The sequence below is a fragment of the Myzus persicae genome, unplaced genomic scaffold (genome assembly GCF_001856785.1).
Source record: "Myzus persicae strain clone G006 unplaced genomic scaffold, MPER_G0061.0, whole genome shotgun sequence".
In the NCBI taxonomy this organism is placed as follows: domain Eukaryota; kingdom Metazoa; phylum Arthropoda; class Insecta; order Hemiptera; family Aphididae; genus Myzus; species Myzus persicae.
The window spans coordinates 94,246-216,141 of record NW_019101876.1 but is presented as its reverse complement, the minus strand read 5'-3'; the positions used below and the strand labels follow the sequence as shown (position 1 = coordinate 216,141).

At 28.8% G+C, this 121,896-nt stretch overlaps 4 protein-coding genes across 12 annotated transcripts; 2 read left to right on the top strand and 2 right to left on the bottom strand.

Moving 5' to 3' along the window:
* Positions 1 to 1,772: 1,772 nt before the first annotated feature.
* LOC111030627 (nuclear hormone receptor FTZ-F1 beta) lies at positions 1,773 to 27,180 on the bottom strand. Its single transcript, XM_022310215.1, has 11 exons — positions 26,860 to 27,180; positions 10,568 to 11,026; positions 6,797 to 6,999; positions 6,605 to 6,727; positions 6,206 to 6,546; positions 5,881 to 6,078; positions 5,377 to 5,791; positions 4,947 to 5,180; positions 4,626 to 4,878; positions 4,386 to 4,540; positions 1,773 to 2,722 (listed from the first exon to the last, which is right to left on the bottom strand). Exons 2-11 carry the CDS (start codon positions 10,692 to 10,694, stop codon positions 2,633 to 2,635), a joined length of 2,139 nt encoding a protein of 712 aa, XP_022165907.1. The 5' UTR covers positions 10,695 to 11,026; positions 26,860 to 27,180; the 3' UTR covers positions 1,773 to 2,632.
* A 6,358-nt stretch (positions 27,181 to 33,538) lies between these two features.
* On the top strand, positions 33,539 to 39,988 carry LOC111030631 (EH domain-containing protein 3-like). Its single transcript, XM_022310222.1, has 9 exons — positions 33,539 to 33,937; positions 34,011 to 34,202; positions 34,292 to 34,738; positions 36,004 to 36,135; positions 36,702 to 36,810; positions 36,939 to 37,115; positions 37,193 to 37,316; positions 38,113 to 38,280; positions 39,415 to 39,988. The coding sequence occupies exons 1-9, from the start codon at positions 33,846 to 33,848 to the stop codon at positions 39,636 to 39,638; spliced, it is 1,665 nt and encodes a 554-aa protein (XP_022165914.1). The 5' UTR covers positions 33,539 to 33,845; the 3' UTR covers positions 39,639 to 39,988.
* A 1,131-nt stretch (positions 39,989 to 41,119) lies between these two features.
* LOC111030637 lies at positions 41,120 to 47,172 on the top strand. Its single transcript, XM_022310237.1, has 2 exons — positions 41,120 to 41,737; positions 45,621 to 47,172. Exons 1-2 carry the CDS (start codon positions 41,675 to 41,677, stop codon positions 46,899 to 46,901), a joined length of 1,344 nt encoding a protein of 447 aa, XP_022165929.1. The 5' UTR covers positions 41,120 to 41,674; the 3' UTR covers positions 46,902 to 47,172.
* A 2,568-nt stretch (positions 47,173 to 49,740) lies between these two features.
* Positions 49,741 to 95,272, bottom strand: LOC111030633 (rhodopsin-like). Of its 9 annotated transcripts, none has more exons than XM_022310227.1 (12): positions 95,123 to 95,272; positions 92,069 to 92,268; positions 79,231 to 79,310; positions 78,888 to 79,002; positions 75,888 to 76,027; positions 69,578 to 69,708; positions 60,390 to 60,535; positions 59,060 to 59,336; positions 57,655 to 57,872; positions 55,127 to 55,419; positions 54,877 to 55,031; positions 49,741 to 50,286 (listed from the first exon to the last, which is right to left on the bottom strand). In XM_022310227.1, exons 4-12 carry the CDS (start codon positions 78,930 to 78,932, stop codon positions 50,189 to 50,191), a joined length of 1,503 nt encoding a protein of 500 aa, XP_022165919.1. In that variant the 5' UTR covers positions 78,933 to 79,002; positions 79,231 to 79,310; positions 92,069 to 92,268; positions 95,123 to 95,272; the 3' UTR covers positions 49,741 to 50,188. The 9 variants fall into 9 exon arrangements, with proteins under 9 accessions (XP_022165919.1, XP_022165917.1, XP_022165920.1 ...); XM_022310225.1 differs by having other exon boundaries at positions 92,104 to 92,268; XM_022310228.1 differs by having other exon boundaries at positions 92,104 to 92,212.
* Between the last annotated feature and the right edge of the window lie 26,624 nt (positions 95,273 to 121,896).

Genomic DNA, 121,896 nt, shown 5'->3' with positions numbered 1-121,896 from the left:
GTTGAAGATTTGGCCCATTTCAGATTTGCCCCAATCACTTTAGTGGACGTGGAAAGAAGTTTCTCCAAATATAAATATTTATTAACAGATAATCGTTGGTAATTTACTTTTGATAACATCAATATAATAATTCGTAAGCTTTGACAAAATATGTAGTATGTTTTATGTACATATATTGTATTTTATAGATTTAAAAAATGTATTTTTATTAATTTAAAACAAATATTTGTAATTTTGATGTCATATTTGCATATTTTTTTAGGTCATTTTTTAATGTTTTTAAGGTCATCATTCATCAACTTCCGAGATCCGAGCCCTACTCATTATGTGAATGGCGTACTTAAATCATTAATTTTTAACTTTTATTAAACGACCTGGCTGTATATACATGCAAATTCACTTTTATTCAACAACTTAAAATGTATCAATTATCATATGATGTATATATATACCTATACCTTTTATTAATCCTTTATAAATTATTCATTTTACTTTTTTTTTTCTACAGTATTAAAACATGGCACCCAAACATTTTGTTGTCACGTGCTCGTCAAATTATTTTATCATAAGGAGGATAGGCCTAATTTTTATCATGCACTACATATTTGATTATTTAAAAAAAAATTTTTTTATTGATCTTTATATATAACACGGCAGCAAAGGCCATTAGTTAATCTCTTAAATGCTAATTACAGTTTTTACAATTTTTTTGAAGTTTACATTATGTTAACATTATAATAACAGTTACAATTACAATCATATTTTATCTAAAAGGTTGGTTAGTTTTTAGAAGGTTATAATTTTCATATTTTGATCGGGGTTTGGTCCAAGAATTTCATCGAGTGTTTCCGCTAAGTTGAGATTTGTGCGCTCCTGTTAGTACATAATATGACATTCTGTAATGAAGTGTTTGACTGTGATCTGTGTATTGCAAGTTTTGCAGATGGAAAAAGCATATTTTGAAACACATTCGGGTGATACCTCATTCCGGGCTTACAAGGAACATTAAATAAGGGTAATTTAGAGGCAAACTCAAGAAACTCCTGCCCAGTCAGACTGATTAGATTAGTAAATTATATACATCCATTACTTAAATAAATAAATTAAGAAGTATATAATTAACAATTTTAATAAATATCCAAATTATGAAGATGAATTTGTCAAATTGTTTTACAGAGAACTTGTATAGTTTAAATTTTTATACTTGTAATTGTAACATAATTACATTTCATACTTAAATTTTTCCAATCACAATGAACAATTGGATTCACACTTTCTAATTACGTCCATACGCTTATACCGTTGTAACCTTTAACAACTCTGAAGCTACACACATACTAAAGTGTACTTAATATTTTAATGTTAAATTAAGGATAACAAAATAAACAATGTAAAAAATAAAATGTATTTATTTGTTTTGAATTAATTAATCAACTGTATAAAAACATATTAATTAGGTAGTAGGTATACCTAATTAGTGTCCATCTACATGTACATATATGCACACACAATAATTGTCTTATAATAAAATATTGCTTAGATTTCGATTACGTCAATGTCTACTAAATATACAAACTATGATATCAGTATGTTTAATTTATTGCTTTATTTATACATAGTTTGTCGTTGATTTATCAAAAATTAAATTAAACAGATGTAAAAAATTATGAAAAAAAAAAAAATACAGAAGGTAATCAATAATGTAATTTCATTTTTAAATAATGTAAATAACATATAAATCATATATATTAAAAACTTACCATACAAATAAATTAAAAATTTACGTTTTTATACTAAAAATTAAAATATTAGCAAAAGGAATATTTTTCCAAAGTGATGGGCACAATAAAATTTCAATAATAGAAAATAAAACAAAGAAACATGTAAATTTAATTTTGGTAACGTAACTTATTGCACACAAACATAGTTAAATATATCATTGTCAAATACTTCTGATTAAAACAGACATTAATTAAATGGTTCATAAACTATTATTAAGATTTTCAATTTTGGTAAACATTTTATGATAAGTAGACAGAATACATATGAATAATATAACATAGAAAATAGAAATATAATAATTAAGTACAATCTATTGAAATAGAAGACAGCCAGCCCATCACTGTGTATTATATTATTAAGTACGAGGTATTCTAAACGAATAACTAATACCGAACACTGATAGAATTTGAAAAAAAAATGAGTTTTTTAACAATAAAACCCTGTACTACATATAATTGGAGATTTTTAATTATTATATTCATTATTTACACACATTATGTTAATTCTATTTTAAGATCACAGTATTCAGACTGTTCTGAATTTATGTTTTAAATATAATTTTCTTCATACTTAAAAATATTAAAATTAGAAAAATATATCTACAAATTACAATTCTAAGATTTTTAGATTTCAGTTTAATCCAATAATAATAGAATGGAGGTACAAATTACCAAAAATGTCATAAAAACAGTTAGAATTGTGTAGGTTTAGTACACAAATCTAATATATTAAATATTACTAAATATTTACAGAAATCATAACTTCTTAGACAAATATTACTGATAAAAACTTAGAAATACTTTCACAGACGTTTATATAATAATAATAATAATAATAATAATAATAACTATTAATGATCGCCTCTTAATAACTCCATTAAAAGATTGAAGCTTTGCCCTTCTCCTTCCTTACTCTTTATTGACAACATTTCTTTTCCGACCTATTAACAAACCACATAAATTAATAAAAATTTAGTACAACTACAGAGCTTACCAGCTAGTATAAAGTTAGGCTAAGGTTGTAAAATTATAAGAATATTAAACTAGCAAATTTAATATTTTAAATTTGAATACTAATCTCATCTCACCATTAATCCAATTTCATACGATAGCTACATAAAATGATTTAAATTTTATTTGAATGTTTAAATACATACTCACATTCATAGTATTATTTAAATCAGAGATATTTAAACTTTTTTATCCCACGGCTCTTTGGTCACTTTGCAATATTAAGGAGACTCCCACATTTTTAATGATAATAAAATATGTTTACTTGGTTAGGATTGATGATGGATAGTACTCTCACAATAATTATGAAATTAATAATAAAAACAACTAACATTCAACAGGTCATCCAAATGTGATATGTACCAATAATGTTATTTCTTCAAAAGGACACCATACCTGCATGTGTTGTCTTTGTTGTAAAAATGCATAAGATAGCAAATTATACGTTCTGAATAATTAATTTAACTCTGTTATGTTTAATAATTTTAGAGTGAACTATTACCAAATTTAGAAGTGAGAATATTATCTAATGGATGGCATAGGTTTTTTTTATATTTTAATTTTAAAGCGTGTGATGAGCATTCTAAAATTGTACATTGTACATTTAAGAATGCTCATAACTAGAGTCCGGATTTGCATGCACTCAAAAAGGCCAAAATAGTATGCATTTATGCATAAAAAAACTTCAAAATATGTACTTGATATGCTCTTATTTTTTTTTAATAATATGCAAAAATATGCTCTTATACCCAAAATATATGCATTTTAATATTTTTTTTTCAATTTCTTCCATCAATAATAATTCAACAAAATTAGATAAACTTAATTTTTTAATTATAAACATTGACTTTAAACATTTATTAAATAACAGTAAATATTTAATAAAGAGCAATCCATGTTTTTATTAAAGTTGGAATAGTGCTTCGACTTTTCGGCATTTTAAAATTTATGAATTGTAATGAAATAAAAATTTTAATTTATAAATTTACGTAACGCGAATTACGAAATGATATATGGACACTAGTGCACAATTTACTGGCGATGACATACAGAGAATAATATTTATTTCCCAAAAATACGTAATGAACTAATAATTTCAACGATGAAATTGAAACAAAATAATTGGCTTAATAAACTTTTATACAAAATATGCTTGAATATGCAAACATTTTCAAATATGCATTTATATGCAAAATAAACTTTTTTCTATGCATTATCTGTTACACTAATTGTCCGCATTTCTTACTCCCATCGAAATGCATACACTCATTACAAATATGTAAATACATACAAATCCGGACTCTACTCATAACTCTCGCTTTAAAATTTAAAAAAAAAAACTTATTTCGCTTACTAGATGACAATATGCATTCTAAAATTAAACTTTGTAAGACAAACACAACACATGCGGGTATGACATCCTATTAATAATATTCTAGTTTACATTATCGTTTACATTATCCATCAATAAATATTGATCTTTTTTCTTCTACTGTACTGTACCTTAACTAATATTTTCAACACCCGCTAGAGCCGTGACACACAGTTGGAATACCTCTGACTTAAATTAATTTAATAGTATGTCATATTTACCTGACAAGTACGTTGTAAATCTGGTATCCTTAACAACAATTCTCCAAATTTGGATGGCATCTCCGGATAATGTGTAATAGTATACTGTTGCAGAGCATGTAATGCTTTTTCCTGAGATGCACGAACTTTTTCTGGTTCTTTCAAATCATTTGTATCTGAAAAAATAATTAGAGCACAATATTTACTTTTGATATAGGTGTTTTAAGTATGTCCTATAAAATCAAGTCAATTATATTATACCTGATGACAATAGCACAATGACTTTCATGGCTACATATTCATAACGATCTACTCTCAGACGTCTTAAGTGCTGAGTAAAATTCAACATGCGCTCAATACAAGGTGCTAAACCTAATTCTCTTGCTTGATCTAAAGAAATGGACTTGCCCAGGCTGACACGTATTTCTCCAGGGCTGCTAACTGATCGATAACAACAACTGAATAATAGTAGCTCACACCAGGCATTTATCAATAGCGATATCTGGTCATCAATCTAAAGAAAACATTTTAAGAAAATATAATTTTTATATCAATAGTTGAAATAAATATTTATCTTATTACCGAAATGTTTTTAAATAACGGTAATGATTTGCACCATTTGACTATTTTGTATAGCCGATGATCAGCAATGTTGCATAAATTGGAAAGAAAATCTGTTCCTGAATTTTCAGCCATTAAGCGACTCTTAGCTATTTCTTTGGCACCACCACAATGACTCATAGAACTTCCACTAGCACTTGACGATTCAAATGATCCTTCATTATAAGTCCATAAATGTTCCACTTCCATTATTTCCTAAAATAATTTTATAAGTATTAATTAATTAATAAAACTAATAAATAATCAAATCCTAAAAATTATATTTACTAAAGAATACTTTTGTTTTCATAAAGCGCATTTAATTATGCCATGACTGTTATACTGAAGTATTGAGATAAAAACTATTACAATAATTTTGTGTCAAAATCAATCATAATTACACATTACTTACTTGCAATAATTGAGGGATCAGTCTGGCTGCTTCTTGGGGTGGAGTCCGACAGGCTCGTTCTTCCTGCTTGACCTTATTTTCTACAGAATTAGTACTCATTCCAGAGTGCTGTCCACTATGTTGTGGTTGCATATTGGAAGGCGGTATTGTGTAAGTAAACGGATAGGTACTACGTCCACCTCTTGTTCTATCAACTCTGATGGCTTCTAGTTTCATACCCATGTTCAAGCACTTGTCGAAACGGCAAGCTGGACACTTCTTGCGTGTAGCTATTGTGATCAAACATGCCGAACCATGGAGGCACACATAGTTCTTGTGATTTTGCACAGTGCGCTTGAAAAATCCTTTGCAACTCTCACATGAAAATATGCCATAATGAAAACCAGATATTTTATCACCACAAATTGGACAGGGACTAAAGAAAATAAAGAAATTAATTATGTAAATTAATATTACTGTGAAATCTTAATATTTTATTATTTCTGCATAAAAATATTTACATACCTATTTATCAGTTGTTGTCTTGAAATACCAGATGTTATACCATGCTGTTGACCAATGTCAGACATTGACAATTTCTCTTCATGGCCATTGGTTTCCTCTGCCACAGTATATTCATGAAAATTTCTTTGTATGTGCCTTGGCTGTATTGGTGATTGTGTTGGGGAAAAATGTGTAGGTGAAACAGACAGCGAGGAATAACTGTAAATAGAATATGTAAATGTATCATATTTAACTGTAGAAACTGTACAAGTGTAGTATATACCAATAGACAATAGTTAAATATTATGTAAGAAAAATACCAACATTTATGGATTTATGGTTTTACCTTTGACTATAACAAGAACTATGTTGTGATCCACCATATTGCGAAGCATCGCTATTATTCCTCGACAACGATGACGGTGTGAATGTAGATGGGGACGAAAACCCCGAAGATGACGGAGGATTATGTCTGGAAGTGATTGGCGACTGTGCAGGTGAGCAACAAGAGTGTATGGCCGAGTCTGGGCTTTGAGTCGGTGGAATGTGTGATGTATGTTTGACTCCATTAGTTCTATGTTGGAGTAATGGGCTGTAACCGCCACCTAACAATTTATCAACAAGTAACGGAATGTCGTTGTTTGACGAAGTTACTTTGCTCTTGACATGCTCCATCACTCGGTCGACCTAAATGAAAAAAAATTTAGTAAAAATATTGAAGAGATTTTTAACAAAAAAGACTCACCAAATTATTATCATTATAAACAATTCGTTTAACTGTAGACGACTGTTGGTTATTTACATTTTCGTTTCGCGGCAGTAAATAATTTTGATTCGCTGTCTGCGCGTCTACTGTCCTATCTTCTTCCTGAAAATCAGTTTCGTTCGTAAAAAATTTCTATCAAAGTTCGAAGTTTAAACTATCGAAGTTAGGTACCTGTTTCATTTCCGAATCGGAAAGCTCTCCTTCCCAGGACATGGGCCGGGGCATGTTTTCTTCTACCGCTCTCATTTTTTTACTTCTCATAGTAACTCCGGAGAAGTCAATCTTACTTACTTCCCGATCGCATTCAGAACCTACTTCGTCGATGATGTCATCTTTTGTTTCGGTCATTGTGCCGTCTTTGTCGTGAGGTTCTTCTGTGGGTGGAAAAAACAAAACGCGTTATCGAGAGTCGATACAATATAGGTAAATATTATATAATATGCAATGTACACATTAGAATTTATATTTGAATTCCTGTCTTTCAGAGTAAGTAGTGCCTAACCTAAATATTGTTATTCTATAAAACGATGAGCTTTTTAGTTAAATTATTGAATGAATACTGCAAAAATATAAATTGTAACTATGTAGTTATTTTCTATATAGTACTACATAACCTAACCTAACCATAACATTATCTATGTTATTAAACAATATATAAGCTAAAATGTATTGAAAACTATTGAATCCAATCTAAACAGTGCAATTTTTTTTTATTTACTATATCGAAGTATTTATACCCGAGACAAGTATTTTATCAAATATTTATTAATCAAAACAAAATATAAAAATCGACTTTGAAAAGGGAGAATAACCTTATCAATTATTTGTATTCTTCTTGAATTAATTGTTATGTAAAACCACAGTCAATTTACTTTATTACATAAAAAAATATATTGATATTCAAATAAAAATATATAGGTATTTAAAATTAGGTGCATTAACATTTTTAAAAAATGTCAACATTATGTAAGATTAAAAATTAAAAATTTGTGATAAATTCCATATACATAAACTAAGAACCAACTGTTATTCTATATATTATAAACTACCTAGTGAAAAATTTTAAATTGTATAATTCATACATCAATATGTATATATTATTTAGGATTTCTACAGAACAAAGTATTACCATTGCAATATATATTTTAAATGTATAAACATTAATTTACATACATTAACGCTAACATAAACACATCGGTATAAGAATATCGTTTATATACAGTATGTCATAAAAAGATATAACCACGACCACTTAATATTATCAGAGGGTAATCGTTTTTGGAACAGTTATTGTACTCCGCCTTAGTATGAAATGCTACATCCTAAGAGATTGATGTTATTGTTATGATTATAATATTATATATTAGTAGGTAGATGTCTATCTGAGATTTTAATAGGGTATAATATTATGCTAATTTTTACAATAGCAGGAGCCAGTAATACAGTAAGATGTAAGTATACATTTTATTGAATTTTGTAACGAGAATAACGAGTATAATAATATTATATTATAAATAATTTTTTTTTATTATTATTTATAATTTGAATAATATATGCACTTCACATATTAGTGGTGTTTAGTGGAGTTAACACATAAAATCATGCTATTCTTATTTAGGTATACGTCATAGAATTTCATCGATAAATCATTAGATTTCTGAATAATATTATACATTTTGTAATGAGTTTTAAGCACGTTTTTGTATTGTACAGAGGAATACTCCAAAAAGGTTTTTTTAAACATACATTTCCATCGAAATCTTGCCCCCTGGTTTTTGTCTTTTTGAGTAAGATGCAAGGTCAATCGAATTATTTATTCAGTTTAGTTAAGTTATTTTAGGATATCATAATACGTATCTCAATTTTGTACACCACAACTCATAAATGTTTTAATTTTATTAGATATACTATGGGTATATGTCAATTGCGCCAGAAATCACAGGTAATTAAAAAAAAATTATGGGATTCAAAAAGGTTATACATCAACTGCGCCGGACGATATTTAGGTCCAAAAAAGATTATACATTAATTGCGCCGGCAATACTGAAGTTGAAAAATAAGCTGATTACACACTAGGCGATTTGAACGTACTCGTCTGCGTTCATATTACACACGGACGATTTAAAATCGCGATGTTTTAAACTGTACATACTATACGTTATCTATCTACATGCAATAAATTGGTCAAATCGGAATATCCGCTAATAAAAATGAGATAACATGATAATATGACGGTACTATCAATATGTTTCAATTTGTGAAGTCGGTAAGTCACCATTACAAGAAATGAAATTTTAATACTTTTTGACAATTTATTCATATGTAATTTATCATCGTTTATTTATATGTGTTTTAATTTTTTTAATTTTTTATATTTTTAAATTACACTTTTTTTTATATGTTTGATAATTATATTATAATCTAATACTAGTATAATAATATGATATTTTATATTGATATTTTATATTTTATAATATCTTCCTGGATTTGTGATAAATTTATTGGCGCAAAAGACGTATACCATTTTCGTTTGGGATAAATCCACCGGCGCAAAAGATGTATAAATTTCAGGTAGTCTAGAAAAATTGGCGCAATTGACAAACACCGTATACTATATCAGTATAAAATAACTTTATTATCATAAAGGTAACAGGTAAGTTATTATCCTGCAAGGTTTTAGAATCCCCCCCCCCCAACGTCAATAATTTATGTTTATTGATTAATAATTATACAGGGCGTACTCAATTAATGAACATAGTTCGATTACTGCCACCTAATTTATCAGGTCCCTGCATCATCAACGGCGAGCTAATTTGACAGGATTTCCCAGAATACTATAGGTGTTGAGTTTTTGAATAAGATGATATAATAGGGTGTTTGTATGCAGATTTGAGGGTAAAGTGTGATTGGAAACTTAGGGGATTGAAAAGATTGGATTTTTTGTAAATTTAGGAAGCACTAGCATACATGCTATTTGTCATTAGCTCGAGCTATTTGCCGCAGGTCATTGGGACACTATTCTTGAAATTTAATCGTCTCCAAATGGACAAAGAAATAAAAATTTTCTTTGGGCGAAGGAAAATTTTGACAAATTTTAGCAGCGTTTTATACATATAATTTATATATTTTTAAGATTGATCTGTACATTTTTATTCACAATAAAGAGTAGACGTTCTTTTATAGCTTTGGTTAAGCTATAGTCGCTTTACTGCAAAACGTCGATGGTTATCAGCTACTGAGCTACAGGTTGAATAAATGAAAAAACCAATTAAACTTTAATATAAATACACTTGGCGTAAAGCTCACGTCATAATATACGACGAGGACGCCTCGCATCAATAAATTGTTAGAGAAAACCGTTTCGAGCGAAATAGAACCACTCAGACTAGAGTCACAGCTAGGAAACCAAATATTTTTATACAAAAATACTTGGTGTGCCGAAGCATTTTAATTTTCATAATATCATTAATATAAAAAAGTTTTTGAAAAGCATTAAGAAAAACGAATTTTAAAACATTACTAACCTTTTTTATATTAATTGATAGGTTATTCATGAAAAAAAAATTAAAAGCTATACGGCACAGCAGATATTGTCTTATGTATGCCTTATGTATGGTGTATTTATTATTCCAACCATTATGACAATAAGCCATAAAGTCACAAAGTTTGTGCTTCGATTTCATGCGAAACCATTTTTCTTTCTAAATTATACCTACCTATATAATTTCGTTATAAATTATAATGCAACAACCAACGATGGTATTTACATGAACACATTACACGTGGGACCATTGTTAAGATACCTACCGACTAAAAAATAATTTAAGATTTAAAATCGAAATTCTTCTCAAAATTGCACATATTTATCCCCTTAACAAGAGGGTGTGATATAATATGATCATTTATATTATACATCGTCAAACTAATTATTTTTGTACACACCTTTTATCGTGGTGATCTGCGAGTTGGGTTGCAGACGAGGAGCGATCAGATTGATGGACGTGACGGTGACCGGGCCGGACGATACCTGCACGCTATGACCCCACATCCTGGTGTCACTGTCTGCCATGGTCTTAACACGGTAACCGCCGCGGTGACGGGCCGACGACGGGACGGAGTAGCATCGTGGCGTCTCGCGACTACCAAAAGGACGACGACGGCGTAGCGCCTACACTTGTCGTCGGGCGCGCCGGTAACCGCGCGTCTGGCCGCTGTGTACTACGTGACCGCGTAAAACCGTTGGCATTCGACGTAGTCCGGGTGACGACGGATGTGGGCGCGACGGTGATCGGCGGGGGCGCTCGCCATGTCGCTATCGTCTTGCGAGCGGCCGTATCGGCACGGAGAACGCAAAGCGATATTTTATTGAATTATTGTCGACGACGCCGCGTCCTTTGCGTGCTGAAAACCAAAAACGTAAACGTTATTATAAATAGGTAATCAAGTTTATTGTATGCATGGTGCCCACTGTCGTTGTATTTTATGTGACGACGAGGACGTTTGTTTGGGGGTGAGCGACAAGGCAAATATGTATATAACTTCTCCACTCCCAGACTGCCATTTTTCTAATATTTTATATTGAGCAATTAAGAGCAACAGGTCGAAGTAACAGAAAAACAATATCAGGTATAAAATTGAAGAAAGTTTGTCCTAGTAATTAGGAACACCACGATTTAAACTTTTAAAGGCACACAGAATCTAATTTGGAAAGGAAAGAGTCTGCGGTCAACAAGCTTACTTAAATTCAAAGTTTATTATAAATACTCCTTTAGGCGAGCAGTTCCAAGGGGGGGGGACCCATCGCTCTATAGGTTTTTGTTGCTCAAATTAGATTGGGTAAAATTATAATAATATCCAACTAACGTAAGATATACATTTTTTAATTTATTTTTGTAATTCGATTAGGTAATCAGATTCTACAAACTAAAAATAGTCATAATATATTTTGTTTGGACTTGTACCGCCTAACTACATGGCTACAAGACTGCGCGGAATGCACTAAAACAATAATAAATAGTAATAATATGGCCATATTATACAATTAATAGCAATAATGCTATTATACTGTAAAATATTATATATGTATAGATTAAACAGCCCGCCACTGACAACTGTAACTTGTAGTCGGCGTGATCGACAGTTGTTGTTACTATTTATGAGTAAAAACAAATTTTAATTTTAATTTGTTTGTGGTTAGTGACTTTTTTGTTGACTAATTAATTCCATGTGAAAACTAAAAATACCATTAGCCAACTTGATATTCTTTGCAGTTTTCTTTCATATTTCATAACTGTGTAAGACAATTTTTATAATTACTCGGTAAAATGTCAGACATCGTGAAGTCTCAAAACAAAAGAAAAATAATTAAAACCAGTTTTCGATATAATCGATTAAGTTTTTGGGTGTAATAAAAAGAATTATTGTAAACATGAAAATATATTCCCCGAATGTTTAGATTTGTATTTTCTATACACTTAACAATTTTCAAAATATTTTGACTTTTTTTGAGCTTCTGATAGCCAATAGGCATAAGGACATTTTGAATTGTATTAGTTTTTATAATTATTGACGATAACATTTTTTGTGATAGAACTTCTTTACAGGGCGACCTTTTTTTAATAGTCTATACATGATTATTTTTAACAAAATTTTTGATTTAAAAGTTATAGCCTTTTATACCTATCTAATATTTTATGAGCGTCTGAAGTTATAATTTTTTTGAATTTGGGTAAATGCATCGTGGATGCTGTAAAAGTAAGATAAATTGATAATATTTTCATATGAGCAATTAAAAAAATATAATGAATGAACCTGTCTGTATACTTCTATACTGTAAAGTTTAATGTTGATCTTAGATAATACATGTGATACTACGTATATATTAATCCAAGCTATTGATTAACTCGACAATATATATTATATAATAATACGTCATATAGGTATAGTCGCCAATTTTTATAAATTATACATTTGTGTACCTATTTTTATAATGTAAGGGTATACGTTTTGAAAATCATTACCCCTATCGCCAAATCTCAAAGGACCTCGTATTACGATATTAAAGTAAGTATAACATTGCAACTTGTATAACAGACACGGTAGGGGTACCTACTATATTATATTATACATCGCGCGTGGCTTATTATATTATTTATTACGTTTGTAAAAGTAACCAAACAAGCGATTATTTGATTTATACATATTATAAGAATATAAGCGTTGTACTGGGGGGCACATAATATTATTACGATCGTATAGGTATATCGGAGAGAAACGTTACGTGTTCAGCCGAGTAACCGCCGGACGGCTACCATATTATATATACCTATGAGTTATTACTTATTACTCGTGTGTGTGTGTGTGTGTGTGCAGATTATAAACGAACGAGCCGAGTGAAGCAACGACACACGGTACGGCGATGAAACCGGTTGTGTGACCTGACGGCCGAGTGAAATGGCCAATACGCGCGCAAACGATCGAAGAGCGGAATGGTCGGCGGCGGCGCGCGGCGCGGCGCAGCGTGAAGGGGTTATTACTTATTGATGTCTTGGTTGCATTGTTTATAATTGGCAGTAACGCAGCAGCAGCAGTAACACAAAGTGTATTTGTTTTATTTTGACACGAGACTAATTTTTTTTTTTATCTCTTGAGCCTCCACTCTGTCCATATAATATAATATTATAGTTGTATAAATAAACGGACAACGAGCGATACACATGGTACAATAAAAGTATATACGTACAATTATATTATTATTGAGAAAATAAATGTTTGAAAACCCAATTTAAACCTAAAGTTGAGATAAACTTATATCGTAGAATTTTGCAATATCATGTAATTAATTTAATAATTAATTATAATTTATCACAAAGTACATTGATCGAATAAAAACAAAATTAAGTATTTTATTAATAGTTTTGGAGAAGTAATTTATTGTTTTCGTTATATTAAATTAAATATTTTAATAATATTATTAATAGCTGATTTATTGGACAATTTTTGTTGGTTTCTGCTTCGCAATGCTTATAATAATCATGTTCTACTGCTATATAGGACTCGTGACTCACGTCCGTACGACTGAATAAATAAATAAACACTAAAAAAACTTATAGTTTCGCTATACAGTTATTAGAAGAAACCCAACTTTTAAGTATACACCTAAACATATCAATGATACACAGTCTTATAGTAGATGAAACTATGAAAGTATGAAACTACACGTATTTATCGCCTTTGGTCAATCTAATAGATATTATAACATAATAGTTTTTCCATAGCATAAAATCTACAAAAAAAAAAAACAACGATGGACGACAGACAAGTCACAACTGATTTAAAATAATTATACTTGGAAGTTTGAGTATCGTTGCACCGTATACGGTACACGCCGTGTAGCCATGACACATAATTCCTATTAAATCATCCTAATACGACGGTATGTATGTAGAATATGTTGACTAGGTCGATCGGTGTTTGGACATAATGTTACGCTAATATATTATTACACGTACTTAATTGATTTCATGAATTAAAATGCACAATATAATTTATTCTGATTACTGACGCATCGCATAACTCATGTTGAGCGTAGCCGGTATACCGTTCTAAACGAGGATTCGGTGTTTTTTTCGAGGCCTTTTTGCTGTAATTTGTCGATTCAATTCTACTAATGACCGTGTGTGTCGTGTGTGAGTGTGTGCGCGAGCGCGTTTGATAAAAAGTGCAGAGTGCGCGTGTAAACAACGATCTGGGCATGACCTCAACACGGCGATATTCGAAGAACTTAACACTCGTCGTAATCATCGAATCCAGTGAGAGGATTATTATACATAATATTACATTGCACTAACACTAACTACATAAATAATATTACGCACGTATAATACTGCTACAGTACTAGACCCGCAAGTGGCGGACGTTGCGGTCCCCGTCGGCCGTTGGCAACTCTCTTCGTTGCGCAACAAGTTCCAATTTCACGCGGGGCATTTTTTTTTTTTTTTTTTAATTTTAAATGTTATTATTAATACCACTGCAGCGGGACGGCCGAGCTGTTTGTTTTATTACACCGCCCGACGAGTTATACATAATATAGAATGTAAAATAATAAATAACGGCAATTCGAATACAGTTTACAGTTGGTCCGTGATCACATAATAATAATATATACGCGCATTCCGAGACATATACACCCTCCATGTCTCCTAAGTACGGAGTTTTTGAGATCTGATCCGACGGAGACACGATGAGACTACCTACATTGTGCGAGATAGTGATCACCTAACCTAACCTAACGCGACAAAAGAGAAGACGCATCCAGCAACTTACTATACACTGTAATGTGTCCGGCTATCTCTCGTTGGACGTTACGTTGTTTTAACGACGTAGTACGTATTGCCGTATTGGCACGACTGGACATGTACAATTTATATGCATAGAATTATAGAATTAATAAACTATAACATATTATTTTATTATGATGGTTAAAAAGTAAACACACAACACACATAAAAATTATTGCAGTAGTACATTAAAATAAAATAATCAGTTTATTACATTAAGAGATAAAAATCATAGAATAACAATATTCTACTCCTACCTCAGAAATATAGTGGCAATAAGAAACTAGGAATGGACTCGGAAAAAGCAGATGAATAAAGCAATGTTAATGCGTGGAGCAACGACCCACATATTATTCCAATAAGTCCAACAAATTGGAATGGTGGGCTCGATCTGATGTGTATTAATATTACATGAGCTAGCTTACCAGCTTACCCGTATTCATAATAATATGCAGACGGCTATAATAGTGTGCTGTGATCATGGATTTCGGCTTTCCGTAATTATGTATAGACGAGGTCGTGTACAATCGTTTACAAAAGTAAAAATACTGATTATAATGATTATACTAATTAACAATTTGACAATTTATTTATTTTACATCCAGTTTTACGGTCATGTTAATTATAAGATAACAAGGACACAAGGTTATATAGCACGTGTTTTATTTTTTGTTCTATACTACTATAAAGTACAAATATTATCTTACGCTATATAGCTTACATACACGTCATAAGTTGATATATATTTATATATACGTTAACTAAAATAATAATAAAATATGCATACATAAATACACATGCATAGTAGGTTACTACTTACTATAGTAATAGTATCCCAATACGTATCCCAAGCATTATGGGTCGTCGTACGCAATAATATCAACAACAATAGTAATAATAATCATAAATCATAATATCATTATTACTAAATTATAAACGAGGCCATCAATTCTAATTTGCAAACGGAATCCGATGAAACTAGTAAATATTATTGTTTTTCTTTAGTTTTACACACGTAGTGTACACATAACACAATCAGCGTAGTTGTACGACGTTTTGCTAAGGTCGAGCTTAGCAAAGCCTAGTCCCCTGAAATATACGGGATATAAGTTATAATTTACTTGCTTAGAGTTTTTAGTTGTAAGAAATATTGTTTTGTCGAATTTATTGAATTCCCAGCAGCGATGAATGAAAAAAACCTGTAGGGTTTAATGCAAAATATGATATATTGTGGTTATTACTTATTTACCACATGACTGTCGAGTGTCAGCCTTCAAATAATAATATGTGACACGAGTAAAAGCGTCAACTCGCAACCTCCCTCTCTCTCTCACACACACACACAATACACATAAAGCAAAAAATAGACGTATAAAATGTATAATATAATATAATATAAATATAATCCAATAATGTTTGACGTGTGGGTCAAGTGGAAGGGTAAATAGATAAGTAGTTATTTTTTAATGAGTTGCATTAGGGCTGGTAAATATTATATAGTCTTTACCACACCACCCACCGGTTAGCCTAACCTCAACTTTAAAGTAGAAAAACGTACCTATACGCTTTTCTCGTTTTCCAGCGGCAGACGCGCCGTCACCACCGCACACTTTCGCACGAACACGAGCGCGCACCGTCCTAGCGACGGTTTTAGAGGACGCGGGCGCCGCGAGGTTGTTTATTTTTATAAATCGTCGGGAGGACGTCGGCGGCGGTGACGGCAGACGTTACAAAACTATTACTATACTCACGTTGACGGTGCGCGCACTCTTGTGTGTGTGTGTGTGTGTGTGTGTGTGTGTGTGTGTGTGTGCGCGCGCGCGGGCGACGTTGCCGCGCAGTTCGTCGGACTCTCAAAATTCAACCTTGCCAAGGTCAGGCACGGACGCGTGCGCGCGCACTGCTCGTTCGTTATAATATTATTATTATGTGTGCGCGAGCGACCGTCCTCTCCTGCGTTCCCTTCCATGCATTTTTTTTTATTTACTATTATCGTATTTATCACTACACTATTTAGTATTTACATTTATCTTCCGCACACACACAGTGTTGAGAAACGTGAGTGTGCATCTGCTGCTGTGGGTTTAGAACGAGGGATGTTGATTTAATCGACACCGCAAGTCATAATATTATTATACAGTAGAGTAGCGATAGTCGAGTCGAAGAGCTATACAAAAAATCGTTTCGAGATACCTTACCAGAATTTAGTATATCGTAAAGGGGAATTTAAAAAAAATTTCTGGCGGCACCGTCGTGGTACGCTCGGAAGTATAGGTTGAAGTAGAATAAACAATGAACGGCGGATTGAGATTGGTATTTACACAGTCTCCCTTAGCTCATGGCTACACGATAGAGCAGCGCCCCCCCCCCTTTAACAAATTTTGTGTGGCTTGCACTAAAACTGAATTTTACATTCTACACCTGAGTAATAAATTAAATAAATCCTTATATTAAAATAACATTTTTTAAACTCTCATAACTCATAATGTAACTAAGAATCTTTACACCCTGGGTAAAAAAATATGCACAACGAAGACCATTTTTATTTTAGGGTCAATATTATGCACAACAAATTTGTTAAGTGCTAATTACTTTCATAAATGCTTCATTCAGTAGCTAGGGCTTACCCCCCCCCCCACAAAAAAAATTTCAAACACTATTTGCGACTATGGGCAAGCTGTTCGATGGTCATAAATGTAATTAAAAAGTACAAAAAGTAAAATAACTAAGAAAATAGTGAAACGGATCCATTGGCTTATTACACCCGACACGCATCTGGCCCAAAATTCGAAGTGTTCTGCACCTACGGATTTGAGACTTGTATATAGTACGTGCACTATTATAAATAAGTATATATTTAAATTAGGTTAACTATACTTAAATACTACAAAACTGAAATATTTGACCAACAAAAGAAAAAAATGACGTGCAGTTTAAATTTAAATTTAGTATATTATAATATCTAGCAATAAGCTAACGCAGCGATCTCAAACGATACGCAATTTTTGTAACAATATTTATGCGGTACGACACTCGAAGGTGGATTACACCACTACGCGTGCATATAATATGACGTAGGTACATATTATTATAACAACAATAATATTTTGTATGCACATAAATAATAAACACACAGACTACGACGGCGGTGGTGGGGCCCGAAGAGGTTTGACAGTACTTATACAAGAACACAGGTATATTATGGGCAAGACTGAGAATTTGATGCACTAAAAAAACAATGAAAATGACCTATATAAAAATGGATTAATGTTGTAAAAATTTAAATAATGCACTAAAAAAATATTATGATTATTTGGAGATAGGTATATTGAATTGATAATTCACAATTTGGTTTAGTTTATACCCCATTTTATACCCCATTTAGCACAATGCCCTAAAAATCCTAAGAAAATTTTTTATGTTTTTTTTTAAAATTAAATAATGCCATTAAAATCCAAGAAATGTATATTCGGTATACACGAACTAGATTAGTACCCAAATCGAGCATAATCATACTTTAGTCTATACTCTATAGCTACTATAGTAAGTAATTTAATTAAAAATAGCAGAAATCCAAAATTCATTGTAATCCTCGATCTAATTGGTTTATTATGTGTACCTACACTGAATGCACTACTCATCACGACCTTGCCTGCACTGCGGCTTGAGCGTTAGGGGAGGTTTTGAAAAAAATTATTTGCTTATTCTTTTATAATATCTTCTCCGAAATCATTGGACACGTTGCGCGATTATTCGTAGTCGACCGTCGTATATCAGCAAAATATTTCGACCAGCGCGGAACTACTAAGTACAAACAGATGCGCGTCGCCGCCTCCACAGGACGCCACTAAACGACCGATGTGCGAGTTAACAATGGAACCGCTGCCGCGCAACTCGTAGGTCGCCACAAAAACGGCATTGTCAGTTGTCTATTATTATCCTTACTATAATATTTTATATCGACTTGTTATATTTCATATGATAATACGACATAAACGTATTTTGCAGGCGTACAAACGGAAATTAATTAATAATTATGTTTTATTTGTACATTTCTGTCTTACATTTTTCTAAAGGTACGGTTTCCCTGCAACGTCAGACGCGAGAACAGCATGGCTGCGTCGGACGCGGCGTCTAGACGCGACCTACGTCCAGACCGGTAGTGACGCTTGACGCCGCGTCCAGACGCTGGAGGGAAAACGTACCTTAACGAAAACGTCAAGTCTCTTAAACGTTCGACCGTCGATCGGACAACGAGTTTTCTTCAATCTCGTTTAAATCTCTACAGGGACGACCTTTCTAAGTTTTTGTGTGATAATTATTTTATAATATCATACAAATGGGTTAATTTCGTGTATTGGTCACATATAACATTAGAACTTCCCCTTGACCAATCAAGTGGCTTATATTATTACAAAATGTATGTTCAATTTATAAGAAGATTTTGGTCATGATATCCATATACTACAGTACTCGAGCTCTAAGCTCACTATTACTAATCCTATATTATATTAAAAATGACCAAAAACTCGCTGTCTACGGCTTACAATAATTAATATTGCCTATTATATACATCATATTATGCATATAATATAAAAGGCTATAAAAGTGTGTATTATTGTACTTAACATTTAGTGGTAATTTTAAGCCAACGATTATGAATTTGAGTAAAAAGTATTATCGTCTTTATAATTATTTTGGCACAATTAACGGAGGGTAAATATTTTTAATTTTAAATACCTATAAAATGTTATTTTTAAACGATTTAAGGAAGTGATTTTCTGTATTTATCCAACACTCGCATAACATAAGAATTTAGAAGTGTTTTCATTCCACTTTCTATCATGATTAATCTAGTAAAACGATGAGTATTCTGCAGAAAACAATTTTAATTAGTCATCATATTTACTTGAGATCGATTTCCCCGAAATTTTATTTTTGTTGCTCTATATCATTGTTAATTATGTGAAAAAAGTAGAAATAAAAAAATTGTCATACTATACTTCAGCTCTATTGGGAAAGTTAAAATTCGATCTGTAGTAAACTAAATAACAAATTCACAATTTTACTGGATCAATCTGGGCGTTTATGCGAAAACATGTCTGAATACCTACATGTTATAGCTTACCCTCTTACAATATCATAAACTAAAATTATTTCCTACTTTATCTATTTGGGGCTTACTGTGATTTTAACTTTAAACATATTTTGAAATTTTGTTATACGGTGCTGCGCATACAGTATAGGTATACTTTGAAATTTAATAATACAGTCTATCACGTTTATTATTATTGATAAATATTGATCAGATAAAATTTCAAATAAAAATTGTATAATATAAATAGGATACAAATTAGGGTATTCACACTTACTTTTATAAAACTTACTGTCAATAATTTAAAAAAATGGTTTAAGAATTGCTAGTTATTTACATGAACCCTATTGAAAAATAAATATAGATTATCGAATCACGATTATGAAAGTTAGAAGTGTAGTTCGTATAAAAGTATAATTCATATAAATGGCATTTAAAGTAAGTCTCTACTTCCCACACTATATCGGGTTTACCATGTCGTTTACCCGGCATAGGTTTTAATAGCAATTCAAGGGTTATTTTTGATTTTCAGAGTGAAGTGACGGCGCCGAGGAGCAGTGACCGGTGCCAAACACCAGAATAATTGGCGCGTGTTTAATGGTAATATATACTACTGTAGGAATTTGCATATGCCATTTTTATTCTAATACAGGATCATAGATATCTTGTTTTTATATCCTTGTATAGAAATGTATACATCTGTTTTTTAAGCTGATGCCTATAGTCTTCGCTTTATACTTCATACCGGAGCAATGGTACACAGTATACTGTGTAATATGTACATACAAAAGGTGTTAGCACTTTATATCATCTAAAATGTACAAAACAAAATTCGTTAAGTATCATTGTGGAAGTAAAAAAGTTTATATTTAGGATCCAAGCTCACGATTATCAAAATTACTTAAATATTATATATAAATCATTTTATCTAATAAATAATAATACTTAGTAAAGCTGGTAAAAATATAAGCAGCATTGTGTAAAATATAAATTCACACCGTCAAACTGACGTATCGTGTTCTAAAATGGAAACCCCAACAAGCTATGGCTTCACATTCTTCGTACAACGAAATATAGAAACGGATTAGATGTTTTCCATGCGTTAACACTTTTTTATCCTAAGTAAATTGAATAATGGCAGTAGCTTTAACATTTTTATTCTAGATGCTAATGATCAAAACCATTAGATAAAAATAAAGCCATGAATTCTTTAATTCTTATATTATGCAAAGCTATTGTAAGACTCGGCGAAAATGACAGCGTTGAATTACTAATAAAAATCTTACTTATCATTGGCAATCTTTTATCGCTAATAAAATAATAACTACCTACTTAAACAGTTATTGAACGATTTATATTAGATAAATAAAACAATATAATATATCATTCGTTTAAAATATGAGTTTGACTTTTATGTTTTATACAATTTACAATAATTTTCTATTAGTTCTAATCACATCAAAAATAAATTAATAATGGTCAAAAAAATGTTTAACTATCAATATTTATTTGTGTGTTAATTCTATATCTCGTTCAGACTTTGTAAATGGTACATTATTGAAAAATTAAGGAGCCTTCACTTTATTATAACTATTATAGCATTAAGTTACAAACAAAGTTACCAACGAAGTATACACACCGCCATACACGACACGATGCAATGTGTGCCCTTTAGTAGAAATTTAAATTATTAAAATAAAATATTTATTATTAACATTATTGATTATTCATATCATATAGACTATTCCAATTTGTAAAGAGGATGACACAATCTCACAAGTCATAAAAATAAACGGAAGAACGTCATTATAATATACTTTGAGAACATTCAAAGAATCAATATTTGTTTACATTCATATTTACATTTTTATATGTTATGGATTTGTTTTTAAAAATCTGTTAGCTATAATACAAGTATCATATATTTTTATCATATATTTTTTACTTAATGTTAAAGATTATTCGATTACTAACTCTTTATTAAGAATGAATAGTATATTATATAATTAGTAATAAATAGGTTAGGTCTCAAACTCTTAGATCATAAGAGCATTTCGCGGCAGTAATGCGAAAGCAGTTCCCGCGGCGCCGTCGGTTCAAACACGAAAAAAAAAAAAAAGATCATAAGAGCATAATATAAACATTATATAGGCATGTGGTTTAAATAAAACATTATAATACGATATATGACAGATTTGTTATCTAGGTAAATAATATATGCGATTCATATTTTAAAATTTTGAATACAGGTTAACTAAATGTATACCAATCATGGAACGAAATCTACTTAGGTAATAGGATATGTATATTATTTAAGGTTAGGTATTATCTTGAATATTGTGATTTGTAACATTATTATGTACCTTATATAAGTTATAACAAAGTAATTTGTAGTAATCACTGTCGTTTTCATCCACTAAATTAATTCGCGAATTAAGTTATAAAATAAAAGCAACAATCGAAATTATGAGACGATTTCAAAATATAGATTAATTAAATTATAGTTTTGGGTCACGGGCAAAAATATATTTTAAAAACGCAGGAATCCTACAGTATTAAATAAAAAGAGATACACATTAACCTGCAATACCAACGAGTCATATATTGCAATAATGAGTAAACGGTATAACCTGTTTGGATAAATAACTGAATTAATTTAAACTAGTTTAGGTATACATAAATATTATGATGTCGTTACTATAGTTACGTTAAGAATTATAAACTAGTATTTGATAATCAGCATATTGCATATTACCGAGCCATCGAGATGCATATTATACGTATTACATGTAGACATATTATAGTACATTAGTACGAGAACCTCTTATAAACCGAGTATGTGGTATGCATGTTGTATTATTATATTATTACATCGTAGCGAATCTATATATATAAATGAAAAGTCGAACTATACGAAAGTTGAACACCTGTTGAAACGCGTGTCATTGTGTCCAACCTTATACTATGTTTCGAGGTAAACAAAACGAGATCGAGGAATTTCTAACAGACGGCTTATATTATTATTATTATTATTACACGGAATAGCTGATACATATACTGGTACATATAATAATGTTATAAATTATAATATAGTATAGTCGTCGGGTGTTTTTGTTCGATAAAGAGAAAGTTGAGCACAGTGTTATCGATCCGTCTTTGTTCTTAGGTCTTTTTGTATAATAATAATATGTATATCATTTTCTGCTTACGCGCTTGTCCGTCCATTAGGTACACGTTATAATTTTATATTTTATTATATTATTATATTGTGAATTGTGGATAAACGACGACGCACATAATAATATAATAGCTTTGGGTTTGGGTCAATATAAGTTTCAAATGTGTATTTTTATTTTACGCACTGCGTGTATGACGTGTAATTTCGTCAAACGGAATTTTACGGTTTATTTGTCTGCCTGTTGGAGATAGCGGCCTCACCACGGTGGCTGAAAGCCTGAAAATATTTATTGCTATTATTATTTTATATGATTCGATTGTGCGCACAATTCTGCATTTTATTATTAATATAATGCGTTTTGATGTCAATGTTGTTGACGCGTCCTTTTTTTCTCGTCCGGCACAATAGGCAATATATAAGTACAGTATTATGAAAAACAATGACCGAACGTAGCGCACTAGCGCGCACCGTGTGTTCTCTCTCTCTTTTTTAAGTATATACAGTTATGTGTATAATTCATACGATCGCAGTGACGAAATTATACGGACGGAATAAAGGAGTACAACTGTTTCAAAAAAGGTCATGGGGTTGTCAAGAGGGGCTCTATGTTTTTTATTTTATAACTGATGTAATTTTGTGCAAATTTTAACAAAATATTCAATCCCATAATTTATTACTTACCTATTTTAAAAAGTATTAAAAATCGTTAAAAAATACTCATAAAACGCTATAATATATCTACCTAACCTAACCAGTGTAAAAATAAACTAGGAATTGATTTTATTGTTACAAATACTGCAAATACTAAGCCCTTACTAAGCTTACCAATCCAACAGAGTAATAGTTTATTCACGGAAGGTGGTACACAGTAAACAGAAGAATTAAGTATTATATTCTCGCATATACCTAACAACGCATCAAGCAAATCTTTTTCTGAGTCAAAAGCCAGTTATACAATAGGTAATATTCATTTTGATCCACTGTATCGACATTCGTATATATATAATAAAATAAGTGTAATATTTATAAAAATGTCCTGTGAAAAAAATATGCGAAAAACAATGTGTATCAAACATAATAATGATACCACCATACCGGTGATGTTACCAATGCGCAACGGTTGTCTTGAACGCGAGGTTCAATGATAGTTACACGTGACCAATTGGCAAGTACCTAAAACAGTTATACTGCTTGGAGGGGACACACCTGTGTTCCGTGTATTTTGCACATTTTTACTGCTGCTGACATTTTCAGAGTAATATATTTGTTTGTAGGCGTCCCTAAAACTCTACAATTATTATAATAATAATCCTCTACACGGAAGAAGTCGTTTATGGTCTAGCAAGGGCCAAGGGATAATAATTAAATTAAAACATGACGTATCATACTATCGCATTAGATGAATTTTGGTTACGACACGTCGTTGTGAGTAGATGTGTCGAACTCCCGTAGAACCACTGCATATACGAGGTTTAGAAGACCTTTTTACAAACCGTCTATCACGTAGACATTGTAAAGATATACTGTAACTTACAACAATTTAATACTGCAGGTTTACACCCAATAGGACAAGGCCATATTGATCATCCGACGCGACAACTATACAACCAATATTACCATAAGAAACTTGTTACTTAATGGAAAACACTAATTATATCAATGAAAGTTAGCACCGACATTACAGTTCCAAATGCAGGTACGCCACATAACAATCAAACATTTTATTACGCAAGTCATAACTTAAAAGTTTTCTCAAAACAGCTCTTCGTCATGCTATACGCACAATATAGCTATGATATTATTATGGTGTAAACAGGGCCGGATTAAAAGTTTTAGCGCCCCTATATAGTATTTTTCAATACGAATCTAACATTGACTAGGAATCAAAAGTTTGGCATTATTTCGCATGTGGCATACATGTTGGAGCCTAGCTACAATTTTATATTGTGAATTTGTGAATATATATTTTTTTTTAGATTATATGCCCAAACGAAAAGTGTATAATATAGTACCTATATACCCTCTTTTTAACGTTCCGGTAAAGGCTAGCACCCTCCCATAGCCCCTTAATCCGTTGGACCCATGTTGTTAATTCAGGCCTAGCTGGGTGTAGTAGCACTAGTAGCAGTATTGCTCGTAGACACGTATATACGCTGCGACGGACGATTACATTATATCATCGGAAGCGGTGACTTCGAGTGCATGCGGCGTATAATAGGTTCGAGTCGTAAGTAGGTAGCTGTTGACGGAAAAAAATAAGAATAAACAAAAACAATAGGTCTCTTTTTAGAATAATAATAATCATATAATCATTATCATCGTTGTCGTCGTCGTCGTCGTCGGACGCTCAATAGTGACCTTGACCGCAGTTTTACGTGGCCTAGGAAGGATGACCGAGACCGTGGGGCGGCGCGTATCGGCCGTTGACTTCACGACTATTCGGGAGTACCTACACTACCGTGTGCGTGTGTATACATTGCCCTAATAGATCGTGTGATACTTGTTTATATTATACTTATCGACTTATCGTACATAAAATAATCGCGTTGTGTCGTGTTCGCGACTTCCCAACGGAACCGCGAGCTTAGCCGTCCGTTGAAGCGAAATAGGTTCTACTCGTGGATCACGAGTTCTGTCCGAGGTAAATAAGAAAAATAACGAACGATAAAAAAACAGCAACAGGAACAGAACGCTCGTTCGACGGATTCGGAAATCGGCGGTTCACAATGAAATTACGATTTTGAGTACGACTGAAAATAAATAACGTTACCGCGGCCCTTATAAGGACGATTACGACGGCGAAGGCGGTGCGCGAGCGAGCGTCCGTGCGGCGCGGCGTGCGCGTTCAAGGTCAACGGTCTGAAAAATCGTGGAAAAGGGTGGCGGTAATGTGGTAGCGACTGCGGCTGCGGTGACGGGAAAGAACGGTGGCGGCGGTGGAGGTGGCGGGGCACGACGAGAGTTCACAAAGAATGGCACGATACCGTTACAAAACATCCGCAGCTAGAGGCCGTCAACCGGCATCTCTGTTGGCCACGTCCGTTACGGCCCCCCCTCTCCATCTCCGACCACCCCACGACCGCCGATTCCTGTCCTTCCCCCTTCCCTCCACCCCTCCCCCTGGGGGCCCGACAAGCCGACACCTCGTGTCCATTTCCAGCGTAGGTACGCAGCAAAGTTCCGTCGTGCCGATACACAACAATGGCTGAAAACGGACGAAAAATATAAATGACAACAACAATAATAATATTATAATAACAATAAACAACGACTGCTATTTTGCGTTATTATTATTATTATTATTATTATTATTATTGCATGCGAAACCGGACCCACTCTAAGCGGTAACGTTGCAGATACCATTTTTTTGTCACCGCAGATGCATAGTAGGTACGACAGACTCCTCCTCGGACACCCAGACAGCGGTTGCGTCTTATGCATAAATGCATAATATTGTTGTTATTATCCCGGTTATATTGTTTCGTAAATAACAACACGCGGCAGGACATGCCAAAGAGACACATCTTTCGTTACGAATTACATAATTGATTTACATAATTCGAATACAATAATAAATTCTATCATTGATCCAATGAAATATAATATTATGTATATTATTTACCTGGCGTTCTAAACGTTAGCCCGATTATCCGTTAGACGAACACCGCGATCGGCAGGAAGACGTCAGTACACGAGAGAAGGTGCGATTTATGGAATTATTATTTAACTATTTACCGTCGTCGAAACAACAATAATATAAACCACCGGTTGGCGAGGAAAGTTCGCTCTTCGGGCGAATAATACCTGTGTGATGTCGAGGATTTAGGAAAAGAAAAACATTAATAACAGCGCGGCAACGACGACGACGACGGCGATGACGACAAAACGGCACAACGAACGACGACGGTTAAACGCGACCGCGTCCGCGACTACTGCGACTACTCGGCAATCGGCGACGGTGGTGCGACGGTGTGTGCGCGCGCTCGCGTGTGCGTGTGCGTGTACCAGGCGGCGGCCGCTTTGCTGTTGCACCGGGACGTCGGCGGCGGGACGTAGGCACGCATTTTGTATATATATTTATACAATACAACGATGTATATATATACGCGTATGAGTAATACACGACTAACGTGAGACTGCGGCGGCGGTGGAGGGGTCGTCGGGCGCGCGCGGTGAGCGGTGTGCGCAGGGCGAACGGGAATGAAGATGAAGGTCGTCTGGGCTTGACAGCGCGTCGCGCGGAAGGAGCGGAGGACGGCGGCGGCGACGGCAGCACACGCACGCGGCGCCGTATACTCTCCGGCCGCCAACGCCGCTGCGTTACATTATTATAGAATGGAAACGGGTGTAAAATATTATTATTGTGCACCGCAACGCCATCTGTCGCGAGCGGTCCGCGTCCCCGTCGATCTTCATCCGCCGAGAGATTCGCGACTTTTGAACTGCATCGGCGGCGGCGTACAAACCGTTTGTGCGTTTATATAATATTATTATTGTGTCGTGTGATTGCTAGTGCGGGCGTGTGTGTGTGTGTTTGTGTGTGTGTGTGTATGTCCGTGTCGCGTGTGTGTGTATTTTTCTCAACCGATAAAACTTATCGGGGGCGGACGCATTTGCGACGACGGCGTTGACCTTTTATTCATATCGACCTTGAACCCTCAAGGTCGTTTTTCTCACATTTTTGTTTCTCGCCCCACACCGGCCGCCCGCCAACCCGGCTCGCCCACCCACTAAGCCACCCCGTCGCTCGCTTCCTTCTACCGGCGCGACGGTGATGATAACAATATTATCATTATTATTGTTTTCGTTGTGAAATATTGTATTATTATTATTATTATTATTATTATTATCATTATTATATATACATCATCATTCATAACGGACCGTTTGTTTGTTTAGCAGACGCTTATTAGAGTTTATTATCATTTCAATTACGTCGCGCCGCTATCTGACTTTGGCGCGCGTGTGGCGTGCGCGTCCCGTGTTCGCTTCGACGTGTGGCTGCCGCCTGTCCACGTCGACGCACAGCACAGTCATCGCGGGTCGATGGAGCATCGCTCGCGCTTCGTCAATGAATTCATTCGTTTCGTCTCTCAGGGGGTTTTCTCGTAATATCCTGTACGGTTACGCGCGATGACCGTTTCGTCTTTGTGGTGCGATTCAAAACAATAATTTGTACGCACACGCCCGTCACTAAATTGTGCGTCTTCCTCACACTTCGGTGTAATTGTGTTCGTTTGTGTGTGTGTGTGGGGGGGGGGGCAGTAAATAATATAGGTCTTTACGGCCCTACAAAAAACACCAGCACGATATATTACTATGGAGTGATTTGAAAAACGTTCAGAATTTCCGTAAATTGTTTTATTTTAATAAATGTCAATGTATATAGTTTACTTTTTGCGCAGTCAAAACGGATCGATCAAGTGATCAACTGTCAAGTGTATTGTATATAAGTACCTTACAATTTGAACTATTGAACCTAAGCATATAGATTATAGGTATTTAAGTATTTTGATTCTCCATTGTTTAAATAAGATAATTATAAATTAAAATAACCATAAACACAATATTATGGTATATTCCAATAATTTAAACTCCAATTTAAAACAAGTAAAAACTCATAAGCTGCTTCTACCAGAGTATTGACGACACTGAAGAGAAAACGATAACCTTTTGGCTATAGTGCACAATGATTACACTATTCAACTATTCAAGTGTATATTTACTTAAATTGTGTTAGCATTGGTTATAGCTGTATTATTAAGATTACGTGTTAGTCATAAATTATAATGATAATTACAAATAAACACATATGACAAAAAAAAAAATGAAAGAAAATAAGATAAATTATTATTTTAATATTAAAAATGAAATGTTTACCTCAACTGAACTCGTTTTAAGTCTAAAATGACTATTGTAACTAACATGAAGTTAGTAATACGAACTTGATTTAACAATAACAAGTATTCGTTTCTTGAAGATGGTTTAAAAAAATATGTAATAAGATAGGTTTTGAAGATTCATTTTGAAGATTTAATTCACAATTGTCAATAATTGTTCGATTAATATTTAAGACGGTCTTTACACGGAAGTCAAGAATTACATTTGGTAAACAAGTTATTTTGTATAATCTATCGCAATAAATACTGTATGATTAAATTTAAATCATAGTAGTTGTTGTATGATAAAAAAAATATTTATAGCCGTGATGGCCGGTAGTGTTTTTATTTGGTTTAATGGCGTATGATATCAAACAACTTTTTTCAATATTCTATAAAATTAACCCTGAATGAGAAAAATTCACTGGATTGGGTGATGAATTTAGGAACCAATTTAACATTCATAAAATTAAATATTTTCATATAATAAAATCATAATATTTTCCAAGTGGATCGTATAATTCCGTAGTATCCTCAATAATATCTCATATGTTTTTAATTGACATCATCGCTCGTGATTGTATAACCATACGTCCTCACTGTTCGTTAGACCGCAACACCTTGTAAATACACTGGTGACTATATCCTTATTCCTTGGTGTTATTAAATTATAATAAAATATGTATTGTTATACTTTATACTAAATATATTGATCAATGCTAAACAGCCTCAACTGTCCCGTACATTATATTGACATTATTATAATATAAGAGAACAGGTACCTACCACCTACGCAATATTGTGCCGCGTATTATGCGACTACTGTGACTTTTTTAAAACACTACTAGAATATGCTAATCGAATCGTTGACGTATTATTGTCAAAATACATTTTAAAAGCCTAGGAGTTCCACCCGTTTTCTGAATGTTCTATCTTATCTTGGTACCTAATCGATGTTATACAATAGACGATTATGTGAATAAAAAGTTAAGCTAGCTTACTAATCCCTAGAATTAGTATAAGGTCTATGAGTATTGAGTATATGAGTATTGAGTATATTAGTATAAATGTATTTTATTAAGGTATTTGAGGTTAGATAAATATGTATATATTTACCGATTTGTTGTTAATAATTCAATGTCTTTTTTTGAGAGGTCGCCAAAAGTTAAATTTTAAATGTTAGGGTCACGCTTCTAAAAGGTTGGTAACCGCTGGCTTACCTATAGGTTATAACTTGTAACCTATATCAGCTATACCTAAGGAGTCACTGTTCTAATTATTGATTATTACTTATTTGTGAATATTCTATTATCAAGTTCTCTTTTTCTCATATAATATCACGCATTGGCATTGTTGTTCTCATACGTTTGTTAAATTGTTGAATAAGTAATAACTGTAAATAGGTATAACTTATTTATAAAACTGAACTTGAGCAGTTGAGCCCACTAAGCACAAATTCAATTAATACAATTATTGCTGTGGCGTTGTAAATTTTTAAAAGGTATAAAAAGAATTGAACGATACCTACATGGTATATTTAAGACACGTGGCTATTAACCACTTATTAAATATTATTACATTAATATAGTTAAATATATGTCTCTATAAACTGACAAAACTGCACAGGTATATGAGAATTGTGTATGTTATAACTTTTAACTTATATTTGATAATGTATAGCCAACTAATTTGAATGTCATGACTCATGAGTTGCGAAGCATATATTGTTTATAGATTAAATGATAATGATTAAATGTTAAAAAATGTTGTAATATGATTCAATATTAATCCATGTGAGTATGTGACATTGTGACTCTGACACTATATAATTTGTGAAACACAAATAAGTACTGTCAGTACTGAAGTGCATTAAATTAGGTAAATATAGTCAATATAGAGTGCCTGCATAAAATAATAAATACGAATTAAAGAATTCAATTATAACCAACATCAAAGGTTAGGTTAATTATATATTATTGATATCTGAAATAAAATATAAATATCAAAAATAAAATATATGGGTTTTTGTAAAACTAAACATTTTTGAAGACACGAAACTTTAGGAAACTGATATTATTTAATATTTATATAGTCCTGGGTGTGCTCCTTCCCCCCCCCCCTGGCACATTTTATGAGGTTTTTACGACTTCTGAGTTGTACGTATATAGTTGTATCATTTATAAATTAATTTGAAACATAATGTTGTAACATCGTGTACCTACGTGTTGCTATACTGGATAGATAAGTGAGAATATTGTTATTATTGTTATTATTAAACTTTGACTTCGTACGAGTTATGAATAAAGTACCTATATTTAAATACTTAATAAGAGTCTAAATTATTTAACAACATGCATAATCTATAAATAAAATAACTTGCACGCTGTCTGATTCATCATCGCCTAGCCAGAGCTAGAAAATGATGACTATTGACTATGACATTTGGCCAGTAGTTTCGTTGTATGATTTAACAAAAGATTTTCCTAAATTAGCATTAAAGGTTCTCAAACAAGGATTCTGAGATTCACCGAAGAAATTGGATTTTTTTTTAAACGTTGCTGTTGGTTACGTATTATTATAGTATTAGATAGTAGAAATTAGTATTTTTTTTTTGTTACATTAATGATTGCGATTGGTTACTCGGGCACTGGGCAGATAAGGCAAAACCATACCCACATCAAATTGTCACGTTTACATGGCCTAAACTATTTCTCAAAACCAAATGTGTCGATGAAAATCTTCGAGGTACCAGAAAAGCTTAGAGATTAGTTTAAACCACATAACAATATATGCCAAGTGCTGAATTAAATTTGCTACTTACGGTTGAATTATTACTCAAAGCTAGATACACGGACTGTGCTAGATGCCCGTGAACTGAGGTAGGTACACTAAAACCGAGATATACCTATATAGCGCTGTACTTTATATTTTATTACCGGGCAAAATCGTGTTTTGCAGCTGTTTTATAAATAAAAGTTAAACAATTCAATTTTCAATTTTATTCATAAACTTTACTTGGCCTTAACCGGCTTAACCTCTAAGAGGGGCTCTCTTCACTACCAAACATCTGCCGAAAATGCATTTTTTTTCAAAAACATTGTTATTAACGGTTATAGTATACTCACTATACTATATTACTATACTTACAACAAAATGTATAATGCATAGATTTATTAACTTTTTAATGTACCTATGTGTATTATTATTTCGTTCTGACGATGGTTGGTTGATAGGTAGCTTTAGTAGAAACAGTAGAATACCTACCTAAAAAGGTAAATTTACGGGAGCATTTCACTAGGTATGTTGTAATTTTAAAAAGTGACAACTAATTTATGTATTGTAGTCAATAATGTTAATATTTCCTTAAACGTTTGTTTATATTTTTAAATAACTTAAACTTATTGAAAGTAACTATTTTCTTAAGACACCTTAACTTGCTACTTAATAAAGTACTTCTAAAAAAATATATGGATTGATCCTTTTTTAAAATCTATTCGAGCAACTATAGGCAGTAGGTCGAGAAGAGGACAACCATAAGTCCATAATAATGGAAAAATTATGAATAAAGAAATTATTGAGTTGGTAAAAACTAAAAATAAGTAATAAGCTATAACTAATAACAGCAATAACATATACAAACAACATATTCTGTAATATACTTATTTGTGGAATAATATTCAATTTACTGCATAGTGCAAGTGCATAACAAATAACAATAATGTTTTATTGTTTTGCCATTCCAAAATATGCCAATAACTGATAATCAATGCTTCAACTGATGGCAGAACCAACCCAGTGTTATTGCTTGTTACTTTTAATATTATCACAGATAATAATATAATCTGTGATATTATGGTGAAATCACTTATTACCAAATTTAAGAACACTACCTGTGTCCCTACATTGACTGTTTTCTAATATTTTAATTTTTATGTAAGTTATGAGCGTGCAAATTATTATAGTTTTAAAATGCTTATAAATTGAATAAAAATGAAAATACAGTAAAACAGCCAAAGTAGGAGCAATGTTCTATGCTTATGTAATTGTTTTTAGCTTATGTAATAGTTGTTCTTAGTTTAATAATAGTCGAATTTACTCTAATGTAATATTAAAAGTAACAATACAGCAGCTGGTGACAGTTGACAGGGTTAGTTCTGCTAAATGTAGATTTGCCATGCTGCTGCGCGTCCATCAGAGAGAGTAAACTAATGTGTGCCGACAACCTGACATCCTCTTAATTTTTTTTTAAATAGCCGTGATTAATTCATTACATTAATTTTTAAAATTTTCAAGGTTAGTTACTTTTTGATATCTGTTATCTATATTGGTACTATCACAGTGTTATTTTTTTTTTTATAACACGAGTGGCGGCACGTATAGCGCGTCCGTTGTTAATTTGTTATCTACTTCATGTTCATAGCTCTTGTAATATATTGTCAGTTGCGGCTTGCGAATTATTGTGAAATCTGAATGCCTTATACTCTGATGTCTCTGGTAGTGGTCTGTGGATACTCTGATAGTCTGATCCCTCGTACCGAGTCTCCAAAGTTTTGATCTGACTTTCTGAGTTAAGTTTTTGATATTTCGTTTTCAGTTTTTTTTATAAACGATAAAAATGTTTTTCCTTGTCTTAGTTTGTTCTATTATCATTTGTTAATTGTTTTCATGTATAACTCCAATTTGAAATATTTTTAATCCAACTAGAAGACAATCTTTAATTTTCGTAAAAATGGGTGTACTTCCTTATTGTTATGTCCGCTGCTGTAAGGCTTTGAGCAAAAATCCAAATTTTACTAAGATAATCCACCGGTCGTTTTACAAGTAAAGAGAAACAAATTAATAATGATTATATTATGGTTTAATATTTAAATTAAATTAATTTAATTTGTTTTAGGAATTTTGTAAACAATGATGATACATTTCTTAGTCGTTTAAAACACATTTATAAATCAAAACTCTTACCTCTCGAAAACAAATATTTGTTTCATGAGTTTCATTTGCCGCCATTAACAGACCAAGATTTTGATGCTAAACCCATGGTACTATTTGTTGGTCAATATTCTACTGGCAAAACATCAATGATAAGGTAAATGAAAAGTTTTTGAAATCTATGCTTAGACATTTAAAAAAATGTATGTACCTATTTTTTTTTTTTCATCAAATTATTTGTTTTAGATATCTAATTGAAAAAGACTACCCTGGTATTCGCGTAGGGCCGGAACCAACTACAGATAAATTTATGGTGGTCATGGGTGGTGATAATGAACAGTCTATACCCGGTAATGCCCTTGTAGCTGACCCATCTAAACATTTTTGTGATTTATCACGGTTTGGAAATAAGTTTTTAAAAAAACTTAGTTGTGGAATTGTGAATACTCCATTATTGAATTCCATTACATTTGTTGATACACCTGGTATATTATCGGGAGAAAAACAAAGAGCTCAACGAGATTATAGTTTTAATGACACTTTAAATTGGTTTGCTGAGCGGTCAGATATGATAGTATTGACTTTTGATGCTAACAAACTGGATATCTCAGATGAATTGAAAGCAGCTATTGATGTATTAAAGGACCACGATAGCAAATTAAGAATTGTTTTAAATAAAGCAGATACAATTGAGTAAGTTTTGAACTAGGTTGAATTGAATACTGTATTTTTAGATACAAATCACAATAATTCTAATAATTACCTACTCATTCTCTGAACTTATATGAAAATATTTGAAATAAGAGTACTTGAATATAATTGAATTTGAATTTAAATACATACCTACTTAAAATTATAATTTGGTAAAATATACCCACTGTATAGCTGTTTACATTATGGATACATAATTTGCTTTAGAGATATTTATTTTATACAAATTGTAATTTATTCTTTTAATTGTTAATATTTAGGAACAGGAATTTTATATTCTTAAATCTTTTTACTGAGGCTATGTAGTATTATTCGGGTGAGGTTTCTTGATGCTCCATTTAACTAAAAATAATATACTTGCAACATTTTATTTTGTATACAATTGAATATTAAGAAATTGGCTAATATTTTATACAAATAATGACATATTATAGGAATTTTTTTTTATTTGATAAATAAACAACAAGGCACTTAAAAAAATAGTATGTAGGGAATAGGAATTTTTTATAATGTTTAAATATACCTTTGATAATTATTTGTACCTTTCGTATTTGTCCACATTTTTTTAATGTATTTTTTCTGTAGAACATTGTTTAATGTAGACTGTAATATAGAGTTGTATGCTAAATTGTCGTCAATTGTTTCAATTTGTAAGATTTTCTTATGAAACATGTTTGTTCTAGTTGTTAATTATTTAATTGATTTGTTACATTTTTTTTCACGTTTAAAGCATACCTAGTATTTCTTAATTTTTTTTTTGTAAAAGCATATTTAAGGGTTATACTGTTAGAGAATATTTGAGGTACTTTCTGGTTCTTGAGTATCAAAATATTTCTAAAACCACCTGGTATAATTTGCTGGGTCATCTAAAGAATATCTCAATTTTTAAATTATAAAGAATTTTTTTTTCAACATTTAATTAACATTCAGTTATTACATTTATTAAGTAGGTTAGAGGTATTATCACAATATTATTCAAACAAACAAATTGTAAGTAAATTCCTTACAATTTTTTGAATAAACAATAGTTTTTAATTTGTTAGATATATAATTTATTTTGTAGATAACAATCTTAATTTTAAGTTGTTAAATGGTTAGATAAGATTTATTAATGTTTAGAGGCAGACAGAGTCTATAGATCATCTATGTTCTCTTTTCAAACAAATTAGTTTAATTACAATTGATCCAATATAATTTCGTGTTTTTTTTATACTTAATAATAAGAATAAGTTTTGATTTTTTTTTAGCGCAAGAGAATTGTTAAGAGTTCATGGTGCACTCATGTGGGCTCTCGGAAAAGCAATACATTGTCCAGAAGTTCCTAGAGTGTATGTTGGTTCATTTTGGGATCAGCCTTATAAAAATGATGTTAATCGGATGTAAGTTTATAAATAGTTATATACTATAAAATTGCTAATTAAGAGGGAAAATGAATTCAATGTCGAGCACTAATAATTTTCAGCTACTTGAACTTTGAGTTAGTTAATCTTTCATAATTTAAAATTTTTTTTCCGTTAGAAAATTATAACTATTTGCACTATATTGTGAATACTGGTTATTGATATTTAAATTCAATAAAAACTGAATTTCATGTAGAAGTGTGCTTTTCAAAAGCATAAGCTTTTATTTAAGCCAATAAATAAGTATTTCCAAATTTATGATTTGCTGTTCATCAATCAAAAATTAATACTAGAGTTGAGATTATATTAAACATACTGAACTAAAGTCAGATGTTTGTTTTAGAATCAATTTTGCTAAAAAGAACCTGGTTTAAAGTTATTCATGGAAATAATTAAAAAATGTTGCACCATATATTTAATGTATTCAAATTATACAAATTATTCCTAAAAATTGAAAAATGAAGAAATAATGATTGATTTATCCTTATAATAATTGTGTATGTTTACATTTAGATGTTTATAGTTTTATTAAATTGTATTTTTAGTATGTTTAATGAAGAAGAAAATGACTTATTTCAAGATATGAAATCTCTTCCACACAATTCAGTCATATCCAAATTGAATCATATTGGAAAGAGAGCAAACACAGCAATTGTAAGTATTATAATTTATTAATATATAGGTATACAGTATACTATATATAATACCATTTATTGAATGCAAAATGTAATTAAATGAATACTAAGTAATTTAATTATTCTAAAATTAAAATCCTGTTTAAGGTACATGCATATATAATGAGCGAGCTCAAATCTCGTTTACCACTATTATCAAGGATTATAAATAAAAGCCATCGTCAAAATGAGTTAATTAATAATTTGGAAAGTGTGTTTACTGATATCCAAAATAAGTACAAAAACCTTAGTGTGGGTGATTTTCCAGAAGTCGAACATATGAAGGTTCAAATAATAATTTTTTATTTCTAAAAAATGTTATATAATATTTCTTCTTTTATTTCTTTCTTTAAATTTCATAGGAAATATTAAAAGGAAAAGATTTTTCTTCTTTCAACTCTTTAGATGAAAAATTAATAAATCGTGCAACAAATTTAATGGATGGATTCAGTATGGAAATGACAATGAATGAAGTAGAAGTACAAAGTATGTTTTCATTTAACTCAAGTTATATTTAATATTATTATAAACAGCTAAGATTGCTTCAATACTTAATAATTACAATTCGGTACTGTAATACAATCAAAAATTAATAGGAACAGTTAATGAAAAATAGCAATTACTTCTTTTGATAATAACTTGTATACTAAAAATACATTCAATTATTATTAAGCATTTAAAATATTTACACAATTAATTTATTTTATTATTGAATGATTAGTTATGACAATAATTTTAAACGGATTATAATTACTCAATCCAAAGCCTAATAGAAAATGTCATGTATAGAGACAACAGTATTTTAATTTCCTTCTTACTGTCAAATGAGAGAAGGCAAAAAAATGTGTACTGATCTATTGGGAGGTTGGATTGTGAAAATATACCAAATTATATTTATTTTCAAAGCATTTATATATTAGCTTTACATAACTGTGTATGTTGGACAGGCCTTCATTAAGTGCAGATGGTGCATCCCCCCCCCCCCCATCAAATTCGAAGGGCCTGCAAGCTGCAGAACATTTTATTTTCTCACCAAATCAACATATATTTATTTGTTAAAATGTAGTACAAAAAGTATTCAGAGTTAAGTTTATTTTTTAAATTGAATTGTCAGTTATTAGGTAAGAATATTATATATAGTAGTTAAAATTATAAACTGACATAATTTGAGGTCTAAACATACATAATATTGTCTCATGGATACCAGGATACTGTCATATTGTTATATTAATAAAGCTAATAATGTTAATACTTATTATATAATTATATTTATATCATGCAGGTAATATAATCCCAAGTAAAAATGATATTTCAACTCCTTTTAATGCAACAACTGGAGGCATTGATGAAGGCAAATTTGACCAAAGATGGATTGTTGATTACTACAGGAAACCTTTTGACAATATTTTTTATAACCTGGAAACGATTGATGGGAAAGTAGTTCGAACGGGTAAGCAGACGGCTTTATACTAACATCACATTTTGATTTGCAATTCATCTGTGTTCACAAAGTTTATTTGAAAATTAAATTTGTTTACGCTCTCTTTCATTTTTAAAATAATTATATAAACTCATTCAACTGATAGTTAATTTTAATTATTAAATATTTTACAAATCTTTAAATACAACCTTGAGTTAGGTACTAATAATGGTTTAAAAGGTTATTCTTTTATATAATTTATTATTTATTCTTGTATAGTTAATAATAATCAAGAGTAAATTACATCTCCACATTATGTTGCCTCCATCTTAAAAATGAACAACCTATTCAATTTTAGTACAGCAGATCCAATTTTGTGTTGTCAACTATTATAATAGAGTGAATTAATCAAAAGGAAAAATAAAAAAATTATCTTTGATCATTTGTTGGTATTTTACAATGTTTATTTTTTTAAGTGAGTTATGATCATTTTTAAATTTTAATATTTCACAATATATTACCATTAACTCAAAACTCACTTAAAAATTTTAATATGGTGAAAGAACTACCTAAGAATATATCAAATGTTTGATACTAAAAGGTTAATTCTTTTTAAAATTAAGTTAACAATATACATTTTGAACTGTTAAACATAAATGTTGGTATGCTATGGGGTAGTTACGCAAAGAGAACTTGTCATGCTGTTATTACCTCCTCTTAATTAGAAATGCAACTATATTATTAATCTATAATAAAATATCTTAACTTATTTGAAAATGAATATAAAATGAATAAGAAATAAGAAGCCCACATTTTTTAAAAAACTTTTAAAGTTTTAAACAACATTTAAAAAATTTCTTAAATATTGTACAATAATATGAAATTGTTGATACTTTAATAATAATATAAAACATACATTTTGTAAAGAAGTCAATTTTATAAATCTAAAAATCATTCAAGTTCCTTAAAAATATTAATTTTGTTCCCGATCTATTTGATAATACAAGTGAGTGATATTCACAAAATATTAATGTGAACGCGCTGTTCTTTTCAAATACTGCAAATGGCAAATCATTCAGTATTTAAATTTATGCTTTCTGTTATTTCTCATAATTTAAGCTCTATATAAAGTATTTTCTGTTAATCTATTTTTTTTTTATTTAGCTGCTAAAGAAGAATTTCTTAAGTCAAAATTACCAAATTCAGTATTATCCAAAATATGGATATTAGCTGACCAGGATGGAGATGGTCTTTTGGATTCTGACGAATTTGCTTTAGCTATGTATTTAATCAAGATTAAATTAGAAGGCTCGGAATTGCCAGAAACTTTACCTAAACATTTGTTACCCCCATCAAAAACTAATAATTCTGTAAATATCGCTTCTTAAAGATTTAAGATCTTGAATAGACCTACTGCTTAAAAATCTTATAACTTCATTACTGTGATAATTTTTACTACAAAGCATTATATTCATACTAGTTAGAAACTATTTCATATGTTAATATTGATGTATCATACATTTCATTTTAACAATGAGTATTATGATGTTTTTGTGTATGTTTAAATTATTTGTTATAAAATACATCATAAATTCAGAACATAGAAATTATGTTACCAGATTACAGGAATAAAATTAACTGTTTATATTTTACTACTTCTATCAATTAGTTTTTTATGTCTGTATGTTTCCATAAAATTAAAATTTTTAATTAAAACTGTTTTGGTAAAATAAAACAAGTGTAAATATGTTTTTTTCTTTTACATTTTTCTATTTGATGATTTGTGCTTTTAACTATAAATACAAAAACAACCAGTCATCTTAAGTCTGCACATTCAATTTTGTGAGATATAAAGTGATTACTTAATTATAAGAAATAACTAACAAATAATAAGCATAGTATCTTACTAGTAATGATAGAGATAAATAAACTCACGGAAAAACCTTATAAAAACAATTTTTTTTTGCAAAACCAAATAAATATCAAAATATTTTGATTCTTTTTGAATTTTTTAAAGATGATCTGTAAAATGTTTGATTATTTTTTTATAATTGAATAAAAAATTCTTACTCAGTCAAAAAATAAAAAAATGTAATACAAGGTCCCTAATAGGATGTTTGCACTATATTTAACACATTTTTTTTTATAAGCATTTAAAAATCAAATTTTGATAATATTCTCCAAAATCAGGAAAACTTTAATTTATTTTGTCATTAAAATTGTATAAAATATTCAATTTTTATAGATAACATTTGAAAATTTACTACCGGCATCCAAATTACAACCCTGATTCAAGATTTGTTGTTTTCAAAACAAATATAATTGTTGCATTTAAAATAATGATTTCCGATTTTCATCAAATATTTTAATAATAGTATAACAAATGGAGTGTGAAATATCTGAGTGTTATGCCTTACACCTGTATGTTTATAAGACGAAAGCTTTCATTAATTTGTCTATAAAAATCTTATCGGCCTAATTGACGTTTGAGATAATATTAAGGGCGTACTCGCAATAATGGTACCAATATATAATATTACCTAAAGATATTTGTATATAATGTACAGTTATCATCAATTTTTATTTTATCTGTAATAAGTGACCGTTATTTTTTATTTTATTTAAGTTAAGTAGGCAGGCAGTCAGGTACTCAGGTAACTAAATTTGTAGGTATCTACCGAATAAAATAGATAGTATTATGTATAATATAAATTATCAACGGCTATTAATTATTTAGCACATTTAGTCAATCAACCCTGAAAATGACCTAGCCGGTCATTGACGTCCGTCGATCTTCATTGTTTCGACCGAAATTATTTTTACTTCCACCTACGGACCGTAGAATGTAATCATCCTGACATCCTTTCTTCCTTGTCTAGCCGATGCCAATCTATTGATATCCTATCACTTCGCGAATCCGTAACTACGTATTAAGTATTTATTTAATACTGTGACTACTCGGTTATCTGTGAAAGTTTATCTCGACTGGGTGTAGTGGAAGATATCCGTCGTTATTGTGTCAATGACATTATACAAATAGGCAATAGCCAATAAGCATTTGATCACCTACAATGACCGAAGCCAAACGGAGGAAAATGTCCTGCACAAATCCCCCTTCCTCAAATGACGCGGTCAACGGCCTAATATAATGCGTAAACACCATATTAATACCTATTTGTTTATTTTTCAAATACCTATTTGTGGCGATTTTACGACGATTCTGTTAACAGACAACAGTCATTTCAGTTCACAGCAGACCAGTTCACGACTCACATTTCACTTCGAAGCTCCGTTTTTGAAACTCCACTTGTTGAATGTCACAACCCAGTGCACCGCATAACGCATATTAATTTAATAATCAGTACATAATATTTTAACTGTTTTCAATTTGTTTTTGACTATTTTGATAATCTTTAAAACTAAAATGGACGACGAGAATAAAGATCCATCAAACATTGGTGTTGTCAATAAAAATACACCAGTAAAGGTAAAAATATTTATAATATTATATTATTATTAGGCACCTATAATAAAACCTACCAATAACACGGTTTTTGCCTTTTATCGGTCTTACCGTTTATGAATATAGGTACTATTGGAACGGTTTTTGTGAAGTACGCCCTTAGGGAATAAAATTTATTTTCATTGGGTTAGGACTTGGTGTGAATTTTAATTTTAAGAGCAAAATCTGATGTTTGTATACTTTATATTTAATATTATAGTTAGTTTTTTGGGTTTCTGTAAGAAACACTTGTAACGAACCTTGCATTAAATTTACAATCCTTAGCTGTTAAAATTGAAAATGTATTGCATTGCCATGTACCTACTAATGTAATTAACAGTAAATAAGACTTATGAGGAATTTTGTATAGTATTGAAACTTTAGATGTCGAAAATTATTGAAATTTTACTTTGACCTTTAAAGTACTACCTAGCTAATTTCATTTTTATACCAAAAACCTTCAATGTTGAAATTTTTTTTAGAATCTTAACTTCGAGGCATAATAAGCGAATTAGACAACATTATGTATGTAAATTACTAGTACAGCAATGACACATGTGAGGAGGGAGGCTATCCAGTGATAGAACTCGATGTTATTACTTTTTTGGGCCTTAACCTTTATTGGATTTATTTTATTTAATGAAAAGGTGATTGTGTAGATTCCTATTCAGCAAAAAAATTTTCTATTATATTATATAATTATGTTTCATAAATTGATATTTTTTGAATCAATAGTATTAAAATTTGTATTAAGAAATATACATTTTCTTTTTTTTGCAATTATTAAGAAATATTAAATTAAAATGTATGAAAATTAATTAATGTCTTATGACATTTAACATTATATAAAATATGAAATTATATTAGTTATATTAAATGTGTGAAAATGAAATATAAAAATATTTTTATTCTGCCGTGTATCTATATAGATAGGAACTTGTGAAAACTTAAACATCTCATTTTACATTCGTGTATGAACTAACTTAATGAAATATACTATATACATACCTTTTTTTTACCTACGTACCTACATAATATAAAAACTACGAATTAAGATGTATCTAATATCTATATCTTATAATCAACTGTTTTAAGTATACCGTATACCTAGCCACCTGGGTACCTATATAATATGATACAATCGTCTGGTCGTCAGGAGTCCTCGCATATTAAATTCTTAACTGAACGATGAATGTGTTGGTCGGACATATTATTATTGTCTATCGTAAATTTGAGACAAAAAATATTTAATTCTTCATATTTAATAATTTAGTTCTTTTTGAAAGCAAAACTGTAATTAAATGTAAAAGTACGGATTTTTGACCTATTATAAAATCTAGAAATAAGAATATTATGTAATGAACCTCGTTTAGCTTTTTTTATAATTTAATTTTAAAATAAGTTATGAGTATTTTAAAATACACAAGCAATTTGCAATTTTAAAATACTTATTACTCGTTTTAAAACTAAAATATAATAAAAACCCTATGCGATATTCTAATCTTACCTTAAATTGTTTAAGTCAATTCACTATTTCACTCTAATTGTTTAGCTAACGGAGTTAAACGTGATCTGTTGAGCGTAAAATTTGGTATGATACAAGTTTGTGAGACGGAGAGAGTCAAAAATGTCCGTGTAGGCATCCTCTTACGAAGTTTAAAGTTAATAATAATAATAATAATAATAATAATAATAGGATTATAGTATAGTAATACTATTATAATAATTAATGATATAATAAAATATGTAGATAATGTTTTCTGAAAAAAAATTTAACCTACCGTACAACTTATGGTAAAATAAACTACTATACTAAATAAATAAATAACCTAATACCAATATAAATAGCGAAATAGGTAGGTATGTACCTAATAAACTAATACAATATACAATGAACTATCGATTATCCGTAGTCTTCTGTGGAAGTGTGGAACTATCTACAGTATAGGTACTAAAAATAGTGTTCATATGCACAATGTACAATATATAAATTATATATAATAACTAATAAGTATTTGTGAAAAAAATTAATATAAATGTATATTATAATTAACCTAATGATAATATTTAAGGGGACGGTCAAGTCGAGTCGTCTAACGTACTACGACATAGCAAATTCATACCTGCAGTACGAACAAATTCGTTTACCAGTTTTAATAGTGTGTCGTTAGTTTCGACATTAGATTGAATTGACCTATTAATTATCATTACACTTTTAAGTGAATAAGTGATAACATACCTAATCTGTATTCTCTCGACCGCGGTTTATTCGATATTTCAATTTTTAAGTAAGTTATGAGTATCAGAGTATGTAAGAAGGAGACAACATATAATAAGAGCGTTTTGTACCTGTCCGATTTTTTTTTTTTTTTGGTAGGTAAATGATATTTTATGTCTTACGACTATGTGATAACTATTCAATGGTAAACAAAATCCTTAGAACTGAATCCCCGATGAAGAACCCCATGGTAAAATCACAGAAAATAAATATTATGTTTCTTAATATTTTTACGACAATGTAAGAGTTGAAAATGTTAAAGTAGGTAATAATATTATTAATTAATAAAATAAATATAAAAGTAAGTTTTTTAAAATTTATTTTAACATTAAACATAGTTCTTGGTTTTTTTTTAAATTGAATTATTCTTTAATACTCAATTTTTCATTTTTCATTTTTCATAATTATTTATTGTTGAACATAATAAAAAAAATCAATTTAAAATATGATATATATATATATATATATATACTATCAGTTAAATGATAAGTAAGTACCTACTTGTACCAAAACTTTAAACGTAGTATAATTATATATTTCAGGAGACGATGAGACACAGGTTATCTATTTTATGTTCGTCATGTCTTATTAATTCTGCAGAGAGCTCGTCTGACATTGATTTACGAGTATCTTGAATATTATTTTTGCGGTTTTTCTTTTTTGTCAATTTTAATCTTTATTTCGATAATCCTTCGATAATCTTCCACTAACACCCCATGATAGGTAAAAAGTGCACCTTTTTTTGAATTACTAGGATATCCCTTTCCCCCTTTTTTTTAATTTGATTAATTTGGTTATTAATAACTACATAAATACTTCATTCGTATTTGGAATTAATAAATCAAAAATTGTGAGTACCTACTCTACTACCTGCGTTTTAATTGATAAAACTTAAGTTTTGTTAGCATTTCGTTGGTAGAGGAGTTTACCTACAGTATTTCTGTAAACCAGCAAACATTATTTAAGTATAGTTAAGTTAGGTAGTTAAACGGTCTTAACTAGATTTAGAATTTAATTATTTCATCTCACATATTTATAATACCAAATAGAATGATACATGACATTTTCACTGAATGATTGTGTTATCATTTTCTATACACCATAATATTTTCATAATATTTTATTTTATATGAAATTTTCGATTACCAATAGTTTTTTTTCGATTAATGTCGATGAAAAAATTTTAGCTCTAGGTATCAAAAAACTTGAAAATATAATACAAAGTTCCTCATAAGTTGTTGTTAGCGGAAATTAAAAAAAAAAAGTTAAGCGTAAGTCAGCAATATATTTTTACAAGCATCTGAATTTCAAATTTCGATCAAATACATAAAAATCAAGAAAATTTTGTAAATTATTTTAAGTTAGAAATTCATAAAAATATTTCTTTTCATATCTAAGATTTTAAAATTGAAAACAAGGTTTCTTATAAGTTTTTCTACCTTTATCAAATAAAAAAATTCTACTGGAAAGTCAAATTAAGTTTTTACATTATTCGATATTCACAAATTTATAGCGCTTTTCGAGCCAACCATTTTTAAAAATTAAAAAAACAACGATTACGTATAAACAATATTAATTTTTTGTTTCTAGGTTGTGGGTAACCATAAAAAGGAAATGTTAATAGATTTGCTCAAAAGCAAAACTAAAAATGAAGCCGACCTCAGATTTACAAAACTAATAGAAGTATTATCACAAGAAACTGGAATTGGCGTCAAAACAGTTAGAAAAATTCTGAATGAATATTACAGGAATGGACAACCATTAACACCAAGAAAAAGAAAATTTCAACCAACAATAAATAAAACAATAAACAGTGCCGATAAATGTACAATTCGCCGAAAAATTCATAGTTTTTGGGTTAGACATACAGTACCAACTTCAAAAAATATACTAGCCGCCATCAACGCTGAACCCAAAATTCCATCACTAAACTGTAACTCATTAAAAGTAGTATTAAAAGATCTAAATTTCGAATACACGAGATGTGGCAATAAGTCTGTTCTTACGGAAACGGAAGATATCGTACTATGGCGTCGAAAGTATGTAGAAGATATACAGCGTTACCGAGTTGAAGGTAGGACAATTTATTATTTGGTAGAGACGTGGCTCAACGTCGAGCCATATTCATCCGAACAATTATGTACCAACAAAGAACCTTCGGGTGAGAGCAGACGGTTGACCGTCGTGCATATTGGATCAGCCAATGGTTTCGTAAAAGGCGGTCTGCTGTGCTACGAGTCGAAAACAAATACGTCCAACTACCCTGACCACATCTATGGTGACATATTTTACAGCTGGTTTCGCCGTGTATTGCCTCTACTCGACGAGCACTCCGTCATTGTTTTGGACACCTCTTCATACTATTCGGTAGGAAATAACGTGCCATCCATGTCCTGGAAAAAAAATAGTATTTTACAATGGTTCGAGAGTAAAGGCATAGTGTTCGATAGGCCAATAGTGAAGTGTCAATTAATTGAAAAAGTTAAAGAGATAAGAATTGTCTTTGACATCTATAGAAGAAGTGTGCAAGAGGCAATTAATCACAACAAAGCAGTTCTACGTTTACCTCCGTACCACTTCGAATTAAATCCAATTCGAATGGCATGGTCGATTCCATTCAAACACGTGAAAACGAAAGACTGCTCAAATTGTAATCTGGACGATGTATGTAAAATACTTAATGATGGTGCTGATCTAGCAACGCCCGAGAAGTTGGCCGCTTACTTCAATTATTCAATCGTAGAAGAAGAAAATCTTTGGAAACTCGATTTCATTATCGACAACATATTGGAAGAAGCTGCAACTTCATCGCACATAGAGACGATAAGCTTAGTTACGTCTTCCGAAGCATCAGATTCTGGTAATGAATGATTTGCGTTGATCACGCCTACTTAGAATCGCAATACTTTTTTATATGTATATAATAGCTGATATGTTGATTTTTTTGGCATGTTTATTATTTATCTGTATCGTTTCTAATAGATATGAATTAATTATTAGAATTTTTGATCAGAATTTTACTATATACAGCCATGTATAGAAAATATGTTAGGTAATATTATTAAGGTACATTATTTTTGATATTGTTTTGTATTTTGTTTATGACGAACGTCGTGAAAACGACTACCTAGCTTATGACGTTTTAGACCAAAAAATGTGTTCAACAATTTTAAATATAAAAAAATGTATTTATTTTCTGTTTATAATAATATATTGATGTCTGACTGCGTCCTTCACCTCTGCCAAACTTAACGTTTCTATTATAATAGTGTCGAGTGGAGTACCTATCTTCATCGGGTGAGTTAAATTTGAATTCAGTGATATATATACATACATCACAAATCATTATTTATTACTGTATATATAGGTAGGTACGAAAAACGATTCTGAACGGAGGCTGTCTGTCTGCACAAATTTCTAAGAAAATCTTTAGTTTATTTATATTACTATTGGTAATTTTTTTCTATTTATTTTAAAAACCATAATATTCTCTGTTTAGATAGGTGCTTAGTTTCGTCAATATTTTAACTTGGAATTAATATTGAAAACAATCGTAGTCTATAAAAAATACTCGAGATAATACATAATATTATTATGTTGTACGTGCAGCGTTATCTAGTGACAAAAACGGTCGGTTGGTAAGTGCAAAACGACCGAACAGATCGTTGTACTTTACGGATCTATTCAGATCGTCACGTAGCAATTATATGTGTCGTCCAAGACATAGTTCCAGGGCCACCAGGGGCCCCGTAGAAGGAGTCACTTCTCCCTACATGCCTGGGGGTTTGTGAAGAAAAAGTTGATTTTTTTTTATTAGCTTTTAGTTATACTATTACATACAGCTCAACGATTGTATATTATACAACATAACTAACTTATAAGAAAATATTAAACTAGAATAATACAAAACATTTTTGCATAATTACAATTTTGCAATAATTACATTTATATTACAAAGGGTTGGCAAGTAAATTCTATTGGAGTCCAGATGATTAAAATAATAAAATAAACGAGATCTAGAAAAAAATAATCTGTCACATTAATAACAAAGTTTTATTTTTATATCCAAAACCTAATGCAGAAACTTAAAAATATTGTTACAAAAACGTACCAAAAAAAAAATTACAATAGGTATTCATTTTCAACGGCTCGCGGCGCTGACTTAAGTGGAATATATATTAATTTTATATTTAATTATCATAAAAATAATTAAAATTAAACAATGTATTGATGTAGAATTTATTGATGGTCCAGTTTGCTGTACCCGACGGTGCAGATTTTGACATTCGGTCAACCAGTTGCCAAGCTCAGTGTCTATATTATATTATAGTTCCATAACAATATAACAGGGGTAGCCGCTTATTTTTATTTTGGGAGCCACAAATTTTTAAAACTAATTCGAGGCGAGCTACATTGAAAAGCGATGTTTATAAAATGAAGACACATTTTTCGTTTTGAATCAAATGAAGAAACAGAAATAACTTGTGTCGCCGTGCCATCTATAATAACAACTGTATATGTAACGAAATCGACGGCAATAAAAACACTATCTAATGATTCTAAGTTCTAACGGAATTATGTATTTATTAATTTTAGTCTAAGCTTGATTAGTAGGTCCAAGGTTCAAGAGCCGCAGGCAACTGATTCAAGAGCCTCGTTGTGGCCACCCCTGCAATAACATACTCATCTTACCTGGTAAATATGGATGTTGACAACTTCTAGCTAATGGTATACTCTTTGTGATTTGTGAATTATTAATATTATTATTATTTTTAATTATTCGTATACATTTTAGTTTACCGTTCTGAAATGTACCTACCTATTTCCAGTAGGTAAATGCTGTCAGTTTTAATTTATTAATGGACTTTTCAATTGCCATAATATATAATTAATATTAATGCATTAATAAATGTGCATTCATTTCCACCTTTTACCTACAAAAGGCCATTTTCATTTTAATACTATATTTTATACCTACTGTCGAGTGGAGTTTTTGACTCTTGTTGCTCCGCCTCTTGATAATTAATACCTATGCACTTACTCATTTCAAATTATGTAAAATGATTTTCTTTGAAAATCAAAAAAAAAAACTACGAAGATTGAGCTCTATCTACGTAATGGTTCACTGCCAAAATAATTTGCTGTACATCCGTGCCTATAGTGTAGAATGTAGATACTTGCTAATAATCTCCTAATACATGTATGATGTATGAGTTCTGCAGATGCAGATATAATATTGTATGTGTGTTTTCCGGGCGTTTCTCTCGCGAACACCAACTTTCCATAACACTAAAACTAATATCTATTATAACAGTGTTATTTACCTATATTAATATTTAACTTATCATGCACCGAGGGCACAATCTCTTCAAAGTGTAGGTATTGTAATATTATCATCAACGAGTATGGTTTCGAACAATATTTGAATATTATATGGTACATCATACATTAGATGCATAATATTATATATTATATACTATTTGCTCTAGAGTTTCGTCAAAAAAAATAATGCTTTATTTATTGCAAAAGATTCATTATGCTAAAATAAAATAAACTCTTAATGTATACCAGTTATATAAAATTACAATTTTATATGTTTCAAAAAAGAATAAAATATAAATTACAACGCTTAAGTATTAAAAAGAATGAAAAAAATAGTTTACTACAATATTATGTTATATTATGAATTACATATTATTATACAACATCATGAAATATCAAAGAGAAGGTTTAATTCAAATTAAATACATTTATTGAAATGGTAACGAATAGTATACTTATTTTAATAATGATGGATTATTTATAACTACACATAACACATTATATTATCATAATATGAGTTAGTGTGTAACTTGGCATTTACATTGTACCTATAAGGCTATATATAATAATACAGGTTTAGGACATTATATTTCTATAATAATAATTTTTATAGGCGATACAATTAAATCTATAATTATTTATGTTTTTATTACATACTGACCCTGGTCAGTCCAAAAATTACAATGACATTGATTCTATCATATAATTTATTAACAATATAGATAAAATTAATAATTATTACCATGGACATCTAAGTATTATTTAGCACTGATTAAAATTTAAGTTCTAGAAATAGTAAAATTTTTATTTTAAATATTTAAGTAAACGGGTGAACATTAAAAATCGAATACAAACTGATCAGATATACTGTTTTTTTTTGCTTCTTCATTTTGATTTTCATTTGACTCTTCGGAACAATCTGTTTTGTCAGTTACTAAAAAAAAGTTGAATTTATTAACTATACAAATATTAAATAATTATAATATTTAAACTATTAAACTTGTAAGGACATGGTTTAAATTTAAAAAAAGAACATTGCACAAATCGTTTTTAATTGTTCTTTAAAACATTTAACCGATAAGTCCAATTTTGAACCTCTGAAAAAAGTCAATATTGTTTCTTAACATAATGTTGATCGACTTCTTTTGTGTACATTTGATCAAGTGCCTAATGTACAAGATAGCCTAATAATGTATTCTGTTGTCCTTCTCCTTTTCATCACTCCATCACCCAAGAAGGAGTGCTCATGATTTGTATCCGAGCCCAAGGATGAACTATTATAGACAGTTCGCAGTCGACCAAATAAGCATAATGTGTGCAAACATCGAATGCTTACCAGACAAATCGTTCGAAAATTTTCCGAAAAATTCCACGAAAATGGAAGGATAATGAAAGTAAGCACTAGTGTCGTTTATTCGTGACAAGGAAATAATAATAGCATCCTGCGGGGTAATGTGCTGTGCTGTACTACCTAACAACTACAGATAAGTGTGATTTCGCGAGTTTTCAAACGTACCTACTGAATTTCTAAGTATTATTTTTAAGATAAATTAGTTTTTAAATATTTCATTGTTATCTACGAAACGGAAGCTATATACTTCAAGTTGTGAAGAACAGGAACTGCGCCTGGTCTATACCGAGCACTGGTTTACCCGGACGAGGTTCGGTATAATATTATACGGAATACGTTGTGCGTATATTGTGTAGTTGCGTGTCAGCAAATCAATAATGAAAATATGAAATCCAATAAGTGTATTAATATATTGACCTCATGTATTTGACCCCTATCGTGTTTATGGTTTTGGATCAAATTTGCATACATTTCCTACCCACATTTATCTGTGCGGACAGGGATAATCTGACGGTATAACGTATAACGTAATATAAATGATGTGATATAATTCGACCCCATCGGTGACAAAATTTATGATAAACAGACAGCCAAAACAAGTGGCTATATACTCTATATAATTATTGGGCTGTCTACTGTAGCCGCACATAAACACTGTTGGGATCGTATGTTAAGTTTAAGTGCCGAACGGCTGTTAGCGCACCAGTCGTTTCCTTTCTTAACATGACAGATTTAAGATTAGCAAAATCAACCTTGTGATGTCGTTAGTTTAACACTTAGAGTAAGCTTATTAGCATAAGAGTGCATTAATTTAGTACCAAAATTTAATTTGAGGAAATTATCTGTGTTTGTCCCAACATTAGCTTTTTTAAAATATAAGTATTATAAATTGTAATGTTTTGCATACTCATAACTTGTAGAACAATTTAAATGCCTATCGTAAAAAGTTAACGACTGAACACAGATAACTTTCATATATTAAGGTTTTGTTAACGCCAACAAGTAACAACACAAGATTAGTTCTGCTAAACTCAGATTCGCCATGTTGCACGTGGATCAGACAGACTGTCAGAGAGCGAAAACAAATAGTGCGCAGGCATCGTCTTAAGGGGATTCGATTTTACTAAAACATACCTACCTTTAGTAATTTAGCACATCTCTTTAATCATCCCGTTAATTTGATTTTAAAGTGTAAAAATTAAGGAATATTTAAACACTTATAATTTGTAAACTTCGTAAAAAATTAAATATGTTTTCAGATTTGTTATTGTATTACTAGTTTTATAGGAACGATTTATAAACTATGAAAAACACCCTCTTAATGCAATTAACAGTTCAATCTGGATGAAATTAGTTTGAATTGGCCATTCACACCAAAAAATGTATCATATACGAGTTATTTATTTGTAAAAAACATATTTTTTATACATTGTTAATGCATACGTTTCTCTTTAAAATAATCTTATTAAAATTAATAGGTACATTGATACCTAACAACTTATATTATAATATATTATAATATATATGATATTATGACATAATAATAATTAATAATATATAGTTTATTTTTTTTTTAAATTTATATTTAATTAAAATGATAAACAAAAATTAGTGGGTACTGTCCTACCTTACTATCTATGTAGCTGCCATCGAAATTAGAATGGTATATATATTACTATTATTGCTGACGAATCGTCATTTGAATAGCTCGTAAGTCGTAATAGCACGAAACGTTGACAAATGATTGCTGGAACCTTGGATTACGGATTCATATTATTATGTATATTACTTCATCCCTCCACACTATTGATATTTGCACCATCTAATCGATATAATATACCAATTTTCCAAATTAATCAGATCACTGGTTGTCACGAAAAAATAGTTATTTACGAGATATTGCGTTTTATTCTATTACGATTAAATACAGCTAGTCAGTTGCATACTCAAGGTCACTTTCAGAGAAGGGATGTTTCGCAAAGTGTTAACACATTTATTATTTATTGAAGAGTTTCATCCTTCGGGTATTAAAAATATAGTAATTAAAACGAATTGATTTATCGACATTTCTTTTAATTACAAATTAAATACGAAATAATATGCCAACAAATTTAACAAATCGGATGGGTCATGTTATTACTATAATTGAGTGGTGTCTTACTGATTTCATTTCCCTGGACCGGACGTCAAAATAATGCACGCGTGAACCGGGCAGAGAAATGTTATGCTTGGAATAATAAAATGAAATAGTTGGCTCTTACGGGCTTGCGCGATGACGTCAAAATGTGCGTACCATCGAGTGTCGGTAAATAAGTTATGGGTATGCTAACCTACAATACATTATACATTTATACCTAAGACTTATCGAGATAACTATTACGCAGGGCCGCAGGGGTGATACCGAATACGATGCATTAGGTACACCACATAATAAATATACAAGTAATCAGAGCGTGCAGTCCTGGAGATACCCGAAAAAGTCTCAACTATGAACATTATACCGAAGTAATATTATTTTTTATCTATATTGTGTGTGTACGTATACATATTATGTCCATGTGAATTTTAAATTTATACGGACATAATATTATGTTTTCCAAGTCGGAATTTATTCTATAATAATAAATAAAAAAACTTTAGCAGAACTGCATTTCACATGAAATTATCCAAGTTTACCTACTCATATCAATATCACTATATCAGGTCTATGGGGGGGGGGGAGGTTCTTACCTACCACCACCACGTGGAGATCTCGCGAGGGTATACCGCGCCCGGACTGCAGCAGTATCGATGACGCACAACTCCAACTACTGCCGGCTAACGTCATATTTTATAGTTTTTATACAACCGACACCAACGATATTATTACAAGATATCAGAATATTATGACGACCGTGTATTTTATATAGGCAGATACCACTATACCGTACATAACAGTTGACTGGAATTAAATTGATCACAAAGGCATGCGTTTGGCTAATTAGGTAGGTAGGTATTATAAGCGTGTATTGATTGTGATGCTGCAATAGGAACAATACTGCAGTTTTTGTTGTATACAGTCGAACTCACGGCCACCAATCGATGCACAATTACTATTCACTTGCATAATTGGATTTTTTTCATCCGTTTGCTTTTATTGTACAAAAACACAATACGCATAGCTATACCGTGTATAATTTTAATTAATAATTAGGTAAGTAAGATAAGGCATGTATATTATATTTCGCTATCACCGTGTACCACGTGGTTATCACGTTACCTTAGTGTACCAAATATTTGAAAATACTCAACTATAACTTCATCGTCTGATCAGTTACGATTAATGGGCAATGGCCAATATTATAACTAGCAAATAATTGTTTATTTTTTGAATTACAAGAAAATCCTAAAAACGGCGATGGCGGAATGGTAGCAGGTATGCTATATATAAGAGGATGCCACAGCCCATAATTTGAATTTGAATTGAAAATGGTTTTACTCGGGACAAATTTATCGAGAGAGTACTCACAGTAGTCTCACCAAATTTTTATCAAAGGTAAAGAAGAAATTTATTTATGCCTTAGCGTTCGTTTTTTTTTTTTTTTGAAAACTTAAAGACAATGCAAATTAATAATTTTTTTTTTGATTTTTAAAAATCATTGAGCATTGACATAGAAGAAATAAAAAACTCTTCGACTCAGTTAAAGTTCTCTTTTATGCATAGTATGAATAATATTTGGTACATCAATTGTAAATAATGTACCCACTCGTAAGTTTGTCCCGCATGATCCCTTTTTTTCTGTATATAATCCTATTATTACAGAACAACCAATTTTGGTATTCTGACATGCCACCTTGTTTTAAAATACTTTGAATTAGTATTTAAATTTATTTAGGATTAAACATTTTAATTCTTTTCAAACTTTCATTAAAATCTCCTACATTAAACCCCTTAAATATCGGGGGTGGCGTCCTCTTAAAGACCCGCACCACTGCGTCTGCAGAGGTATTAGCACAGCCAACTGTCAAGAAAATATAATTTTACCGCCACCGCTGCAGTGTGTGTGGACCTACATAATAATTTAAGCATAGTCATTAATGTTATTGTTGCCTACCTAAATAGTAAATAGTAATATAAAATAGTGCAAGTAAGTAAAACAAAAAATAAAATAACTAACACGTTAATGGACTCACTCGTGTTTATTTTCCCGTTGACGCTTTTACTTCTGATTGTGGACATGACGACTTTAAATGGAACTTTGTCTATTTTGATGATCGCCGAGCCCCGGTTCGGTTCCATAGTCAAGGTTAGGCTCCTGCAGTTTGAAAACACATAATTACGATACGACCTTAAACGGAATAGATTTTGAAAATAAAACAAAAAAAAATAATCGTTTTTTCATTTCGATGTTAGGTTTTCGTACCCATTGGTACTTTTACTCACCGGCAGTCGGGTTCGCTGTAATAGTCCATGCCAATCGAATTTGAGTCCGGCGGCACCCTCCGGTGACGTACGCATTTCAGTTCGACGACGTTCGCTCGGTTCCGGTCCTGTCCGGTGAGCAAAGCGAATCGGTTGAGGCTCTTGTTCGTCACTAACCGCTGATTGCGTCCTGGGGTGCACAGCTCAGTGTGGCTGTGACCCACCGTCGTACAGCCCGATATGTAGTTCCGGATTGACGACCGGAAATGTGGATGAGAGAGGCCGTACACTATGGGGTTGTACACCACGGACGCCTGCGGGAATATGGCATAATGTTATACACTGCACGTTCGATTATTGTAGTTCGTGAGCATGGCGCGAGGTACCTAATATTATAATTTTTCAGAGCCTTTGAATTATGTACAATATAATTACAAGCCACAACTTATATAAAGAGACGTGTCACGATTACAATATAATATTTTATAGTCCGTTCCCTATTGCAGGTATTATTAGTTGGATATTATTAGATTGATTTTTAGATTTTCAAACCGCGAGAAAAGTGTGCAGTATAATATGATGAAAACAATTCGGTACACCTAATATATTTAAAAAAATGTGAATAAATTAAGTTGTGAAATCGAAACGAGGATATTTGTAGGTAAGTCAAAGGTAGAACAGTTAATGCGAAGATCAAAGTCATTAGAACAGAATAAAAAAAAATGATGCTATATTGTCTTATATTTTGGTGTATATTATATACTTGAATAAACAATATATTTTATGCGTTGAAAATAAAATTCTGAATTCAATAATGATGTTTTATTTTATTTTTGTTTGTTCACGACAATGATTGAATAGAGTATAACATAAAGTGATACAAAACGTAGAAATAAGACGAATGACGATATATGTATCGTGCGTAAGTGCGTAGCATATTCTTGAATATCTTACGACTAATATTATGTCAATGAATGAATAATAAACAGCCTCTAGTTTTCGACGAGTTTAAAATTCAAGTATAATATAACTTTATATAAGTTCATCACATGAATTCAAAATATAAAAACTATTCAAAGTGCTTCAGTCCTTTGAAATTTAAAATTATTTGGTGTGTAGTGAAACTATATGGTATAATTTGAGAATAGTTAAACTATGGGCAAATAAATTACGTGGAACAGGAATCTGGTTTTAAGTACAAAGTAATGCTATTAAAAGTTATAACTTTATTTCTGTAGGTATAAATGAAATTTTAATAATTCGATATTAGCTGTATCAAGTCAGCTACTAAGTATTATAAAGAATAATCACTGTAGGATTAAATTGATTCGCAGTATAATTTGTAATGTTCATTTGTCATGACGTGAGCACGCCTGTATAAAAATGTGTTAATTACAATTATGCATATAATATTATGATCATTATACTAATGATAGTCATACTATTAAAATATTGGTTGGTAGATATTCAAGAGAACACACAATGAATGTAATATTAATATTCAATGAATGTTATATTAAACCTATTATACTATTATAGTATTATAATAGGTATATATTGGTGTTTTTATGTGACTTTATCATTACTATTTTTTATTGATGTTTCATCAAAAATGATTTATATTAATAAATTTACTTATATTAACCGTTATAATAATAACTTAAAAGTTACCTAGTTATTATTTATAACTAATAAATTTAATTTAATTACTTTTGTATTGTAATATCGTTTTTTATTTAATCTAATGTTGATATCATAATTTATCTTAATACTATAATCAGAATAACCAATAACTTATAGATATAGTTCAATTCGTTTTAAAATATCATAAACATGAATCTATTATAGAATACATTTAAATTATAGTTTTGTAAAATATTTTTCAAATTTTAATTTTGATTCAGCAAATAGGTAGATTAATTTTATTCTTGAACTAATGGATGACAAAATAAAATATTTTTATTATTTTGTATAATTGTGATTTGTAGTAGAAACAAAACGAAAACAATATGAAAATTAATACCAGTATAGAGATTTAGCTGAAAGTTATGTTATAGCTTTGGGTGGAATATAAATAAAAATACTTAAGACTCTAAAAAGAACTTAGTTGTACATGTTTTTTTTTTATGTAAAAAAGTATTATAGAGGTCTAGAAGTGTCAAAAAAAAGAAATGCATTTCTCCCAGCTGTAAAAGGGTTAAAAGTTATGACATTTTTTTCGACATTTATATTCTGAACAATATAAGTACCTACGTCCGGCCCATGCATTACAATTATAATGATATCAATATCAGTCTTAAACTGCTTGGCATTATTCTTTTTAGCATTACTTTTAAGTGCAATATTTTTTTTTTTTAGTTTGGGTATTCTTTTTTAAAATTTAAATAATATGTTATACTATTATAATGTTAAAATATTTTATGACGAACTGAATTTAAATATTTTTTTAAAAATAAATACTTGTTTATTAATATGAACGTATTAAACATTTGTAGGGATGATTTTTTAAATATAAGTAAGTTAAGTTAGCATAAGACTTTATGACAAACCTTAGCACATATGGCTGGAAGAGCAGAAATCCAAGGCTCTATCTTTGTTTGGCTGTCTCCAAATTGACCAACAAACGTGACCACAGCATAAGGAGTCCAAGACGCTATAAACAATCCAATGAGGATTAAGATTATATATGACGTTCTCAGGGCAGATCGAATAGGTACAGCTTGACCTCGTCTGGTGACATTTAAAGCTAATCTGTAATCCCAACTCTCTGTAAAAAAAACGATTTTTTTAATGGGTAAAATATTGCATTACAATTTTTAAAAACATTTTCCTGATACCTATCTAAAATGATTATTTCTCATGCGAATGTTATATACATAATAAGGCTATCGATTGGATATAGAAAAAAGTGATTTTCCGTTTAAGACTTACGATTTTTAAAGTTTTTACATTATCTATTAAACAATATATTAAACGCATAATACTATAATGTGAAAATATCATTTGGATTTCCCATTTTAAAATCACTCTGTGTGAGACTATAATTATAGTTATAGGTTATTGAACTGCCACACTTGGCCCATAATTGTATCTTTCTAAAAGTCTAAGCCTACATTCTCTATATGAGATGTATAATGTAATAATATATACGTATGTAGTCGATAAACTTAAAATAATTGATGCGGTGATCTAGGATTAATTGCTTTTAAAATAATCGATGAATGGATCATTAATTTTTAATATTTATTGTATTTGAGAAAAATGATAAATGAACCATCTATTTGAGAAAAAACGTAAGTCACAAAATATCACAAATTGAGATATTGAGTGAAATGTGCTATAAAATGATAGATGGATCATGTGTGAACATTTGCAAAAATCATGTCTAATTTTACCACTGTAAATAATCAGTATGAAAGAGAAATAATCATGCATCACTGGTAGCTTAAAAACACTAAACTGTTATTACTTGTTTTCTCAGAATTACCTTTTATGGACTTACGTCGTTTCTCAAATAGGTGGTTTAAATATATTTGAATTGAATATCCTTTTATTTGTTATTTTTTACTGTAAATAATTTTCTCTAATTGAAGGAGTGTTCAAAAAGTTGTGTAAAGAACCCATTTAGACCAGAAACAGGGATTTTGTCAACAGCTTCTCAAGTGTAAAAATAATTATGAACAATTATTAAAAGGTGTTAAAGGTGTTTCAGCTGCAAGGTTTTAGTTGATCTATAAATCGTTTATTGTTCAAATTTTTTTCCGTTAATAATTTAGTTTTATAATAAATACTAATATAAAAATTATTACTGTTTTGTAATAATCGCAAGTAGTGAAGCACTCATATTATTTTGAAAATATCTAATAAAAATACATGTTTTGTAATCATTGTTTAATTTGTTGATAACATAATATATTAATATTATTGTAGTTTCGTGAAAATAAAGTCACTAACCTGTGCCCAACGGTCCTATATTAGTGTTACAATCGGCCATTTCTTTATTGTGGTCGAGTATTGACACAATAATGAATATATAGCAATATGTAATGATGGAGACCGGCAAAACAAATCCGAGCACCAACATGTAAATATAAAATAACCGATTTGAGACGGTTCTGGTCGTATAGTCCCACGAGCATGATGTATCGAAACCTTCTAATACGTATTTTGACCAACCAAAAATAGGCGGCAATGTTATTGACAAACAGTATATCCATACAAACGCACACACCTAAAAATAAAGCAAAGATATAACAAAATGTAAAAGTACTATTGTTAGGCAAACATATCAAATAAACTATATTAAAATAATATTGTATTTTTATTTATAGCTCAAAATTACACGTTTTTTTAAAATATGGAAGTATAAAGCGTGTGTCGCTAGGTTAGTGTACAAAATATGACAACTTTAATAATCCCGTAAAATATTAAATAATAATAGATCTAAAAAGAAACTTAAAGCTTTACACGAAAAAAAAAATATTTCAGGACATCATTTTTAATTTTTAGTTTTCAAATTTTTTTATTACAATTATGTTTAATTATTGATTGTATAATATATTATTCTTGTATTAAATTCCAAATTAGAGTTGCTAATATTATAAAATAAAACTGGAAAAATGCAACAACATTTCTAAATTTTTAAAAAGAGCAAACATTTTAGAAAAAGCTACCGATTTTAAAATAATCTAATTACAAGATAATTCAAATTATATAAATTATTATGTAAAACAATTCTCTACCTAAAATGGTAATTATTTTTTGGTAGTTTTTAACAACTTTTTTAAAAACTGCAAGGGTTTACTGTGGGACTAAATAATATAAAATGGCGGTAGACCGCATGTTGGGAGATAACTATTAAAAAAACAATACCTAGCCTTAGTTTATGTTATAGATAATACACATAATATTTTAAAATATATGTGTAAATATTATAACTGATTGAGCATTTTGTTCGCACTCGTGCCAAAACGAATATTTTAAGCGCACTGGTAACTAAAACGTCTTGTGCAATGTGTACGCCGTTACGATATTATATAGCATACAAGTATACTATTATAGTGGTTTAATATCACGTTAATAATGGGTTAAAATATCTACTAATGTTCTGCGTATACCCACACGCATTTAATATATTATGCTCGGCATTATTCAATAAATAATAAATGTGTAAAATATATTACAATACTCGCATAACTATTTCAATAAAATATTAGGGTATATCAGTAAATTATCATATCCGGTAGTAATGATATTGTGTATTGTTTGTGTAGTGTGTACTTACTCTTGTCGCACCCTGTCTCGTTAACTTCCAAGACCCCGACACGGGTTTCGCAGTGATCACTAGGTACCTTTCAATCGCTATGGTGGAAAGAGTGACGATCGATACCAAACCAAACTGTCCCACTCCGAAAGCATATATTGTGCATCCTGAAAAACAACCAGAACGGTCATTATTTTGTTTCCGATTTCAGATGACGTCACGGAATAAATATAAACATATTCAAATACATATCTACTTACCGCCCACCCCTTTTTGTCTCTCAGCGAATTAATAAGTATCATAAAACTCACAATGGTATTGTTAAGAAAAATCATTTGTCTTCATTTGCTTTTAGACGAAAAACACCTATACAAAAAGAGGACATTATTTTTGATGTTGGGCCGTTTCTATTAAACGATTCACAAATTATAAAATATGTGTACTGAATCTATTATCTTCTACATAGTATATTAAGCTTATGACAATAATACAAATTGAATGTTTAGACATAAAAAATAAGTCCTCATAATATTTTTGTAAAGGCGTCCTTCGTCTAAAACCAAACATGAATGATATTAGTGGAAATGTGAACGTGAGTTTTGTGATACTATCATATTTAGAGATGTTTTATTTTTTTGTAAGATATTGTACTATACTGGTATTAAAATCGTATTATACCAGTAAATTATACCTTGAATTATCGGCAATTTAATACAGGTTATAAAACTATTGTACATTATCTATGACCAGTTTTAAAAAGACTTAATTACTGCAGAAAACATTTTAACAACCAGTAAATAGTAATTAGTTAGTAACTAATTAGTCTGGATCATGCTATACATCTAGGTATATTATTTAGTGACTAGAAATAATTTAAATTTAAAGTAATGTACAGTTCATACTAAACTATATTCTTAAATATTAAATTAATGTTCTAATAATAGTAACTAATGTATTTTTTTTTATTCAACCTGTATAAAACAATTACATACCATGACCTCGTATACGGTATAATTAATACAATTTTGCACTAGCGCATGATACAATAAACTCGCATCTTTAATAATTTATCATGTTATACAGACAGAAATTATACTTGTTTCTCACATTTTGTTTTCCCACATTTATGGATACATAATCAATTATAGCAAATATAATTATCAATTTAAGTTTAATATACAAATTAAACGCCTAAAATTATTGTTATGTTAATGTATGTTTTGTATATTTTGTGGAACGGTATAATTTTATGTTTTAAATTTTGGCCTTCCAGATATTATTTAGTGGCTCAGTACCTATTTTATTTATTTGGAAAATCGAATCACAATCGAATTCTGAAATTCAGTTCTACTTGCTTGTACCATCCCACTTAGAGCATTATACATGTGACACGATACTAGTTGTTGAGTTACTCGTTCGTAGTCTGTACATATTAAACCACGAGTCTTTAAATATTCAACCAACACGATCAATCTAAAAGGAATGTGTAGAACGAGAAGTGTAAATGATATCAAAATAAACGTATAAGTAAGTACACCATAATAAGCAAGTTTCAATAATGTTACTCACGTACAAATCATATATGCCTGACTAGTCATCTAGACATTTATTTGAATAATTTACAGCAAGTATTCGTTTACTTGAATACATGTATAGGCAGATCAAAATACTTACACGTAATAATGAATAATATTATATACGTACATAATTTTGCTCCAAAACCTAAAATTTACATTTATTTTTGAATGTTTGTAAATTGTTAAGTCAATAAATAGATTAATTTGAACAACTTTTGAGGTCCAATTCATTTTGAGTATGTATGGTTACTACATATTACATTTAGAGTTCCAATAGATGAATATGAAAATAAATAAAACTTAAGCAAGTATCTAAGAATAAAGTATGTAATATTCAACAGAAAAGTTATTAATAAGTTCAATATTACAATTTTTAAATGTCTATTTCTTTGCAATTTTTTCTTTAGAATTTATAGAATAAGATACACAATTATGTAAAGTCGATCTCATTTGACATAAAGACAAATTTAATACCTGCAGTTTTAAGAATTTTTTTCACTTTACTCTATCAATATTGCCAATTGGTACATTGAAAATGAGTTTTTATCTGAAGTAAGAAATGTCCAATACACATAATCTACCATAAACAAGTGGGTTAGGTTAGTGTGCACTTGTTATGTTATAGACCTTATACCTTGTACCTAGCTATACTTGTTAGTTGTTACACTAATATTGCATCGCGTAATGCTTGTAGAACAACAAAATGCCCATACCAAGGAATAGACCGTGGATAAATGTGTATAAATGTATAAGTAATAAAAACCTGCAAATCATGAACGATGCATACATACATTATTCACTAAAAAGTTCAAATATGTACGAAACCATGTACTTACACGAAAATTATCAAAAAAAAAGAATTTTTTTATAAACATTTTTAAAAATAAATAAAGTCAATGATTTGAAATTGATATTTTCTCATTTTTAGAAGGGTTTATTATATGTACCTACTGATAGCTAAATAGCATTAGTGATATCGCAAATGAGGGAAATCCGTTTGTAGTATATAATATTATATACTTCCCTTATTTTAATTTATTTCAATATAAATCGCAAAATATAAAAGCAAACTTCTGATCATAATTATTTTCTTAAGTTCTTTGAAAATGTGTAGAAAAGCCTAAAATTGCACTAAAAGATGACGAATGAAGTTACAACCGTAAAATTAGTTCTTAAAACATTGTAAAAAAAGTTAACGTAAAAATACGCACTAAAAAAATTTCATATTTTCAATCTCTTTACTATGAAACACATTTTGTGCTTACTTACCCTATCATACGATCAACTACAATAAAATACGTGCAGTTAAAGACAAATTTGCGCTCTATGGCATTGAATCACTTATTTTAATCTATCTATAAAGAATACTGGTTTACAGACAACTTTGCAATTTAAATTTTAAATCCATGTTAAAAAGCTTGAGATATTTATTCAAGTGAAATAATTTAATTTATTCAACCTCAAATATTGATACAGGTAAAACTATGTGATTGTTCTCAACATTTTACCTTAGAATTATATTGTCTCATGAGATTTTTAACAATTGGGCACCTCAAATACCTCCGTGAACCATAATGTACGTATATAGTGATGCGTTTAAATTCATATTCAAATTTCGCAACCGATTTCTAGGCAGTGGTAATTTTTACTAATCATCAAGACATGTCTATTGTGTAGAAAAAAATTAATTCAAGTTATATTTAAAAACAATTACACTCAGTAAACAAGGTATATATTATCCTATATCCTAAGTGCGAATATCATTTCGGAGACCAAAACCGTTTTCCACCTTCTTTGATTTTATTTTTTATTTTTATGAAATAGAGTTCTAACAAATTACAAACATTGATGCACTTCTAACAGTTATTAATCATATTTTTTGTTGATTCTTTATAAAATATGAAAGTTGAATTTGTTAAGAATATTGTCCTTTTAGAATTTAAAATATTTAATATCGTCATTATCAGAATTTAAAATATTTGAAGCATATTTGAATTTATTAAGAACTATCTCAACTATCTCTTACAGCACCATATTATAGTATATAGCTGCGAGGTACCTTCTCAGAATCAATTAAATAAATTCGAATATATATTATAATATAATATAATTTTACATTTTGAAGTTGACTATATTTACAAAATAAAAATTACTTATTAATAAATTAACAATAAATAGAAATAATTCTCTGAATTCTCTGTTATAGTTAACTATACTAATATTATATAATAATTAATAAATAACATCCACTTCAATATAAAAGTTTCATATTATTTTTTAGATCAACAAATTCTATCGTTATAACTCAATGATTGGATACCATTATTTGAGTATAATCGTCTAGTTTAATTTAAAATATTGATGGGTAAAATAAAGAAGATAATAGCTTAAATAATTTAAATTAATTATGTTATAAGACAAATAGACATAAATATAGATAATTTTTCACGAGAAAACGTATTTTAAAGATAGAAAATACTATTAAATCAATGGAGTAGAAAATTAAATTTTTTATTTAAACTATTAAATAAATAGAAAATCAGACGTGTCTCGATTGCAAATACGTCGTAATAAACAAAGGATACACTGTACAGTATAAAAATCCCAAGGGTACGTAAATTATGGATTTAGAAATGTTTTATACGGAAACTTCAGAAAACTATAATAAGATTTAAACAACAAATTTTTAATTGGTTTTAATTGTATTATTTATGTTCAAATGTTTCCTTGCATTATACGGAGCACATATTTTATGATAAAAACGAGTAAGTGATGGCATAGAAAATGTTAATTTTTTAATTTCTGTGCTTTTGCTCTAAAATCACTCCAGACTCTAGAGTAACTTATTTTACATATTTTATATAACCTAAGCAACGGTGAGGAATTTTTGCTGCATGTATGAATTCTATATGGTTATTATAATATATTCCATTCCGCAAGTGCTGCATATATAAATGCACGACCGACACACAAACGTGATCTATATTAAAATAGCTGAGTACTTCTAAATTGAATAAAATCCAACGAAAGTACAATTGTATTTTAAGATATAGCAAATTCAGCTAAAAAAGTATATAATGAACTATTTTTTTAGAGACAATAAACTCATAAAAATCGATTTTAGATGATAATATTAGTTTGTTACTATTGATGAGAAAAGTTTTAAACTATTTTCAAGTTTTAATCTCATTTTTTATACGTTATTTAGACACTACCTAAACAGGTACAGTAAAAATACAATTTTGTTCACTTGAATTAAAAATATATTTTGTCAATTAAAAATATTTTTACTTAGAAGTTTTAAGTTTCTAATTTATAAAAAGTAAAATTTAGGATTACATTTTTTTATTTTGCTAACATACCTATATGAATATGATTATTAACAAACAAAATATATTCTGTTCAGTATTCACTATACAAAATAATAATAACTTATTAGAATAAATAATTTACACTAATATATTAGCTACCCTAGCAATGAGAAACTTCTTAACGGAATGCATTTATATTTTATATCGTATCGCTGGATTTTTTTGAGTTTAGCATACTTCTTCAACATTATAGCTATAATTAAAACCAGCTATACTAAATATAGCAATACCAGCTTACGTAAATATTTATGTCCTCAGTGATTCAGAAGAATGAACTCAGTTAGAACAGTCAAACAATTAACGCCGATGCGTGCCCTCTTAGTTTTTAATTTAAGAGCCTTAATAACAATCGGAGAATTCGCTCTGCTGGATAGTAGATAGCAGTGCGCCTATACGACATTATCATTGTGTAGATAACTGTAATAGATACGTTATATTTGGATTCAATGATGAATCATTGCATAAAAAAAACGATTCTGAGTGAAGACGGTAGGTCAGCCTCCTAGGTATTGGTTGTATTTTTAACGATATTTTTTAAAATTTAAATAGTTATAATTTTTCTACTAGTAGGTTTAACTAATTTTTCTCAAAAATATCACATGATATATAAGAATTATCAATAATAATAAATATAATATCATATATTATTGTTATTCATTTACAAGTCAATATTGACGTACAGTTGGAAATACAGTATATATATACAATCGTATTTACAATGTTAATAAATATATGATACAAAATTCCAATTTTAACATTTTTCGAAATACAACTTAAGTAAAATCGTGAAAGAAAAGATTTTTATTTTGTGTTTCAATTTGTCAAATTTGGAACTTGGAATGTCCATAAAATTATTGTGTCTATGTATTTTCTTCATATTTTTAAATGAACGTAACTTATCAGAAACCTTTTTTTTTATTTTAAGTGTTTTTTTATCAAGAAAAAATGTTATTATAAAATGTATTAAAAAAAACAACTAAGGAGTTTGAAAATATAAAATGCCTATAGATAGCTCATAATTAGTATAGACCATTTCGGTAGTATGAGAATACTTCAAGTTGTTAGAATCAATATTTTTTGAATTACAAAAAACTATCAATAATCGTTTATTGAGGAATTTTCCGTATGCATTTTACTTCGTTGTAATTTGCAAATTTTTATGTTTTTGTCAAAGTAATTAATTGTAAGAACAACTTACATGCGAGGAACTTTGTATTAAATTTTCAAGTTTTTGACTTCCGAACTAAAATTGTATCATACACAAATTTAAATATACTTAATTACTCACACTAAAAATATAAAATTAATTTAGTCCAAACATTTCGTTCCCATTTTCCTGATTATTTGACACTTCTGTCACCTAAAATGATAAGAACTAGGTGTATTCAATTCGATATCAGAACCCATTCATAAAGTTACAATATTGATGCATTTTGACTAAAGCTGATGTCATTGCTCTGCTCAGAATCTAAAATATCAACTCACTAATTATATTTACTTATTTGATTATATAATGGTCTTTGGGAGGATCTGAATAATAGCTTGGATTTCATTTTACTTAGAATTACGTGGTTGCTAAAATAAATAATCAATTTTGATTTTTGTATAAACCGGTATAAATCTTAGTTTTATTTTTAATCAATTAATACTCGCAGCTGCTTTTGTAACATTTTGTATTTTTTGTACATCTACAAGAACTTTGTTCCAACTAAAAAAAATAAAAAATAAAAATATTACGTCTTATAACATGTAATTCCATTATCTGCAATCAGTAAAAGAGCTATTAATATGACAATGCGTAGACTCTATATACTTTTGATATTAATTTCTTAGTTATCTTTTAGTTATCATTGCTTAATGTGTAACTTCTTTGTGATTCCTTTTCGGTATTGTTTAAACTTTAAACAAGAGAATTTCTAATATGGGCGTGGGTGTTAGATGCATTTACAGCAATGTTTGATGTTCGTTGTTGTTATCTACTTGACTACTTGTTTTCAGGCTCTATGGTCACCTCCTCATGCGGGTTCAAATAATGAAAATGGCACAACTGTAATGTCGTTAATCATTATATTATTCACGAAATGTGCAGGTTGTATTGTTTGTTGTGTAAAACAAATTTTTTATATTTTCATCATTGGTTCCTGTTATTTGAATATATTACTGAATCGAGAAGTGATATAATATAATTACATGCAATATTTTATATAGGTACTTAACTATATAGTGTTCGATAATAATTGACAGTACGATACTGATACAGTAACTATATTATAATATTCTGATCGCACATTACGAATTTATAGAAAATAATTGCACAATATAAAGTAAATAATAAAAATAATATAAATATATATTCAAAACTCAAAAGACAGCTTTTATTTATTTTGTGGTAATGTTATAGAACATGAACTGATAAAATATTATTATACAATAACTAAACAGGTTAGCTTAAAAGTATCATAATTCATAATCATGTTTTATAATTATTTATTATATAAATAAAAGTGTACATTATGTTTATCAGGAGATGGAATTATGTTGAGATGTGTAGGTATACTTTTTAACATAGATCAGCAGTTCTTACCCTTTTTATACCCACGAACCACCAACACAGCTAAAAAATATTCATGTACCACTTGACCAAATAACTTTTTTTTTGCTTATCAAAAATGTATATGTGGATCAACACACATTTGTTAATTTTTGAAATTTGAAATGTGAATTATATTTTTATTTTTGAGTTTTCTTAATTATTTTAACATAACTTAGTCCAAAAATAAAACAACCATAAATCCTAATAATAGGTATACTTATCCTCTCGTCATATAAATTTACGAGTACATAAACTAAGTAATAACCGATTATTCGTTTCAAATGTTTTCTTTGCTCTATAGTTTGAATTATTCTCGTAAACATCAAAATGTCAACCAATGATATATTGTCAAATAATATTAGTCCCAAATAAATTATGAGTGTACACACGGAGTACGGTTTTTTTTTATAGCTACTCGCTTGAGTTGACAATTTACACTTTTGAAAGATCGTTATAATAAAAATATTCATAGCTAAAATGTTTAGCTATTTAAATTGGGGTAAGATTTAGGTTTATTATTAATACCTAGAATGTTCTGTGTATCAGGCTTCGAAAGATAATTCAGAAATTAAAGTTTACAAAAAAAAAAAAATATTACCACGATGTAAGACATCGTAAATTATAATATTTGTTAATTAATGTTCTTATAAATCTTTATTAAACTTTTATGTTACACTCGTATGAAATGCCAATTATTTTATGTTATTTTATGCACGTCACTCAATTACGATAAAAGAATTTCTTTGAATTTTCTATAAAACGCACATATAAATTCTTACACCAACAGCTTAAATTATTTATAGCCGTTTTCGTTTAATATTGATGGATGATTATAGATGTTACAGTTCCTACTCGACGAGGTAAAATGTCGGCTGCTCTAAAACTATTTAGGTTTATTTCAAGTAGCTCTATAATAATATAATATACATTCATATTATTGTACGTGTTAAGTTTTTGGATAAACATTTGGGAGTTCAAGTACCTAAGCATTTTCAATATTTTATTTGGATGCAATTATAATATAATATACTCTATACATAAAATATTTCAAATCGCATAGCTTGTGTCTCATAATTATTTCATTTAATTAAAACCAACATAGTTTATATTAGTAATTATGTGTACGTTGAATTTTGTATATTATAGAAGTATGTACGCCAGTGATGTCATTTCAGATTCTACTAGATGGGGGGGGGGACTTTATTATCACTAACAATAAATGTTTGATAGTTCATGCTTTTAAAAATATAAGTGATTCTCCACCATGTTTCTTTCATTGAATGACGTGTCATACCGTGGACGTCAACCAAAGCCATATTGGAGGATATAATATTATAATTACAATTGAAAATCTGTTTACGAACCTAATGTAAAAAAATAAAACTTACAATTTACAACGTCACAAAAAACCCCCCAATAATGTACTCTAATATTTACAGAATTATGTTTAAATTACGAATGAAAAAAAAAGATTAAATTGTACATAATATATTTTTACTAAAACATTTTATTCTTGTGTGGAGGTACATTCAGATGAGTCGATTTCAAGGATCCCCTACGATTAAATTACTCCTTTCTCCTCGTCCTGAATGACGCCACTGAAGTACGTACACATAGTTTAATAGTAAACTGAAATATGAGAAGATTCGTATTGTTATCGTTACTTACCTATATCGTCAAATATCCATTCGTGTTTGAATGAAGACACTGCTGACATGAAATGCAAGATCGAAGTTGCGAAATCGGCAGTGGCCAAATTTAATACGAATGTCGAGAACGGACCTTTTAACCTCCTAAATCTAAAAATAAATAACGTTTGATTTAGTAGTGGCTTTTATAAAAATAAAAAATTAAATGATTGTTGCTACAGTAATTTATTTTTATAAATCAACCAGAACTTAACCGTACTAAATTGTAAAGGAAGGGTTGTAGAAAATATTTTTTATTTTTAAATATAGGTAACGTTTTAACTCTAAACTCATGGACTCATGAGTGATACCACTACAATTTTTGAAGTGAAACAATACTTTATAATATTACCAATTTTCTTAAAATGTAATATTGTAATATTTTGAGATGTATACATTAATTTATGTATAAATATGATATTTGACGTTGTAGAGTGATATAAGTATCAATGGCGCAACTAGAATTTTTTCAAAGGGGCAATAGTTTTTAGAACGTTACGAAATGTTACTAAACGTTTTCATACTATTTGGGTTAGGTCCATTATAGGTATGATTCAAGGGAAGAGTCTGGTTGTGTACTGCCCCTCCTCCAGGTTATGTCACAGTCAAGTAAGTAGTCTTGATCACTTCGTATCGATTTTATTTTTTCAGTGTAACTATTTAAGTTTGAAACGTATTTTTTATATTTCAGATAATATTCGAAAATAGGAGAATGTTAGATAGTTACATAATAATTATTAATTATAAAGCTTTATAGGTAAATGGTACTAAAGTGAATTAATTGTAAATCATATAAAGTCATACCTTTATAATATTACCTAATCGCGACCGAGAGCTCATAAAAAAAATGGTATAAGGTCTAACAAAGGGTAAATACTAAATTGTGATAATTATGATTAAATACAATTATTGTTCAACTAGATCATAATATGTGTCCTGTGATTTAAAATTTGAATTCTTGTTCACATTTCTTAAATTTTAATAAGTAAAAATGTACTATATAACGAGCATTATAAGATTCTTCATTTTCAATTATAATCACAAATCACCTACCTTCTATTTCATAACATCGGTTAGTCATTATGTGTACTTTGGTAAATGAGTTAACTAGTTCACATACTTGTTCAAATTTTTAATTATACTACGAGAGGTGGAGTATTTAATGAACTGTTTGCCGTAAAAAAAAAAAGTTGTTCGTCATATTTTTAAATTGCTTGTGTTGTATTATATAATTTTAAAATTCTGATATAAGTAGTATTTAACTATGAATTATATTTTTATATTAAGTGAAAATTAAATAGTAACATAATACTTAAAGTGTTGTTCATAGTTATATTATACTTAATTATACGTATTGTACAAAACTTAAGATGACGTTACACCTGCTTAATATTATGTTGTCTTTGTTTTAAAAATGTACAGGATACAGCAGAATCCGTTTAGTGTTGTTAATTAAAATTTAAGTGGAATTATATCGACCTATTATTTAATTAAAAGGTAAGAGATATTACCTATATATAGTTATATAATATATTAGATCTAGGGAATCTCGTAAGCTTTTATATTCAAATTTAAAAGCGAGTTATGATGATTGTAAAATAAACTCTTATATTCCACATGGTTATAATTTATAATTTATAATTTACTTTAAAATTAAAATTGCATTCATAGCATGTCCTCGATAACATTTTTACCTTTAAATTTGACAATGGGCAAAGTCCTTTTTACTAATTACACTATAGAAACTAGTAATACAAAATAGATTCACCCGAACTCAAATTTGCTATGTTGTAAGTAAGACGTGTGTGGGTATATTGACTTAAATATTTTCATATATAATTTTAAATTCATCGAACGTCTTCGGCTTTTATCTTACCATCGACCGTTTGTTGTTATATTCACCGAGTTATCCACATACCACAGGTCACTGTTGCTCACATTTAAAGCATAATATACCTACCTATAATATCAGTATGCACAGATTCGTGATGTAATGTATGTTTACGGATTTACAGAAAAAAATGGCAAATTGATCTCATGTTAGTTAAGTGAAATCGTAAACCTATTTTTGAGAATGCGGAATATTAAGGGTATTTACTATGACTATTTAATTTAACTTTGAACAACATGCAACACTATTAATACCGAAAGTGTTCATCCTCTTATAGTTTCAAACCCCTATTTTGCAAGATTTTCAGACGCTGAGATGCCGGCGTTATGTTCAACTACAGTACATTTTATACAAAAACCATGGTGTAGTCTCAACACTAGGGACATGTAAGTTATATAGGTCTATATCAGGTACTACTATCTCGACACGTCACTCGGAGCTCATTACATCCTCGGAAAATGGGCAATGTGTTTCGTCAGATCGGAAGTGATGAAAAGTGGTTGTAAAGATATACTTACGTCTACTAACGGATTACTCCATTTTCTGCAATGTTGTCGCACTTATGAACAGCAACACGAAAACGGTATGACCGAGAATCGTTAACGGGCTGCGATAACAGTATATGTTGGCGAGTTGGTGACTACCACTTTTCATTGTAGGGGGGTTCACAAATCAATGCATACTCCGTATATTTAATACATAGATAACAAAATGTTGGTCACACGTTACCTACAAGTTGAATATATTCAACTCTACATGACTACACAACGCGAGTTGTGAATCTCTTTAAGACTGACCGAAGATGGAAAAAAAATTATAATTAACCTCTATGTAGGTAACCACAAGAGCCAATCACAGTGCTGAATTTTTTTTTCTTGAAATCATGGTTCACGGATGTCGGAGCAGTGTGAAACTAGACCTAACTGTCTACTACACACAAACTGTAAATAACAACAGTATTGCGAGCGGTGGTAAAACATATCGGAGTGATGTATGCTGTTTTGGACAATAGATGTTTACAATAATTATTGTGGAATTTAGATTTAGACTGAACACATAGGTATCGTACGCTTATCTAACCTGTCAATTTGGTATGGACAATAAATAGATATATATATATATTATGCACACGGTACCTACGGAGACAGCAAAAAGCGCCATCTATCTTTTGCCGCTTTCCGTACACTCGCCTATTACGGACTACCAATGGTATAATTATTTACGACTTCTACCCCGGTTAATTTACATACCATACGTATTTAGGAATTTTAATCTTACAAATTGTTTAAACGTGGGCGTTCTTATTGCAAAATGTCGTCAGCTATAGGATTTCCCCCTAATTTCTGGTATCTGCAATATAACGTGGTATTTACTTATAACCGTCATGGTTAACCGCTACGTAGCCAATCACAGCCAATCACAGAGCTTCATTTTTTTTCCGGAAAGCACGGTTCTCGGAGCAGAGTGAAGTCGCTTTAAGTACAACTACTGTATAAAGTCCTTATGAAGTCAGTCAGTTCGACTTGTGTTAAATATTTGGTGATCGTGGTTTACATTGGATAGTAGAATAACATATTAACATGGCACCTAAGTATACACTAGCGAGCAATAGTACGGTGGCGGACGATCGTCTTTCCCCGGCATTTGCTGCTCCGACCTATTTTTAAAGATTCTCGATCAAATCGTTTTCGTGTCGTCGCCCAAGATGAATAATGCTTATAAATGAATTACAATGATTATATTAAGGTTGTGAAGTGCGACAAAATTCTAGCGTATTATTATTTATATAATAAATTAATAAATAACTGATTTTCTCCTTCCTCCAGCAGTCAGGTTTGGATAAATTAATTTAAAGTACCTAAATATAAACTTTATAAATTTGTGTTTAGTATTATTATTGTTGTATTATTGTAATTTAATAATTCTGTATTGTATTTTACAAGAAAAAAAGTAACTCCAATTGGCCACGATGTCGAGGGTTGAATTTTTTTTTATATATTAATAAAAATAAATAAATAATGTTGGTATTATATTTGTGAACCGCATAATTTCCGGTCACCCGTTCTCGATGATTACGATCCGAGTACTTCGCGTCAAGGTAATACTCACATCATGTCACCCATATTATTCACAGGTCCCTTGTACGGATAGACAGTTATTTACATTCATACGTTTCTGCGACCATATTGGAGTTAGTTAGAATTTATCGTATTTACATATTTTATTTGCGTACTTGGATAGATTCGTAAAATCCTATAGTTGAACATTGGTAAAATAGTTGTGTGACGTGCCGTCGACTTTAAGTTGGGTTAAAATGTTTAATGCATGAAATACAATTTATAATGGTGGCAAACATTCAAGACACAACCTCAATGTTTTTATTTGTTTTTATTTAATTTTTAATTTATTTTTTCTACATAATATTATTATTAACTTAAAAAACAGTTATAATTGCCCTTATGTTTTACTAAAAGTTATTATTTGTAATAAAAAAGTCAGCTGTAGTAATACATTATAATATACGCTGTAGCTTTAATTTTTACCTTTCAGTTGAACTTAAACTGTTCATTTCAACTGTTAAAGCGTAAAAACAGAACTGCGAGTGTTTAAATATCTCTATTCTGCATGTAAATAAAAAACATTATTATTGAAACCTTAAAAATGAAGTACATTTTTATAAAATGCGTAAAAATGTTTTTATTTATGCTATAAAGGCACGTAATAAATTATAAAATATAGGAAAACAAATTCAACAAAGTAAAAAAAGTGGTCTGGCGTTGCGCGGTATTTGGCCTCAGTCACAAACGTGTTCTAAGGTCAAGCATCACCCGGTAACAGTAGTTCCCGGGTGGGTGACCACCATATTTCTAGTAACAAATCCTCGCCACGTATACACGTGTTCTAAGTTTCTAACCGACCTTATTACTCTCTCCCACAGTCAAAAACCTACTACATAACCTTCAGGCTAATGAAAATAGATGTTGAAGCCTCAACTCAATGAAAAAAAATTAAAAAACTGTTATTTACTGAATTTCAATTATAATTTAGCAATCAATGCATAACATAGAAAGTATACAAATAATTAAATGCTGATAAATTAAATTATAAGTTAAATTGTATGTGCTAACTCGTATACTAAAATAAAAATTGATAACAATAAGAGAAACATGGATTACATTAGAGAAATAATAATTATATTATATCATAAGTAGTAATAAGCATTATAATCGTAAATTGTACTGTGCTTTTTTTAATTCAAAATGATCTCAACCATACTTAATATCTACCCGTCAGAAGATTGCAGACATTTCCTTCATTCTAGAATTAATAATCACATAATTACTTGTTCCCCATTTCTAGAACGTATTTCCATTCCACATACCTCAATACTATTCCCGCATATTTTTTTATAACTTCTATCCAACAAATTATATGGTCAAAATATCCCACTAGAGGGAATTCTGAGATTGAGAAACTAGTCTGCGTTAGACTTTTTCCATTAATAATAAATAATTAGCATTTATGTATTATCAGTTAATCGGTTGCAGCCTGTGCTTATTTTAAGTTGTGTTATTTCTGTTCCTTTCTTAAAAATAAAAATAATTTCTCTAACGAAAATTAAAATTGAATAAAAAATAAATTAATGTATTAATATTTTTTTTTAATTTCGATTAGGTATATTTTGAAATATTATTATTATATTTATAGGGCAGTACAACTTTTTTTTAAAAGATTGTACAATTTTGGCACGTGACTAGAAAAAAGTTTCTCCTCTTTTGTTATTTATACAATTGTACAAGAATTATACTATTTATTCTTTTATATTGTATATTATTCATGTGTTCATGTATCTTCGGTTAGTGAACAACGTACGTGTGTTTAACTTAAATTGTTGTGTAATTCCAAGTAATACACCTACACTACTTCTAATACATCATCAACAATTTATACTATGATTTTACAGTAATTGATCGGAATTTCTTAGAGAATAATTAAGTTTTCCTTAGGTACACCATTCGTGGCAAATTTACAATAAAAGTTTTGTTAGATAATACTTTTTGAAACAACACTTAATTTGACATCATTACTAGGAAATCGATACACACTTATTAAAAACAACCAAGGCACACTATTTTCATTGTAAAAATAGGATACTTTTCGCTTATATTTTCTGTATCAGGAAAAAAATAATCCAATAGAGAATTTATTTAAGACATTTTAGCCCCTGAATCCACAACTGCACTTCAAGAACATTATAAAATAAACATGTTGTATAATTATACCCAAAGTATTGTTCAATTTTCAACTTAAAACGTTTTTGGAAAGTTTTTCAATATTTTACACATGCTATACTTAAACTATACCATAAATAAAAAAAATAAAACCAGTTAAACCTTACCTGGTAAATACGATGAGAACTAAACCATTTCCAATTAAACCCACAATGCCAATTACCGTAAGCAGCATACCATATGAAAAAAATATCATTGGACTTGTAAGTTTTTCGTTGCCATCTTCATCTCCGTAACATTTTTTACTCTATAATACGTTTAAAATAACTTTAAATAAGTATAGTTTTATTTTTAAGTTTCAATATTATAATGTTATATGTTCAATAAATGAGTTATTATTATTTTGGTTTTGGTTTTTTTTTTTTTGTAAAAGAAATGTTGCTGGTCATAAATGAACATTATGATAATCCCCGATTTTCGTCATTTTTGAAACATGGACTTATAACATATACGTATGATGTATACTTATATGTATATTGTATATATTATCATGTTTATTGTATAAATATTATAGGTATATTAAGCTGACTATTTACTGCGCAACTGTAATAACTACAATGTTTTCAATGTAGGTATATTATGAGTGTAATTGTAAAAAAAAATATTAACATCTCAATTACTATCCAAATTTGTTTTTCTGTTTTTTTATTGAACAGAAAATTATGCCAACATATTTTAAGAAACTAACTCAAACAATACAGAACTTTTGTGGGATACCTATATCGTATACTAATGTGTCTACCAATGTAATAATACTATAATTCAAAAAACATTATTTTAAAATTTACATAATAAAAATAACATTCTAAATAATTATTATCTATCTATAAAGTAATAATAATAATAATAATAATAATAATAATAATAATAATAATAATAGCAAAATAATATCGATAATGTTTGAAAACATTTGAAAGAGTGTATACAATTTGTAACCCACCTCAATCATTAGAATTATATTTTAAAAATACATAACAATACATTATAAACATCGAAGTAAAATATTATATAAACGCAATTTGATTCCAGCCAGGCATCAATACCTATTATAGTATTATGTTTATTTTTTTAAAAATTATATTGAAATATAAATTGAGATTAATTTCCAATTTTTGAAAATAAAATAAATAAAATGTTTTATATAGATTGTAATAACTGTTTAATTATGGTATGATATGAATAGAAAAATGCGGAAAAATTAATTTAATGGACTTTGGATAATCAATGCAAATTATATTAAATAATTATAATACATATCTACTACTTTATTTTAAGAATATTCTATTAAAACTCTATTTTATATTTATACTGAAATATCTTTTAGACATATAATATAAATATTTTTATAAATTGTTACTTTAATAAACTGATACTTGTAAAATAAGCATTAAATTCATTTTTCTTCAACTTTTTTGATATAGATACATGTAACACAGTTTACGTAAATAATAATAAAAGTTTCTAAATCAGTATTATTGAATATTTTACTTCCAACTAAGAATTATTGTCCTAACCATTAAACTTTAAAGTATACCATTGAAGATACACTTTGAAAAAATATTTTTTATACCTACAGAGAATAAAATTAAATATGAATTAAATAATATGTTTATACTTTTGATGTATTAAACTGTGGTTTTATATTTTTTTGAGCAGAATATTCATGTTTTATTTATTTTTAAATCATGAGATTTTTTTCATTACTATTAATTATTTATTTATTTGTTAAAAATTAAAAAAACCTTAACAAAATATCACATATAATAGTAATACTTTATATATATATATACTAATCATATTATACATATGTATTTCTTTCTCTTATTCATAATAACTGATATACGAAAAGTCTATTATAACTAGCTTTATAACTAAATAATTTATCTTTTACTTCCTAAACCCTAAAATGTCATGTAAATAAATTATTGGCCATTACTATTTTAATTTAGTAGCTATACATACTGTTGTACATTTTACCGAAACAATAACTACAATACAAATTATACATTTACCTAGATAACTATTCATGAAGTATAGTTGCAAATATTATATTACATACCTACCTACCTATAACTTAAAATCTCAAGAAATTTGAAAACTTTATATTAGTCTATACTATAATACTAGGTATACATTTATCTAGAATCAGTTACATAAATTAATCGATTTTATTTTGAAAATTGCTTTAATGTTCAAATTAAAGTTAGTTGGAGTTGGGTTTGAGGCTTGTAAAGAAAATTATTTATTCATTTTTAGCTGTATCATTTATTCAAATTTATATAACTTATACTGGTAATGCAAAAACTAAAATGTTGCTATCTAATATATCTATCTAGAATGGTTCGTTTTTATTGAATTCGATAATTAAATATAATATAATATCTGTTGATAAGCCAAGTCTAAGTTTATTTGTATTAATACCACGAGAATCAATGTCCATGAAATATAATGTAGTTATTACACTGACACTTATCGTCTAAGAATTTACTTCGTAGAAATATTATAATGGTACGGTTTGAAAACTAAAATAACGTCAATTGGAAAAAAATCAATTGCACTCATACCATAAATGAAACTGTACATGGAGAAATTGATAGGGTTAGGTAAAAATAAAATTAAAATAAACTCGGAAATCAGAATCATCATCGGTGTCACTCAAGTACTCAAATATTTAAACACTTTATACAATTGTATTCAATTTAATATCATGGTTATTAAAATCCCCTAAAAATGTAATAGTTTCTTTAATAACTAGAATATAGGACACACCGAACAAAATAATTATATATATGTAGAACTAAAATGACAGTTGTAATAACAAGTTGTATTCGATTTTTGTTTGGTAAAAACATATTGTCTGATATATTATCGAATAATTTCTTGTGACATTTCATATATTTTACGATGTTCAATATTATGTTTATCTTGATTATTATATTTTGAACTTGTGGATATAGTGTAATTAGATTGCACGTGTTTTATATAATTATATAAATGAAACAGTACAATATAATTAGCTTTGTCCTATATTTTTATTATTTAACCAAATAGTAAGTAATTGATAGGATTTTAAACAAGTATAATATATTATTGATTATTGTACGCACTTCATTTTTGCACATCGCATTAATACTGGTTAAGTGGTTCGACATTGATATCGTTTGGTTTTTGGTTTTATTTTGTCGGTAATATTAGCACATTTGTCTTGTTTCCAGCTCCTCACTATTTAAAGAATACAAATGAATCAATTATTATATTTCACGAATAGTTAAAAACTATTATTGTTAATATAAAATATAATGGTAATGATGTTGCATATTTTAATAACTTATTTTCTATTAATTATTGTTATTCAGGTGTCTGAAAACTAATACAAAGATAATACATATTTTAAATATTATAACATCATATGAATTATTATGTATTATATTATATAACAAAATATATTACTTTGCCCAGTTTTCCATTTTATTGTTGATTGTCGAAGATTTTCTCCAAACGGATATTTTTTTAAAGCTCACATGATAAACCTATAAAAATAACACAATTTTTAGTTACGTGTAGCTTATATTTATAAGTAAAATAATATACAGAACATGCCAACATGAATAAAACATAGGTACAAGTGTAAAACTGATGTTATGGTACATTGATCATAATATTTGTTACTTAAGAATAAAAAGATAAATATTTTAATTTTAATAAAAACGATATAAACTACCGTGGAAAAGGTACTGTCTACGGACATTTTGTTTGAATTTTAATAACATAGTATACTAATATATTCCTGATTCATTTTAAATATTATTTGAATCCTGATGAATTAGAAATGAACAATTAAATAATTTAATATATGTATATTTTTTAAATAATTTTCGTTTACTTTTATTTTATACTTAAAGTAGAGCAAAAAAAACGTTATTAGTTTTTTAATAATATAATTTTTATATACCATAGCTTCTTTTTGTAATGTTTCGTATTTTAATTTATTTATATTAAATTTAATCAAAGGATACATGCAAGTATTACATGTATGGTACCTATGATACCTATACATGGCTACATTTATACTGGAGATCACGTAAATTTCAAAATTCCATTATTAAAGTAGACTATTTTTAAAAGGTTGTGCCAAAACAGAAATACCTTTAAACCATTCAAATAGTTTCACTCGTTGTACATTGGATTATTTTTGCTTAGATTTTTAAAAGTTTGTTTTGTCCTTAAATATTTTAAGTTTAGTTTGCATGCCGTTATTAAATAATAAAATATTTCTCTTAAGGTCATAAAAGTGTTGACAATTTACCATGGTTTTATTTAAAATTGCTTTATGCGTATAGAATCTATATTTACAAATGTATTACCTTTTACATCTTACATTTTGATCAGAGCTAGAAATGTATATTAGTTTTATTTTATTCGTGTGTTTTTTCGTTGTGTCTATAATTACGTTTTGGAGCAGAAGACATAAAAAGGTGGCTTGTAGTAGCAAATTTTATTAAGTTGGTACTTTTCTAAAGTGAGGAAGGGGTGGTTATATAACCATATTTCAGTATTTTATTATAATAAAATTGAAAAAACTGACGAAAACCAGTCTGAAAACGGGGATTTAACTCGACATTTTAAAAATGTTTTTGACTCCTATTTTTGACAAAACTAAATTTGTCATTAACTGTAACGACTTGAAAATTTCACTAAATATTAAAATTAACTTATTTTAAAAATATTTTGGAGTTGTTCAGGCATTTGAAATTTTGGTACTTTTAAAGTTTATGCGTTGATAACATTTATTTTCTCAGTCAAAAAGCTTGAACATTTAAAACAAGATTCCTCATAATATGCTTTTCTTAAATAAATTGGAAAATATTATAAGGTAAGTCATAAGTCATAATTTGCATTATAGAGAATTAAAACTTTTCACCAAACTTTATACATTTTTCAAAATATTTAGATTAATTTTAATATATTCATATTATAAACCTATTCACACATCATTATATAATACGTTTGTATCAATTTATATATTCATAAAAAAAATATCTTAACAGTGATAAACTGATTAATAGTAACTGTTCTTTTTTTTACCGTTTATTAAAAGTTATAATAATATATTGTATTCTAATTTATTATTTTCTCAGTTAACTGTATTCAACGTAAACGATGCTGTATTTATAAATATTTATTTACTTAAAGCTTAATGATTTTTATTAATGATTTAATAATAGTATTTATTCATATATTTAAAAACAAATAATAATATTTTTACAATAATTTTTCAAATGTACTTAAATCATTACCTGTCATTATGCATAAGTTAATTTTGTGTGGTTTGTAGAACAAGACAGTATTCTTTACAGATTTACTATGTTACTATAATACTCTTCGGCCTTCGCAGTTCATTTTGTTTTTTTTATTATTCTTCGTAAATTATCTAGCCATGCTGGTAATCAGGCGGTGTGGTCGTGATTTTGTGGGTGGAATTAGTTCCCTGATTCGGAGGATATAGTATAGGCATTAGGAAATCTACTTTGCATGGTGGATAGTTTATAATTGCATTGGAAGTGCTCATACATGTACAAGCCACATCTACTGTCACAGTACTTGGTTGTTAATTTAATTGTAAATACTGCTTGAATGTCAGTGTTGCACAAATTAACATTTTAATAAAATATTTAGAATAAATTATAGATTGCTAGTTAAAAATTGAAAACGATTTAAGTTTGATGAATGACGCTATTGCATTATGCATAAAATATGCACACGTATTTTTGTATACACTATACATAGCAGCAAAGATATTTAAAAATATAATTCAACCATCATAAAAATGGTTATTTACTCATTTCACAATGGATTATAAAATGTTATGTTGTTTTTTAAATTTTAAACATATTATCAGATTAGGCGGTTAAATATCTATATGTAATAAATAATGTCATGTTTATAAAACTATTTTATTATTTTAACATTATATTTTAAAAATCTCGAAGTAATAAGTTATTTACTATTAATAATATTATGTTAAAACTTAAAATATTAATATTGAATTTATTTACTATAGATATATAATACATAATATTTTAAAGTATGAATTGTATGCAAATAATACGCTATGTACAGTACACTATTGTATATTTCGTTAAATATGTAACCGGAATTTTTTTTTTTTATTGAACTTTAGCTTCGGCGGCAAGGGCCATTACCTTTAAACATTCTATTTTATTTATTTTTGGTAACACTGTGATTACAATAATGTATAGGATTTATAATTATTTGTTTGTTAACCTCTATTTATATTTAGTCTAAATGTCGATAACATTAAATAATTAAATAATTTTTTTTCTTCATTTAACTAAAGAACATTTTTGATCTTTGTGTATATTCAACCCTTTATAATGCGACCTTTTATGTAGGTCTTCTGATTTCTACCAACATTTTTCCAAGAAAGACTTATCGCAAGTTTTCTAGTAATTATAGTGTAAATCAAATATAACAAATTCTCAATCACCATTCTGGATTCAGGTTCAAGCACTCTACCATTCATAAAATCCATCGTACCGTTTGTATTATTTTCACGGGAATGGATAAAAACCAACACTGCACATCAGTAGGTACTCTTCGATGATTCTTGGCTTTATACCCAGTGCGGCTGCTTTAAATGCTTGAACAAAAATGTATTCCTGTCCCTTACTATCTTATAAAGTTACAGAACACTTTTAGTACACATAAATAATATGAATGTAGCCGTTATACTCATAACAATGGAAAGTCTTTTGACAAAATCTTCATTATTCTATTTAACTATTTAATTATTTAATTATTTAATGATTTAGTTATGTGGTCACTTAACAAGTCACTCAACATTAATCCACTTTAACATGTCTATGAGTTATTTTATTTAACATCATTCCTTATTTCCTAACTTAACCCCGTCGTTCTTAACTGGCGAGGTGTGTCATGATAGACTGATGTGTCACCAAAACCAATTTTTTGGGATTTTAATATCCTTTATAATACTATTTTGTGTCTTGAAAAAAAAGTTTAGAAACATACTTTAGTCATGTCATGGCTGTTAATTATATGTTCTGCCGTCGCAGAAATAGCGTTCTTTGGTATTATATTCATTACTAAGAACTAGCATAACATACTTTTGAATTATTAATCATTATTTTGTTACATACTAGTGTGATTTTTAGTAAATTATTTTTAATAAATTATCCATAACTCAATATAATATACATAGTGACTCACCAAGCGTACTCAATATAATTTTTTCCCTTTAATTATGTATTTGTTAAAATAAGTTTTGGAATTATACTTAAAGACCATTATTATTAACTTCAAGTACTTTTTTGCCTTTTAAGTTGTGTTTTTTCAAATGATAATTGCCATTTTAAACTGTACATTGTTAAGCCCACGATTTTATTAAAAATCTCGATGTATAAAAATCAAAATTTGAACGAGTAATATCCGAGTTATCAATTAACAGTCTATATCAGTGGTTCCCAAACTTTTACGACCACGGCACTTTTAAAAATTGTTTGTGTTTCGCGGAACCCTATAATGTCTCATCCAACTCAACTACAATTTTTCTAAATAAAAAAAGGAAAACCAATTCTTTAAACTCTCAAGTCTAAATAATATTTTAACGATACTGTTAATGACTTTTCAGTTTTCATTATTAAACTTAGTTTAAAAAACATTTAATAAACATAATTTTCTCAATAATCACATACATCTGGCGGAACCCTTGACATTGTCTCACGGAACCCTAAGGTTCCGCGGAACACACTTTGAGAAACACTGGTCTATATATAATAATAGAGTTTAGGTTAAGCAAATTCACGATCAGTTGAATATATTAGTAGAAGATAAATCAAAAACTGTTCGTTTGTACTTCGATTTTGATGCATTCAATTTAACCATATAAAGGGTGGTTCTCATCTGAAATATAAATGGTGGTGTATATTACATGAACAATATTATTTACTTATATAGTCTTCTGTCCTATAATATGAATTATGTGCATTCAAATTGATGACAATACAATGATCTAAACTCCACTTGACCAGATATTATGTGATCGGACTTTTGGACCATTATTAACAGTTTAATATGAGGTCCGTTATCTTGACATTCCAAGTTCGAAGTATTAACTTCAAAATTATCCAACATTAATTATTGTGTTAAAGTTATTAATGATTTTGGATTTGATTCTAATCATGTCTGTGCCTGTGTTGAACTGCGGATAACTTATGAAACGACCTAGGGTTCTAAAATGAAATATGATTAATTTTCATCGTTTAATGGTTTAGAATTGGACCAGTGGCTTCACTGCAGATTAAATTTATTGTTTGAATAAAAAATGAAAATTTTCGATTTTAATAACAATTTTGCTGATCAGCATTTTTTTCTAATTAAATTTAAAATTATAATATATTGACTTTATAGTTTTATAATTTTTATATCTACCTATACTATAAACCTGTTCACGCTTTCCTTGTTTGGCGTCACGCGTGGCTGTGAAACGGGCCTAAGAAAACGAAATACTTGTTTAGTTATTATTTATTACTTATAGCGAATAATATTATATACCTAACGGCTATTGTTAAATTTAAATTTTAAATTGATTTGTATGTTATACAAATTATAAAATGATTATTATTCTGGTATAAATTATTGATGTAGTTTATTTTTGACTTCAACATAATATATTTTGATAATAATTAAATTTTGATTTCTTAGTTGATCAATTATGACGATCACGTGTGTATCGGAGGAAAATAACGTCACATTATTTATGTACATACAATAATAATAATAATAATAATAAAAATAATAATTTTCCTTTGATCTATATACACTCGGGTAAGTCGTACGTCCATTATGATCGTAATTCGTAATTTTTTTTGTGAAATGTCACGCGATCGTGTCAAATTCCGGTCACGGCTTGTGTAGTTATTAGGCCATTTCAGTATTTCTATTGATCGAAGAACTAGCTTCCGTAAAAACTATCGGATATGATGTGATGACTTTCGGATGAATACTATAATATTTCACTGCACAGAGGTGTATTGAGAATTTTTCATAGGCAACAGTTCGGTTTATAGAAGAATATCGTTTTAAGAAATGTGTTACCTAGACAATTGTTTCTTCAGAGAAAACATTTTTAAAAATGATGGAGCTGAATACTTTTTAACTGCTCTGAGTAAATAGTTGTGTGTGTTAAACTGAATATGAAAATAATGTGTCTTAGTAAAGAAAATTTTATAACATTTCAGGCGTTATTGTTTTTTATTTTAATTTATTGAACCGACATTTTTTTTTATTGTTATTTTATTCATATTTTAATGTTATTTATATATTGCCCCATGTTCTAATGTTCTGACTATTCAGCAAATTTCTTAGTGTAGTATAATTATTATATGATGATGTAAAGCGTAAAACGCGACTTGTTTTGAAAAGGGATGATTAGATCTACAGAAATGTTGTTTCACAACGACTTTTAGTTCAGCAAAATTTTAATTTGTTTAATTATACTTTAAAAAATATGTTTTTCCTTGAAGGCTTGAACTTGTGATAGGTACATGTATAATATTATGCCTTATCGTATGCTAAAATTATTGACAAGTTTATATTATAGTCACCTTTATGAACATGAGAAGCAGATAGATAACTAAATTAAAAACCATACATTGTTTTTCCTTAACAGAATTGATAAGGTATAATTTATTATTAGAGAGAAAGACAAATTGTCTTATGTAAATTAGATATTACTGATTAATGAAGCAGTGAAACTACTAATATTTCATAACTTTAAACAATTGTTGAATTGTTTTCAATTATATTATTCAGTATAAAGAACTGCAGACAACCGTTGTTCAAATGTTGATATATTTCTGTAGGTAATCATTAAACAACTAAAAATTATTATTTTGTTGGAAAATGGTATAGTTGCTTAATAAAATATTGACATTGTTGAAAAGGCTTCATTCAGTTTTGGAGGGATTGAACCTCTTCAGTGTACCACCAAAATTCAAACATGAATATTAATATTATTATAATTTATAATACATCGATTTTCTTGGTTTCACACATTATTTTGTGTAACTGTTACATTGCTATTTCGATAAAATGAACATTAGTTATTTATGAGTACAATTGAAGGGATAAAGATCCAATTGGCAATCAGTACCAACTTGTTAGCGAACATAATTGGTTTAGACATATATAATAAGGTACCTACTAATACGATATATAGTGCACAAGATTTATAGACAATACACAGTTTACCAACAAATAAATGAAATTTAAATGGTAGATACTTTGAGTGTTTTGTATGAGTTATATACTTCTGTATAACTTTATAAACTTAATAATATTTTAGTTTTAATAAACTTCATGATAGCGTCCCAATTGGGTTTATGGGGACTGAAACTAAGACGATATTAAATACACACTATTAAACATTAAGTAAATTAATAAATACAATTGGTATCTTTTTTTAGTGTTGAGTTTCGTGAGTAAGTTGCTACGGTATAGAACTGTAAGAATAAAAAAAAAACTAATATGTATCATGCCATTCGAGAGAAAGTAACATGCCTAATACTTATAAAAATATAAAATCATCAACTAGGTAGTTGGATACTTATAAAAATACGAAAAAAATATTTTTTGTTTTTATATAATAATATGTATAATGCATTAAAGTTGGTGGAGAATTTTTTTATACATAGAGCGCCGTGCAATCATTGAAGTCACGTTTGCCTCTGTACCTACAGAGATATAATTATCCGTCAAGTAGTTTCTCCATACTTCTCACGCTTGAAGAGGGTATCTGTTGGTATATTCTTTTACAAAAATGTCGACTCATCTTTAGTCCGTTGAAAAAATAAAACTCTTTGCACTTGTAAAGTATGGTCGTTGCAAAAAAAAATTGCATAGGACTTACATTAATACAAGTACTAGTTGTATGCCTCTCATAAGAAATTAAAATAATTCTTTTATCATTTTTCTCGTTTTTGTGTTCATACTCTGTAAGGCCAACTCAGTGAACCCTTAAATAATTATTTTTGAAAAGTCAATAACTCAATAGTTTTAAAATTTTTTTTTAGAAGCTGAAGAATTTTATTGAAAATGCAGCACATAAGTACGATGGTAAGTTTTATAAAATACTCTGAAAGAACATTAGAAACTGGAGAGTAATAAAGATAATGGGTCTAAAAAAAAGGTGCAATAAAAAATGTTGAGTTTTAAATGTTTAAAAATCATATCAATATCATTAATATTTCTAAGTTAATCATATAAATTGACTAGGTAATCTGTTGTGACAAATGTTATATTTCATCGCTTATTATCTACATCTGATAATATCATGTGAAGATTGTAATTATTATTGTATATGTTCTGTATATCAATCTATACATATAGTAAAAGAGTTTGTAGAAATTAAATTAATTAAAAGTTTTTTTTTTAAAAACTAGTTTGTTGTTTTTCTGATTGTATTGTATAATAATATGTCAATCATATTAGATATAATCTATACGGTTATATTATATAATAATACAAGTACAAAAAAAATCATTGTTTAAGTTCTTAAGATATTTTAAAGTTTGAGAAAATTCCGATAGATAAAAATATACTTTTATATTTTATCTTTATGTATGCTAGAATAATAAATAATACTATAGTTATGCAAAACACATACACAAATCATTTAAATCCCGCGATTAGTCTGTCAAAAAGGTTTAATATCATATTCTATAGCACTGGTTGTATTATTGTTTTTTTTTCTTTTTATGTTAACTATGGCAAAATACATACATTTTTACTTAAAGAAAAAAAAGGGTAGTCCAAGAATCAACTGCATTAATGTTAACATTTTTAATAATAACAATTTAAATTATTAGATACATAATACATTCTATCTTTGAATCGAACCTAGTTTTGTGTTTATTGACCATTATGTAATAATATCCCTAATACGATTTCCATATTGCTAAATTACTAATCTTGTTAATATTGATTGTAAATATTATGTGTAACCTAAGTTTTGATTCGGAACAGTGTATAATTAGACACCCCAACAAAATATATATCGTGGTTTGATAGCGGTAGTCACTAGGTAGGTACGTCCAATATTGATGAAAACTGTTATGTGGCCGGAACAGGTTGAGCTATTATGATATTATCGATGAAATGTATCCACCTACATATCTTAGAATGCACCTTAAAGTACATAAAACAATTTGTAACGCGTGGCTGATTTAATCATAACATGTAATTAATTAATAATATCACAATTATAATACTACATTGAGTATTTATAAATTATAACCTATTGATATTTGATGAATTTAAAAATTAAACGAGTTAATAAATAGTTGATAAGATTTTGGAAATACCTTATTAATAAGGATAAAAGTTAAAGGATTATAAAGAATAACATTAACCGTATTATTTCAGTTAACATAATTGATTGTGATATTGCCATTCTACATTGAACAACAGGCCACAGTAAGACATTTAAAACATGGATAAGTCAAATTTACTGATCAACCCGTAATTGAATTCGTTCAGGTAATCATTAATAATAATAGATAGGTACTCGTTAGCTCAATAGTTCGAAATAAAATTAACTAATTAACTCATCAGCATATAACCTTGTTGTAATCAATGGTTTTAATATCAATGGAACTATTGTAAGTACCTGATAGATTTAATAGTATGATATTATATTCCTATAGTATTTTTTTGTTTTAAAAATCATAACTTTACGACATTGATTCTCCAATAAGCCATATGAGTACAATATTTATGGTACAGGAACTTGATTCATGCTATATTTTTTGGCAATATTGATATACAGTTATTTCCCCATGGTTATAGGCTTTTTTTCTGTAATTTACAGTACATTTTATTAAAACATCTGAAATACGATCCAAAATATAATAATTAATTATATTAACTAAAATATTAATGTTAAATAAGAAACCCAAAATACTTATAATAATGTAAGCATGTAAATCTTTTAACGATAAATAATAATAATTTTCTTCTTTAACTGTTATAATGATAACAGTTTGGTAAAAAATAATATAATACTACTAATGTTGGCATATAAGTTTTATGAAAAGATATTATATATATATATAATATACACTCTATCTATATTAGTTATTATTCTCGTTTTAATAATTAAGAAAGTAAAGTTGTTCATTTAAATTGAGTTATCAATATAAAACTACACTTAACGTTTTTCTTTGAGCTTTTGTCTTTTATATCTTAACATTGGGAAAATTAAAATTGCCTACAAATTGAGTTCACATGTGATAAGAAAGAAACTTTTAGAGAATCGAAAAATGAAAAATAAAAATAATTGACTTTTATTTTTCATGTGTTTTTATTAAAATACTTTTATTGTTGTACTAAGCCTTATATTTTACTCCAAATTAAAAGTTACTTGGTATAATTATTTTAATATTATATTTGAGTATTGCCGTAAAGATGAATAAATGTTAATGATGAATAAAAATGTATTAAATGTAAAAATGTAAAAACACATTGTCATTTTATATGAAAAACAATGTATGTATATGATCAATACAATTAAAAAAAAAAAACTGGGAAAGTTACTCTGCCGTTGTGCCATTTAGTAGGAATCTAGAGTACCTAGTAAGTTTAAATTCAATGAAAAATCATTGCCTTACTAGGAAAAAACGATTCTGAGCGGAGACTGTCTGTCAGCATATATTTCTAAGGACATTACAATACACATTTATATTGCTCTTACTAAATTATTTTTTTATAAGTAATAACTTAAAGATTAGATTTTAAGGTTCTCTAAAAAAACCTAAAAATATTCCTTTAATAATCCTTAAACTTATAAAACATGCTGAACATTTTTGTTTTACTTCAAACAGTTCAAACAGTTTAAAAATATATACCACAGTTACAATAAGAAGTATACGTATTGTGTAATAGAATATGACATTAAATTAAAAACATTTATACAATTTTTATTTATCATCCATTAATTGAACATTATGTAATACAATGTTTAAGCTTGAAGATAATTATTACACACCTTTTCTTTGGTAAATTATTTAAATTCAGTCACATTTGAAACAATTAAACAAATTGAAGAATTAAAAAGTTTCCAATTAAATTACAGACAATTTATTGAACGATTTCTGTAATTTTTCATTTTAAACATTTTATTTATTTTATTTCTTAAATAATTATACTTCAAGAAATGATCAAATATAAAAATGTATTTTTTTCGTTTTTCCAATTTTTTTTCAAAGTAGTTATTGAGTATTTTTATTTTTTACAACCCTTAGGACCACCCAGATATAGTTTTTTTTATTTGAGACCACATTCTAAGTTGAATTTAAAACTTTTCACTGCTCCAAAAAGTGATTATAAAAAAAAAAAAATAAAAATACAAAATACACATCGCTCCGATCAGAATCCAAAATACTATTTCTCAGATTATCTAAATGATTATTGTCGAGATGAAAATGATTTAATATCATCTATCTATCTACTTGTATTATATTCAATTGATTTCACTTTTCAATATTGTTTCACGTTTAAGTTAGTTTACTTATGCCACTGATGTACCTATGTATTATTATATGAATGTTCCTATTATGGAGGTACTACTAATTATGTCCACACAGTAGGTAGGGAACTTTAATTTATCATAGAATTTAAAATCTGGTCGAGGTGAAATACATACATTTCTTTAAGTTAAAACTCAAAAAGCTATATTCCTATACAGACCAAGAATTTTTTCTAATATTATTATTTATCAATTATCCTATAGGTGTTCATTAGAAAAAGAACAGCTCATTATTTTTGGTTCTTATGACTTGATTTCGTTCTTAACAATTTTAAATAAGTATTTAGTAATGATTCGTACAATAATTTTTATTGCAACTTAATAAGAACGTATAACGAGTTGTTTATTTATTTTTAATTAAATTGACCTCTCGAGATAAAAAATATAATACTACAATTTAATTACACAAAATATTTGTTTTAATAAACAAACAATAATATTTTAATTTATTGAAAACCAAAATAGTGTTAAGTGTACTACATTCAAATTGCATTTAATGTGAACATCAATGATTATTTAAAAAAAATCAAATAATATAGATATAAATAAAAGCACTCGAGTATTAGGTGTAAGTATTGCATGTTTTAAATAAGCAGTAAAACGGATAGGTATAATGTTTGTAATTACATTATCAACTGCCCATAGTTCACTTATTAGCAGTTATAATTGCATTACTCTTTAAATAAATTACATGTTACGTAAAGGTTGAGCTTTACGCTAACGCAGAAAAAAAATCTTTCTAAAAGTTGAATACAAAGAGAATTTATACTGTTATAGGGGTTATATTATTTATTTTGTTATACCTACGCAATTACAATATGCGTTTATAAGTATTACTTTTAACAGTTAATACTCGTATATCGAAAAGTACTTTGGTAAATATTTTTTCCCGTATAATCTGAATTAGCTATAAAACAAAATAATGGAAAAAATTGCTTACTTTTTACTATTTTTATCTTTATAATTTTTTTAGTTTTCTCTTTTTTAATGATAACGTGTATTTTTAATTTTATATTTCAAAGTAAAAATTCTCCAAAGAATGTTAATGTATTGAAAATCAAATTTCGAAAAAGTAGTTAATTGTAGTTTTGACTGACATGTATGTTTAAAGTTTAGATGAGTCGTAGGGAGTTAGAACATTTTTTTTAACGTCACTTCGCAATGACTTATGCAAATATAGTAATATTTAAAAAAATTACTAATTTTTTTATAATAATAAATGTATTAATTGTTCATATCTAAGAATAACCCAGTATATACTTATTATGAGTACACTATGTGCATAATGTATTACTTCAATGCTTATTCGCATAACGTCCCGAATATATGGTATGTGGTTTTACTTTTGTTCTGTTTAGATGCTATAAAACATTAAAATTCTCCTTTACTACCATTAAGTGTTTTGTTTTTTTCAGCTTAAAATTTGTATTACCTTTAAAATTCAAACGCCAGTGACATGACAAAGGTGTGTGAATTTCTTTAAACCACACGACGACTGAGCTTGTAGCATGTGTTACATAATATACAATATACATTACCTATCTACTTAAATTACAATTATTTTCTATTTTGTTTTTTATTTAAACTTTTAAGAGGATTGGATACTGCCCGTTGTAAAGGAGCTCCATATAGTATGCAATATACCAAAAAGTGTGAGCTTACCTAGTAAATAATGATCATTAATGTGTGTGACTCACGTGCGTGCGTTACTTCTGTTTTACTCCCACATGTTCTTTATACTCTATATGAAATTGTGTACTTTTTGTCAACCATATCGAACGACTAAGTATTGTTGATATAAAAAATCTGAAAGATAATATATCTTCTTCGTTATTTTCATATATTATGGCAACGTTGTACACCTGCAGAATTACAATTTTTTAGTTTTAAAATTTTACTTGAAATGTCTTAAATCTACAAAATCGGGGATTTGTTAGGCTGATATTAGTAAAGTAAAAGTCGATATTGAGTAAATTTCAAGACAAATCACAACATTAACATACCTATAAAAGTTTTATAGACATACAGATAATAAAACAACTGATTGCAAATTATGTGATGATATTTAAGCTGATGTTAAACATTTAATATTTATGGTAATGTAATATTATAATTTATGTTACATACATTAGAAATTGCTATATTTAATGAAATCACAGGATTTATAATTCAACGGATTCTATATTTAATTTACATATTTTAATATACAATTAATGTTATCTAATTATCTGTATAATATGCCAAATGGTTTTGTCATACACTTGTTAATGACTGTGTAAAAACTAATGACTTTTCAAACTTTAAATATTATTAAAGGGCATTATATTTTTAACTTAAAAAAAAATATATCAATGGCTATATTTAACATTTTTAAGAACTTTCCCTACTTAACTTTCACTTTCCTCTCATAGTTCCAGTAATTATACAAAATATATTAATGTATAAGTTACGAATGAAAAATGTTATTTAAAGAAATTATTTAAAAATTGTTTAAAAAAAGGTTGCGTTGGATTACTTCAGAGTAGATAATTTATATACATTTTAACTTCATTGATATAGAAACAAAAAAAAATTGTATTTACCTACCTATATCACCAAAATATGCTAAATCGTTGTTAATGCTTATGTATTAATTAATTTGAGATTTTATTATAATTAATATTCAGAATAAGTAATTATTTTAAATACTAGTATATATTATATGTACTCATATGATTATACATTTAATGTTTGTTTATTTATTTCACCACAGTTTATATAATTATTGCATACATAATAATTATTAAATAAGTACGTTAGTTCATAATATTATTTTTATTTTTCTAAACTTTCTATCTCCAATACAAGCAACATTTAAAAGAGATAGATAAATCCCAAAATCTATATACTAATGTTGTATATGAATCCATAATACCCTTTCGCTGTTTTAAATTTTATAAAGTGAGTGAATACTTGTGTTACGTCATTAACCATACAAGTTGTAGTAAATAATTATGGTGATTTAAAGAATATCAATATTAATAACTAAGTAAATATTAAACTAATCACTATAAAATAAATTCAATTTTTTAATTTATTTTTAATTTAGTATAGACATTTATCTTTATATTATTATAAAATAATTCACCTATAACTCCAGAGAAACGTTACTTTATTCATACCAAAGAAATGTCTGGTTTTTCAAATAAATTATCTGATACCAACTATTATAATCCTAGCAAAAAAATGAACATTATAGAATTTAAAAAAAAAAATAAAAGAAATAACTATTGAGATATTAGAACACTGCAAAACGAGACACACATCCATACCTGAAGTTATAAGCTTGCAGGAAAATGAAAATTATTTTAAGCTGAACTTAAGTCAAATGCCATTGTCCATTTGTCCAAACGAACACAGATAAGACAATGTGATAAAATCCATTAATTTGTATTGTATAAAGATAAATTACTTTTTTTATAAAATATTATTCTCACAGATGCAACTTTTGACCCTTAGCTAATTTAAACTGACCATTAGGTACCTACTCAATTAGCTTAATTTTCACCATTGTTGAACTATTAATAAATACTCTAAACAATGTTGCAGTTATATGCACCATCGTGTTATTATATACCTTTATATTTTATGTAGGTAAGAGTATTTACAAACAATATATATACTATATACATCATATTATCATATAATTTGTTTTACTTATAAAAAAAAAAAACAACATTTTTAAATGATCAAACACAAATTAAGTCAATTAAACAAGTGTTCATAATTCATGTTTATTAAATATAAAGAACTTTTATCGAAGTGTATAAAAAAATAAATAATATGAACGATATCGTATTAAATAAAATGTATGGTTTTTAAATTTAAATTAATGAAGGCTGTTGAAGTATATGTACCAAAGTAATTCTATATTTTATCTAGTTCTTAGTTATTAATACTATAATAATGCATATAAATAATGAACTTACAACTTTAAGCTAATGCCTAATTGATAGGATCTCAATAAACATTCATTTTCTTAATTTTTATCAAGCTTAGTGTAGTTGGTAACATTTATAAAGAACTCACGTGATTAAAACCAAATATTAACAGTATTTAATACTTTATTTTACTTACCTTAAAAATTTAAATTTTATTAAAATAACACATACAAAATAATAAATTTACTCATAAAATGTAGATATACATATAAATCAATTAATAATTAATAAAAGTTTGTATTGCGAACCAAACAAATGCACATAGTTAGTTGAAATGCCATAGAGTTCTAATGGAATATTATTAAAAATTAATGTGTTGTATCAAACATTGTCATTTTACTCATCAATTTTATTGTTATTTTATATTTTATATTTGGACTAACGACTACGTTTAAAAACTATTTGAAATAAAACAGGTGTTAAATTATGTTTATCAATATTTTATTATTAAAAATAATAATTGGAAAATAATGAAACCGAAAATAATATTTGGTAATAAAAATATACTTTTTTTAAATGTTTAAAATACAAATATTGTTATATAAAAAAAAAATGATCATTTTGCTTAATCGTTTTTATATACACGTCAATATTGAATTTTTTATTACATTTTATGGAAATGAACGAGCAAAAAAAAAAAAGAAGGTAATAGACATTACGATTATTATTTATCCTAAATAATTGTTTATTTTTTTAAACGATGCATTGTTTGGATTATTTTAAATATTTTTCTTACCGTATACTATAGTGAACGCACCAATTTTGCAAGCCGTAATGAGCGTAAAAGAACTTACGTTTCATGTACGTGTTCGAGTCATCGGCAGCGAAATCCTCGCACCTGTTTGCACGCGACATTCAACGCAGACTGGAACGGTCCTAACACGGGTAGCGCATCGACAGACGCACTCCCTCCGACTCCCTCCGCCTCCTTGCACCCTTGCCCCTTGGATGCAACTAACGCACTTCAGTGGTCCCGTGCACAGTGTGTTGTATGACGTTCTGACCCTGACCGTACACACCATCACCGGACTCCTGGTTTGAAAGAACGCCGACGACCCTAGTTCTGCGGACCTCATTATAGGTGTTCCGACTTCCAACCTTACGCGGAAACCAAATGGATTTGAACATAAAAAAATGATAAATTAATAATAATGTCACCTATGATAAAAACACGTCTTCAACTGTCTGGAAAATAGAGAAAAATATGAAGTTGGTTTGACCTAGTTTGGATGACGTTGTGATATTTGTTCGGACGCGAATTTTCCTTACATCATTTAATAGGTACCTACACTTACCTATTTATTTGTAAGTTATTTAATAGTTTTGACTTAATACTATAATTCACATCTGACATGTTATTACACTTATAATAAGTAGAGTAATGGTCAAGGATGTTTAACAAATAAAATATCTAAAATGCGTTTTTTAGAAAATTATTTCTTAGTTTCCTTCGTTTAAATAGTCAGTTAGAAATAATAAGTCGTCAGTAATAACTAATAACTTAAACAAATCGTATTTACTCAGTTGGTATTAAAAAGCAGATTCGAAATATTGTATATGTATTGTATTTTTCTTTAGTTTTGTTCTATTATTCAAGAAAACGCTCAACAGCTATTGCGCATTGTTAAATGTGAACATTTTAGATTATATGACATATGCGTTAGGCTCTAAATATAATTATAATTAGTCCTAAAGATAGATGTAATTAAATTCAACTAAAAAATCAAAGGACCATAATTCCTGTTGATCAAACACAAAATTAATATTTTTTTAAAAATATATGTAAGTGTAAAATCACTAAAATAAGTGTATATTTTTATTAATGTAGTGTGTCGTAAATGTATTTATGTACGATAAATCACATATTTCAGATTAATGTTTTTTTTAAACTATAAAAAAAAACATTTTTGTAAGTACTAATAATAAGTAAATTGGTTAGAATCTAAACTTGTAGTGTATAATATGGTATACGTACATATTTTTTTTTATCTTTAACGGGGAAACAATTTAAAGGCATAGGTTTTAAATAACTACATATTTGAAATTTGAATATAATTTGTAGTGTTTGAAACTATAGACGAAAAAAAATCGGTCAATGAGTTAATTTATCCACAAGGGTACTAGATTCCTATACGTTTATGGACGCAGCTATCAAAATAAAAAATAAAACTAGGTATTCTTTGTTTTTCAGGCTTCGAGTAAAACATATTATGTCCTCCTTTCCTATTAAAAGACCTGGGATTCGATAGTTGAAAAAAATCTAAAAAAATCTTAAATCTACCTACTGTCATTGTGCATCCATTTTAATATATTGTTAAGATAGTCATTTCGGGTTTTTTGAGTTTTCAGTTTAAATCATATAAAAATGTCTGTGAACTATGCGTCTATAATATAATAATAATAAATGTTCATAATATTTTTATATGTGTACAGTATATACATATTTTCGATTTACTATCTTTTTTGACTAATTAGTACCCAATAGCTAATATTATACTTTTTTTTATTGAAACAATATTTCGTACATTTACAATCATAATTTACATGTTTAATAACACGCAAATTGGATGAGATTTGTTGAAGGTAAAGAGAATTTATCCAATGGCACCCCATGAATATTATATTTATAAAAATAAATAAAAATGTTCGTTTGAATTTATTTTTCGAAAAAAAAACTGTAATACATAGGTATTGTAGTTATATTCTATAATCATTAAATACTTGTTCGCATTTATTTATAATATTCAACCGTATTTATTCGAAATAACTCATTCTCTTTCATAATATTTGTATCTACGTATAAAAAGACTTTTTTCTGCCACATTAGTAAGTCTCTGGAATGCTAACCATACGGTGAATTAAGTGTAACACGGAATCTGTTACTATACAATTGAGTTATTCTTAATATTATTTGACATATAATCTAAGCGAAACAGTGCTATAAAAGGACTTAAGTTCCGACAACCGTAGCAATATTATTTATTGATATCATCACTTGATTAAAGGTGTACTTAGCAGAGACTGAATGACAGTATTTTTAACCTGATGGATCAGCCTTCGTGACCAATCAGTTTTAAGAATAGTTTAGTTATTTTAGATACTGAGCTTATAAGAAAAAAAAATCTAAAAATAATTTTGGAAATTTATATTAATTTGTATATTTACGTAACACTAGTTTTTGTCAAAATCTAGTTTGCTTTTCTGTTGTTGCTTAAAAACGAATAATTTTAGAGACTTGATATTTTCCGTTTTCACAGGATATACCATAATACATATAATATTAGAATTTTTAAAGAATTCAGTGTACATTTCAAAATATTTTGGCTTTTTTGTACTGTTGATCAATGTTTTTTTTTAGTTTAATTAAATTTACGATGATACAATTTTGTTGGTAAGTCTAAAAACGCATGACAATTTAATACAGGGTTTTTCATAAGTTATTCTTCCAGAAATTAGAAACAAAATTAAAACACAGTCACATTTTTATGAAAATCATCAAAGTGATGAAATTCGCAAACTACTTTGATGTTAAAAATTCTCAAAATTGTTTAATTTTCAAACCTTAAAAGGTTTGAAAATATAATACACAATTTATCATAAGCTCTATACTCACTGAAAAAAAAGATTAGTTAAAAATGTTTAGACATATTAATGTTTTATGAGAATTAAAAGTTAACATTTTCATGATATAAGATATTCTCACGTAAACCTATTATCAAGCAGTTTTTCAGTACATCGGCATTGACTTAAAAACTTAAACATATTTATAAGATATAATATCATAATTGTTAATAATATATCATAATATACACATGTGAGATTTGTGACTAAAATTCTACATACCGCATTACTAATAGCAAAATAAATTACTAACAGTTATACTAATAAATTGTAAGTACCCTCAAAAATAGAGATTGACAAGACAATTTCTGCTCAGGCCCGTTGTTCGTATGCAATAATTTATCATTGAATATTAATAATCAAACGTGTCTATTACAGTGACCTACTCAAGTGACGATTTACACTCGAAAACTACTTCGACTTTCCTGGTTTTGTACTGTTTAAAGTCTACTGAGCGAAAACTTTTCCACGGCTCAGACGATATAATAGCTATCAATCATAACAATATGCCACATATTATTATTTAATAATCAATACATATATTCATCCACGTGATAATCACAGTAAAAATGACTGGTTTTGTTGACATATAATAGCATTACTATTATTTTTATTATTATATATTTTTTTATCAAACATTTATTTGGTAGACAATTTTTTCATGTGAATCGAATGTCAAACGAACAATAGGTACATTAATTAAAATAAAAGTTTTGTAAAATGTAAATGTACTATAATCAATGCAATACTAAAGATACTAAGATTCCGCGAGCTTTCAAAACTTTAAATAATTTAAATAATCAAATTCAAATGTTTGGTTGTACGCATATTTATAAACACTATTTTCAATGCACAGACTATAAGATTTTGTTTTTGCGTATGAAATTATAAGTTTAATTTAATATCATTTGAAGATAGTATTTTTCAATGTTTTTGATTTTATTTAAAAATTGATTAATTTAATTAAACTTTATTTATAAAAATCATAAAATGTATAACACTCATTTACATTTGTGAACATTGAATATAGTATTCATTATAAAGGTGAATAGTTTTGAAATATTTCAACAAAAAAAACTTTAGTATAAAGAGCGTATTAAAATAAAAAACTGTTCGTGAGTTATTATGAATATTATCAGCCATTATTATTTTTGTAAGTTATTTCTATTTTTCTCTCCCTATATGCCGATGGTATAAACATAACCTAGGCAGGTAAAATATTCGTTTTGTTTATTTATTTAATGTTACAAAAAGCATGGACAGAATATAGAGATACGAGTGTCAAGTTTTGTTTTTCACTTCCCTTATTCACCCTAGATTTGTATTATTAGTTCAGATTTTGAACCAATCACAATAATCGTTATATTTATAAAATCAAAATAATGCCCTACTTATTTATCAAACATTTGAGAAGACACTTTATATATACGAAAAAGTGTACAGTGCATATACATTCATAAGAAAACTATAAGAAATTATGTCACTATAAAAACAAACTGCAAAAATATTTTATACACATTATTACTACACAATATTAAAAATATCATGAATATTTTATAACTGACTTGAAACACAAATTACACAATATAAAAAATAAATTGCATGGACACTATTTATTTACTAGTTATTTTAAATGTATAGAAATTAGATGCTTTTATTAATAATTGTTACTATCTAAAAATATTAAGCAAAATAATAATACTTAGCTAACTTTTGTTCAATCAATTTTAATCAATTAATTTTTTGCCCAGCAAATGTAACATCTTATTATATACAGTATATTGTATAGGTATTTGTTAGTAGAAACGCATCTATCTCAGAAAAGGATTTATGTGTAGAAGAATAATAAGAGAATAGGTATTCGTTTTAGCTAAACTACGTCGAATACCACAATATAATACAAATGCATAAAGCTAGTAAAACGTATTATGTTTGGAATGTAACTTTGTCATGACTTACTTATACAAGTACGTCATTACAAAGTCTTCAATGTTTAATATTATTCACGGATCACTTAAATAATAATTGTGATCATTTTAGTATGATGACAGGTATGTTTAAAATTTGGGCTCACGTTGCTGAATTTCAAATATTCAAAGCATAAACTGCAAATGTCTATAGAAAAAAATAAGAACTTTTAAAACGTCGTCAATTTCGAGAAATAATTTTAATGATCCAAAATGTTTAATAATACACAATATCAAACAATAACGGAATCATTAGTGTAGTGATTGTTCCACTGTTTAAATATTCAAAAGGAATTATAACAGATGGAATTGGTGAACCACATACGACGAATTAATAACAATAGTTAAACACAAATAATTCAACACAATGATACCGTAACACAAAGTAAACATTTTAATATGATAATAACTTCTGAATTATAATTTATAGCAATGACCGCATATAATGGGCAAATGCTTGAGCATAATTTAAAAATAACCGGTAATGCAATACGATAAAAAATGTATTGGTATAATTAATAAAAATAAAAATAATTGTTGAAAACTATTATGGTATTGATCACTTTGATTGAAAAAAAACTCGAATCGAGACTATTATGAGAGTATTTAAAAGAAAATTGTATTTGCTGAGAAGCATACCGTTTTCCCCATTGCATAGTTTAATGCAATTGACGAAGCAGACCGATAACACACTTTATGGATACCTCATCATCAAGACATGAACCATATACATTTTTATTTTTTTTGTTGTAAATAATTATAATAATGATAAACGTTTATCGCGATATTTTTAATTTTCATGGAAAGGGCCAGGGAGTTTCAAAAATATTTTAATAACTGAGACATTAAACACATAGATAACGAAGGAATATAATATCATGGTATAGGTATAATTTAGTGTGGTAAAAATAATTTACTCATTTAGTTTATACAATGTGTAGGAAATAATATTAAACCTAAAAAATATTAATCTAGTACTTGTACCTATCCACTAGATTAGATAACTAAGTATGGAAAAAAGATCTGTGTCCCATTGTTTGAATATCTTTCGTTTTTAACTAATACATAAAAACTATTATATAGGTCACACTATAAAATGTTAAAATAGTGGAAGGTAATAATATACCTTAACAGCCCTTACAATTAATATTATCACATATCCACCGTCTAAAATACTCTACAATTCAACCACATCAGAATAAGCTCTCAATCAACAAAAGAATGAAACACCGAGTATATATTAAAGTTTTCAAAGAAACATACTTGTATAATAAATAATAATGCATATTTTGATCTTAACTATTTACGCTTGTGCCTCTGATAATAATAATAATAATAATAATAATAATAATAATAAAAATATATTTTATACTTGTTATGTTGAATATAATATTTTAGATGACATAACTGTCGTGTTTTCATAATATTTGAGATTATTTTAAATAATAACATATGTATTTTCAATTCATCGATTGTTACGATATTAATAATAAATGCTAGTTTGGAATTTTACCGAGTTCCGTGGACCACAGATCAGCTAGGTATTTATTGGTCGAAAACTGTATTATTATGCACAGTTTGAATGGGATGAACAAAATGCAAATTCAACACTGCAGTATTTGAATGCACAGACCACTAGCGCTGCGAAGTACAAAGTTGAAGTTATTTGTTATGCAATTCAAAGCGTCAAGAATGTTGGAAACATCCCTCGTCGTTTTCTATCTCATTTCCATTCTCTTCACATGGGTGGATACGTCAATCCGTAATTTTCCACCATAATAGGACCGTCAATTTTCCTCAAACGTCCCTCCCTGAGAATATATTATATTGTGTGGTTGTCAAAAAATGGAAACCGTTTTTAACCAAATTCAACTCGAAATTATTAACACGAAATTAAGTTGTACGCATTAAATTACATAGGTATGGATCAACATCAAAAACATAAATAAAAAGCGGTTTTTCAAGCTTGGTTGGTTTTAAACATCTAGGTATTTTAAACTACACACATTTGTATTTAATTTAAATAATTAATAATTGACGAGGAGGTTTTGCGTTGATGGATTCTTCCTAGCCGACCAAAAATCATCACCGGGTGTCTCAGTATTTGTTATATAATAATAACAACATGAAATTAAATCGTAATTATTTTTCAGTGAATAGGAATATGTAATTTGAGAACAACTAATGCATCATGAGTATTTGCATTTTTAAATGAACTAGATTAGTCTACATCAGCGGTTCTCAAACTGTGGTACGCGAAAGACTACATGTTGGTACACAGAAGGCCTTAAGTAGCACAATTCATACCTTAATTATTTTTAAACTTAATAAATTTGTATTAATAAATAAATGAGAATTATATTGTAGTATTTTACTAAATTTTTGTTTAAAACAAATGTATTTAACTATGTAAAGTTTGCATCTTTCTATTTTTAATCATCAGTGGTACGCGACTGATTGCTAATATACTTAAGTGGTATGCGAAAATAGAAGCTTGTGAACCACTAGTCTACATGAAATATTTACAATTACTATTACTCGTATGATTGGTTTCGTTATTAACCTTATATTATGTGTATATTTTGCAATAATATTACGTAAAATAATATGTACATTTTATTTACTTATAATAATTAATTGTAAGATAATTTAATTAAATAATTATGACTCAACAAACAAATAGATAGAGCTATATTATTGGGCTAAAAAAATAAATATAAAAAAAAACATCGTGTAATTATGTTAAAGAAATTCAGGCAAAACGCACACTAAATGATTATAAGTCAAATCGAAAAAAATAAGAATACTATTTGTAAAGGGCTTGTACAATAGTACTAATTTTTTCTTTATTCACTGCAATATTGTTTCACATTGACTAATGATCGACTTCCGGATAAATGAACATGCACTTTAAAAAACATTTCTTTATGACAAGCTTTTAATTTTAAAATGTGGATCCCTCTTATATACTCTCCTTTTGAATTTTTATATCGAGCAAAGTGTATAGTTATGGTACTTTTGATAAAAAAAAACAACCGTAATATTATAACTGTAATGTATAACACTTAAGGTATTGTAAAATCGGTAGGCACATTATAATTTGTACCTATTCTTTTAATATTTATTAATGTACGAGGATTTTTAACCAGCGAGCAATTATATTCAAACATAAGACATCTTATAATAAACATATAACCACTATGAGTATACAGAAATTATACTATATTTTTTTTCAGATCCCGAACGGAGCGATATGTACTGGTCTAACAATGATTGCTTATATGTGGGGTTTTCTAAATATATTGGTAGGTACTTATTTTTTTTGTGACATTCATTGCGTTTCAGAGTAGAAATAATGCTTTAATCTTTCTCAGTGAGGGTTGTTTCTGGTAGAAAATGTGTGAATCTAGTCAATTCAATAAGAAATGAAGAATATAAAAATCCTAGTATTTTTTTTAAATAAGTAGGAAAATTGTAAAAATAATATGGGCAAAATGTGAGTACCTATGTACACTTTACACATGACTAGTTTTAAATACAAACTATTTTATTTAACACATCAGTGTTACACTGACCTACTTAATGTCGAGATGCCCTCAAAACTAGAGCAGTTTCTCTGGGTTTTTCATAAATATAACGGCTTGGTGTTTGGTGATATACTGATATGTAATGAAACATATGTACAGAATAGGTTTTAATATAATTGTTCATACAGTTGTGACCATTATTAACAATTAATGTTATAATTAATGACTAGCAAATATTTTTTTTTTCTAGCTCTCCCCATACCACCGTTATGTCGGTTATAACTAATATGTATTGCTTTATATATTACTAATATGTATAGCTTTATTTTAAGTCAACAGCAACGTTTGACACAAGAGCACGAAATTCGTACAAAGGATACAATAAATTATTCTGGAGTTGGACAAATGTCAAGTTTTTGTTTTTCTTCTGCGACAATAATATGGTCTCTGCATAAGAAAAGTCAGTAGTCCAACCGCAATCTGGTGGCCCATTGACCTTTGGAAAAGCTTCAGGTGCATCGTACATAATATATTATAACATGCGCCTCCCACTGCCCGCTTCACCTTGACGTGCATAACTGTGTCACATGGTGTACAGGAATCTAGTAAATATCAGAGCTTACAGTAAACTGCGTATTACGGGTGGTGGAATGCATAATAGTGTTCCGAGCAGAGTATATTGTCAACGCGTTTTCGACATACATTCATTTTTTTAATGGACTTTTTTTTCAATAGAAATTAAAAGTATAAGAATATGCAGGGGAGCAAAATAAAATACAGAGTAACTTTCACACAAAAAACTGTAATACCACATAATATTATACGTCATGACAATCACAAAAAAAAACGGTTAATTGGCATATAATTTTAAGTCGTAAAATCTACAACTTAGCTAAGGAAATAAGAAATATCACGAAATGTTTATGTTTATAGCTGTTATGTCGTATGCCACAAACAACAATCATCGCTAAATATATTTTATGTAACTCAAGTTGAGATGGTTAAGAAAATAATAATTTATAATAGTAATAATTCCGTATTTCTTGTTCACTGGTAATGAAATAATAGATAGGATGAGCCTATATAACCTACGTATGTGGTCGCTGTCTTTTGGTGCAAGAGAGATGGACAGTTTATACCATTTGTTGAAGACAGAAAGACAATATGGATCTTTTTGTGTTTAATATGTACAATGCAATACAATGAAAATAATGGGTTCCATTTTCTCAAAAGCTTATCACAAAATTCTCGTGAGATAAGCACTGACGTGTACTATCCATTCTGTTATTATCTGCGATCTTGTCTTGCTACCAATATTTTTCCTGAATATTTTTTTCCATTGAGTTTGCATTATAATAATTGGTCTGACGGAAGAGTCTTTGCTCTCGGTTGTTGATTTAAGAAATTTGTCACTATTAAAATTAATTGCGCATACAATCTAACACGGCGTACTGTGTATGCAATATTGGTACGTTCAAACAATTTAAACGGAACCAATAGAATCGTAGATTTTTATTAAGACATTCTAGAAGTCAAATTAAGAACGTAATGCTTTTATTGGTCATAAAAACCAAGTGCTTTTAAGACTATAAGAGTTATATGGGTCGAGGTATCGATCATAAATAAAAATATTTATTGGTGTAGAACCACAAGAATTTGAAACCATAAAATTTAAGTACAAACATGTGCAATGTAGTTATTTTTTACCTATGACATTTGTTTTAATAAATCATATCCTTCCACAATACATATATTGTCTATTATAAACTAAGTGTTTAAAAAAAAATAGTTAAAATGTTATTTATTTTAATCACGTCATGTCGGTAAAACGAATCTAAATTTTTAGTGAAATTCTAGCTAGCGCATAAAATAGTATGTTCGGCGATGGTTAAAATGATAGGCACATACATTCACATTTTTGTATCGGATGTGTAGAATTAATTGCTTACAAAAATTAATTCTAAATTCACCATTAACTCCAGGATTTTCCCCATCGGCACTATTTAATCGGCACGTATCAAGGAGGAATTGTATTTGTAAATTATACATTAGCGAAACAAAATGGTCGTTTAGTCTATTAGCGCAACATACATTTATTTAGATTTTGAAAAACTGCTCGGCAAGCTTGTATCTACGTATTTTTTTCAAGCCTCAATTCAGTAATATGTACCAACATCCATCTAAAATGTAAAGAATATTATATCTATAAAAATATTGTTTTTTTTTTTTTTAAAACGGTGACGTTGCTTAACGAATGCTTTTTTACTGTATATATATCTGCTTGCGGTTTCTTATACTTGCGTCTTGCATAGTTTCATAATATATCCACATCCCTCGAGGCGCAATTGGGATACTCTGAGGCATATATGGGTTACAACCAATGTAAATAAGAAATTACAAAATTGATTGAATTCAACTTCGCCAAAGGCAAATGAAAAAAACATTATTAATGTGATTTTCATTTTGCTTTTAATCACACACAATGTTATACAAATAAACCGAACTCTTAATAATTGTTATAATTTTTTCGAGTTTCGGGTTTCTGATGTTAAATTATATTCTTTAACATTTTGGCTTATGTTTATTTATAGATTATGTTCGTATTATAAATAGTTCTATAATTCTGATAAGATCTCCCTTCAAAATACATTATGACCAAAATATAACGGTTTACCTCAAAAATATATTTACATCCTTATCGATATCTATATACACATAAAATTATACACCTTAAAGTAAAAATTTTCTAAACATACCCTATAAAAAGTTATAATTCTACTTCTAGGTATATTATATTTTTATGAGCATTTATTTCACTCCAGTGAACAATAGTTTCCAAAATAGTATAGGTGTATTATAATATATAGGACTTATAAAGTATCAGTATGATAACAATTATTACCAGCTCATGTTTGGAACCGAACCTTGTAAATAAATTACTCGACTAAAATGTCACTAGTTCGCCGAAATCCAACTTTCAGAAATAAATTACTAACACTGGCACCATAAGTAACCGGAAAATTGACCATATCATCGATAAATGAATTCAAACCTTGACCGTTAATTATTAATATAGTTAAATATTGCGAAAACCAAGTACGTAAATAATTGACATTGGAAAGTTGGTCAATTACGAAAAACCGTTAGATTTGAATATCAAGACTTAAAATTAAATTAAAATAACTGACTGATAATTGTTATTTGTTACTCATATAATAATAAATTGTACCTTATTAATATTAATATTATATATTACAAATTAATTTTATAACTTATTAAATGTCTAAATGATCAATACACTATGGAAAGGTAAATTATTTTTATGATCACTCACATTTCTTAGTACGTACCACAGACGTTAAACGTTAGCTAAATAGAAGCGATAATGTGGCTTTGTTCCAAAAATGTATGGTAGTAATAATAAAACCCCTAATTAAAATATTCTGTCCAGTTCTTTTAAATTGTATGCATTTTATTGTGTTATAGATTTTAGAAGCATAAAAACATACTCCCTCTGATGCATAAAGTGCGTTCAGAAACCTTGAAAAAGTTTGCTGTATACTTTGAACAATAATAGCGGAGAATTGGTGTGATTTCTATAACTATTAAAGCATTATATACGTCCAGAATAAATTATGTAGAACATTTGAAAAAAAATTCGTTCCGAGATCTTAATATTATGTCCATTTTATAATTTAAATATTTCTTTCTGTAACAATGAAACAGTAGGTATTCAGGATATTTTATATGACGTCAGCGTTGCATATTTTTAAGTCTAGTACGTTCCAAGTTCTTTTTTTTTTAGAAAGAACAATGGTGTATTTTCTTTGTCTTGGTATTCTTATCAAAATGTGTGTGGTATGAAAAAAAAAATAATACTACCTAGGTATATAATGGTTTTTTTATTATTTATTTGAAATGTAACATCTACTGTGCACTGTTTATAAGTATATATATATATATACACACATCACACCTTATGTCCATCACCACGGTTGTCATGGACACATAATACCATTGTTGATTTTATATATGAACATTTTTGACGAGTCATTTGTTTTAGTTCTATAGATGTGTAGTGGTGTAATCATTATCTATATAGTAGTGTATAATATTAAATAAATACATTAATTTTTTTATCGTCATTAACTCATTCAATTTTTACTTTTTTATTTCGTATACGTTTATTTTAGTTTAGCGACCTGTAACTATTGCATATTGTTCAGATTCCGTGATCTCGTACATTTCCGTTACACTATTACACTAATGTACTAATGTACTTATGTCAATTTTAAATTTATTATTTGAACCACGAATTCGTGTAATATGTTGAATTTGGTCCTTTTGTTTTTATTGATTACACTGCCGGCTGTATCTCATACCACACTCACGCGATATCTATATATACCACAAAGCTGAACAGTAACTAGTTAAAGAGTTAAGAGTTACCTTTTTTGATCATTTTTAATTTAACTAGTTGAAAAAAAAAATAGTGTTAGAAAATAACTCAGTAATTTAATTTCATAAATAATTTAAAATCTACCTATAACTTAGTTGGTTCGTGAACATTTAAGTTATTTACACGTTTTGTATAGGTACAAATAGCTGTTTTAAAAATGTTTTTTGGAAATTTTATTTTTTTTTAACAAAAATGACTTTTGCACACTGAATATTAATCATATTATCATTATCACGTTACAAGACATACAACAGTAAATGAGTTGTTGTACGCTGCCTATATGAGATACCCGCAATAATATGAGGTTTGCATGGTCTATATTGTCCATAAATATTAGATACCACATTTCCAAGAAATAAAGCCAGTTGCACACACACACACACACACACACACACACACACACACACACACACACACACACACACACAATGTATGACCACAGCTTGCGGATGTGCACTAGACATAATATTGCTTACGAGACCGCGGTCCATTGTCCGTGCTTGTCCATACGGAATTAATTACCTAAATAACAACAATTTAACGGTAGACGAATGTTGTATATTACTGGTAATGTGTATCGTTATACGCATTTGCTTTCACGCAATACTATAATACTATTATAATATCATAGTTGAAATAAGCCTACGAAGTTATTGCATATGAATCACCTATTTGAGATCATTTGTGAACATTTGCAAAGAAAAATATCTAATTTTACCACTGTGAATAATCTGTATGAAAGAGAAATAACTATATGTATTGCTGGTAGCTTAAAAACAGTTATTTCTTGTTTTCTCGGAATTACCTTTTATATGGACTTACGCCGTTCCTCAAATAAGTGGTTCATATACGTATCCCTCCACAATCAAATATTTGATGAAAAAAAAACAAAAATGGCACCGTGAAGTTAGCCATTTATTTTTACGACAAGAATAATTTATATTTTCGATGTCCCTTTACGCAGCCATTTTGTACCTCACCATAACAATATATTTGACTGTATACGCAGTAATCTGTACATTTTAAACATGTTTAATAATACTATATATCGCCGCTCGGACGGTGCAACATCAGCTGTCGACGATTGTAGCAATATATTATCATACATTTTCCTATGTGCAGGTGGTCATTATTGAGAATATGGAATATTGGAATAAAATTATGAATTTTTGAAACTTTGGATTATTATATTTTCTCGAATATTATGAGTTTAAGATGACATTGTATACTATAATGTATTGTAATTTGATAGCTACAGATAAAAATAAAATCACCCAAACGACGGACCTAATTTTAGATGTACACGTTTACAACAACTCTCAGTTCTTACAGTGTTTAAATAAATTATCTATACTAAGTACTAACTAACAGATAGAAGTTAGTCGTGTACTTTATTTTTTTTTTTTTATTCTATGCCAAGACTAAGATACAAACTAATTATCTTTCATCCTTAGAGTATTAAATATAAATAGGTATATCGTATTTGTACTCGTATATACGAGTGTGGCCAAGGCCGTGGTTACGATTTGTGAGATTTTAGGCAATTTCTAAATTGTGAGGCCCCATAAATTATTGTAAAGTAAAACCAATAAAATTTTTTTTCAATAATACTATGAAGAGCAAAAGCATGAATAGCTTTTAAGATTTAGTGAGCTCAGACCTCTAAATTAACTTGGACAGTATACCTGCATCAATAACCAAAAATGTGTAATTATAATACTTCAATAGAATCAAATCCAGCAGCCAGCAGATAGTTACGCAAAACAACTATTTACCCGATTATGGTAAGTAGTAAGTACATCAGTTAGTCAAGACATATTCTTATATATGTATATATATTATGTTTAAAAGAAAAAAGTGGATGTCGCTCTGCTGTACATTAGGTGTTAAAAAAGGGCGCTATGTAATAGATGGTATTGAATTTGAATTCAATGATATCAAATCATTCTATACGAAAAACGATTCTGATCGAAGACGGTACGTCAGTTTAGGATATTTTATATTGTTAATACTTATTATTAATATGGTAGCCGGTAAGTTCAATTAATATTAATCTTTAACTATCAGATATGCTGGAAAAATATTAAATATACCTATGCAAAATTGGGCTGTTTTGGAACCAAATTACAACAAAATGATTAATGTTATTCTTTGTGTTAATAAGTAATTTTGTTCAAACTTGAACTTAAAATGTCTGTAAAAAATAACTATATTCATATATTTTTTAGATTTTTTAGTTACGGAAAAAACTGTTTAAACGGATCCTTGTTTTAAATTTTCAATCTTTAGCTATTAAAATTGAAAATTGTATACATTTTTAACTACAAAATCATTTTCAATTTGATAAATATTTTCAACATTTGAAATTTAAATGCTTATAAAAAATATTTTTCAACTGCTATTGTAACAAGTTATCAAGAGTCTTATAGTAAATTTGTATGTTCATTGAATCAACTAATAAAATTGTATTGACATTTATAGAAAAAAAAATTAAAATTGACAATGCCCATCAACAGCTTATAAGAGTCAAAATATTTTGAAAATGTTATCGAATTTATAAAATTGATAAACTAAACATATGGCTTAAATTCCAAGTGTCCACAGTAATTTGTTTTTGAATTACAACAAAATAGTAAAATCGCTATAAGAGAAATCGATTGAATGTCCAATGTTGTAAAAATTTCAATTTCAAATTTTCATAAAAAATTTTTTTTTGATAAGGGTAGACAAGCTTATAAAGAATTTTGTATTTAGTTTTTAAATCTTTAATATAAAAAGAAAAAATTTTATAATTCTCTAACTAAGTATAATTTTCTCACTTTCGTGACTTTTACGAATGTTGTCAAAATTTTAAGTTTAAACGCTCATAAAAAATTATTGTGGATTCACGCTCAACTTTTTTTTTAAATTCTTGTACTACATTTACATGTTTTTTGACCGAGCGAACATTTTTTTATCAACTTTAGTTTAAAAAATACAAATAATTATCGAAACTATATCGAAAAAATATTTTGACAATTTTATGATGTATAGACAATTCTAACACAAATATTCAGTAAAAATTGCATGTATCTACTATCATTTTTTTTAGAGTTACACTAAAAACCAAAATACATTTTTTGAAAACTGGTTTTGCGTAAAATTTCTCATTTTTTAAAAATATTTAGTTTGTTTTTCCTGATACTTTTGAAAACTATTGGGAAATTTAAATTTTGACCTCTCAAATGCACCAACAAGAGTCACTTTACTATCAGAAAAGTTGTTGTTGAAGAAAATAAGAACACACATCATTAAAATCAATACATTCATCGCTTCGCTCAGAATCTAAAACAAATTTCGTTGATACAAAATTTAATTTAAGTGGTAAACTTGAAATAGAACAAATACATTTTAAATTAATTAATTATACATTTTTTTGCTTCGGTTATATTATTTCGCCACGGTAAGAAACGATTATTAACTAAGAACTAATATGATTGATCATCATATAAAATTAAAAAGTTTTTTCTGGATTTCTTAAGTGCAGAAACTTCAATTATTGAGTCATAGTTTAGTTCTGAAGCCATTTTGTTTTCTATAGATAGTATTGCTAATCCAGATAATCTGATTTGCGTCATTGTATTCCTCAAATATGTTTTTATGAGCTTTAGTTTCGAGCATGGTCTCTCAGCGCTAGCAGAAGTTCCTTACTAACTGGAATCGTCAAAATGATTCGAAGAGCAATTGAAGTATTAGGAGAACAACTGCGAACTTTTTTTCATGATTTTATATGCGTGTAATGTTAAGCAGGTACTGCATTAAATTTAAATTATACAACAATCGCCAATATAAATTAAAACTCAATAGCATAATATTTTTCTTCATACTAACATAGATTATATAATAATTATATTTGTATATGATTTATGATACTAATGTACACTGTGCAATCATTCTATTAAAAAAAATTATCAATACAAAATTAACAAAATGTAATAATTTTAAATAATATTATTGTACTAAAAAATGGGAGGTCCCTGCAAGCTTGAAGTCCTAGGCAAATGCCAGCACTGCCTACCCTTAACGACGACCCTGAGTTTGATATTAAACAAAAGTAACTTTCGTCTTAACTTGAATAATTATTTCCATGAAAATGTGTAACTAAGCTTAGTGACTCAAAAGAATTCATATTTTAAAATTTACTTTAACTCATTTGTCATTTTTTTTTTTTAGATAACTTATTACCTTTAACTACCTACGTTACGAAAATTGGTCAATTTGTCCAGCTTTATATACACCAATTACCAACATAATATAATACCTAAGAATTATAATTTTTTTTTTTTTTTTTTAGCTTTTATAGCCCATTGAGGGCCTTCGCTGCTTCCACAATTTCTTGCCACTTCTCTCTATTTTCACTTCCTGCTAGTTCTGTCTCTGGTGCAATCTTTGCTAGGTCTGATTTTATAGTGTCCATCCATCTATGTCTAGGGCGGCCTCTGGGTCTTCTACCATTGATTCTGCCCAACAGAACTTGCTTGCATATGCCATTCTCTCTCCATAAGTGCCCAGCCCATTCGAGTCTCTTGCTTCTAATGAATGCTTTTATATTTGGTTTTTGGAATAGCTGGTATATCTCCCCATTTGTTCTTATTCGATAATCTCCATTTTCATAGATAGGACCATAGATTCGGCGGAGTATTTTCCTTTCGAAGATTAGCAGTTTCTCTTCGTCTCCTTTTGTCACCGACCACGTTTCGCAGCCATACGCCAAGACTGGGCGTAAGTAGCTCAGGTAAGAATTATAATTAGATACCTTATTAATGAAATATTCGTTTAAGCTCGATCGAGTAAAAAAACAAAAAAAAAAAATGCTATAATATAACAAAATATTGGTTGAATATTTTTTTCAGTTTTTATAATCATTGAACATGTACCTATTATATTATAACTATAACGTATTTTATGAGGTAGTCTTTAAATTAATCTCTTATAGTCTTATAGATATTAATCTTTCATTTTCTACATTTTTTTTTTTAGAAAAGTGCTGTTTTGGCTTTCAACACAAAAATATCATCCTCTTCATTCTGTGTGTAAGCTCTCTGTTCGTCGATAACTATTCAAAGAGAGCATACGGAATGTACTAGGACATTTCAAATCATTAAGATGATTTGTAAAAATTCTGAATACCTATCAATAATATATTATATTGGAAGTGACATTGACATTGAAATGACAAAAGTAAATTAGATTAAAAAAAATACGTTATTATTATTATTAATAATTGTCATGATTACTCTATCTTGAAAAGTTTTCAATCAGGTATCACTAACCTTACGGTATATTTTTACAGAAAAATATCTAAGAATTTTAAATTGGATGAAGTAAATTAGTGTTTTTATATTTTTTAATTATTGGCTTAGGTATTTAATTAATTGGTATCCTTAAAAATGATCAAGTTGGAAGTTCTATACGTTAAACGTGAAAAATATATATCTTAAAATATTATATTCACAGCTCAAAATTCCAAAGCTTATTTTTTTCCCAAAATCAGACAATGTAAGTATTAAGTCAAGTTGAATGTCTTTAACAAATTGTTTACGAGAATTGAAATTGTTTTATTTATTTAAGTTTTTATCCATGCTGAGATCATTTCTATTTCTAATTATTATTATTTTTTGTTATTTATTAAGACTTACGGTTACATCCGCGACAGCAATGAAGGCCATTGTAGATATCAGAAAATTGTTTTATTAATATTATTAATATTTACCTATATGTGATTCTACATCAATTTATTATTTTTGTGTACACAAAAATAAGAATTATACTTGGGTATACTCTGTGTTTGCAAGAATTTAGCTCATGTAACCAGAAACTAAAAAATTATTTTCAGACGATAATTTATTTTTGAACTTAAATCAATGCCCTAGTTTACTATACTTATTCTTCAGAACTGAGTACCTCTATACTATACCCACCCATATAATGTATTATATATGATATAGGAGGGAAGTACTATAGTGGTACTCATATTATTAATATTCTACACATTATTATGTTAAATTGAACAATAGTACATAATATGTGGAACATTTTTTCAACACATGTTTCAAAATCAATATGAAAACCTAATAGTACCTATAGGTTGCGTTATACTTTTGAAATTTCCATTAAAAGTTAATAATATGGTTTTTTGCATTATAAAATATAACTCATTGTAATTTAAATGATATGATAAAAGTTTTAATGACGTTCCAAATTCATATTGTATAGAGGTTATTGTAGGCAACAAATGAATACGATTGAAATTGATTTCAACAAGAACATTTTTTTTCTTCGTTAATTTCTTGAACTTTTATATTTGTGTGTTTTCATTAAATATACATATAACATCAGATATACTATATCAATATTTAAAGTTTTGATGAGGGGAGAGGAGAACCATTAATGCTGTAGGGTAAATACACCTGTGTTTCTCCTCTTCGGCCATCTTCTCTAAATAGGTATATGCTTATAATGATCAATTAACTACTTACTCGTTTTAAATTCGATTTTTAAGTATCAACATTCCAGGAAAAATATTTTGCTTTGTGATAATATGATATTAAAAATAAATGCTGTCATTCCAAAAGGAAAAACAAACTTATAGTGAACATATTTATTTTCCTCAGACATTTTGTTTGGAAATAATTATTAAAGTTGCATAAAAGAATATTTTGAAAATACATCCCGAGATAATGATTACTGTTAAAATAATATCCTGTATACTCTTACAGAGTCTTTCTATACTATAATTATTATAATAAATAAATAAGGTTTTGAGAAAAATAAAACCTCTGCCAATTCACCATTACATTGTATTAAAATAAACACAGCAAAACAAAAATAACTCATTTGTAAAGTTTCTACTAGTTGGATGTTCATAAAATTATTTAAGTTAATATTCAAGAAATGTTTAAGTTAAGCCTGAAATGAGAAATCAGCAGGAATCGTATACTCGTTTTAATAGGACTAATTATAGTAATTACTTAATGCATATGAAATATGAATGATATATTAAGTATAATACCAAGTGGCAAGTGGTCCATTTTACATTTATATGTCTAGCGTATACACTCATTATTTCGAAAAGTTTCTACTTTTTTTGAAAGTATTCTTTTTATATAAATTCGGAGTATTTCAATGTATAAAAATCAAATTTCGGAGAAGAAGTTTATTCTAGTTGTAACTTATAAGTATATAAAGTGTAGATTAGTGAATTAGTGGACAACATTTTCCTGTAACACACACTACTTCGCTAATCTAAACTTTAAATACTTATAACTTACGAACTACTTTTCCGAAATTTGTAGATCAAATAAATTCAAATAATATTCTGTTTCAGAATAATATGAAATAAAAAATAACGGTGTCACTCAAAAGATTAAATAACTTTGAAAAAACGATAACGACAAAAATTTTTTAAAAATATTATTTTTTTCCGGAAATACCGAAATAAAATGTTTTCTGTACGAACCTAAAGTAATATCAATATAGATAAGTACTCGAAAATGTATTAAAAGAAACTTGTGTCGGGATCTTGTATTCGATATCCAATAACGATCGTCACGTACAATTATTATACAAATTCACAATACATTCAAAATATTCGTACAAGTTTACAAACGCAAATCAAATAAACAGGTAAGCAAAACAAAAACATGTGCGTATTTCGTATTATTACGAGTATGGTATGTGCGCAGAGTGAGCTCCCACGGGGATTTTGTGAGCTAAAATAAAAGCGTAGATATAATTCATATGAACGTTTACATGTTATTGATTCAGCAAACGTTTAATCATTAATTTCTTATTCAAAACTTTACACACACACAACACACTATAATAATTTTCCTTAAACACTCAATTGCTCAATCTCCCCTTATCGCGGTCCCTTGTGGGTTGAACTAAAGATGATGATCGATCATGCGGTATTGGTCGGTTGTAGGTGTATATTCGACGATTTTGCGGTCTCTTAGAAAGTTGTTGGTTTTTGTGGTAGTCATTATTTATAATAATGTTATTGTGGTATCGTATTCGTTTACCGTTTATTGGATCCACCGTCGTGCGAAAATCCTGTGGCGTTAAATATTTTACACATTTCTTGTCCTCAAAAAACTACACAAGTGGGCAGTGGTTATAACCCTTTGGGGTGCTGTTCATTGTCAATAGCTTGGGCGAATAAGAGAAAGGTCTAAACCACTTACTTCCCCATTTCTGAAAATCCTTTGACAGCTCGTTAGTATCTTGACATTTAATGTCAGCAACTTGGTGAGGCGGCCTACTAAACCACTTATTTCATTGCTGCATTCAGCAAAACTTAAATACCAGCAAGTAATGAATATCAAATCGGCCCTCCGTTTGATTGCCATTAAGAATTTAAAAGAGCGACGTCACCTATATTATAAGTTGTCGTTGGTGGAACTCAAGACTTTAAGTAGATATACCTTTTAATTATGAAATAATATAATAGTACGATAATTGTTAGGTATTAAATAGGCGACGTGGAAGACATACAGAAGGACATTTGTGACATTAAATTAATTGTCCTCACTTTTAATCTCGCTGTTAGAGTGCTTTGATAAGCCAATTATAAACATTTACAGAATATTTTATTATTTTGCAGGGTTATTACAAAGCAATTAGTGTATTAAATGTGTATTCGGGAGGAGCGGAAACACATAATAAATGAACAACCTAAGACATTGTGAAAGAAATAAGAGTATGGAACAAATGTATGGTATATTTGAAGAATTCGTTGTCATAATGCTTTAAGATACTTTAACTTTAAGAGAATGACATTTCATTTTGTCCATAAAAAATATGATGAATCTGACGAATGAATTTGTAAATTAAAATATATTAAAAATTTTTCTACAGAATTAATGTCTATAATAATACAATTTGAACAACTACTATTCATTAACTGACTCAAAATAATAGACTGGGATCTGAAGTATAAAGTCGATATATTGTAACGATTTCCTTATCAGCATGTTAGATGGGGCAAAAGGAGATAGTAATAATGATATCCAGCGGTAAATGTTTCTGCTACGTTACCCTAAACCTCATAGCAGGACATTATAATAACTGTCTTTAATGTGCTAATTTGTAATGATGTTGCTTGTGGATGTTTAAGAAACAGTGTGATTTTATTTTATTATTCGTTTCTAATCATCATTCATCGTGTAGTAAGCTCAAAAAGAGTAGTATATTACGCATCATTATTCCATAATGCTTAATAGAATATACTATATATAATAATATATTATATTATATAATATATTACTTGTAATTATAAATTATAAAGGTAGGTATAATTAATATGCAACAGGCATAAAAGCCTAAATAGGGATAATAGGTGAAAACAACAAGTCGTTTTTATTTATTTTACATAATAATGCAAATCATCAATATTGGTGCGTAGAATTAGAATATTAGAATATCATGCCACTATACGTCATTGTTAGAACCCGCATAAATACGGGTAGAGCACCGACCATTATTTATAGAAGATAGTCAGCACTGCTCGATGGACGATGGCGTAAAGCGCTTACGACAGTGTGCTTAAGGATTTTTATGTTTAAATTATAATTAATAAACTGTTTTACTTTACTGTTAACAAAACAAGCGATTAATTAATTTCAATACCTTTCTTTCTCAACACACACCTCAAGACTGACGACGACGTGCGACGTCGTTAAATAATTAAAGTGGCATAGAACGCCGTGTCCTGCACAGCACTCACCACATAAATGGTGTCGGGTGTGGGGTCATGCACAGCGCTCACCACAATCGTTACTCACTTAAGATATAATATACTCGTTGCACTAAAATTATTATATATTTTGCGATGCATAAAGTAATAGTGCAGCACAAGACAAAAAGTTTTTTCGTGCTTTCAATAATTCACATTTTTCAATTTTTTTTTTTACTTACTTACAACGACGTTCCACGTCCGAGAACTAAAATAAAATCGTATTGGTTCGATGGCCATTGTACGATGATTAATATTATATCATGTAGGAGTATTATAATATCCTCGTCGTAATTGATAGTTTTTGTACACCGTCGTCGGATCGATCGCTACTCTCACTAGTTTTCGTTAGTTCTAACGAAAACTTTAGATAAGTATCGGTGTGTGAATACCCAAGTTTAAATAGTGTCTAAAGTTGTTTGTAAGAAAGGATTAAGCGACGTTTAGACAATTAACTTATACGACAGTGCGTTTAACTCCACCTCCCCCCTATTTTAAGATGCGATTGACCAATATTTGAATAATACAAATTTAAATGTTTAAAGAATTTATCGAAAATTCATACTGGATCTCATCGCGCATCGGTGCAATTCTATACGGACAGTGTAACAACAATTCGGCAACAGTTAATACACTTCAAACAAAAATCTGTTCACTATCTCGTCGGTTACACTGTTATATAATATAACTTTAATTCTTATTTCCGAGAAATATCCTTCACCGTATTCACTGTAGTCGAAAAATGCTTGTTAAAATATATTATATAAAACTAAAACAAGGTAGAAAGTTTGACTTTTACGTTGGTATCCAGTTCTTCTTTCTAAATGGTTTACGCAAGTGAAACCAAATGTATTTTTACGGTCCATTCTGAGACAGAAAATGAAGCTGAAAACTGTAATGAGCTTACATGTAGTTAGGTGGAGCTAATAAATATATTACTTTGACTTTTTTGTAACAATTCGTTATTGTTATTTATTTCAGTTTTGTAAATAACATCTCTAAATATTATAATTTTAAAGGTTAGGAAATGCGGGTTGATATTTTAATTGAGTTTGTGTAGGTATACATTTTAACATTTAATCGTAAGTACGTCTGGTTTTTAAACAAGCTTAACTTTTTTTTATAACATTTATACGTATTAAACCAATGTTCAGTTAAAGGGACCTATGTTTAATGTACTATATTAGACCGTAGGTAATATGATTTTATGAATAAAAAAATTCAATTATTTTCTTTTAGTCATATCATCCCTTCTGTAATCATTTTATGTTTTTTATGTACTATATTTTAAGCATCATATAGATTACCGGCGTGTTTAAATATTCATGATTGAAAATTAAAAAAATAAAATAATATACTTAAAAATAGAATATTTATCGTTATTGTATTTTAACTCGAAAATAAGGTAAATATTTAAAATTTAAAGTCAATATTAATACAATGACTTTGATATAATATTTACAATGTACGTTGTTCGTTAGGGCGTACACATATGTGAGTCGTAAAAACCCGCATAAAAAACAAATCAAGTGGCGCGACTCACCTAAACATTCATATTGATAATTTTTTATATTGATATAATGTCCATATAATGTCATATATATGGTAAATATAATATTAGATATGTACACTATACAGATGATTCACCAAATATGCTCACCCCCTTTTTCTTCTTCAATAATGCAGTTATTCAAAATTTTTTTTTGGAATTTTTAAATTTACTTGAAGACCGTATTTTCAAATTATTAAAATTATTAAACTACTTAAGTAGTATTTTGTTTAGATACAAACTTCCTATTTTTTAGAGAGAATCCTCATTTGTACGATGAATTATTTAGCTTATAATATTTATTAAAATGTTGACGTATCATGATCAACATTTGGACGAAGGAAAGAGTTACTTAACATTGTGTATACTGAGGATAATAGGTCCATTATAATATGTTTGGAACAAAAGGGAGGTTTAGTTATTTGAAAAACGTAGTGATTAATATTAATCCACCAACATAAATAATTTATAAAAATGTTCCAAATATAATAAATACTAGGTCTAATATCTCATATATTTAATATTTTTATAAAACCATTTAAAAAAATAAAATTCTTATATACTTAGTATAAAGATTGCAATAAATGAAAAACTAATAGTTCGAAATTTGAATTATGTTCATCGAAATTTTCAATTCCACCAAATAATTTACAGTGAAAGTGGTTTTCTTATTTAAGCCAGATGTTTTTGAAATTATAGTCTTTGTGTGTGTGTAAAAATTCCAAAAATCAGAATTTGAATAAATGATTAATGAAGGAAAATTGGGGGTCAGTATGCTTGGTGAATCACCCCGTATAAGTATTATAGTACCTAATAATTGTCCAAGTAAATAAACTCGCACCGAAGTATAGTCTCGCTCCACGTTGCTTGATCCAAGCCATCGGCAAATTAAAATACTTTGAATTTGCATTTTATGTAGATATGTATTTACTTTAAATTGCAGATAGGTACTCGGTAAAACCATTGGTTTTGTATTTGACACCCATATAATATATTATAAAACCAACCAATAGTAAAACCAAAGCAAGTCAAAATAACATCGAAATCCTCCCGTTTGGTATTTATCTGTCATCTATAAACCGTGTCAGAGATACACAACGTTCCATATAGTTACTACCATCGAACAAAGTGTTTGTGGTTCATTGACGTACTTAAAAACCGCCTTTTCAATGATTTCGGTAATTTACACTGTTGTCATATTACCGCGGTCACCGGCGTCTGTACCGTCTGAATCGATCTGTGTATCTTTTCTACACGATCGAGAGTGATCGAGTAAACCTTAACTAAACACTTTTCGGCCGTCAATGTGTTTCATCGGCTGACAATAACAATATCCTGGGTACGGTTTGTTTTCGTTACACTGATTTGATTCTTATTATTCGATCGGTTTTCAGTCTCCAACCGACAGTGAAAGTACTACTGCAGTAGTGCAGTGTAAAATTAAAACCAACCTGCGTGGCCACCGTCAGCTGACGAGGGTAGGATGCGTTGCGTCCACTGTTCCGCCCAATGTCGGTTGAAACCCGGTAATGCGATTGACCGAGACCGGTATCGGATTGTCGCGTGTATATCCATATGACCGTAAGTACATCGTTTGCGCATCAGCATATCATTATATATTAATAGAATTGAAAGAGATCAGAAACACCAAACACCCGAAAGTGCGACTTGTTTACTAACTTTCGGATTACATTTTAACGCGAGTAAAGTATTTAATTTTCAAATATTGAGTGAGTATTTCTGTTTTAAAATGTACAGATATATTATATTGAGCACTGAGGTAGGTACACTATGGCGACATGATACTACAACTGAATATTATTACAACTGCAGTGTTACACACTTACACTGTCCGTACAGTACTGCCCGCCGGTGACTCCTAAGTCCTAATCATGACCAATAACTATAGCCTTAGGTTTCTGACGCAAAATGTGTGTATTAAAGGTACGATACGTATAAGATATTACAATAAATTATGTCTTATGATTGTATTATTTAACATTTGATTGAATAAGCCGATTTATTTTTAATTTTATATATAGCTACTATTATGACGTGTGAATCGTAATAAAAATTGAATTTTCAATCATTTCAACCGGAATCTGGTAGGTATTAGAAATTCTTTTACGAAATATGTTAAGTGCCTACATATATTATAGTTTTCAATTTTTTTTTATACTTTTCGCTATTTTTTTATTCAAACAACCCTCGGCGTCATGGCCATCGGGAGTTCATCGTTTTTTTTTTATTATCTATGATCTATTATCATTAGCGCGGGTGAAACTTTTTTCTCGCTATTGTTCGATTAATTGAGCATCAAACGACGTACGATATTTTGACACAGACGACTCACATCCGACCACCGTTTGGCGCTATCCATCTCGTGCGTATTATTATTATGCTCAGACGTCGTCATGCCGATCGATGCACAAATCGAATTATTCACGAGTCTACCGAATAGGCCGAGTTTTTCAACACGTAATATTGTTTCTTTGGACACTCGACAGTCGTCCATTCACTGTTCTACATAGCAATTGCACATACACACGCGTTGTATATAAACAGTGTTACACTTTGAACCCTCCCTCATATTAACGCTTAAACTTTGTTGT

Bases quoted from the DNA above. Each gene is read 5' to 3' on its own strand.
- LOC111030627 (XM_022310215.1), bottom strand. From the start codon at position 10,694: ATGGCAGACAGTGACACCAGGATGTGGGGTCATAGCGTGCAGGTATCG. The intron at 7,000-10,567 runs GTGTGTACAAAA...TTCCACCCACAG, and splicing joins GCAGATCACCACGATAAAAG to AAGAACCTCACGACAAAGAC. The intron at 6,728-6,796 runs GTACCTAACTTC...ACTGATTTTCAG, and splicing joins CCGATTCGGAAATGAAACAG to GAAGAAGATAGGACAGTAGA.
- LOC111030631 (XM_022310222.1), top strand. From the start codon at position 33,846: ATGGGTGTACTTCCTTATTGTTATGTCCGCTGCTGTAAGGCTTTGAGC. The intron at 34,203-34,291 runs GTAAATGAAAAG...TATTTGTTTTAG, and splicing joins GGCAAAACATCAATGATAAG to ATATCTAATTGAAAAAGACT. The intron at 38,281-39,414 runs GTAAGCAGACGG...TTTTTTATTTAG, and splicing joins TGGGAAAGTAGTTCGAACGG to CTGCTAAAGAAGAATTTCTT.
- LOC111030637 (XM_022310237.1), top strand. From the start codon at position 41,675: ATGGACGACGAGAATAAAGATCCATCAAACATTGGTGTTGTCAATAAA. The intron at 41,738-45,620 runs GTAAAAATATTT...TTTTGTTTCTAG, and splicing joins ATAAAAATACACCAGTAAAG to GTTGTGGGTAACCATAAAAA.
- LOC111030633 (XM_022310227.1), bottom strand. From the start codon at position 78,932: ATGTCGAACCACTTAACCAGTATTAATGCGATGTGCAAAAATGAA. The intron at 55,420-57,654 runs GTTTGTCATAAA...ATATTCCCGCAG, and splicing joins TTCCAGCCATATGTGCTAAG to GCGTCCGTGGTGTACAACCC. The intron at 55,032-55,126 runs GTGAGTAAAAGT...ATTCCGTTTAAG, and splicing joins TACAGCGAACCCGACTGCCG to GTCGTATCGTAATTATGTGT.